A 144,179-nucleotide genomic window follows, 5' to 3' on the forward strand; every position below is an offset into this window, starting at 1 on the left:
TACGAGAGCTCGTTTAGGGTTCATAGTTTTTTTCCTAACTACGAGAGCTCTTCTCGGGCTCATAGTTTTTTTCCTAACTACGAGAGCTCGTCTCGGGCTCATAGTTTTTTTCCTAACTACGAGAGCTCGTCTCGGGCTCATAGTTTTTTCCTAACTACGAGAGCTCGTCTCGGGCTCATAGTTTTTTTTCCTAACTACGAGAGCTCGTCTCGGGCTCATAGTTTTTTTCCTAACTACGAGAGCTCGTCTCGGGCTCATAGTTTTTTTACTAACTACGAGAGCTGGTTTAGGGTTCATAGTTTTTTTCCTAACTACGAGAGCTCGTCTCGGGCTTATAGTTTTTTTCCTAACTACGAGAGCTCGTCTCGGGCTCATAGTTTTTTTACTAACTACGAGAGCTCGTTTAGGGTTCATAGTTTTTTTTCCTAACTACGAGAGCTCTTCTCGGGCTCATAGTTTTTTTCCTAACTACGAGAGCTCTTCTCGGGCTCATAGTTTTTTTACTAACTACGAGAGCTCGTTTAGGGTTCATGGTTTTTTTACTAACTACGAGAGCTCGTTTAGGGTTCATAGTTTTTTTCCTAACTACGAGAGCTCGTTTAGGGTTCATGGTTTTTTTACTAACTACGAGAGCTCGTTTAGGGTTCATAGTTTTTTTACTAACTACGAGAGCTCGTTTAGGGTTCATAGTTTTTTTCCTAACTACGAGAGCTCTTCTCGGGCTCATAGTTTTTTTCCTAACTACGAGAGCTCGTCTCGGGCTCATAGTTTTTTTCCTAACTACGTGAGCTCTTCTCGGGCTCATAGTTTTTTTACTAACTACGAGAGCTCGTTTAGGGTTCATAGTTTTTTTACTAACTACGAGAGCTCGTTTAGGGTTCATTGTTTTTTTCCTAACTACGAGAGCTCTTCTCGGGCTCATAGTTTTTTTCCTAACTACGAGAGCTCGTCTCGGGCTCATAGTTTTTTCCTAACTACGAGAGCTCGTCTCGGGCTCATAGTTTTTTTCCTAACTACGAGAGCTCGTCTCGGGCTCATAGTTTTTTTACTAACTACGAGAGCTCGTTTAGGGTTCATAGTTTTTTTCCTAACTACGAGAGCTCTTCTCGGGCTCATAGTTTTTTTCCTAACTACGAGAGCTCGTCTCGGGCTTATAGTTTTTTTCCTAACTACGAGAGCTCGTCTCGGGCTCATAGTTTTTTTACTAACTACGTTAGCTCGTTTAGGGTTCATGGTTTTTTTTCCTAACTACGAGAGCTCTTCTCGGGCTCATAGTTTTTTCCTAACTACGAGAGCTCTTCTCGGGCTCATAGTTTTTTTACTAACTACGAGAGCTCGTTTAGGGTTCATAGTTTTTTTTCCTAACTACGAGAGCTCTTCTCGGGCTCATAGTTTTTTTACTAACTACGAGAGCTCGTTTAGGGTTCATAGTTTTTTTACTAACTACGAGAGCTCGTTTAGGATTCATAGTTTTTTTACTAACTACGAGAGCTCGTTTAGGGTTCATAGTTTTTTTCCTAACTACGAGAGCTCTTCTCGGGCTCATAGTTTTTTTCCTAACTACGAGAGCTCGTCTCGGGCTTATAGTTTTTTTCCTAACTACGAGAGCTCGTTTAGGGTTCACGGTTTTTTTTCCTAACTACGAGAGCTCGTTTAGGGTTCACGGTTTTTTTTCCTAACTACGAGAGCTCTTCTCGGGCTCATAGTTTTTTTCCTAACTACGAGAGCTCTTCTCGGTCTCATAGTTTTTTTACTTACTACGAGAGCTCGTTTAGGGTTCATAGTTTTTTTTTCCTAACTACGAGAGCTCGTCTCGGGCTCATAGTTTTTTTACTAACTACGAGAGCTCGTTTAGGGTTCATAGTTTTTTTTCCTAACTACGAGAGCTCTTCTCGGGCTCATAGTTTTTTTACTAACTACGAGAGCTCGTTTAGGGTTCATAGTTTTTTTTCCTAACTACGAGAGCTCTTCTCGGGCTCATAGTTTTTTTACTAACTACGAGAGTTCGTTTAGGGTTCATGGTTTTTTTACTAACTACGAGAGCTCGTTTAGGGTTCATAGTTTTTTTCCTAACTACGAGAGCTCGTTTAGGGTTCATGGTTTTTTTACTAACTACGAGAGCTCGTTTAGGGTTCATAGTTTTTTTACTAACTACGAGAGCTCGTTTAGGGTTCATAGTTTTTTTCCTAACTACGAGAGCTCTTCTCGGGCTCATAGTTTTTTTCCTAACTACGAGAGCTCGTCTCGGGCTCATAGTTTTTTTCCTAACTACGTGAGCTCTTCTCGGGCTCATAGTTTTTTTACTAACTACGAGAGCTCGTTTAGGGTTCATAGTTTTTTTACTAACTACGAGAGCTCGTTTAGGGTTCATAGTTTTTTTCCTAACTACGAGAGCTCTTCTCGGGCTCATAGTTTTTTTCCTAACTACGAGAGCTCGTCTCGGGCTCATAGTTTTTTCCTAACTACGAGAGCTCGTCTCGGGCTCATAGTTTTTTTCCTAACTACGAGAGCTCGTCTCGGGCTCATAGTTTTTTTACTAACTACGAGAGCTCGTTTAGGGTTCATAGTTTTTTTCCTAACTACGAGAGCTCTTCTCGGGCTCATAGTTTTTTTCCTAACTACGAGAGCTCGTCTCGGGCTTATAGTTTTTTTCCTAACTACGAGAGCTCGTCTCGGGCTCATAGTTTTTTTACTAACTACGAGAGCTCGTTTAGGGTTCATGGTTTTTTTTCCTAACTACGAGAGCTCTTCTCGGGCTCATAGTTTTTTTCCTAACTACGAGAGCTCTTCTCGGGCTCATAGTTTTTTTACTAACTACGAGAGCTCGTTTAGGGTTCATAGTTTTTTTTCCTAACTACGAGAGCTCTTCTCGGGCTCATAGTTTTTTTACTAACTACGAGAGCTCGTTTAGGGTTCATAGTTTTTTTACTAACTACGAGAGCTCGTTTAGGATTCATAGTTTTTTTACTAACTACGAGAGCTCGTTTAGGGTTCATAGTTTTTTTCCTAACTACGAGAGCTCTTCTCGGGCTCATAGTTTTTTTCCTAACTACGAGAGCTCGTCTCGGGCTTATAGTTTTTTTCCTAACTACGAGAGCTCGTCTCGGGCTCATAGTTTTTTTACTAACTACGAGAGCTCGTTTAGGGTTCACGGTTTTTTTTCCTAACTACGAGAGCTCTTCTCGGGCTCATAGTTTTTTTCCTAACTACGAGAGCTCTTCTCGGTCTCATAGTTTTTTTACTAACTACGAGAGCTCGTTTAGGGTTCATAGTTTTTTTTCCTAACTACGAGAGCTCTTCTCGGGCTCATAGTTTTTTTACTAACTACGAGAGCTCGTTTAGGGTTCATAGTTTTTTTACTAACTACGAGAGCTCGTTTAGGGTTCATAGTTTTTTTCCTAACTACGAGAGCTCTTCTCGGGCTCATAGTTTTTTTCCTAACTACGAGAGCTCGTCTCGGGCTCATAGTTTTTTTCCTAACTACGAGAGCTCGTCTCGGGCTCATAGTTTTTTTCCTAACTACGAGAGCTCGTGTCGGGCTCATAGTTTTTTTAATAACTACGAGAGCTCGTTTAGGGTTCATAGTTTTTTTCCTAACTACGAGAGCTCTTCTCGGGCTCATAGTTTTTTTCCTAACTACGAGAGCTCGTCTCGGGCTTATAGTTTTTTTCCTAACTACGAAAGCTCGTCTCGGGCTCATAGTTTTTTTTACTAACTACGAGAGCTCGTTTAGGGTTCATAGTTTTTTTTCCTAACTACGAGAGCTCTTCTCGGGCTCATAGTTTTTTCCTACCTACGAGAGCTCTTCTCGGGCTCATAGTTTTTTTCCTAACTACGAGAGCTCGTCTTGGGCTCAACAATATTTTTCTTAAACACGAGAGCTCGTCTCGGGCTCATACTTATTTCTGTTACTAACAAGGGCTCGTCTCAGTCTCATAAGAATTTGCATAACTCGCGGGGCTCATTTCAGTCTTTTATCATCTTTTCTATAACTTAATATTTTTTTCATGTTGATATATAAATCTCTTCACTACTACAATCTTCAAAAAATCTAGAAGGTAGTTTCCTTTGGACCAATCAGAAAACGACTGAGTTAAATCACGTTATCCGAAATAGCCAATTACCTAAATTCCGTATTATCCCAGTAGGCCAGAGCTCTCTTCAAGGGCGAAACTGCCAACTGTGATCACGCGCAAACAGCACGTAATCAAAGCTGGTCGTGTCAGTGATAAATAAAGCGTTATGATTACGGCTCGTGTCGCCGCAGCGCTCCCCAGTGGCCAAGGGAAACATAATTGTGCAAAAGCGGACACATAACCGTCTCTTAAAAATTAAAAGGTCTCATATCGGGCTCGTTACAAAAATATGGTCTCAGCTCGGACTCGTAGTAATACACTATACTATATTGGACTCAGCTCAGGCTCACAGAAATTTACTATATTTTAATGGCCTCATCTCGAGCTCACAAAAATACGCGACATTAAAATGGTCTCATCTCGGGCTCAAATTAAATGACCACAACGGTTTGGTCTCTTCTCGGGCTTGTATCATTCTCATAATAAAGCCTATAGGCTCAGTCTCAAATCGAGCTCGGGATCTTAGCGTGAGACGAGCCCGTTTACCAATGAAACTCATACCAAGCCTAGAAGAGTTGGGCCTAGGCTTAAAAGTATCTGCAAAGACTCCAACCTTGTAGATGCCTCTGAAATAAACCTGCTTCTTTTGTTCGACAATGCAAATTTATTTTAGAGCCTGTCTACGAGAACTTCATTAATTTGCAAATTAATTGCATTAACAGCACTAGACACTATATTGTAGTTCATTTAAGCTGCTAAGCCTTGGTGGTTCAAACCGGTTTGCTTACTAAAATAATGGCCGTCGATTTATCCACGGCCAACTTTGACACTCGCGTATTAGCGGCCAACCCATTCGCCGAACTTCCATGAACAAGGATTTTCCCGCTATAAACTATGCTATAAACTATCGGCATTCAGCGCCACGCTCGTTTTTATATTGGCTTCAATACAAAAACTATTCTATAAATAATTTTCCGCTTGGGGCGCTCGACGCCAAGAGATATTTTTGTTCGTAGGTTAACAAAGAAACTTCAACGAATGGGCTGGCCGCTATGGCGCGAGTTGGACGTGGTTATCACTTATCAGACGTAGAGCTAATTGTGCGATGGCATAATCGGCATTTGAGATGATTCAAGACATGGTTCAAGGTCATTCAATTTTACACTAATAAATGTACCCCTCCACGATGAAATGTTCCAAAAAAATTATAATTATAATTATAATAATTTTTTTCAGTGGACACCCTGTATAACCAAAAGTGGATCAAAAACGCTTTTGCGAGTATGTTAAGAATTAAGGGTAATTTCCTTTGTATATGCTACGTACTGGTATATCTTATATAACTCACATTTCAACTATACTTTATTTCTAACTCGAAATTTTCCAAATTGGTGCTTAATACGTTTTTCCATGAGACATAAGTTCTAAAGAGGATGGTGTTTTTGTTAATTGGCGTATTTATTATTAGTTAGAAGGGGAAACCGCTTTCTAAATTTAGCTCTAAGTATTTAGTTGAGCGTACTAAATACTTAAAGCTAAATTTCAGGCTAAAAGAGAACACGTGGGCAGCACACTGTTTGATTAGTGATTCCAAGTAGACGTCCTCCACCTTTCTACCTTTAGGCAAGGAAGACACTTCGGCTCTTTCTCCGAGTGGACGGATAATATCTTCCGGAATTCGGGAAACTAATTAAATTGAAAAGCCCTTTAACTTGAGTAGTTTTTTCGATTTATTTCGGGAACAGATCTAGATGATTTTTAGTAGGTTGTTGTTTAGAACCGAAGGAACCGGAATAGAACCGATATTCCCCGCTCGGTTCCAATTTCTTGGAACCGAAGTCACTTTGGTTCGGTTCTGGTTCAAAGAAATTGGAACCGAAAGCGAAGCAGAACCGAACCGAAAGAACCGAATACGTTTAGAAAGTATTTGTATCACATGCGTTATTGTGTTCCATTATTCCATGGCGCTGAATTAAAGGGAAAAAAAGGGGGATGGGGAAATGGCATACTCAGCTCAAACGGCACCGCGGGACCGAGTATACTGACACTTAACTGTGGGGTTTCGGAGTGGTTAGCACATTCTCCTCCCAGCAAGATGAGCCTAGTTCGATCCCAGCTTGTAGCACTGGGTGAAAACTCGGAAGAACTCCTTCTGGTTTAAGGGTATTTTCCCAGAGCTATTCGGTTTCCCCTTCCATAAAAACTTGTTGAGATTAACGGTAATAGTTAGTGTAGGGAGCTGTTGGTTCACGTGGCATGAAGGGCTTGCCACCACCACCTTCCTACGCATTGTAATCGGCCACCTGAATTAATGGCTTTAAAAGTCGGTTGATGACTTAGGTCATCTTTGCAGCCAGCGTGGGAAATAAAGCGGTGGCACTGTACGAATGTTCGTCTGCTTCTGAGTAAGTGAGTCACTGAGTTGCGCCATGTATGATTACTTGGGAATAAATAGCAGACAAACTTTCTCAATAAAAATAAAAACATTTTGAAAATGTTTCTCCAGATATATCAAACGCACAAAATGCAAAATAGTTTACTAGAAACTTAAATTGAAAATCCAAAATGCAAAATACTTTTGCTTTTTGAACAACCCTGCTACCTAGGAGCAACAAACACACCAGCCCCACGCAAGGAGAATGCAGCTAGCCTTTACACACGCTAACGCAGTGTTGTGTACAAATTTCATTGGACCATGAATATATTTAACAATGAATATACAACGGCAATAGGGTCGGCTGGTAGTACCTAGAATTAGGGTTGGAGCTTATCTAGTGACGGCATTAGTCACATTGTGAAGCCTAGAAATTGTCGGCTTATGTTTAAACCGCATGTACGAGAGTTCCACTATAAAATACTCTTTATTAATAATAATATATAAATAGTTACCAAATATTACAAGGCATGGCACTAAACTTTCTCTGGAAGAGAGAATAGAAAAGATATGACTGGTTAGGTCGGAGTCCGTAACCAAGAGCGTTAGTCCATTGTCCCGACGTCCCTTATATAGCGGGCCCTCGGATGACGCTACCGGTCTCCAACCTAATTGGCTGGAGAAGAAAGCCCGCCAAGAAATCTTTGCGGACTCATAGTAAGCGTCACCTGTAACTTTACCCCGCTCTTAACCCTTCGGGTCACAAGTCGCAACTTTCGGAGAATTCCGATGGTGGACGACGCGAGCGAGGATGAGTCATCCCTACCTTCCCCAGCAGCGTTGGCCCAAAACAACGAGATAACTCTCTGAAGTAAAGGGAAAGACTGTTAGGGACAAAGCCTACATTTGCGGATGCAAATGTGGGCTTTACAACGTGTCCGGAAATATCAAACGATAGAAGCTAATTATTTTCAGAGTTTGAAGAAGCAGTGACAAGGCTTAAGGTTACCGGGCCTACTGTTTTTACTTCTAGATTATCGAAAACGCCACATGCGGTTGTTAAAATTGCTTTTAACAATTGTATATCACTTAACGAGACTTCTGACATGTTTCAATACGACATTGTTGAAATGCATTCATCTGTTAAACTTCATAATTCCCGATACATGACTATCGCCCGTCGATGCTAATTCCTGAACAAATAAAACCTATTGAGGCCTTAAAAAACGTCATTTCCTAGTCTCTCCTGATTGGAGCTTAGAAACATGTAAACGCGTCACTCGGCTCATAAGCTACCGCCCTTTTCAAAGCGACATCGTACTAGGGCCATCTTATACAGTTGTATATTAATTGTTAAATATATTATAATTGGACGTACCTCTAAGCTGAGCGTTTTACGGGCAGGGGGGAAGACAATTTCCTAATTTTCCCCTTCCAACGGCTGCAGGCGCTAAAGGGTCTAACCAATGAAAAATGTACACAAGAACATTCTGTGGGGTGCTACGTTAGTTGCTCCTAGCTGCCACCGAACCGCGGCAACCCTAATTTTTATATTTGTGACCAATCAGCCTCATGCTTGAAAAATAAGCTCCTTCCCACCCGATCGAAGCCGGAAAATAAGCTCCTTCCCACCCGATCAAAGCCGGAAAATAAGCTCCTTCCCATCCGATCGAAGCCGGAAAATAAGCTCCTTCCACCCGATCGAAGCCGGAAAATAAGCTCCTTCCCACCCGATCGAAGCCGTAAAATAAGCTCCTTCCACCCGATCGAAGCCGGAAAATAAGATCGTTCCCACTTGATCGAAGCCGGAAAATAAGCTCCTTCCCACTCGAGCGAAAGCCGGAAAATAAGCTCTTTCCCACCCGATCAAAGCCGGAAAATAAGCTCCTTCCCATCCGATCGAAGCCGTAAAATAAGCTCCTTCCACCCGATCGAAGCCGGAAAATAAGATCCTTCCCACTTGATCGAAGCCGGAAAATAAGCTCCTTCCCACTTGATCGAAGCCGGAAAATAAGCTCCTTCCCACCCGATCAAAGCCAGAAAATAAGCTCCTTCCCATCCGATCGAAGCCGTAAAATAAGCTCCTTCCACCCGATCGAAGCCGTAAAATAAGCTCCTTCCACCCGATCGAAGCCGGAAAATAAGATCCTTCCCACTCGATCGAAGCCGGAAAATAAGCTCCTTCCACCCGATCGAAGCCGTATAATAAGCTCCTTCCACCCGATCGAAGCCGTAAAATAAGCTCCTTCCACCCGATCGAAGCCGTAAAATAAGCTCCTTCCACCCGATCGAAGCCGTAAAATAAGCTCCTTCCACCCGATCGAAGCCGTATAATAAGCTCCTTCCACCCGATCGAAGCCGTAAAATAAGCTCCTTCCACCCGATCGAAGCCGTAAAATAAGCTCCTTCCACCCGATCGTAGCCGGAAAATGAGCTCCTTCCCACCCGATCGAATACGGAAAATAAGATCCTTCCCACTTGATCGAAGCCGGAAAATAAGCTCCTTCCACCTGATCGAAGCCGTAAAATAAGCTCCTTCCACCCGATCGTAGCCGGAAAATGAGCTCCTTCCACCCGATCGAATACGGAAAATAAGATCCTTCCCACTTGATCGAAGCCGGAAAATGAGCTCCTTCCCACCCGATCGAATACGGAAAATAAGATCCTTCCCACTTGATCGAAGCCGGAAAATAAGCTCCTTCCACCCGATCGAAGCCGTAAAATAAGCTCCTTCCACCCGATCGTAGCCGGAAAATGAGCTCCTTCCCACCCGATCGAATACGGAAAATAAGATCCTTCCCACTTGATCGAAGCCGGAAAATGAGCTCCTTCCCACCCGATCGAAGCCGGAAAATAAGCTCCTTCCCACCCGATCAAAGCCAGAAAATAAGCTCCTTCCCATCCGATCGAAGCCGTAAAATAAGCTCCTTCCACCCGATCGAAGCCGTAAAATAAGCTCCTTCCACCCGATCGAATACGGAAAATAAGATCCTTCCCACTTGATCGAAGCCGGAAAATAAGCTCCTTCCACCTGATCGAAGCCGTAAAATAAGCTCCTTCCACCCGATCGAAGCCGTAAAATAAGCTCCTTCCACCCGATCGAAGCCGTAAAATAAGCTCCTTCCACCCGATCGAAGCCGGAAAATAAGCTCCTTCCACCCGATCGAAGCCGTAAAATAAGCTCCTTCCACCCGATCGAAGCCGTAAAATAAGCTCCTTCCACCCGATCGAAGACGGAAAATAAGATCCTTCCCACTTGATCGAAGCCGGAAAATAAGCTCCTTCCACCCGATCGAAGCCGTAAAATAAGCTCCTTCCACCCGATCGAAGCCGTAAAATAAGCTCCTTCCACCCGATCGAAGCCGTAAAATAAGCTCCTTCCACCCGATCGAAGCCGGAAAATAAGCTCCTTCCACCCGATCGAAGCCGTAAAATAAGCTCCTTCCACCCGATCGAAGCCGTAAAATAAGCTCCTTCCACCCGATCGAAGACGGAAAATAAGATCCTTCCCACTTGATCGAAGCCGGAAAATAAGCTCCTTCCACCCGATCGAAGCCGTAAAATAAGCTCCTTCCACCCGATCGAAGCCGTAAAATAAGCTCCTTCCACCCGATCGAAGCCGGAAAATAAGATCCTTCCCACCCGATCAAAGCCGGAAAATAAGCTCCTTCCCACTTGATCGAAAGCCGGAAAATAAGCTCTTTCCCACCCGATCGAAGCCGGAAAATGAGCTCCTTCCCACCCGATCGAAGCCGGAAAATAAGCTACTTCCCACTCGATCGAAAGCCGGAAAATGAGCTCCTTCCCACCCGATCGAAGCCGGAAAATAAGCTCCTTCCCACCCGATCAAAGCCAGAAAATAAGCTCCTTCCCATCCGATCGAAGCCGTAAAATAAGCTCCTTCCACCCGATCGAAGCCGTAAAATAAGCTCCTTCCACCCGATCGAATACGGAAAATAAGATCCTTCCCACTTGATCGAAGCCGGAAAATAAGCTCCTTCCACCTGATCGAAGCCGTAAAATAAGCTCCTTCCCACTCGATCGAAAGCCGGAAAATAAGCTCTTTCCCACCTGATCGAAGCCGGAAAATGAGCTCCTTCCCCCCCGATCGAAGCCGGAAAATAAGCTACTTCCCACTCGATCGAAGCCGGAAAATAAGCTCCTTCCCACCCGATCGAAGCCGGAAAATGAGCTCCTTCCCACCCGATCGAAGCCGGAAAATAAGCTACTTCCCACTCGATCGAAGCCGGAAAATAAGCTCCTTCCCACCCGATCGAAGCCGGAAAATGAGCTCCTTCCCGCCTATTGAATTGGAAATAGTACCGCTAGAATGACGGGAGTCGTGGTTTCGCGAAACAAATTCTGAAATTTTGTGTCGGCGCACTCAGCCGTCAACTCTATCATTTAATGGGTGGCGCCATCTCTCACTTTCAAAGTACATTAGTACTATTAATTCAATAGAATAGGGTATAGTTCCCACCGCTAACAGCAGATGGCGCCACCAACAAATGGTAGAGTTATCATTTAAAACAAATTGTTTCGCGGAAGGCAGATTGAAATTGTCATTCTAGCGGTACTATTCCCAATTCAATGTTTCCACCCGATCGAAGCCGGAAAATTATACTAAAATAAATAGCACCAATACATTAAAATTAATTTTTTTGCACAAAAATTAAATGTATTGGTGCTTCTTCACTGTATAATTTATAAATAATTCAGTTCCCTTTAGATATTGGCTGCGTTCAGTAACTCTTAACGAAGTATCTGAAAACAATTTTGCGTTGAGAATTGGAGACCGTTGCTAACGTGACGTAGGGTCTGGGCTGCGTTCAGTAACTCTTAACGAAGTATCTGAAAACAATTTTGCGTTGAGAATTTGAGACCGTTGCTAACGTGACGTAGGATCTGGTCTGCGTTCAGTAACTCTTAACGAAGTATCTGAAAACAATTTTGCGTTGAGAATTTGAGACCGTTGCTACTGTGACGTAGGATCTGGGCTGCGTTCAGTAACTCTTAACGAAGTATCTGAAAACAATTTTGCGTTGAGAATTTGAGACCGTTGCTAACGTGACGTAGGATCTGGGCTGCGTTCAGTAACTCTTAACGAAGTATCTGAAAACAATTTTGCGTTGAGAATTTGAGACCGTTGCTAACGTGACGTAGGATCTTGTTGAACGCTTTTTACGCTTGTTGTAAATTTTGTAAAATATCGTCTGTTGCGGCGTCTGCAGCTAGCCTTACTCCAAGCTGCGACGTCACGTGGCCGTTGAGTAAAGGAAAAAGGTGACGTCAAAACCCGTTCAGTAAAAAACCGCTGACCGTTGAGCTCAGCGCTTTAAAAAGAAATAAAATAAAAACTAGAATGCGTTTAAAAACATGTTTATTTTTAAATTCCAGGCACTAGAGGGAGTTACTACACATACATCATATTAATCAAAAACACCCCGGAATAATAAATACTAAATGTTATAGAATTAGGATCATTCCGGAGTTTCCTGCAACGCAACAAGTGACAATTGAAAGCAACACTGATTATTTTTTTATCTTTTCTTTAAAAAAATGAGAAATTTCCCAGTTTTTAATAATAGGTATAAAAACTCAAAAATATGTATGACTCGGAGCACACTCATTATATTCATTATTATCATCATTAGTATTTGTTTTTTTACATGGACAAAAATACAAAATAAACCTCAAACTATTTACAACACCGTAGGATTACGCAGTTGGAGATTTTTAAAAAGATTAAAATTTGGAATGTAAAATTTGACTTAAATTCGAGATTTTCGAATAAAATTATTTAAAATTACGTTCCACATGGTTATACAAAATATTAATAAACAAAAGAACGCTACTAAAACTTATTTTAAACGTAAAAATTATCCGAATTTTCAATATTTAATCTACAGAAATTCTTTTGAAATATTTATCAAATTATTCTTAAAGTAACAAGTTTTTTAATTGATGTCGACTAGATTTTAAACTTGCGGGTAAAAAAGTAATTTGAATATCTGATAGTACTAAAAATTCGGACACGCGTTTTACAAATATTTGGTTTACAGTTTTTAAATTGACAACAAAAATAAAAAAACAAATGGTTAAATTTTAAATCAACATAATTGGGGCAAGGTCAGACTTAAGTTCCCCTTAAAAAAAATAGGCAAAATTGGCACAACCGAGGGATAATACCTTTCACAATAATACCATTTTAAAAAATTATGTAATTACTTATAATTATAACATCTCCAACCACTGCACTAGAAATTGGGGGGTTGGGGGGGGGGTCGAATAGTTAAAGAAAATGGTACCGTTGAACGTTGACACACATTTCGATATTTCGCAATATCAGAGAAGGGAGGAGTTAGTTGGGCTCATTTCTAAAGCGAATTGAATTTTACCAATACATGTACGTTTATTTTTTATAGCTAATATTAAATTAAAACATCTCACTAACTGACTATGATATACGATAGATTATATATATTTTGGGGGGATGGGGATAATATATATATTTCTTATATAAAGTTATTGAAATGATAGATCGACAATCTATCTCTACAGAGTTTCGAAGAAATCTACATACACTTGATTATACGAAGCTTCATATGGAGAATTCAACACGGTTTTTAGGGGTCGGGAATAAGACTGTATTGAAAAAATTTCCTTACGTTTTTTTATCTTTTTATTTTTTTGGTTTTTTTTTATCTTCATTCGCAAAAAAGGACTTTTTATTTTAGTTCACGAAATATTGGACGGAATCTTAACTTTTTTAATCATCAAATTGTCATAAGGCATACCCGGTTTACACTTATGGGTTCAAATAAGAATCGTTAAACTGGTTGAAAAATAAGTTAAAAATTAATTTCAAATTTTATTATACCCAATTGAATCTTAACATTTGTTTTAATAATGCGTTTAAACTCTTAACTTATACTAAGGCCATTTCTAAAAGCTCAGTTTGTCAAGAATCAGTTGATGAATTTTGGTTTGCCTAGACCTAATAAACAATTAAAAATAAGAAAACGCGAAAATGAAATAATTTGTTTTTGTTAATTTATTCGAATTGATTAATCAATTGAAATGAGGTCGTATCTAAAAACATTAAAGTGGGAATATTATAAAATCTACATTTTCATCGGCCGATTCTTGTAAAACAAAATGTATTTTATTTTTCGTATAAACTGTACTTTTTGATCCATCAACTTCCAATTAATATTAAAAAAATTATAATTTATTTCTTTAAATGTTTTTTTTTCTCAAGAGGTATACTTTTCATTATTCGGCTTCCAAAGTGTGAGAGCTTAACAAGTGCGTCTCTGAGCTAGAGAATCCGAAAATTTCACCTCTTTTTTTTTAATATTTTATTTGATATATTTTTGTCATTTTTTTACGATTACCCTATGAGTTGGATCAGATGAGCAAATTTCGGAAAACAGTTACTTTTTCGATGAAACTTAGTGGAGGAAAATACTAAAATTAATGTAGTATTTAAATTTTTAACGCAAATTATACCGTAATGGAAAAATTTGATCAAAAAGTTATCCCTTCGTATGAGCGTTATATAAAAATCTTATTTTTACGATACGTTATATTATTTTATTTTATTGTGGCTTTTTTTTCTATTCCTTTTAAAGTGATTATCCTTAAATAAGGCGAAAAACGAAGTCATTTTTTGGTTTATATCATATTTTTTAGTCGTATTTTACCCGTCAGTCGCCTTAACAAACTCGACGTCGAAATTTCAAATTTAAAGCGATGTCAACTTTAAGATGAAAATCACGACTTTTTTTTCTTGTTTTGGACATGTTATTAATAATTAGAGGGATATATATATATATATGCTGTTTTTAGATCCAAATATGGGAAAAATAGCAAAGTTTTGAATATCTCCTATATTGAAAAACACTCTCCATTTTAAACTAAAAAATTAGAGGTAGAAGAGATACTGGAATTGGGGATAGGGGGCTATTTTGTTTCTCTCGATTAGAATAACACCAACAACCACTATATTTAAATATATAGTCCTTTAAACCTATAAATTTGCATGAAATTGCTCGCTAGCATTGTCAAGCAGACGATTTTACAAACCTAAATTCAAGCCAGCTTCTACGCACGAGTGACTAAACGACCAGTTCGAGTCAATTTTAATAATAAAACTCGCGTTACTTTCTTGCATAGGGATTATAACTCTAAAAACTATTACTATATAAGAACGTCTACAATATCGAAGACCTTATATATCTAAAGAAATAACCTATCAATAAACCCCAATGGTTTCCTTCACTTTAAATCTTTGGTCATTTTCAAAGCGACATTTTTTGATATGTGGATATTCACACGCAAAACGATTCATCTTGGTGGATTGGTGAAGGTTTTGTACGAATTAGATAAATTAATGGTTTGTTTGAATTACGTATTAAAGAAACAAATTTAAACTTTTCGATTAAATAATTTTAGGAAATTGCGCGTTTAAAGGCCTGCAATGGTTTGTTAATAGCTATGGTAAATATACCAGAGTACCGACATCTTGTTAAATTTTAACGCGTTTTTATTAAAGCATTCATTTTTATCTCAAACCAGCGACGTATTTGTTTATGTATTGATATGATATCATTCTTGGGTTACACTTCATTTTTGTTTTTGTTTATAGAAATAAAAATTTGAAAAAAAAAGATCAAACATTATTATTAATGAAAAAATGGTCAGATGTATGTATAGGTTGTACATCTTCTAAGATAAAGGGACCGTGAATCGAGTGAGCGATTCCTTACCGAATGCAGTAACACTATATTCTATTACCCTAATCAAGTAGTTGACAGTCCCTTTAATTTAAAGAACGGGGTATTGTTTAGAAAGATTTCTTCACTTGAAAGTCAGGGTCGAATACCATGATAAATATCACTTCTTATACCACATTGTTTTTCAATTTGTTTTCTTCAAAATCCATGAGGCTGTATATCACCCCGATTTCTTCGAATCAACACGGTTAATTTTTTACACATATTAATAAATTGAAATTAAATTAATAATTAGAGCAGTTGAAATTTAAATTATCAATATTTTTTCATTTTTAAAATTACGATATAAACCGTATTTTAGTTTCCCTCAAATATATTTATATTCTGAGCTGGTCAAAAATCGAGCGAAAATATAATTGATAAAAGTTTGCATAATATTAATATTAATAATAATATAATATATTAAACATAAATAAAGTAAATCACTAATTGTCGATGGATGGAACCTGCGCTTGCCTCCAATGATTTGAATTATTCACGGGACACCTGTTAATTAAACAATTAACATCAAAAATTATTAATTTATCGAAGCGTTCATTGTCGAACACCCCGTAACCCTGTAATTTAACTTCTTACCGCTCTGGTTAAAAAATATTGTTTTTTAAAGGGACTATTTCATATATCTGCCACCAGGTTGAAATTTAAAATTGGCGCTAATTACGTTAAACCTCAGACCACTTACATCCAACGGGACTCGAAACGCGACAATAAAAACATTCGTCACCTTACGACAACGTTAAATTAATGAATTATTCGTAATAATTAGTTAAATATTTAATATTTTAAGTTAAATTTAATTTATTAAAAAACTTCAAGGCTTCCATACTTAATAATTGATAAAATATTTAATATTTAGGAAGCACCTTCAAAACTTATAAAACATTACAACAGATGTCGCATCTGTTGACTTTTAAAAAAATTATCAGAGTTTTTAAGACAAGAATTTCCATATGCGTGGCTGCGTGCACACAACAACTTTACGGTTATCGTTGAAAGTAAGTTGTTTGAGGTTAAAAACATATTATACAGAGTGTTAGCAGACGATTTTTCGATTTAATTTCTACGCCCTTTACTTAACGTGAAGTAAATTACTTCCATAAGTCAATAATATTTTTCCATTGTAAAGAAGCAGCTGCCAGTCCGTTACAAAGTTAGGCAAAAGAGTATAGAAAATCAATGAAAAATCGCCGGGTCGCTGGATCTGAGGAGAAATATTTCATAAAGTTTAAAATGTATCAGGTCGTATGAAGCCGTATAGAAAATTGATACACTTATAAAATGATTGGTTAGTCCACTTTAGTAAGAGAGGTAGGGAGATTTAGGCCTAACTTCTCTACTTGGATAGGAAAAGAACCTAATGTATCAAACATTGATGGATTCGGGGAAAAAATGATATTAGAGTTGAGATAAAGAAGACGGTCTCTTTTTATATACAGAAATTTTTAAAAGAAAAAGTGCAATGATAGATTGTTTGAAAGTCCAAGTTTCGCAAAATTGAGAAGGCCTAAAATGTAATAAGATAGTAGACTGAACGGGTTCTAAGACCTGTAGTGGCGTTAGAGGTCGGCGTTTGAATAAGAAATTATACGATTGTTTATATTTATCCATAACCGAGAATTATTCAGAAATATTAGAAAAAAATGATTAATTTTGCATGTTAAATCGTTGTTTAATCGTATAATTTATTCGTATAAAACAAATAATACTAATTTTAATGATTAATTGAAATTTTTGCGGTTAATTTATTTGTTCTGCCGACCTCTAAGTGGCGTTAAAGGTAGATTGGGTAGCCTAAATCTATATCCTACCTGGAATTTAAAAAATTTCTAGGTACTCTATAAATAATTGTTAAAATAAAATGATAAAACTCAATTAAAGTATCGTAAAATTAAACATTTTATATCGCTTCCCATACGTCATAGCGTCGTCTGTTACGTCGTTTTCCCTTCAGAGTGGAGGAGAAGACGACGGAACAGACGACGTGGTGACGTAGAGGAAGCGAGGGAGGAGTCGACTCTCATTCAGGGTTGCAAAAAACCGGCTTTTTTATTAATAAAAAAATCCAGTAAGGTTAAAACCACTAATAAAAAAAAATGCTCAAATTGCTTATGTCTAGCCCTCATTACTTGGAAAATGCTCAAATTGGCCCGATTTCAAAATTACACTTTTGCGCGTGACAGTACCTTTACATTGTGAGGTATAGCAGGCTTATTTACCTGCTTTTATACCATAACATGGCGGCGTATTTTCACGTGCAAAATTAATTTTAAGATCCCCAATTGCTTATATCTAGCCCTTATTTCTTCGTAAGACGACGTAGCAGACGACAAAAACTGAAGGTTAATTTTAATAGCGTTTTTCATTTGACTGCTCTCGAGCGCTCTAAATCGCTAATAATAATAATAATAATAATCAGCTAGGCTAATACCCAAGGCACCACCTTAGGCCTAAGTCGTCAAGCGACTTTTGAAGCCTTTTAATTCAGGTGGCCGGGTTACAATGCGTAGGAGGGTGGTGGCAAGCCCTGCATGCCACGCGATCGAGCCAACAGCTCCCTACACTAACTATTACCGTTAACCTCAACAAGTTCCATTTGCGTGCTCAGATCTGCTCCGATCAAGTCTCACGCTTTCCATTTCCAGCTCTCAGGTACTCCGGGATCACCCAAAACCGATCTGCTGATTTCGACAGATCAACGGATCGAGATCGAAGAAAACTTTTGCGTGTTCCTTTTAGAATTTTTAGCAAAATGGCGGACCAAGACGCGAAAATTCAAATTACTAGCAGACGCCAGAAAGCGCGGGAATTTGCTAATGGATGTTCCATTTGCAGTTTTAGTCTAGTCGATTGGGACGAGATCTATGACGTCAGAGACAGATTAGGAGCGAATCTCGAGCAATCAAATGGAAAACGCTATTAGTTTCGTTTTGGAATAAAAAATGCAGAATATTATATTACGCATTTTTTATTTGAAATAAATAGAATTTAAAATTTTCAATATTTCTAATTCATTACTCAATATTTATTTTTAATAAAAAAAAGTGGCTTTAACCATGGATTTTTCGGTGGTTTAAACCAGTCTGGCCCGTTCTTTCCAACCCTGCTCCCATTAGCCTCTTTCAAATAGGATGAATAGGACGCGATGAGAAGATACTATACAAATGTCTTAACTCATATGGTCATAGCGTAATTGTTGAGCTCGGAGGGTGTTGGAGTTCGGAACTGCACTAGAGTATAATAAGGAGCAGTGACGTCACTCACCTCTCCCATTTTGTTCTTGGCGTACTCTATGCGAACACCACCTCTGTCGGACGAGAACAGGACGTATCCCTGAAGAGCGTTCATGGCGTGGCTCGCCAAACGTACATCCTAATAGGAATTTTTCGGGTTGGAAAAATTAATTGCTAAATCCCCGAGTGGGATTCGGGAAGAAACCATGCGGATGACGAAGAAGAGAGGAGGGGGGGGGGCACCGGTGCGCGAGGAAGAGGAGAGGGTGTGGAGAGGATGAAATGAAAGGAGCGAGAAATCGGGAAAGGGATTAAGAACGATGGAAATCTCGCGGGAGGTCTTTCCCCGCTCTCTTAACATTAAATTAATAATCCTCGCGTATTCGAGGTCCGTGTCGCGCCTTAACGCGTTAGAACAGACTCACGGCTGTAACAAAACCACAAACTTTGAAGTAGTATATGTACTTTAATACCAGGACAACAATTCTATTCCTCGAAATATTTTTTACTATAATTTTTAATTAAATCATAAGCTATATAAATCTAAAAATAAGCCGCTAATTTACAAACGTGGTAAAAATTAATTCCTGAGAAAAATAACACGCAAATAATATCATAAGTAACGTAAGCGACATAAGTACGATAAAAAACGATCTGATAGTCTGTGGCGGAGTGGTTGTGTAACCGGAAATTTCCGAAGACGAAATTTCTCGAACAAAACGCGATGGGTTTCAAACCTATTACGTTACTTATGATAACATAAGCATTTCTTAGATGCCAAACTAATAGCGTAACATTTGGTGTAGCCCTAAAGCCAGGCCAGGCGCTCCCTGCTCTTCGTAACGCCTCCGTCCAAACTTTAACAAGCCTTTGCTTCGAAACGGAGACAATGGCTTGTGGAAGGCCGGACGGATACGAAACGGAGAGCCAGTGGGTGCCTAGCCTTAGCAGCTCTTATCCGAGTTTTAACTTTGTTCCTTCCTACGCTACAATGTATCGGGGATGAAATATAAAATCTAATTTGAAGATATCAGATCTGGTTTTCTTCCTCTTCTCTTTGAAATTTTATACCCTTTTATTTTTTTACTTTCTTTTTCTTGAGGTGGATTTGGAAATTACTAGCTTTGGGAATAAGATAAGATGAAGGGGGCAGTGGGGCTTCCATATCTTCTTATCTACCGAATTTTGACAGGTCATATTTTTTAATTACGTCCGGAAGGAGCTGGGGAAATATCTCGCAAAAAATATTCTTCCTGAAAAAAACCCCTGGAATACTGTTGTCCCTCAAGGATAAAAATAACGAGTATTAAAGTAAATATAGACTTTGTTTTACGCCAAAAATGTGTGGTCTATTTCGCTGGTTTTTAGCAAAGATAAGATAACCCTAGTGCCCTAGATTCAAAATAACAGCCCCGTGTGTAGTCAATAGCGTTTACCCATTTCCTGCCGGAACTTAGAAAAATTTAGCACGGTCGTATAGTTGGTTACCATGGTAACTATGGAGCAAATTTTTTCTGAGTTCCGGCAGGAAGTGGGTAAGCGCTATTGACGACGCACGAGGTTGTTATTTCGAATCTAGGGCACGAGGTTTATATTAGCTTTGCTGAAAAGCGAATAAGTTTAGAAACTTTTTAAAGGGGTAATTAAGTTCTTTGATTTTATGAACGTCCGAAACTTAACGTTTTGTATTTTCCAAGAATGTACATTTAATAGTTAATCAATCTATCAGTATATTCATAAGTCTATAATATTGTTGAATAAGTTTGACACTTTGGGGAATATTTTACTGAGAGCTAGTAACGGAATGTCGTCATAGCAAGAAGAAAATCTCCCCCTAACGACGCGCTATCAAAGGCTGCGTGTGAGACGGGAGCAAGTGGACGCAAGACGGCGACGAAGCCCGTAATGCAGTCTGTCTTGTTAATAACTCTCAGTAAAACGTTTGCATGTTAAGAATAGGAAGTGTCACGCTTATGTTAAAATATTATACACTTATGGTATGCTTAAGATCTCTGAAACGATCCAATCCCAGTCGAGAGTTAATGAAAAGAGATAGAAAGAGGTAGAGATTAGGGATGCATCGATATGGGTACATCCGATATATCGGTTATTCGTGGCCGATAATATCGGACGACATATCGGTTGATATTAACAAAGTTATCTATCATAACAGTGGTGTATATGATAAAACCACTGTAAAAGACGGTTCAGTGCACTGTCATACCATTTTATTCTAATTTCTCATGAATAAAAGTTTGCAAGAGCATATCCGAATATGTTTCTTTTCATTTTACGTGATACATATTTTCTATCACAAATCGAATATATCGTTGTTTTTTTATTTGTTTACACTCGTAACCCCCTGTATTAAAAAAATTATGATCTAGCTTCTGAAGTCTAGCCAATCAAATAAAATATTATCAATCGATAATTTTCTTATTTTTAAATTGTTTTCTGAAAATATTTTTCCAATACCGGTATCGGCCAATATCGGTTTCGCTTAAGCCGTTATTGGCCGATACTGATTTTAGAAAACAGGGTTGACACAAAATTTTCAGATTCAAATTCCCTGACTATTCCCTGTTTTTCCTGACCATTTTAACAGATTTTCCCCGACTTATTAAGGCCAAAATGTTTCTTTTATATTTTAATTTTATCAGAAGTTAATAAGTTTAGATGAACTTATATTTCAGTAAAAAGGTTATTGCAATGTTGAGAAAATTAGCCAACCATTCAAGGAAATAAATGATAATCGTGGAATTTGTCATAGATCTAGAGTTGAATTACCTTCAAAAAGTGCCAAGATAAAATTGAATTCCCTGACTTTTCCCTGAATGTTTACCAATTATTAAAATTCCCTGACATTTCCCTGACCTTTTAGGCCCATTTTTAAATTTCTTGACTTTTCCCTGATTTCCCTGTTTTCCCTGACGTGTGGCAACCCTGGAAAACTAGGCCGATATATCGGTGCATCCCTAGTAGAGATTTGGAATTTGGGAGTAAAGGTGGGAAGTATCATGTTACCTCGCGCGGTCTCCATAGCAACGGAGATGTAAGTCGAAATAGATTTAATTATAGTATGTTTTCTTTTTTACATTCACGTAGCGGAAGTTATAAAACGGGTTCTTTAAGAAGCAAGTGTCGATTTTAGATTTGTCATCCGTTGCTAAGGAAAGCACCCGAAACGAAAACGTCACTTTGGTAGTATTTACAGTGAGAGTCGGGACGTAGCAAACATGCAAATATAAATGAGACAAGGAAGACAGTTTGCCCTAACCTGGTACTCGACGAACGCTACGGGAGCGCCACCTTTGTTATGCATCCGCAAACGGCAAAAACCGGGGAAGCTAAAATAATGAGAAAATCTTCGTTAAAATACATTCAACTAACGTTTCTTTTCAATTAAATATTATTTAATAATTTATTGAAATGTTTTTCGTACCAAAACCCGCACCATAGAATCGTAGATTTTTTAACTTAATTCGAAACTGGGGCACCAGGGGGCGTTAACTCCCAGTAGCGCCGTCGATTTCTTATATTTCTTATCAAAAGAAAGAGAGAAAAAAAAGTAAGAAAATGGTTGAATTCTCGCGACGTTGACGAAAAAACTTTGCGACAAAAACATTGCTGTGAGATGGCAAAGAATTGAATCTCTCCCACCATTTAAAGAGTGATTATTTGGATGATTAAGTGCGAATGCAATGCAAACGCGTACCCATTTTTAAACAGTGTTAGTTTCGGTTATGATATAATTAAAACCTACAGATTTCAAGGTGCGAGTTTTAGTGCCAAAAAGCCAAAATTGCGTGGTGTTAAAAACATTTAAGCAAGTGCGACGTATTTCTCATGTAAAGTTCAAAATAGCTTCGCATTTATTCTACTCACCGCGATCGAAGCTTTTTGTAATTAAATACCTTTAAATGAAAAATACGTCGTTTTTGTTAATAGTTCACAAATTTTAACCAAAAAATCATCAACGTACAATGATTTTCGGTTTCAACTACCCTAAGCCCGAAGTGTGCAACCGGAAAACGCGCTTAGAAATAAAACACTTTTATGTCGAAATTAAATATAAAAATCCGATCGTATCGTAAAACCTTCTAATAAGCTTTATTTGATTAAATTTTTATATAACAATTACATGTTTTAATATTTTTTTTATTATTAATAGAAAAGACACTTATGACGTCGCGGTTTTTTTTTAAATATTTCAGACAGCTGATATTTTAACGTTGTTTTATTTATTACGAACATATAAAGCTATATTTTTGTAATTCTACGTAAACCAACTTTTTTTTTTCACTTGATATAGTTTTTTTTTGTACCGACGAAAGTAAACTATTAAGAATGATTGAATTGGGCTTTGTTTCCATCGCTTAAAAGACCGAAGTTTAGTAATGATAAAGTTCGTCCGATTATTAAAATATTTCCCGTTTATTTTAAGTATTTAGGGGCCACGAACGGTCCTTCGAAAACGGCCATGAACAACGCTTTTAATACCGGCGGACGAAACTATCAGGGGCTAAACGTTGCGGCTTTCAGCGATGGGAACGCGACCTTAGAAACGAAGTAAATCCGGTACGATAGTCTTAAGAGCTTGAAATAGTTTCGAATGTATTAGTAAGGCGAGCGCGTGCTTTTTCTCGGTATTTTACACGCGCCGAACCGTTTTCCGAATAGATCGCGAATCCGTCCGATTGAGAGTTAGTTGAATAGTAGTAGTAGTTGTTGTAGTTGTAGTAGTTTTTAATAGTAGTAGTAGTAGTAGACGCGTTTACTGAGTCATTTACCTGCCAAACAATTCTTTGAGCTCCTGTTCGGATACGAATTGGCCAAGATTGGCAACAAAGAGTGTCGAGCAAGGCGGAGTGTTCGAGTTTGACGACGTAGAGCCAACGGGTGACGCCAAAGCCGGGCTGGTTACCAAATGGGGCGGCGGCAGCGTTGCGTGGATGGTTGCGCCTCCACTAGCGGCCGCTAGGGCGGCGTGCGAGATAGGATGGGGCATCGACAAGGGGGGCTGCAGGGGCACATCGCGAAAAGCCTAATTAGTAGTCCACTTCTTATACCAGATATGATTCGTTAATACGCGTAGAATGTACGCCAACATCTCTCATCTCATCTCATCTCTCTACTTTTTTTTATTAAAATTTGCTCGAAACTCGGATTTAAACTTTTTATAATAACGCCTCGAAAAATCTATTTTTTTTTTTTTGGTTTCGTTAAATTAATATTTTTTTTTAGTAAATTATGAATATTTTGTTGGTTAATATGATATAAATAGGTCGGTTTGTTAATTAGTAGGGTAGAATTGGCTGACCGGCAACTGAGCGTGAAGGGCCGGATGCATGAGAGCGGCCTGGTGCAGCGCGGATGTGACGGGCACTTCGGCGTACGAGAGCGGGTGGTGGGGCCAGCCGTCGTGGACTCCTGGCAGCAAGGCCGCTCCAATTTCTACTGGTAGCATACAGCCGGTGCGCCAAAGGTCAATCGGCGTCGTTCCAGGTCCCGCACGAGATAATTTTTCAGATATCAGCAAGAACATTCGTTGGAAAGAGAACAAATCAGAAAAACAAGTTGAAACAACACTGTCTTATTCGTTAACTTATACGTAAGCCTATCACCGTACAAAGATCTTTCTATTTTTAAACTAATACCAGAAGTATCTACAGGTTGTTTCAAAAGGTTATGCAAAATTTTAAGGAGTTGAGAAGTATGCCTGTATTCTTCCCATTTTCCTTCCATGAGTTAAAAGAGCGCCAGAGAGCTTCAAAGTGTGGCCTAATAGCCCCTGGAAGTAGGCTGCAACAAGGGCAAAAACAAGCAGCAGGGAAATGCGATTTCAGGGGTACGAATTTGCGAATGCGTGGGAATTGAGATAAATAACAAAAAAAAACAAATGAGTAAATAAGAAATGTGCAATGAGTTTAATTAAACACAGAAGAACCAAGTAGGAAAATGTGTTTCCCTGTTGCTTGGTTTTGCGATTGTTGCAGCCTAATTCCAGCTCTATGGCGCTCTTTTAACTCATCGTAGGAAAAAAACAGGCATAATTCTTAACTCACCCCCTTGCATAACCTTTTGAAACACCCTGTATTGTAAGAGATAAGTAATAAGTAGCCATTTAGGGCGTTTAAATGAAACATGTATTTAAGGAACTTTTAATTTGGAGTTAATTTACTGTAAAATCTTGAATTTTCTTAAAATAACCGCGTTTATAACTCCACCTAGCGATGTAAAATGTAAAAATTACACTCGATTTAATTATTTTACCAAGAACAATTTCTTTTTTACCGAAATGTATAAGTTTGGTAAAATTAGCGAGAAATACATGTTTCAATTAAATAATATTATTAGTGTAGGATGACCAATCTACTCTCGTAAGATATGTATTATATACTTCGGATAAAACGTAATTTATTAAGATTAAAAAATGGTTTATTATTCTCACGTTTAAAATTCCTAAATTAAAAGATAAGCTTAGCTTAGTGTAATGTTTGTAATTTAGTTTAAAATATGTATTAAATTTTAAATTCTTAACAAAAACAACCTTTAAAAATCTTGGCTTCAAAGCGACTTAACTTGGAATTTATCCATTTAGATTTACCCACGAAAGGGTAGCGGGCTTCTCCCCGAACACCGAAGCGCGGCGTGCGGAACACTTCTATAGGCGCACGTTGTAGACCAAAATTCGTTCGGAAAACTTTTCTCCCGGTAATTGGTTATTAAAAACCTCAAAGCAAACCGTGTTTATCAGGGTGTCAAACCGTCAGCCGTCGCCCGCGGGTGAGCCTAAAGGAATTTAATTAATACTACTTTTCTTAGCGTTTAAAACGAGCCGCTTTTTCGAGGATCAGGGGCTACGTCGAAATCGACTCCGACCAATTCGCCGAAATACAGACTGTACCCCCAGCGTATCTTAACTCTTTATAAATGGAGACTACGATAGCCTTACGCCGGGATAGGGGATGGAAACCGGGGGCGACACGGGGCTTGTCAGGACGCGAAACCGCGAGAATGGTTCGCTGAACGAAAAATTAGCACGTCCATTAATAACCATAAAGAGATCAAAAGTGATTTGTAAATATCCCTTCCCGTACGGAGGCAATCTGCGGCGGGCCCCGACTCCTTCCCCAAAAGTTGATCGCGCTCGAAAAGAGGGCGGTTCGCCAATCCCTCCTCTTGTACACCCCGCGGTAATAATTTATTAGTCGAGCAGTCTAAAAGTGGACATTTTTCTCTCGCTTTCGGCGCTGGGTGGCGCGGCGGTCGAATCTCGAAAGCTCGCTTCGTTAGGATAGTCTTCGGCGAAAAATGCCTTAACTTTCCGTCGGCGTGTCCGCAACAGCTGCGAAGAGAGAGAAAGATCGGGACTTTAGCCGTCGGGGAATTACCGGGGTAATAAGGCTCCGCTGGCTAAGGTGGTCGCGGCGCTAAGCCTCGCCCTTCCTTTCGAGTTCGAGGAGTCAGCGTGGATAGCGGACTTCGGCGCTTTCGAGCGAAATGGAGCCGAAAAGGCAAAGAGACGGCTCCATTTCACGGACGGATACCCAAGAACGGGCCCTTTAGCGGACCTTTAATCCAACGCCATCTATCGCCGGGTAAAGACAAAACCCCCGAGTCCTTCGTTGGCTTTCTCGATTCCTTACGTCATTTAAGTTGAGGAATCGTCGCGACCACATCCCTCCCTCCCTGTTAATTACGGCTTTTTCATCCGTACGATTTTCTCTCTTTTTCTTTGACAAGCGACCAGACCACCGACCAGACCACCGACCAACCACTTCGCGGACCTTTTGTCCGCTCCAACTAGTTCCCGAGTGAGCGACTAACCGGATAGTTACCCGGAAGGTAATACCGGAGTCGAAGACGTGTCATTTCTACCAGACCTCCGAGTGAAATAGCGGCTCACATTTTCCCCGCATTTGCTCCGGAATTGAACGTAGCGGAGTCATCTTTCTCGGAATTTTCCCGCTCGCCGGAAATAAAAGAAACCGTTTGTTTTACGATTTATTAAGAGACTTTCAACACCCCTCGAGGGAATTTTACAAAAGTTTAGCCGAACAAAAACCACTTTTTTTTGCACCGTGAGAAGGTCTAGTTACAGCTAAAATTACATAATTAAAAGAATTACTCGGGTACTAACTGATTAACAATATAACGACCAAACAGTCCCTGATTAAAAATCACAAGGGCGGCACCCGGTTCACCTGGTGATTTTCCGGAAGCGAAACCACGCCCCTTAATATTTCTTCCGTTAAGGGGGGTAGATATACCGCTTTCCCTCCGTGTAGAAACTAAAACACGTGTACTGTCGCAGTCACATATTCTCTGTCAACCTAAATACATACTACCAAAAGTGACATAATTACCAAAAGTGTGTCAATCGGACCTATATCAGAATGAATGTTACGAGCGAAATACAAGTTGGGAGGGGGAGAAGGGAAAGTATGTCTTGGGGAGGGAAGGAAGTTAAAACCAACAAATAACGCCACGTAGTGAGGAACGGAGGAACTATGTAGCACTGGTCAAAGTTAGTGTATTTTTGGATTTTTCGTCGTTCTTTGTAGATGCTATCGCCATCTACCCACGATATAATACCATAGACTAAAAAAAGATCCAGAAAGGCGGCAATAAATAGTCTTTTATGTGGTCGATTTCGAGTCGAGCATTCATTAAAACGTTAGCATACGAAAGCACAGGGATTGTCACACTTTTGGTCATTATGTCACTTTTAATACTACACATAGCCGTATTTAAAATTTAAAAATCTAATTATATGCCGAGCTGTTCAAAATTCTTACAATGTTTGAATGCGAGTTATTCAGTAAGGCGATCCGAATCACGCGTTTGCGAACGCAATTGGGGTTATTGTCTAAGTGAAGATGATTAAAACCAACGCTTTCACGCTATCGGGATGACAGCGCTCTCGATGACTAGGAGAGAGGTATGGTCTACGCGACGGAAGAGTTGGTTTAACCGCTTCGCTTCATCTGACATTTAACCAGTTTCTACACTCAACCTATTCTAAAACTCGGCGCGTATATATGGTCGTAACACCCGAGAAATCAGGGTTCCATTCTCTCTGTTCTCAATTTCTAAGAGTCTCCCGTACATAGACGCTCTTTTATTTAAAGCCGAATTGAGTGAACAGGGGAGGGCATTGTTGCCAGGCAATGAACGCACCAGGTTGTACCGAGACTTAGAATACAAGGCGAGATGCGTTTCGAATATAAAAGCCTGTTAAAACCCATTAAAATACAGCTTTCCTTCGCGCGAAACTATGTTTACACAGCCGCCTGTTAGCGCCATCTACGATCAGAACGAGACAGAGAGGTTGGTCTTTTCCTCGTTATGGACAAACTTCCGACCACAGCAGTCGGCTAAAAGTGGTATAAAGACGCTAATAACAGGGATATGAAAAGCCAATATTTATCTAAAATTAGTAATAAATTTAAATTACAAATTTGACGTACAATTCTTCTAAGGGTTCTAAGTTACGGTTTTTCCGATATAAAGTTTATTATAAGTGATATAATACTTTTTAAGAATGACACAAAATGATGTTAGTTAATAGATGTCATCATTTTTAAATAGGTTTTTAATTAAATGAACCTAATATAATAAGTCTCTCTAGAGTTTAATCCAAATGGTATTTTTAATTTTGTTCCCCAATTTTAAATCAGTTATCCTTTATTCCTAACTGTCTCGATTATAAATAGCCGAAGCAAATTTCAGTTTCAAATTCGGAAACCATTTAACTTTACTATTTTCCCAAAGGAAGGGGGTTTTTTACTTTTGGAACCGTTTTAATTTTCACTGCTTTTGCGATGAGATTTCTCAGTTCCAAAACTATCAACCACTCTCAGAACCCTTAAGAAAATGACTTTGATTCAATGTTGAAATTTGATCCAACTGGAAACAAGACACTTCAAGATTGACTACTTTTATGTTAGGATGAAATTGGAATAAAGTGCACTCTTAAAAAAAAGGGTGTTTTAATGGTATAGTAAGGGTGTAATATCTGTAATGTTAATTTAAACGCCCTAAAGGGATTTTTATTGTCCCAAATTAAAAACTTGAAAAGGTGTATAAAGGGTGTTATATTACCCCGTAAATTGAGTGATTAAACACCTGGTAAGGGTGTAGCTCCCTTAAGGCAGTAGTTTAGTACCCTAAAAGGAGTATTTTAACACTTTAAAGGGAGTATTGTAGCACCCTTAAGGCAGTAGTTTAGAACCTTAAAGGGAATAGTTTAAAACTGTAAAGGGAGTATTATAGAACCCTTAAGGCAATATTGTAGAAACCTTAAGGGGGTAGTGTAACACCCTGAAGGGAGTCGTTTGGTACCCTAAAAGGAGTAGTCTTGTACCCTAGAGGGAGTAGATAATAACCCTGAAGGGAATAGTTTTATACCACAAATTGTATAACAAAGGAACCAAAACGGAGGACATAAGCACCCCAAACAGTGTAAATAAACACCCTAGCAGGAAAACGGCTTTTTAAGGTGTAGAATAACATCCTTTATAAACCTGTTAAGGTGTTAAATATGGGACTAAATATGGGACAGGAAAAATCCCTTAAAGGTTTGAAAATACACCCTTTTTTAAGAGTGTGGAATTTCATACATTGTAATTGGATCGAATATAATTTTGGGTTTGTGATTTTCCATCAAATTGAAATTTAAATCTACCCAATGGCGGATGTAATTTTGGTATATTTGATCCACAATTTTCGTATATAGTCAGTTTTGAAACGGATGATTAGTTAAATAAATTCTACTTTTGAATACGACGTGTCATACTAATTATATTAGTTATTTACTCAATACTCATTTTCGTAAAATTATAAGTCCAATAACCCTTAATTAAAAACCCATATCAATATTTAAATATCGTCTTTAACATAATATTTAGAAAAAGTTGAGCATCGTTGCCAGGTTGCAAAAATCAAATTATCCAAGCCAGGCCAGAAAATTATCGATTTCAGAAAACAATTAAGTTATATTTATGTATTTATTTATATTTATAATCTCATTATATTTATGAGATATGAAAATTCTAATAACGCTTAAATGAAAAAACTTTGACTAAAACCAAACCAATTGCCATAATTGAAAAATTATCCTATTCAGGCAGAATTACAGAAAATAGCGTAATATCTAGTAAGCCGTTGATAATATCGTACGGCTCAATTATTTTCAACTAGTACGAGAATTATCGTCTGGCAACGCTGCAATGCGATAGAAACTATCAAGTGAAAATTCGGAGATGTTTTTAGGTTCCGCCATTAGGAGGAAACAGAGCGGAGAAAGCTTATCGCGGCGGAATCTCGCTAGAAAGACCCAAATTGAGTAGATAGGGGGAGACTCCGGCTTATAGTACAGGTACAAAAGTCAAGGGGAAACCGAATTTATAGACGGTACAGCGGTACGAGCTTGAAACACAGGTATAAAAATCATTGGAACGAAACAATTTGGCTAAAACGTTGGCCGCGCTATCCCCCCCCCCCCAAAAGGGAATGATATAGTCAGTTGCAATCTCAAAACACCAGAGTATGACTACATCTCAGCCGCTACGCGTTTAGAGAGAAGTACAGTTACAGACTGAAACCAACTAACGCGTAGAAAAAAAAACGGCTCACTCTTCTCCCACCGCCGTAAAACATCAAAATAGCGTATTCTAGCTTTCTTGTATCCGCCTAAGCTCCGTATCATACTGGGGGGAGTAACTCATCAGACGCGTTAGTACGGCACACGCGATGGGTCACGCCGCCCTCGTAGGAACTAGCTACTGACCGGGTGCTACTCTCATCCCATTTAGGAGATGAAAATCAGGGGATCGAAAGTCGAAGGTTCGCTCGTTTCTAGTCCGGGCCAGTTTCTTCGCCGTTGCTACATGGCGGCCATTATTATTATATACCTTTCAAGCACTAAAACAGCGAGGCATCGTATTTTGGCTGGCGAAGGAAAGTTGGGGAACCCGCTAGTTTATACGCCTTACCCACGAAAAAGTTTTGCCCGCGAAAAACTAGACGCTTTTTCACCGGAGGAAAATGTTTTTGTTAGTCTTATATAAACTTGATAAAGGTCTATCGTATAAGAATAGCTGGGAACTACAGCAGCGCGCGACTGTCTGCGTTTAAGGGGAGGGATCTCCTTCCACTTTTATAGCTAAGAAGGAAAAAAGGCCGTTTGGTTTTGAGTTGCATACCCTCAGCTGGCCCTCTCAGGTTCATCTGATACTTAAAGATGCGCTCTTCCGCCCAAAGAAAATAATTAACTGTTTTGCACTTGTTTTCTACAAAGTTGTAAAATGAGGCTAAAGGTTTTCCCTTTCCTTTTAAGCTAGCAAGTTCTAATACACTAGATACAATGATTTGGTTTATTAGATTCATTTTAAATGCAGCATAGGTATAAACATGTAATATATATTTTTAGAAAAGTTGAAGTATAGCCATCTTCCCATTATACATAATGTTATAAATTGTACAAACGAAGGTTCCGCCTATTCCTAAAAATATTATCTTGACTTTCTAAAACTATTCTATCTAGGAGCAACAAACACAAGGAGAACGCAGCTAGCCTTTAAACCCGCTAACGAAGGGTTGTGTACGAATTTCATTGGACGAGCGTCACGAGCTGAACATTTTACGGGCGGGGGGGGGGGGAGACAATTTCCGAATTTTTCCCTTCCGACGGCAGCAGGCGCTAAAGCGTCTAGCCAATGAAAAACGTACACAAGAAAATCCACGACTTTTGACGGGTTGCGTTCTCCTTGTGTTTGTTGCTCCTAGATTCCATCGAGTTCATAAATAAGTAAATATCTCTAGTTGGTGTAGTTTTTACTGTGTGCATCGTTAAGTGGAGCTAAAATTCAGCGTAATGCTTCTTAAGTTTAACGGGGCAATTTCGCTCATTGAAAACTGCCTTCAGGGAAGAATTATACAAGTAAGCAGCAGGTGTTTAATATCCCATGGGCTCAAATCAGAAAAATATATATTTATCAAATTTTTGATGGTCTCCAAAAATGCCTCGATCCAATGATCAATTTTAAATTCAACTGGAATGAAGACAAATCGATTTTGAATTGTACTTTTCAAATTTAGATATTCCCAATTTTGGAAATTTGTTCCACCATTTTCGTAACTTCTGCCTTCACATATTTTTCGCTGGGCAACTTCGTACCGATACTTGCGGCTATAAATTGAGTTTTGCTTATCCAAACCGCCCACTTTTTAAGCCTTTGTTTAGACTAATATACGTGTATATCCTATCGTCTGTGGCATCTTCGGAAAGGTTACAGATGTTTACCCCGACTATTTGTTTAAAACACTGTTCTTTACCGGGTTTTCTTTAGCATCCCCAAAAAAACAGTCTCGGGTGAGGCTCCATTATTGAGTTTGCTGGCCGCGGTTTAAAATATGATTTCCAAAAAACGAAAGAACAATAGAAAACTTTCGACGATATAAACAACCTCCCTGGGCGTATATTTCTCCGGGATAAAACAAAACAAACAAGACAGAGAGGCCAGAGAGATAGACCCTTCGAGAATTTCGAAAAGAAAATTGAATATATCCACTCTATTAAGTAAAGTGGGGACTTTCTCTAAATAGTCGTTTGTTTCCGAAGTTCCTAAAAGAGGAAAATACCATCCAAGACTTGTCTGTGAATAGGAATTAAATATTTTGAAAAACAGTTTTGTCTCTTTTTCATTAAATAAAATCAAGTCCAATTTGATTAGTCTACTAAATATTATATTATAATAATATTATAATATTATATAATATTATTATAATAATATTTTTATATAACATAATATTATATTATATGTAATATATCTCTAAGAAATGAGTATTCATCTTGACTCTTAAAGGGGAACAGTCAAGCTTTAACCAGTTAGATAGCCCTATAGCCCGTTAAAAACTAAAATTTATGGCGAAAACCGCATCAAAAAATATTGAGTGGTTAATTTTTAATAAAATAAAGAAATTTCGGGAAATCGAAAAGCGCGCGTCCGCCGCGACACCTGGTGTAAGGTCGGTGAGACAGAAAAACAACGTAAAAGCGTGCGCTGCTGAAGACGTAAAAAATTTGTTTTGCACGTTCGGCACGTTCCAGTTGTAAGAGACTTAAGCCTAAATTGCGCGATTTTAATAGTTAGGATAGTTCGCAAAACGCTCATACGGGGTTAGGGGCGCTGGTGGCAGCCCCTAAGATGGCGGCAAAATTTCAAAAACAAACACCTGGCGTTATTTTTCGTTTCAAGCTATTTTTTCAAGACAAAAAAAAGGTACGTGTTGTTAGTATATTGAACGTCTTGTTAATCTTTTGATACGGAAATAAGGCCATATTTGGAAAAGCTTGGCCGTTCCCCTTTAAAAAAACCGTGTTGGAGAACACCTTAAAGGAGAGTTCAAATGTCACAGTTCGGACACCTTTTTGAGAATACAAATACTATACCCTTCACATGCATATTCAACCACTTAAAGGGTGTAAGGAAGTTAAATTGCCCCATTAATTCGGTTAAAATACACACTATTGTATTAGTACATTAAAAAAGGTACAACTGATTTGGGTTTATTATTTCCACCTTAATACTGCCATAAATGGTAGAAGAACACCGTTTTGACTCCTTAAAGGGGGACTTTACACCATTTTATACCTTATACACCATTTTCTTAAGAGTATTCCTATAGTTGAAACAACCACCTTCTCAAGTTCACTGATTTTTCAAAATTATTTTGAGATAACGAAATTTTTCATTTTATAGTAACTTCGTAGGAAAAATATGGTTTATATATAAATACATATTTATTGTAATTTGTACAATATACTTTGTTAACATCTTACAAGGAGACATCCCGAAGTGTAACCCACCGATTTTGTTCAAACTCGGGGGATTGGTAGACCTTCATGTAACTTGAAAACTCCTAAAGGGAATTTATTCAATGGGCAACCGTTTTGCCATGGCAACGAAAAATGTTTTTGACAACACAAAATATTAAATTTTCCCATTGAAAATAACATGGGATTTTGACCTCAAATTGATCAAAAGTTGATCAGTTTTGATTTTTTTTTGTCAATTTTTTCTATTTTTGGCATTTTAGAATTTTAGAAATTTGTTAAAATTTTTCACAGGGGGGCCCTAGGAATCGATCAGAATCCCATGTTATTTTCAATTTGAAAATTTAAATTTTTGTTGTCCAAAATATTTTTCGTTGCCATGGCAAAACGGTTGCCCATTGAATAAATTCCCTTTAGGATTTTTCAAGTTACATGAAGGTCTACCAATCCCCCGAGTTTGGATACTTCTCTCGTTAAATATATGTTATACACTTTTGCTATAACGTATATTTTGCCCAAAAAAGTATGTATTTATTCAAAAAGTCGTACTTTCAAAGTAATTCGGAAAGTTTATAATTTAATTCTCCCCTGCTAGATATTTCAGAAACTTTATTTCTCATGGAAGTATTGTTCCGTTCACCAATTCTATAAATATTCGCGAAATTCGCGATTTCAAATTACGTTCAAAATGTACGTTCGAAAAGCGCTCGTGGAAAAGGTCCAATTTAAAAGTAATTTGTGAAATTCGAAGTAAGCTTTAATGACTTTTATAAAGCGTGTATTAACAACTTTACACGGCTACTTCGGCAATCTGATTAATTATAGTCAGTGTAGAATCACGGCAAAATATATACGGAAGTGAACCCTGAAACCTCTTATTTTATCAGTTTCGCCCCTAAGATAGAGGGGACGATGCTAGACCAAATTTTATCTTGGATGGAACAGGGCCCTAGGGCTTAATTTAAGTCCCGGCGCTCTTTTAAAAGGCTTTTTAATTACGACTTCATTAAAAGGAAACACAATGAAACTCAAAACCAGAGTGGGCTTTCGCGCCAACTATATAACTTTAAAAGGTCAACAACGTCCCACTTTCCCCAAAGATTATTACCGCGACTATCAAATAACCAGAGCTAATCAATATGGCAATTAAAATGTACTTTGGAGTTTAGATAGAAAAGGCGGAAAAAAGGAGTGAAATTTTATACTCGGTAAACTGAGCGGGCCAATAAAAAGCGACCCTGTTCCCAGTTGCGCGTTAAGAGGGAGATTTTCATATCATTGTATCGTAGTTTTAGGGCACTGGTCGTAAAGGTGACTAAACAAGGGGAAATTGAAGGTACTAGAGTCCCGCCGACAATTCACTCTCTCGTGACTGTTACCTCTTGGCCAAAAATTTCCATTTGGTGATTAATCCGGGGATTAACGCGGAAATGGTGTCCGGAACTACATTTTCGCCGGATTTGGAATAATAACGCAGTCTTTGACGCGTAAATGAAAATGATTTTATACAGGGTGGAAGCCTCAGGCGTGGTCCAGCCTCGGTACTTCTCCTGGTACACCAGAGTGCTGCGGGTCGAACACTTCTACAGGCGCTAGTAGGCCAAAAATAGACCAATGGCATAATTAAAAGCGCATCTTTATCCAATCACCCGAAAAAGCATTTGGAAGATGCGCTTCTAATTCTTCCATTGGAATATTTTTAGACTAGGAAAAGTACCGAGGCTGGACCACGGCTGAGGCATCCATTTCTCCCATTGGTCTATTTGTGGCCTACCAACGCCCGCAGAAGTGTTCCATCCGCAGCACTCTGGTGTACTAGGAGAAGTACCGAGGCTGGACCATGGCTGAGGCTTCCACCCTGTATTTAGATCGCGGAGTATTTACAGTTCGCTTTAGTTGACGCTTTCGGAGTAATCAGAGTTTCTCGTACGAGATTTTACGAAAATGTTTTGAAAAATTTTCGCTTTGTAATTTCCCGATTCTACAAGACCCGAATAAAGCTTTGTAGAGTATAGATTCCTATCTAACGCGTCGTATTGTTTACTCGTAGTTTTATTCGCGATAGATTCGCCGGCGTCTGATTGGTTGTAATATGACGCGATATTTGTCGTAAGCCAATGGCTTCGGGGGAAAAGACGGTTTAAGGTTTACAGTTTTTTATTTTATTTTCCCCTTTATGTATTTACCAATAGAGTTTTCAAATATTTAGGTAGCTTAAGGAGGAAAACATTGAAGCCAAGGTAAACAAAGTTCGTCTTTATAATTAACAACTCTAGAACCGTAATCCCAATACGGTCTCATTGTATAGAGACTGAAATTAACGCTGTCAAATCATTGTTTCCTTAAAAGAAAAAATAAATATCTCCAAGTATTTCTTGGACCAAAGTTTAACCAGGTTTATTCAACTTTCGGAGGTTTCATTACGGAAGCTTTCTTAGGGCACCCTTAAGTCAGACTTTACCCATCTTTTATTATTATATAACATACCTATTAACTATTTTAATTACATTCAGTAAAGATAGCCTCAATTTTTAGTGAATATTTTCAGATTTTCTTAGTTATAAAATTAAATTAATTTTATTAAATTATTATAATCGACCCCACTAATGTTTTGTTAATCCTTAGACATTCAGCTAGGCTAATACCCAAGGCACACCTTAGGCCTAAGTCATCAATTCAATTCTAAGTCAATTATTTCACGAGCTTCTTTTATTTGCACTAGAGGGCGTAGTTTTGCTAAACCCCCCTATTTCTGGTATAACGACGTAAACCAAGCTACTAAAAGTTGATTAACCAGGATTTAACTTTTTACGTTTATACTAGCAGTACCCAGCGATAGTGAAAATTTTCCGCGGAAAATGATCGAGGCCTTTTTCCGGAAAATTTTCAAAATTTTTCCGAAAAAAATAAAAAAAAGGTTTTAATTCCATGATTAGTCTAATATTGTTTTCAAATTTAAATATTTTCGCCTCATTTTTTGAATCTAAAAGTAAAACTAAACCGCTATAGAGTAGCTTTAAACTGATTAACAATGTAACACTAATAATGTTTTGTATGTTTACGGTTATTAGACATTTTATATCGATAAAAAGTAAACAAAAATTAAAAACCCTTAAAAAGTAAATTATGTTTAAATTTTTCCGATTTGCGGAAAACTTTCTGGAAATTTTGTTTTCCACGGAAAATTAACAACACTACCTAGTGATTTAGATTAAACATAAAAAAGGAAAAACACAATTTTTTGAAAACGCCAATTGATTGTCCCCCTAAAACAAGATCCTGGGTACGGCACTGGGTCAAAGGTGAAAATGGAGATCGTGTCTGTTGTACTTACGTCCCGCAAGAGGATGGTGTACCAGAGTCGGATGCGTCGCTGCGGCTGGAGGTGAATGTTGCTTGGGCTTGCTCACTTTTGTATTGCTCTTGGCGAATTCCAGCCGGATGGTTTGAGGCAGATCCGGGTCGAATCGAACGCCTTGCTGCTCCAGGTACAACAAACAACGAGGCAAGAAACAATGGCGACAGATAATTCGAAAGTTAGAACAATTTTATGTACCCATAATTATATACTGAATATGCAAAATAACGGAAATCGTCTTTCTTAAAAAATACTAACAAGTTTTAAGTTTATCGAAATTGGGATAGGAATATTAAATATGTTTATTTCGGTATTATTGAAGACACTAAATCTGTATAAATATAAAGAAAAACATATTTTCAAACATACCCAAAATAAATACATATTTATTCATGGAGAATAAATTATGAAATATGTTTATTTCGCGTATCTTTGGGGGAAAAAACATTCACGACATATATCATAACTTATACTCTACCCCAATTTTGAAAAACTTGCGGTTTTAACAAATTTAATTTTTTAAAACTGTACATACAAATTTCTACCAAATATTGTAAGTTCAGTAACCATCTTTACGGTATAAAAATAAAAAATATGTATGTATTAATATGGTACTAACTTGCAAATCTTGTTTGGCTGCTTCGGCGCCTGCGCGGGATGTGAACGTCACAAAACCAACGGGCTAAAATATTTGAAGGAGGGAGAAATGTTAAGAGCCGCGGAAGCAGAAGGGAAACAATTTGCATAACGTAATCGAGCCACAAAAGAGAGACTGCTCTTCTTGCGGGGAACCACTTACCGAAGATGTTTTCCCATTTTTGCTAGTGACTTTGAGCAAAGAACCTTCGTAACCCTAAGACGGATGAAAAAAGATGAAAGTTGAAAATTTGTAACCCAAAGGCGCGAATTTTAAATCGTTCCCGGCCACTCGTACAACTTATAAGAGGCTCGAACATGGATCAAGTTTGAGCGTATCACTAACGCGGAAAGAACCTGAGGCTTTCAAAAAATTAGGCGCCGGGGGAAACCGACCTAACCCAGTCGAGTCTTCAACGAAGAAACTCTTGTATGCAAAGTGAGGAAATAGTTTGGGGCTCGCTCTCTCTGTCATAAAATGAAATTACCGCAGCCATCAATTTCTTTCTTTCATGTCCTAATGCGCATTTTTTTTTTTTACATTTTCCAGTTTTTATTTATACCAGCATTTTTGTCAGTTCGACACCTATTTTATTTATAACGCTAAAAATGTCTACAAACTCCTGTAGAAGTGCTTCACCCGCGGCGCACCGGTGTTCAGGGATAAGTTAATTTACGAAGTTTGGCCTACTAACGCCATCTATGTTCAATTATTAAGTAATCAAACCCACATAATCCCTTTGGATATTGAAAAATTTTAAATGAAATATTAAAATATAAAAAGAAACTTTTTTATATCAAATATGGTATTATTAATTTGAATAAATAAAACGTATTTCCAAATACACGAAACTTTTAAATTAATGGAACTCAAACATAATTCCAAATTCAGACATGTTTATACACTCTCGCCTTACTGGAATATAGAGTATTCCTTGAAAATCATATAGAGTCAAACTAAATATTAGAAAAGGTCCCTTTTCCCTTCGCATTAAGCATTAAATATAATCCTTTCTAAAAAGCGAGTTTTGCTTCCATTAACAGAAGTGAACGTTTTTTGGCCTGCAGAAAGTATACGGATCTTATTATCAAAAGAGAAGCGCCCCCAAACGGATAAAAACACTATAGTTTTCATAATAATAATAACAATAATATATGAAAACAGGGAGAAGGGCAAACGTTGGTAATACTACTTAATTATTCAGCGTGTTTTCGTGTCAAAAATTAAAAAAAATACGAAGTTTTATCATCAAACATTTACGATATTTCGTCCCGAGAGGATTGAAAGAAACACAAATTGTGGATAGAAATTGGATATATCAAAGCTATATTGCGGAGACTTCACCTTTACCTACTGCCTCGATTGAATTGTAACGAAAGTCGGGAGGACACGCCTGCTGACGTCAGAAATCGATGATTCAAAGATAAAAATATCCCGGCCGCCTTTTACAGGGAAAGGACGATGCCATTTCTCAAACTTGATTACATTTACATTCTATCAATTAATAATTTCCGATTTTATAAATATTTTACAAACTAATTTTTTAACCTTTGCACTGATCCTTTTTTGTTTACAAATTAGGCTCGTTTAATAAAGTATTTTTTTGTACATTTTATCAATTCGTTAATATTCTTTCGATAAAAAAGTTAATTAATTAAGAACGGATTATTATAAAAATTAAAAAGATGGGATTGAATTAAATAATTATGGAAATTACTAAATCGTGATTGAAATGATTAAATCGTTAGTGAAATGATTGAACCCTAGTAAAATAATTAAATAGTGTATCAAATGATTAAAATCATAAGTGAAATGATTTGACTCTATTTAAATTTTTAAATAGTGTATCAAATGATTAAGCTGTTAGTGAAATGATTAAGTCGTTAGAGAAATGATTAAACTCGTTAGTGAAATTATTAAACTCGTTAGTGAAATGATTAAACTCGTTAGTGAAATTATTAAAATCTATAGTAAAATGATGAAAATCGTTAGTGAAATGATTAAGTCGTTAGCGAAATGATTAAGTCGTTAGTGAAATGATTAAATCGTTAGTGAAATGATTAAATCGTTAGTGAAATGATTAAATCGTTAGTGAAATGATTAAATCGATAGTGAAATGATTAAATCGTTAGTGAAATGATTAAATCGTTAGTGAAATGATTAAATCGTTAGTGAAATGATTAAATCGTTAGTGAAATGATTAAATCGTTAGTGAAATGATTAAATCGTTAGTGAAATGATTAAATCGTTAGTGAAATGATTAAGTCGTTAGAGAAATGATTAAATCGTTAGTGAAATGATTAAATCGTTAGTGAAATGATTAAATCGTTAGTGAAATGATTAAGTCGTTAGAGAAATGATTAAGTCGTTAGAGAAATGATTAGGTCGTTAGAGAAATGATTAAGTCGTCAGTGAAATGATTAAGTCGTTAGAGAAATGATTAAATCGTTAGTGAAATGATTAAATCTTTAGTGAAATGATTAAATCGTTAATGAAATGATTAAATCGTTAGTGAAATGGTTAAATCGTTAGTGAAATGATTAAATCGTTAGTGAAATGATTAAGTCATTTAGTGAAATGATTAAACTCGTTAGTGAAATGATTAAATAGTTAGTAAAATGATTAAATCTTTAGTGAAATTATTAAACTCGTTAGTGAAATTATTAAACTGGTTAGTGAAATTATAAAACTCGTTAGTGAAATTATTAAATAGTTAGTGAAATTATTAAATAGTTAGTGATATGATGAAATAGCTAGTTAGATGATGAAATAGCTAGTTAGATGATGAAATAGCTAGTTAGATGATTAAATTGTTAGTGAATTGATTTGACCGTAATGATTAAATAGCATATCAAATTGTTGAAACCGTGATTGAAATGATTAAATCTCTAGTGAAGTGATTAAATCTCTAGTGAAGTGATTTAACCCTGGTTAAATGATACAGATATTATTAATCTTCAATCACTTTAACTATCTTGATTATTTATACGGAGTATGTGGAGGCGTTGGTACATAGATTTTTGCGTTCTTTAAATCAAAATTAAATTTTAATAACTTCCACTCTTTATTATCTTGAGCATCTATAACGAAAGGTTGACGCGTGAGATCTTGCTTAAAATGTTATTCCTTAAAAATAAGGACGAAATGATTAAAAATTTAATTTTGATTAAATAATTTAATCAAGGTTAAACCAATTCGTGGCCTCTCCTCATCAAAAGAGACGGTGCGAATCTGGCAAGTCTTAAAACATTAATGAAGTTGTGTCGACGGGGATAGAAATGTTTTGAGCCAAAGTTTTCCCCCGAAAGCAAAGCCTCTATATTAAATTAAAGGTGTTGGGCCGCTCCCCTTCCATCGCAAAAAAGTCAGAGAAGGGGCTTAGGAAAGGTGCACAGGGAAGAGCCAAAACACTATTCTTTCGCTTGGCATTTTTTCCCGTTCTTTTTCTGTACATTTTCAACTAGTTCTGTTCTAGCTCTTATTCGTCTTATATTTTCAGCAGCCTGAAGGGATTTCGCACCAAAATAAGGGGACTAAAGCCTAGTTCCCACTTGACGAATTAATTTTTCGCGTACCGAAAAAAAGCGCGTATTTTTTAATCGCTAGGGGGAAGGTTATCATTTGGCGCGAATACTTAAAAACGCTAAGCCTAATATCGCTTCAAAATGAACCAAATGGAGAGTAATGTTGAGAATTTCAATAAAAAAAATTTAATTTTACTTAAACGCACTCTCGCAAGCTCAAAATTTGTGTTAGTGTCGAGTTCGGGACTACTTATTTTCTTTCAATTTTTTCCATTAGATAGTAGCGCCAATGAGAGTAGCGGAGGTTTCTCTAACTACGCTGTACAGCCAAAGGTAGCGGAGAGAGGACTTTCAGCCCCCTGGAGTGACTGATTTCTAACTCTTTGGGACATATAGTTGATTCCTTCCCACATATACTTTTACTCTAAACTTCGACTTTCACAATAAAGATTGAAGTGAGATTGGAATAGCTCGTAGCACGCGTCGCGATAGACTCCATCGCCATCTCTTTTTCATAAAAGAACTAAAAGCTACCTATGTGATAAAATTCAGCTGGCGAGAGTGCGTTTAATATTTTATTGGTTTATACAAAACATGATAGATTTTTCTCCAAAAATCAAAGACGTTTTTGGATTAGAGATTTATTTAAAATAACTCGAACACGGCTATTTCAATAATCTTATTCAAGAAATGAGGAATTGTGAGTAATTTGAAATAAGCAATGTTTGACAGATAAAGAAATTAAAATTAAAATTTGCTTTTGCGATTTTGGTGGTGAATTTGAAAATTTTGGCCAATTTGATTCGTGAGCGTCAATTTATAGCGCAAAATTTTTTTTCGCCAAGTGGGAACTAGCCTTAAAAGAGAAAGCGGCGAAAAAAATCCCTTTTCAATTAAGAAGTACTTTTGAAGGTAGAAAAGACGAGCTAATAAATGTTTCAGCGGGGATCGTGTTACTCCGGGTATTATGGAATTACGGCTGTTTCACATTTAACAAACGAGCGACAGGTTCACCTTTCAACAATTAGCTCGCAAATAATTTATTTTAAATTGGCCGCGAAGAAACGGACAGATATTGAAAGGTACTATATTCTATTTATAAACGGAATAAACGCCGATTCTGTAACGTGTGTTTGTGGAGTACAAACTAGGTCTAAATTTCATTAGTTAATTATTTATGGTCCATGTTCGTCCGAAAGTTGTTTCACTCGACAAATAAATAACTATATAAACTAATAGTTAAGCTATTATAGGTCCATTTAGAATATAATTTCAATATTAATTGAACCGAATTTTATTGTTCAAGCCTAGAAAGTCTTTCAAAGGTAGAAATAAACCAATCCCACTTTGCATTATTGTTATTATTATTTTGTCGCCTGCTAAATTGTTCTTCACCAATCAACGTATGGTTTTCACTAAAATTTGCTGACCGAACTTTTTTTGACCCGGACACTCTCGGTTAGTTCCGATTTGGGCTCGCAACCAAACTGAGTATTAAATTTTGATTTACACACTAGGGGACTCTGTGCTGAACTAAACCTTGATTGCGATTCAGGGTGGGCAAGAGCCAGCCAGACTTGTTTAAACCACACTGGTTTAACTGGATTTAACCACCGAATAAAATCCATGGTTAAAACCACTTTTTTTAATTAAAAAAATTGAGAAATTAATTATAAATATTGAAAAAACTAAAAATTAACCTTCGCTTTTTTTCGCAAGTAATGAGAGCTAGATATAAGCAATTAGGGGATCTTAAAATTCATTTCTCGCGTGAAAATACGCTGCCATGTTAGGGTATAAAAGCAGGTAAATAAGTCTGCTATAAAAGGGTAATTTTAAAATCAGGCAATTTGAGCAATGAGGGCAATTTGAGCATTTTTTATTAATATATTTAACCGCATTTAATCATACTTAATTTTTAAATAAAAAAGGCTGGTTTTTTGCCAACCCTGTTGCGAAATAACTCTGAAAATAAGTTCGGTTATATATTTTTTTAATTCCTATATTTACGTTATTCCCTTACGAAAATGGTTGATCAAATTTTGGAAATTTTATCAAAATTTGATCTGAATTTGATCAAATCTTACTTAATAAAATGTCATTTGATCAGGGTATGATAAAATTTAATGTGATCAAAAACAATTGGTTCAAAGTTTGAAAAAAGTTTATTTGATCAAATACAATTTGATCAGAATTTGATAAACGTTTTCTTGCTCAAATAACATTTGATCAGAATTTGATAAATTTTTTGATGAAATACTATTCTATCCGAATTTGCTAATCTTTTACTTGCTAAAATAACATATCAGAATTAAATTTTACTTTTACTTATATCAATATTTCATTAGAAATATATCCCTTTCGAAAATGGTGCATAAAATTTTCAAATGTTATCAAAACTTTGATCAAAAGAATTGTTATTTGCTCGAAATATAATTTGATCAAACTTTGATCAAAAGAATTGTTATTTGATCGAAATATAATTTGATCAACCTTTGATCCTAATTTGATCAATTGATTAAATTTTGATAAAACAATATTTGATTAAATTTTGATAAAGCAATATTTTATTAAATTTTGATAAAGCAATATTTGATTAAATTTTGATAAAGCAATATTTGATTAAATTTTGATAAAACAATATTTGATAAAACGTTTACATGTATCACCATTTGATCGGTCCATTTTTTTATAAAATAATTTGATCCAAATTTGATCAACCCTTTTTGTAAGGGTTATGACCAATGAAGCTATCGGGATTTCTAAATTCCATCTGCTATGATTATTATTACCACACTTCAGTGGGCTCAGCTCATTCCGTCATGAAAACTAATTTGTTTAACTTTAAACTTTAAAAAAGTAATTAAATCGATGTGGTAATACTGCATAACTTTCAATGTGTAATTTTTATTTTAAATATTCAGAACGATATAGGATTTGGCTGTCCGAAAGCTCCCATTATTTTTGAAAAGAATAAATTAATCCATTAATAATTCATTTATATTTTAATTTGTAAATTTACCATGGAACGGAAGTTTAACATTAATAATTTAATGAGGTTTTTTTCACACTTTCTAGTCAAAAGGTTGCTCCATCAAGTGGTGATTTTACCCCTACCATTTCAAAAAAGGCGCGCGTCAACTGAGCCTTTATTAAATTTAAACTAACAGGACCAACCTCAGCCTAAATAATTTGTAATAGTGTCCCTCATTTTTTGTTGGCAAACAACCTACCAAGTCGAGTAAAACAACCAGAAGGAAATATAAGTGAGAATAAGTGTTACCTTGTACGCTCTGAACAGTAAATAGAGCTCCCTTGGTTTTGCATCCATGGGTAAACCGCTGACAAACAATGTGCGAACCTGCAAAAAGATAAACAAGCTTTGAGTATAATAGAACACTCCAAGGGGAGATGTCGCTTTAGTCATTACGTTATAAAAATAAAATAAGGATAAAAATGTAGGAAGCCGTACAATAAACAAATTTATCATCCCAGCCAGCGTAGTGAGGTGGGGAGGTTAAAGGGGCATTAATTTTTTTAGAACTCAACCGAGGCATCCCTGGAATCAAACCTACGCGTATGCCAAAGACGTAAAAAGATTCTAAAAATAGCATTCCAGCCTTTGTGTTGGTCAAGGACGAGTTAGACAGAAGACGGGCAATTTGAGCGTGGACGGAGGTTTGGTCTCTCAAACCAGACATAAGGCTATGGGCGCGATAAAATTGACGTTAATACGAAAAGGGATAATCTTGACGATTCCCCCGACGTTCGGGAATCGCGGCGCCCATACAGCCATCAGCGTCAGTCCGCCAGCGTCATTTTACGGTCACTTTGGGACTAATAGAGTGACGTCATTCATCCGCCAAGAAAAATAGCGCCCAGCCATCGCCGAACGTTTCTTCGGCGCGGGTTGTAGAGAAAACAGTGACCGGGGTCAAAGTATGACCTCTACGGTATAGTTTCGAGTTTTGTCTCACCTTGACGCGGTTGTCATGGAGACTATTTTGGGGGGTACCACTTCTCTTCTCTCCTTCCTCCGCGCGCGCGGATTGACACCCCCGAGAGGCCCATTTATAGATCGATGAGTGGCGCTTCCAGGTGATATTCCACCTTAGAAGCCACCTGCTTGGGAACCTTGCCAAAATGTAGAGTCGAACGCGGTCGCGAAGCGTACAAACTTCACCCTCGACTGCGCCTTAGGTCGTAACGCAAACCCAACCTGGATCTGTGGCTTTGGTGGAGAGTGGGGAGGGGGGCTTTCAAGGAATACCCCGTTGACTGGCTCTAATTTGCCATACTCCCACCAGATATGCTCGAGTATAATACTCTTTCTCCATCTCATCTCTTTGTTTGCAACGCAGCTTGCGTTTCTTAGAGCCTCGCTACTACCCTGACGGTGGCACACCAAGTGATACCCCAGACGCCATCCTAATGCATCTGCCTGCCTACACGGTTCCATATATATTCGTATAAATGAAGAAAAAACTATCTGGGCCTTCACGAGTGAAATTTTTCAGTATTTATATAAAGGTGTATTCGTAGGAGCTAAAACTTTCGCGAAACCAAGGACAGTAGATAGAGGGACGAGAAAGCAGGAAAAACATTTCGATTTTAAACGTCTTCATATTCACGGGGAGTTAGATGTAAACAAACCGCGGCCATTGTTAAGACGTGGTTCACCATGGACAGTATTATTGTAGTTAGTTTTTAGCATTTTGATGTTAAATTAAAAATAAAACTACGAGCGTAAATAAAAAATGCCCATTTGTTTTGAACACTTAAGCCTCGCCAAGAACCGCTAAAATTAGATGACCGCCATTTTTTTTGTTTACAACTAACTCTCCTTGCGTTTAGGTCGTTTTAGGTAATATATTCCAACAGAGGCCGCCAATACACTTTCTCGTCCCTGTATCTACTGTCCTTGGCGAAACATTGTAATCCAACACGAGTCGTACACTTTTCCGTAACGTGCTGGCAACGCAAAAGCCTTTGTTGGCCAACGGTAACTTTTTCTGACCAAGGCTTAGCTTGAAATACTTAAATGTAATAATTTACGTACCCATTCTTTAGATTGAGCCAAACTAAATAAAAATATCAATTTTGTCCATCTTTATGAATGCAAATTGACATACTTTATTGAAGTAAAGGTATTTGTTTTTTAATTAAGACTAATTTGCTTTCCCGGTTAAAGCGAGAAACGTCCGCCATTTTTTCGTGGAGCCCGTGAATGAAAACGCAACTCGATTAGAAACTGGGCGTACCAATAAAGTAGTTCATAAGTTCAAAATCTTGGGTGGTGTGAAACCAATAAAGTAGTTCAAAATCTTGGGTGGTGTGAAACCAATAAAGTAGTTCAAAATCTTGGGTGGTGTGAAACCAATAAAGTAGTTCAAAATCTTGGGTGGTGTGAAACCAATAAAGTAGTTCAAAATCTTGGGTGGTGTGAAACCAATAAAGTAGTTCAAAATCTTGGGTGGTGTGAAACCAATAAAGTAGTTCAAAATCTTGGGTGGTGTGAAACCAATAAAGTAGTTCAAAATCTTGGGTGGTGTGAATGGGCCTTAGGTCTTAACAGTTTCAAGATCTCGCGTAGTTGATTTACCTTAGCTCATTATCATTCGACGGGAAAGTGTCTAGAGAGGGAAGCATTTGAATTTGCAACAATTAATAGGCTAACCATAAATTTCGCAATAAAAAAAAATCCTCGATATTTCGGAGGCTAATTAGACTCATTTCGTAATGAAAAATAAGAGGGTATTTTTAATATTTAAAAACGGCGAGTAATTTTGGCTAATTGGTCGTCGTCGTATCTACTTTCCGGAGCTCTAATTGCGTGAGTATGTGAAGTCACGAGCAGACCATTCGGGGTAGCGAACAACTTAGGCCAAAGAAAGCGATGGGGTAAAGTTAGCCTTTGTACTAATAATACTAGGGATAAAGGTGAGAGTCGGCTACGAGGAAGGCCAGAGGGCGTTGGCTGCTGGCATAGTTCGACTATAAATTGCCCCCCCCCCTCGTAACGGCAGAAACCTCGATGACACACAATTACTAGCAGATCGAGCGCGGAGAAAGTTTGCTCATACTACTTGGAAAAAGCCCGCTTGGCGCCACATAAGCAGACGATTTTTTTTGGTCTATATACGTCTTTCCCACCATTACCTCGCCAGAAAGTATCGCTTTTGAAACGCGTCATTTGGTTAGATAATCAATGAGGGAAGACTGAATTGGAGACAGTGTGTCTTACCGGAAAAGGGGATATTGGTTTACCGTCTCCGTCGATCACCAATTTAACAAGCAGCGAGATAATACTGGTCTTAAAAAAGGCCGCAAATAGAAGGAAGTTATTAGTTCATTTTGGTGTTGTTAATTTTCCGGAAAAATAAAATGCGGAACAATTTCCAGAAAATTAATAAAAATTTAAACATAAATTACTTTTTAAGGGTTTTAATTATTTTTTACTTTTTATCGATATAAAATGTCTAATAACAGTAAACATACTACAAAACATTAATAGGGTTACATTGTTATTCAGTTTAAAGCTAGTCTAGAGGTTTAGTTTTACTTTTAGATTCGGATAAATGAGGCGAAAATGCCACTTTATTTAATATTTGCAAACAATATTAGACTAATCATGGAATTAATTTTTTTTTATTTTTTACGGAAAAATACGTAACAATTTCCGGAAAATTTTCTGACTCACAACACTAATTCATTTTAAGATCTAATATATAATATTTTTACTGGTTCTTTGTTTTATCAAATTCCAATTTTTCAAAATCCAATAGGTACCCAGTTCAAAATGTCCACCCCGTTCGCGTAATCAAGAATGTTTTTGGGTGGACAGAGAATACGTAAGCAGCCTTCTGTTCACCTAATGATTCCCGGAAGAAAAACCACACCCCTAAGCCTTTGCTCGTGTAATCTTTCTCCCGGTAAGGTGGGAAAGAGGTCACGGTATACGAACGCATCTATCTCTCTTTTATTCTCTGTTCCCTCGAACACATTCTTGTTGGAATATATTTTGATAAGTTGTAATACATATAATAATAACTCGCTTTGTATATTAGCAACGGATAGCCAGGCAAATAATACACGCGAAAATTCAAACTTTGGTAAAAAGGAGAAACAAATTGAAACATAAACACGACGCTCCAGAAAATGCAATTTGAAAGAGTAAATACATAAATGTTTATCGCGTTCCTGTCAAGAAAATGCAAAACAGAAGTTTATTTTAAAGATGAAAATAACATTGCCCCGCCTTCGTATAAACATTCGTCCCTTTTTGTGAAAGACGAACCAAATAAAGAAATCGAATAGCGTCAAAACATATAAGAACGCGACTGTTTTGTGTCGAGAGTATAAACCGCTTAGGTAGGGGCTAAAAATATTATTTCCAATATTTTCCGTTTTTGCTTTCAACTAAATACAACCGGGTGGCGTAGAAGCGTTTTGTATAGACTTTTATTCCCGCCTTAACGTACACTACCCGCTAACAGTCGTTGTTTCGACTTTAGTAGTTTACGCTTAACTGAAGCGATATAAAACATTAGCCTCTTAAAATGGATTTTCCAGCCCATTTAAACGGAAGAAAAAGAAAGGATTCGAAATAGGTTACTGTTAAGGATTAATATACCATTAGTTCGTACAGTATATTAACAAAAATTGAAAAGAAATAAAACTTTACATCGAAAGAGGCGACGACGATTCGCCATAGTATTCTTTATTATTGGTGTCCGTTCGCGTTGTCATGACGACCGAAATTGTACGGAACTTTGAGAGAAAACTTAGGAAAAGAGACGCGCGAGTCGCTATGGCAACCGAATTGATACACTTGATACACGGAACCCCTTTAAACCCCCCCCGGTTATCTCGTACCGTACAAAAAAAGTGCGTAATATTCTAAACGAATAGAAGAGTTTTTGAATAGTAATAAATTTGATTTACGTTCCGCGCGGGGAAAAGCAAATAAAGCAGAATGTAACTCCTTTAATCATTTTTAGAGTCTGGGTTTCCGAGAACGTTTCCACAATTTCTCCAGAGAAAACAAAAGAAAAAAAGGAGGGTAGAGTTTATTTTAATACCAAGCTCCCCACAGCTCTATCCTCCGTTACTCTCTTCGCTATGATTTCTGCTACCTTTCCACAAGTTAATAGAGATCATATATCAAGCTAGAAAACTCGGGGAGAAGTTTGGTTTTAGCGAAATAAAATTGCAACGTGGTTTGTGGCAAGCGACCCCAAACCATTTACTTTGTTCTCCCAGAACATTTATCGCTCGCCTCGACTATAAAAAACCCGCTGTAATAACTGGGATATGATACCTGACTAAGGCTTAACGAATAACAAAAAAAACACACACACAAGAGAATTATAGGCGGAGTTGCTTGCGGGAAATTTCCATAATAAGTTCGGTTAATGCAGTTTTCAACATGGATACTAGAACAATTATTTACTCGCGGGTAAATACGAAGTTAACGATGCCCTTCTAGCGTTGATTACCATTCCGCGTGCTTTCATGTTTTACAAGAAATAATTTTACGACATGGTATTATTTGTAGAGTTGTAAGTCCCGAACATTTTCCAGAAAATTACGGAAGCCTTTTTTCAGGAAAATATTTCGTATTTTTCCGAAAAAAGGAAAACAAATGGTTTTAATTCCATGATTAGTCTGATATTGTTCGCAAAATTAAATTTCGCGGAATTTTCCTCACATTTTGTCGAATCCAAAAGTAAAACTAAACCTCAAGACTAGTCTAGAATAAAAACCACTAAAAAGTAATGTATGTTTAATTTTTTATTTTCTTCGATTTGCGGAAACGTTTCAAAAATTTCATTTTTACGGAAAATTACCAATTCTAATTATTTGGTTGAAAACGTTATATTTAAAAGCCTACTATTAGGTCTTAGAACTCTTTAAATAAATATTTTAACGCATTGAAATAAGCTATAGTTGATTACCGTGGTAACTGTAGAGCTAATTTTTTCGGAGGTCCAGTGGGTAAACGCTATTAACTACGTGCGAGGCAGTTCGAATCTATGGTACGAAATCTATATTATCTTTGGTATAAGACGATTTAAACACAAAAATGTATAGATAACCAAAATATACTATATTTGATACAAACCATCAGATGGCCCTATATGCATATTTTAAGACATGACCCTTGTGAAAAGTCTAAGAGAAGGATAGCACGCCCCAAAGTTCCCATTCAAAGTTCTTACGGAAATTATTACATTCTCGATTTATGTAACTTTTTCTAGTTCCCCAAAGCTCCAATTCTTACGGACATGATTACGTTCTCGATTTATGTAATTTCTCCTAGTTTTAAAAGGCTAAAAGTAGTCGCAAACGAACAATGTTGAAGTTTTAAAAATTAGAAAGTTAGGACTCGAGATTGAAAGAGTCTAGTAAACAGTCGACCTATAAAAATGAGCCAATCCTTTCAACTATTATATTAGATATTTTTACGGACGTAATAATAAAACAATATACAAAGTTATTAAGGTCGAGATCGTCCCAAATTCAATAAGCTCTTTCGAAAGGGAGAATTTAGTTCTTTCGGCCAATTTCTCATAATTTCGTCGCGTCCTTAACGCACGCGAAAGGGCTGGCGACTCCACGCTCGCATCGCGTCACGTTCGCCGCATTATTCAGCAAACGTGAGTCGCCGATTGGAATTTATAATGACTTTCCAAAAATTTCCAGCTCGTCTTTTATCCGACGCCAGCCACTAAGCGAGCGCAAATTCCGATCGACCTACGTGATCCGAAAGCTTTGACCGCTCTTAAAAGACAAGCCACCTCCCCGGTGTCCTTTAGCAGCGGCGTCCGCTTGACCGTACGAGAGGAGCGGCGTCACGAAAGCTAACACTCTTAATGGCATTGTTTGAAAAACGACCGAGGTTTACTACGGACGCTCTTGTAGGGTTCAATGTTTACCAATAAAACTCCCGTCCTGGAAGGACTATCTAACGTTTAACCTCGCCGAGGTTACAATTACTAAATTATAGGAAAATAAACTTTTCCTTAGAAAGGAAACCGATAATTGCTTTTTTAAAATGCGAATTTTAATGAAACAGTTTAATATCTATTAAGGAAAAACCAGCCAATAAATTGAAAAATCAAAAATGACAAAAAAATCATGTTCCATTCAAAATGACAATGTGCAAAAGAGGCTGCTATCGAAATATCAAACTATCGATAGTATTGGTCACATTTAAAATCGTGGCGGTCTGTAATGCAGACGTCAGTGATTTTAATGAAATGCTTCGACACATGGTCCGATGGTGCCAATTTAAGTCTTGGGCACTAAAATTAAATAGCTATTTTTCATCCGCTTAAGCATTTAGTTTATGATTTGACTCAAATACCGGATATAGCGTAACATACTACCACTACTTAAGGGGGAAGACTACTGTGGTCATTGTCTACTTTCGCGCTATTTCAAGCTGAACTCTTTTATTTTTGTATTTTAAAATATAAAATTAATATTGAAGTGTAGAACAGCCTCTTGTTTAGTAACTAAAATAATTTTGACAATTTTAAATTTAAAAGTAATTAAGTTATTACGTTTTAATTCGGACCCCCGGAGCCAAACAAGTTAGGCAAGCACCCAAACTACCCTTTAGTTAGGACCTCATATCTGGTTAACTATTAATATTAGAATTATCAAAATTATTTTAAGCACTAGAGGAAGGTTTAGCCTAATAAGAAAAATATAATTCAATTATGTAATTGTTAAAACAGAAACGTTCAGCTTGAACGAAAAAGAGGCTTTTACTGTATTGTTCCCCCTTAAAACGGAACTTACGCGACATGCGCATTGCCATTTCTGACGGATGGAGATTTTTTTTGTCATTTTTGATTTTTACAGAATAGCCTTCCAGAGACGCGGAGTACTAACAAGCTGTACCAAATCATTTTGCGCTGATTGCGCGGATGGTGCCAACTTATTAATTTTGATGAAACGTGTGTGTATTCGTTGAAATCGTAGGCATGTACAAGATTGTATTAAACTTACGAGGAGACTACCCGAGGTGATAATCACCGATTTTGTTGAAACTAGGTGGGTATGTAGACCTTATGGTAACATGATATTTCACCAAGGGAAAAGTTGCAATGGGCATTAGTTTTGCCATGGCAACCTAAAATGTTTTTGACAACACAGTATGTATATTTTCCCGTTGTAAATGAACTGAGCGCTTCTAAGGGCCCCCCTGTGAAAATTTTCAAAACCTAAAAAATAGATATAAATTGACAAATGAAATTAATTTTGTGATATTTTGATGAATTTTGGTCAATTTGACCAAAATATGTAAAAATTGATCAGAATCGGTAAAAATGGAGAAAAGCGAAATATAAAAATAAAAAGTTGTATTTACCAACTAATCGCCAAATCGACGGTAATAAATGAATTTTTTTCAAAATTAATAAAATATAATTTAGTTGTTTGAATTTTATCAAAATTAATAATTTTACTTAGAATTAGTATTATTATTTTTTAGAAGCGCTCAGATTCCCATGTTATTTTCAATGGGAAAATATACATACTGTTTTGTGAAAAACATTTTCCCATTGCAACTAATGCCCATTGCAACTTTTCCCTTGGTGAAATATCATGTTACCATAAGGTCTACATACCCACCTAGTTTCAACAAAATCGGTGATTATCACCTCGGGTAGTCTCGGATAATATGAAGTCTCAATTCTATTTATTTGATGCCGGGAAGTGTCCTACAGGGTGCTTCCTGTCCCGCATACATTCTCGATATAAGGATGATTCTTATTATAAATGAAAACGCTAAAAATTCTACTTTACTTTCGCGCGATAATTGCAAACTTCAGTCAACTAATATTAACCGGTATGATATAGCGACATCTAGCGGTGGATTAGCGTCCGCGTATTCGCGAAACCGTGAAATACGTCCAAAACCCACGGTTTAAAAGTTGCGCTAAACACGAGTTCGCCTAAAGCAATGTTCTTGATTACTTCCTAAGCTTAATAGGTCCGTTAAGAGTGGAAACTTCAAAAGTACGCCTAACACAAAGAATCCCCGGGAGCTGTACGCTGCTAAACGACTTCGGTAGACCTCTACTAGGAAAAGTTCCCGAAACGAAATGTCGTTTGGTGAGAAGAACATTCTGGCAGCAAAATGCGGGAATTCGAATCTAGTTAAAGAGGGCGCTGGGGTGGGGGGCTGGGATTTCAATCTTTACGACTGAAAAGGAGAGGGCAGGTTGCCTTAACGTAGAAAAGAGCACGGTATAAAATAGAGAGAGATCTACTAAATCTCCGAACGTCCCTATCTAGCCTGCCCCCAACGGAAAGAAAAGTGGACGGCAGTCGGACTAGGTGCTGGCGCTATAGTCGGGCCGGCGTGATAGCTAGCTTGTTAAGCGACTGGGAAGCCGAGAATCATCAAGTTCCCCCTCGGCCTATTAGGCAAACGTGGTCCGACTGGAGTGAAAGGGCGCATTTCACGACATTTCTCGATTGCCCCTTCGAGAGGGGGCTTGTCCGAGAGGGCAAATCTCGGCCCGTTTTAATAAAGCCGCGCTCCCCGTTCGCCTCTAAACCACGCGCTGTCTACGGATGACTACGCCACTAAAGAGCCTAGTTCGCATTGTCCTCGCAAATTACGCCTCCGACGGTAACCTTGTCAAAACCCCGTCTCTGAATTAATAACCTACAACACTACAACTTCCTTTCAGATTGTCATCAAGCGGTCGCAATTTCTCGCGTTTAAATCAACTGGCCAGAAATAACAACAAGTATTATTCAAATTAAAGCGAGGATTGATGGAGTCACGGCGACGGAATGGGGAAACGGCACGACGTATACGACCTCGATCGATACCAGCGAGGGGCTGCTCAGAAGTTATACGTCGCGAAGTTCGGTTTTGCCACATTCGAATTCGCCGTCAAGTCGGGGAATTACTCTCCTCCCTCCAAAACTCGATAAACTCGAAAATTGTTTGGTCGATATTCCAACGAGCGAGCGTGGTCAGTGGTTAATTGGGGGTACGAAGAGGGAAATTTAAAACCGAATGACTCACGTACTATGACTTCGAAACTAAAAAGTAAATTGGCCAAAAAACAAAGAGAAACCATTAAATCTCTATAGAAACGGGGAAACATGTTTAAAAATCTTAATCTTAATCAGTGATTCGTTAATCCGAAAAAATTAAAGTCACTAACATCGAAAATAACCATACAAAAATGGTAGATCCAATTATTTTCCAAAATTGCGAAAATTGAAATTTAACTTTGATCGGAAATAAAAAATCCAAAATGTGTTATATTTAGGCCAAATACCAACTTTAATAATCAGCTAGGCACCACCTTAGGCCTAATTCATCAAGCGACTTTTAAAGGCATTAATTCAGGTGGCCGGGTTACAACGCGTAGGAGGGTGGTGGCAAGCCCTTCATGCCTCGCGAGCCAACAGCTCCCTACACTTACTATTACCGTTAACCTCAACAAGTTTTTATGGAAGGGGAAACCGAAGAGCTCGATGGAAAACCCCTTTAAGGAGTTGTTCCGAGTTTTCACCCAGTGCCACAAGCTGGGATCTTCTCTTGCTGCGAGGTGAAAGTGCTAACTACTCCGCCACCCCACTGTACAAATAGAATAGGATTCAACCTGGATGTGTTATGGATCCAAATTATACCTTGAAATCAGTGAATATTACTTCGTTCAAGAAAACGCGAGGAAGTATCCGATCGGAAGAGAGTGCAGTGTGAATAGGACTCAGTAAGTCTCAAAGTTACGATTCCATATAGAATGTGGAAAGAGAGAGTTCGCTATTTACGAGAGGGGCGAAGTTGGCCGCGTTCAAGAGGGTCATTTCGCAGGAGCTCGTCCCCGTTTAAAGGGGCGAAATTGGATTTTCAATCTCGGCACATCCAAGAATCTCGAAAAACGAGCGTCCGCATCTGCTCCGATTATATACGACGCTCCCCAAAGCCTAGTTAGCCAGCAGGAGTTGACTAGAGAGGTTTTACATACTCGTTCCTCGAAACCCGTTCCGACGCGGGCGCCCGCCTAATTCGCGAAGCGAGGACGCTAAAACGCCACGAGCGCCCTTCGAAATAGTCCTTTATCATCCCAAACAAACTAGACAATACCGATTAATAAACTTTGTATCTATAAACGACACTTTAAGTTCACCTAAAATACATTCCTTTGAGTGGAATTTAACTTATATTAGATATCTATTTTATGTCATTTTCATATTCGCGACCGAAACGAGTCTAGATGGCGTAACGGCGCTAGCTTCTCCGAGGTAGCGCCTATGATCTAGCGTCTGCTACCGACAAATTAAAAAGTCCTCAGAACTGTTAAATAAACTTATCAAAATATAAGCCAATGATGCAAAAATATATTAAAATGCAAGTATCATTATTTTTAGAGTTAAATTGACCGATAACGATGAGGAAAATCTAATAGCGTCTGCTTTAGCCGCTACCTATCTAGGTTTCAATGGCGAACCAAAGGGGGCGTAGTGATAGTTTTCGGTCACGAATAAAATATATTCCCAGAAGAAACAATTATCCTACGACCTAAAGATATTATAAGTCCTAAAATCGTTCGAGAGTTTAATATCTGGGTGTAAATCTTTGAAATATCGGCCACAGTGGCGCTACAAGCGAAGCTGATCTAAAAGAATCAATCACGCAATCCAGATTCGGGTCCAGAAAGGAATAATAGTCCAAAACGTCAATAGAAGGGTTCCACGCGCGGTGCTCCGTTATTCGGGGAGAAGTTAATTTACAGGGTTTGGGTTCAGTAGCGCCATCTCTTGGCGGGCTGCAATTTCCTATTTTTATCCGCCACTGAAGCCCCTGATCCAAATATTCCCTTTATTCGGCAGAGCGTATTAATTGGGACGTGACGCGATGATTAAAAGCGACCGCAAACCGTCTCCCGGGGCAACGAATGCACGAATAGAAACAAAACCCACTCTCGAGAAATCAAAAAACGACACTTTCAAAGCTTGAGATATTTTTAAAATGAATATTCCGATAACGCGTCGTTTAATGAAAATTCTTCTTGGATTATTATAGTATATTATTCTCAAGAATGTGCTCGGGTTAACGGATAATATGTTGCCGCAACTTGAGCCTTTTGTTTCTGGATTCCCGGAATATATTATCTACCTAGTCGGGAAAACGGGTGAAATATTACGCTGGGGAAGGTGAAGGGGCGTGGTTTTTCTTCGGTGAATCACCAGGAAAAGGATGCTTCCCAAATATTCTTTGTTTTTGTTATTCTCAAGAATGTATTACCAAGAATACACGCTTGTTATTATCAAGAATGTATTACCAAGAATAGACGTTTGTTATTATCAAGAATGTATTACCAAGAATGTATGATAAAAAAAACAGGCTTGTTATTACCAAGAATGTATGATCAAGAATACAAGCTTGTTATTATCAAGAATGTAATACCAAGAATACAGGCTTGTTATTATCAAGAATGTGTGATCAAGAATACATGCTTGTTCTTACCAAGAATGTATGATCAAGAATACATGCTTGTTATTACCAAGAATGTATGATCAAGAATACAGGCTTGTTATTACCAAGAATGTATGATCAAGAATACAGGCTTGTTATTACCAAGAATGTATGATCAAGAATACAGGCTTGTTATTACCAAGAATGTATGATCAAGAATACATGCTTGTTATTATCAAGAATGTATTACCAAGAATAGACGCTTGTTATTACCAAGAATGTATGATCAAGAATACATGCTTGTTATTATCAAGAATGTATGATCAAGAATACACGCTTGTTATTATCAAGAATGTATGATCAAAAATACATGCTTGTTATTATCAAGAATGTATGATCAAGAATACACGCTTGTTATTATCAAGAATGTATGATCAAGAATACACGCTTGTTATTATCAAGAATTTATTACCAAGAATATGGGTCGTCCGAGATTCTAAGTCATTATTGCATACATTGTAGCGAAAGCTCATCTGCTTTCTAATTTTCCTGACACTCTTTCGCGCAGACAATCGCCATTTACGCGAACGTTTTGGGATTAAAAAACGCTACGGTTAACGCGAGGATGGTAGCGTAGGTTAAAGGCCGACTACATAGATCGTCGGTTTCCAGTGAAAGACAGAGCAAACCGAAGATTTATGTAGTCGGCCTTTAATTCATTTCCGCAGACTATTCTTGGTACCCGAACGCATTCTCGTTGTTATTGCGTATAGACTAAATACAAAATGGCGCAAAATCATTAATAATCCGATGGTTTATTTATTCTCGGGGAGTGGAATCCGGCGGAACAATACATTGTTGTTTAAGACGCGCCAATCGGCTAAAGAGCTACGTAAAATGTTGAAGAGTTTGTCGTTGAAGAGGGCCGGAGAACAAACATCCTTTTGTCACGCAGAGGCGCGTGGTCGGTCGGGTCCGCTGCAAATAGGAGCGGCTCACTTACGCCTCGCCAAAAATAAATCAAAGACGAGCGCGAGCGTGCTTCGGAGTCCGCCATTAAAATTCAACGACTCTCATTTCGAACGGAACTGCTTGGAGACGCGATGTCGTCGAATTAAGTTTACGCTTGAAACAAAAGCGGGGACGGAGGATAAAGTCTACCACCCCGTCAACTTTCGTCTCCAGTAAACGCGTCTCCTAAAATTTTGAGAGGAAACGGGAGGGGTTCAAAATCCCGGCTAAGCCTCGGTAATAAGAAGAAAGAGCAGACTACGATTTCCAATTCCGTAACTTATAATCATTCGTTGTTTTCGCCGCAATTTCACCCCCCTTTACCCACTCCCCCCTCACTGTCTTCGCGACGAAATTATATTTTTTTTCTTCTTTCCGGCGCGCCGAGCGAAAAATTTCTTTTCCGCGAAACAGCTGGGAAAGTATATAGACTAGATGTTCCGACTCGCCGATAGATGGCGGGAAAAAAGGAGAAGATAACGGAAGATAGAGAAAGAGTGAAAGCGGACGGAGGGGGACGCGTTCGATCGACCGATTAACCGATTAGAAGGACGTCCCGTTCCTTAATCGGAATACACGGGGGAGTAGAAGGCCGCTGGGCTTAGATTGAATTGCTCGACGAGTACTGACGTGGGGCAGAGAACCACACGTGACCATTTCACCTGTCATTTTGTCCCCCAGTCTAGTATATACCCTAAGCAGGTGATCTTCGATTTTTTTTATATATATATATATATATATATATATATATATATATACAGACACTCGTAGTGTACCGGTACATCAGCTAACAATATTACGCCAGGCGCGGAATAATCAACGTCTACGCTCCCACCTTTGTTAAAACGCTAGACTAAACTGTAGTTCTACTATAAACGTTCTTCTTTAAGACGATTTTTTTTGGTCCGTTTCTTTCGCTAGAATCTCTAATAAGATTTTGTCGAGCCTCTCGACGCCGAGTCGGTACAGATAATTACCACCGAGAAAGGAATTTTAATTTGTACGCCGAGCTCGCCCGGGGTGAAGAAATGAAAGCGCGTTCCTTAGCCTCCGGCAATCCGCTGTATGCTAATTTATTCTAATACCGGCTGTAAGGATTTTTCCGTCTGTCTTTTATTCCAACGATGAGCCAGTATTACCCTACCAAATCCGCGTACCTCATACTGAACCCTTAATTAATGACCTAATTAATCGATAAAAGCGATTTTTCGGAGGGATTTTTTTTAGTTGTCTCCTCTCTAACGATTAAAAATAGATGGTTCAATTTAATAATCGCTTTTAATTGAAATGTACACCTGTTTGAACAGCGATTTTTTTAACCCCTTTTCGGATGCTTTCTGCCATGAAGTATTACGAAATATGCTTTAGAATTTATCTACCACTTTTATATAAAAAAACTCTAATCCAATTTTAATACTATCCTGCCAATTTGGGAAACTTTTTCTTATTCGAGTCGAGTAACTTAAAAACCTCGAATAATATTTTTAACGAGTCGGGTTATCAAGTACTTGATTAGGAGTTGGTTTTATTCAAGTAATTATGAAATTAAATTTAAAAGGAGTATAAAGTAACTTTCAATGCTGAAAAATATTCCTTTAATTTAAATGAACCACAGTGTCCACAACTTTGTAGGTACCATTTATTGACCCCAAAAGTTGTAAAAACCCCTCTTCGTACTTTGAAGCAACGAGGATAGAAAAAAAATACTCGACGAGTTTAGAGAGCAGCTTATTCGAGTAATCGGGTACCCGAATATGCAATTTTTGGGTACTCGGTAATCGACGAGTATTCTCCAATTACTTATAAGAGGTCAAGTTTAAGTACTCGACCTCAAAAAAAGCCGAGTACTCGATGACGTTCGAGTTCTCGCAAAGCCCTAGGTTTTTCTTTGTGATTCCGATTTATTCGTTCAAGATCTAATGTAGAGAAAATCCCCAATAATTCAATTCAATTCATTTTTTATTTTAAACAAAAGGTTTTTATATACAGGGTGTTTCACAAGTCAGTGCAATAAATTTGAGGTGTTATAGGGGTTGAGTAAAGATGTTTGACTGTCTTTGTCGTGTTCCTCTGCGACGAATAGGAAAAGCTCTAGAGAGGGGTAGTACTAAAATTTCCTACTACCCCATTAAAACCGGTTTTCTATCTGGGTTCTAATGTTCGTTGAAAGCTTACATTTAGGCGTTTTTAGGCCAACCTTTAACGCTCTCTAGCGCTTTTCCTATTCGTCGCGGAGGATCGCGACAAAGACAGTCAAACATCTTTACTCAACCCCTATAACACCTCAAATTTATTGCACTGACTTCTGAAACACCCTGTATAAACGGATTTTTACATCGATATAAACGCAATCAAAAAATAATCGGTATACAAAGCTGTACAAAAATGCAACAACTTATTTTTCCGATAACGAAAAAAGAACGGGTCGTAATATTTCAAAGCGTTGAAGGGGAAAGCATCACCGCCGAAACAGGATTTTCTGAAATAATTAACCTTTCCATGGTAGCTACACTTTAGGCAAATGAAAAACGCTTAATGATGAAAAGCGAGTTTCCATTTTTCACTAACTTTGAAAAAAAAAAACGCGAAAAAAAAATTAAACAAACTTTTCTATTAAATCTCGCTCTCGCGTACTCGGGTTACTGGCTGCCCAGAAATATTTATAGCTTAATTACAAGTTGGTTGGGCCGCAGAGTCCTTCTCGGAAGGATGCGATTAAACGGGCCACTGTGATTAATCTCCAGGGAAAATTAAAAGATCCAAGACATACCCCGCTTTTCAACGGACACATTTATTAGCCGTTCATCGTAACTACCGACGTATACCGTTATTTCCTCCTCCCGGCTTTTCCAACGAGATAGTAAGTCGCGAATAACGGATATATTTCCCCATCATCCAAGGCTTCAAAAAACGCGAGATAAATGGTCTCTTTCGAGGGGAGAAGCGTCCTTTAAGATAACTTGTTGCACTCTTATACGATTTCCTTCTTTTTCATCATTATCAAACGATTATTTTCTTTACGGTTGAAATGGAATACAGAAGTCCAATTATTTACCGCCCATTTGCTTGCATTGAGCATTGGATTAAGAAAGGGAAATTGTAACCCATAATTGGTTACAAAATAATGTAATGTAATGTAATGTGATGTAATGTAATTCAATCACTGTTTATTTCCTGCAATTCAACATGTTTTGCAAGAAATAAACAGTGATTGAATTATATAATATATCATATAATATAATGTAATGTAATGTAACGTAATTTAAGGTAATGTAACGTAATGTAACGTAATTTAAGGTAATGTAACGTAATGTTACGTAATTTAAGGTAATGTAACGTAATGTTACGTAATTTAAGGTAATGTAACGTAATGTAACGTAATTTAAGGTAATGTAACGTAATGTTACGTAATTTAAGGTAAAGTTTCGTAATTTAAGGTAATGTAACGTTATGTAACGTAATTTAAGGTAATGTAACGTAATGTAACGTAATTTAAGGTAATGTAACGTAATGTAACGTAATTTAAGGTAATGTAACGTAATTTAAGGTAATGTAATATAATGTGATATAATATCATGTAATATAATGTAATATAATGTAATGTAATGTGATATAATGAAATGTAATGTGATATAATATAATATAATATAATAAAATATAACGTAATATAATGTAATTTAATGTAATATAATATAATATAATAAAATATAACGTAATATAATGTAATATAATATAATATAATAAAATATAACGTAATATAATGTAATGTAATATAATGTAATGTAATGTAATATATTTAACATTTTAATCTTGAGGTACAATAATACGAGTGGTAAAATTTCGATGAAAATTCGAGCCCCTTTGAAAGCCTTAGACTTCACGTGTAATAAATACTGTATAATACTTGGTATATTATAAGAATATGAATTATATACTTTTGATAAATTTGAGAAAAGCCGTCACACGTCAACGTTATTACTTGACTACATTATTCGCTCTATTTCCGCTTGTAACGGAACACGTGAGCCACTGAATTGGAGACTACCGTACTCAAATTTCAATTTCTGAGTTATATTACCAATTACGAAGCTGTAGGTTGCCTCACTGCCAGAGAATAGTCAAAGCATAACATTGAGAAATTGGTAACGCGAAGCTAGCTTCATTAGGGATAATAAGTCAAACTTGACAATAAGCTAAATCTCTAAAGAGACAGACACTTCATGGTTTTTATATTATACGCTTTCCGTTACTACAAGCTGTACTAATTAAATACGTAATCGTTTTGTTAACTTTTACAAGCCGGAAGGCAGTGGATTAAACTATACAATTCTAATCGGAGAGCAATGAGATCAGCTCGGATTCGATCCGGCGGAGAAGGCTTAAAAAGGATAAAGACTAGAAACGCGAAGGGTACGCGTCAATATATTCGAAGTCTTACAATTATTTCAGCAATTAATTATACTCCGGCGACGGTCCCTCGTTAATTTACTCATTAAAATTTGGTCGCGCGCGTTTCAAAATCTATTAAATTTGGCTCATTTCGCGGAAGTTTAATACGAAACGAGCTAGCGTCGGAATAAGATCTCCGCGGCATCGAGCGCTCTCCAAAACCAGATTTACCGAGCGGTGTTAAATTTCCCAATGTGTGAGAAATCGGCCGTTCAAATATTTAGAATGTCCCGCTACTAGGCCGAAGCTAGGCTCGTCATATAATAGTGGCGTTGTATTCTGGCGCTAAATCCCCATTGGGTCTCGCCACCAAGATTGATTTTAGCTCTCCCCAGCCTCCCGATTACAATCTCTCGATATTCTCGTACGGAGTCTCAGTTCTCCCTTCAGAGAGTATATCAAATTGGTTGGCTCATGATCCTTACACGAAACGAACAACCCCCCGGCCGACGGATAACGGCTCCTCTTATTGATGGCGATATTAATATCTGCCTTTAATAATTTCGAGATCTATCACGAATTTTAAACCGAAACGCACGATGGATGAAATTTAATGATTTGATTCGCGTGACTCATTGATCGCTAGGTAAATCTATATTTTCCATAGTAACGAAAAGGCTAAGAAATAGTTTTTAAAATATGGAATATGGCACCTATTTTCCGCCAATGGTTGTTTATTTTTTATTTTTTTACAAAAATCGAAAAATCTTTTTATTTAATTTAATTAATTTTAAACATTTTATGTATTTTTTACAAAAATCGTAAACTTTTTTATTTGATTTAATTAATTTTTAAACATTTTATGTATTTTTTACAAAAATCGTAAATTTTTATTTTATTTTATTTTATTTTATTTTATTAATTTTTAAACATTTTATGCCCCATTTTCCTTGGAAAATTTAATTGATAATTTGCATGTATTGGTAATGTAAATCCAAATTTAAGTTACTCTGAATTAAATTTAATTATTACTTGTAATTGTTTTATTCATAATTTTAATTGCAACAGCAACCATTTTTTTACAAAGGGCTATAATAAGTTATTTAAATCAATGAGTATTTATAACAGACAACCCATTTTTGGGTACCAGTTTTCGACAAAGCAAAATTCCGCAACGATTTTTGCGAGGCAAAATTTCCTTTCCAGTGTAAACGAGACTTTAAGGCTAAATAAAGTTATAAACTGGAAGAATTTACACAGTTTTCTTTTGAAAAGTGATTTTTGGTGTTACTGTAAATGCATTTCTTGGCACGGTCTCAAGTATTGACGTCACATCCAGTGTTTTCGTACAACCCCAAAATATAAAAGGGGATAAAAAAGGGTCGTTTGTTTCACCAACCGTACTCGAGTATACTTTGTTCGCTAAGAAGAAACTATACGTTTCTGAGCTTTCGCGTACCTTCTAAAGAAAAAGCTTAAAATCATCCGTATTATATAGACGGCTAGATCTTATCTAGAGTTTGTTCCCGTTTTAATTATCATACTTTGTTTACGAAACTCAATTGTACGCGAAAAGTGATAAGCCTACTTTCGTTTTCCACAATCACTATCCAAACATAACGGGGCAGCAGACGATTGATAAAAACAAATATATATAGAGAGATAAATAGAAAGAAATAGGTATTGGGAGAGCCCTGGTGGCGATGTGGGGAGTTATTACTGGGATTACATTCCCTCGTCGAGTGAATAAGAAAACAATAAAGAAAAGTATTTCAGTTGAGCCGAGGCATTCACGTGGACGGCGAACTAGGCTAACTGAGTTGTTGCGGAAAGGTTTTCGAAAGGGAATGGAGCCCCACTTCCCGCCTTTATACGAACAGCGAGGTAACGGTAGAGAAAGGTTGGAGGAAATTTGCGCCCAGCTCTCTCCTCTTTGATCGTTCTAATATGTTGCAGCTTAGCCGCGGAATTTTTGTGACGAACCAATAAGAGATTCTGGCAACTGCCGCTAGAGGGGGGAAGATCTCTTCATCCGCCTTATGCCTCAACTTAATTCGATACATCTTTAGTCTGTGCCTTTTCTACCCCCTCCACGTCAATGGGCGTTTTATTCTCGGCATTGGCAGAATTACGGCGGATTCTATATATTATTAACGTTACACCACGGGAACATCTCAATTAAGGTATTCAATAGCAATCTGACAAGGAAGTAAACGTCATACCAATCTGATCATACGGGGTTTTCGCTTGGCTAATTTTGACCTACTAGCGCCTGTAAAAGGGTTCCACGCGCGGTGCTTCGGTGTGCAGGGAGAAGTTAATTTACGGCGCTCTTTGCCGAAAATTGTAACGTATTTCTCGTCATTTTAGCGAATAAATTTCCAATTTAGAACAGTTTATTTTTATATCGGAATAATAAATCAAATTCACTATAATTTAAAAAGAACGCGACTACGCTTTGGGTCGATTTCGTTACATTTAATAAAGAGGAATAAAACAAGCAAAAGCGGGAGCGAGAAATAACTTGGGAAAGAGAAGGAAGAAAAAGTTGATTCCTTTAATGCTCCTTCAGTCGAGTCCATAAACTCTCAATTCCCGCGAAATACGGACCCGACAAATCGACATTCTCACTGGAGACGGAGACGTTCCCGGCCACTTTTTCTCTAAACCGAAAGAGGTGACTTTACCTCGTCCAAGAGTCGAATTAGTAGTGTCGGGTAACGGTGAAAAGGAGTCCGGCAATGGGAAAGCGAAAAAGGTAGTCCAATATTTCCACGAGATCGTTAGATGGCGCAATCAAGGTGGCCAACGACAATTTCTTCCCGTTTGTCGCGTAACGGAAGAAAGTTTTGTCATGATCCGTCGCGTCAACTCCGTCGTTGATTTCTTCCGCCGGGCACAATGTTCTTCCACATACGATCATCGTAGCTTTTATTTCCCTCTGATTCGAGTGCGCGGCTATAAAGTGGCGCCACCTATTTTTCTCTATTGGCGGCCAGCGTCGTCTCTTCTCTCTGGCGCCCTAATCCCTCGAGAATAAAACTCCACCCAACAAAAGTAACGTTTTTTACCTAAGATTTTTTTCCGGGACTTTACCTTAAGTTTAAAACGTCCCTTATTTGTATACAGGGTGCTTCCCAGCTTTCGGATTGGTTTCTGTAAATCGCGAGTTTGTATTTGAAAAATGTTCCAAATTATCACAGTCATGGTTGATACTTTTCAGATTTTTTTAATTACAATAAAATAACTTTTTATTTAGATAGGACTTTTGATTTAATTTAAATTATTGCTTTTTAAACGATTAATGGCACTTTTCCATTATATAATCCAAACTTAATTAATATCTGAATTAATTTAACTACCATTTAACACATTTTTTATTGTATTAAAACTTTTTATTTAAATTAATTTAAAGAATTAATTGATTTTTCCAGTCTAATTGATGCATGCTTTACTTCTATGGGTTATATTATTTAAAATTAATTTATATCTTTACTAAATTTAAATACAGTTTAACACATCATTATTTCAGATAAGCTTGTGCTTGAATTGTTTTAGAACCAATTTTTTTTAAATTTTACTCTTCTATTTAACTACATTATACGAATTGTATCATTGATTTTTTAAACACTTAATTTAATTCTTAAATCGAGATTTATATCAAATTGATTTAATTATAGACAAAATAAATAGTAAAAAATTGGGTAAAATTATCAGACTCAAATAGTGCTATTGCTAGTGGGAGAAGTTATTTATGGTAGACCCCTCTGGACCTCACGATAGGATATCGACCTTAGTGCGCCTCGACGGTGCGCGTGGCCGGCAGGTAATAGGTAAAACACGATGACGTCATGACGCCACTTTGACGCTGAGGCAGCATTAAGGTTAATAATAGGATGGAAATGATAGGAGATCTATAAAATGCGGCGCGTGTTTGACCATTTTTCTCGCTTTTCCGAGATAGACCTGAAGGGCAAACATTGAGCCATTGAGACGAAGCTTCGATTGCTTTTAATTTTAGTAGGAACCGGAGGGTGGGGGATACTTTACTTGGGACCTTTTTCCAGCGAACCAAATCGTTTATAACCAAAGCGAAACAAACGTGTAAAAATTCCATTTTGTATTTTCTTTATTATGTAATTTTTTTCGATAAAATAGCTTTAAGAAATATAACGTACTATTTTTTTTTCAATATAACAACTTTAAAAAATAATCACGTAGAACTTTTTCCCGGTATAAAAGCTTTAAAAAATTATCACGTAGAACGTTTTCCCGGTATAAAAGCATTAAAAAATATTATGTACTCTTGTTTTCCAATATAACAGTTTTAAAAAAAGATTATGTACTATTTTTTTCCAATATAACCGCTTTAATATTAGGTACTTTTTTTTCAATATAACCGCTATAATATTATGTACTATTTTTTCCAATATAACCGCTTTAATATTATGTACTATTTATTTTCCAATATAGCCGCTTTAATATTATGTACTATTTATTTTTCAACATAACCGCTTTAATATTATGTACTATTTCTTTTCCAACATAACCGCTTTAATATTATGTACTATTTCTTTTCCAATATAGTCGCTTTAATATTAGGTACTTTTTTCCCTATAACCGCTATAATATTATGCACTATTTTTTCCAATATAACCGCTTTAATATTAGGTACTTTTTTTCAATATAACCACTATTTTTTCCAATATAACCGCTTTAATATTAGGTACTTTTTTTTTCAATATAACCGCTATAATATTATGCACTATTTTTTTCCAATATAACCGCTTTAATATTATGTACTATTTCTTTTCCAATATAACCGCTTTAAAAAATATTATGTACAATTTTTTTTAAATATAATTGCTTCAAAATAATAACGTTCTTTTTTCCCTATATAACCGCTTTTCCTTTTTCGATAAAATTGCTTTAAAAATAATATGGTCTATTGTTTTGCTAATAGTAATGAAAAATCAGTGAGAGTGTGTTTTAAGCGAATAAAATTAACAGAATAGGGAGATAGATACTTAAAATTATATTATATAGATATCAAATTAAATATCTTTTTCGATTGTGATTGAGAATAATTCTTTAAGCTGATTGAACCACAAAGCAAAAACGTAAAACTCTAAATTTCCTTCTAAGCTATTTTACTTTACTAAACTGATAAAAGGACAGTTCTTGTACATAATTAAGAGATTAAAATAATTAAAAACCACAGTTGTACCATTAAAAGGTTTTATTGTAATAAAACCTTTTAATTGTACAACTGTGGTTTTTAATTATTTTTATCTCTCATTTTACTTTAATTTAAAATCCCAACTGAAGACCTAGATTAAAACTAACCCGTAAGACGCTAAGATGAAAAATTAAGCAAATTTCATACTAGGAAAATACTGAACTGGTGCAAATTTCATACTGGGAAAATACTGAACTGGTGCAAATTTCATACTGGGAAAATACTGAACTGGTGCAAATTTCATACTGGGAAAATACGGAACTGGTGCAAATTTCATACTGGGAAAATACTGATCTGGTGCAAATTTCATACTTGGAAAATACTGAACTGGTGCAAATTTCATACTGGGGAAATACTGAACTGGTGCAAATTTCATACTGCGGAAATACTGAACTGGTGCAAATTTCATACTGGGAAAATACTGAGCTGGTGCAAATTTCATACTAGGAAAATACTGAACTGGTGCAAATTTCATACTGGGGAAATACTGAACTGGTGCAAATTTCATACTGCGGAAATACTGAACTGGTGCAAATTTCATACTGGGAAAATACTGAACTGGTGCAAATTTCATACTGGGAAAATACTGATCTGGTGCAAATTTCATACTTGGAAAATACTGAACTGGTGCAAATTTCATACTGGGGAAATACTGAACTGGTGCAAATTTCATACTGCGGAAATACTGAACTGGTGCAAATTTCATACTGGGAAAATACTGAACTGGTGCAAATTTCATACTGCGGAAATACTGAACTGGTGCAAATTTCATACTGGGAAAATAGTGAACTGGTGCAAATTTCATACTGGGAAAATACTGAGCTGGTGTGTATTTAAATTTAATTTTGCACACTTCATATACGGGTAGGTTTTACTACGAATGGTGATAGTATTTTTACGACTTAGTACTTGAATGGAGTGCTAAAATGCAAAATCCTCCAATCCCACTTGCCTTTTAAAATTAGTTGAATTAGAAAGGGGGGGTATTAACGATCTCCGTTTGATAAGGAGAAGGGGGTTAACAACATCCAGAAGCTCGAGAGACGAGTAGTTAAGCTCTTCGGGCGGGATGGCGAGGGGTTTATATAGTTTAATCTACAGGCTTCACTCCCGTTGTCTCAAAACGCGCTTTGAGTCGTCAAGGGGGGGGGGCTATCCCGAAGCGATATCCAGCCATTTTCTGGGTATAAATTTAACTCAATTTTCTCGGGAGAGAGAGTATCGGTCTTCCGCGCCAGCTCCGGCAGATAGCCGCGATACAACGACGGAATTCCTCGCTTAATCGGCTAGAGACGCCGATAGCTAAGGCGATTTGCGGTAACCATGGCAACGCCTCTTTCTCCCGGGCGCGAGACAAGCCTAATCTTTGCTTTAACGAAGAAGATATAAATGACGTAACTTCGAGAATCACCCCCTCCCCTCTCTTCCGGCTAATTCGAAAAGCGCGCATTTTCAATGAGCAAGATTTACCATGAAAATTTATTATCTCCAATATTCTAGGACGAGCGCGCTTAAAGATGAGTTATTTCCTCTCGGGTTTTGGGACAAGTTGACGACGAAGGCGATAGGTAGGGAAGAGGTACGGTTTACGGGAGATCGGGTCGTCGACTTTGAGTCGGGCGTCGTGGGATTTTAAGCTTTGGCTCAGATCCAGCTTAGTTATCTATTTCCTTTCTACCTTTCGTCCGGCCGCCTAAGATATACCGAGTTCGTTCTAGAAGCGTTTAGCATTAAATTGTCTCTCTTTGAACTGGGGGACCGTAACTCAACCGGATAATTCATTCCATCCGAATCGAATAGGAAAATAATACGCTTAACAGAAACGAGACCAATTGAATGGGTTTCGTCTCGTTCATCCGAAGCGCGCTTTTGTGATATGAAAAGCGTGTTTACATAACGAACCCGATTAATTAAAGGTAAGTAAAAAACCCAAAAAGTTCAGAGGGCGAGTTTTGACGTGACGAAGTCGCGGGATAGCCATTTTTATGAAAATTTCTTGATCCAATGTCTATCTTTAGATCCAACTGGAATGGAGACACACCCAGTTTGAGACCAATTCTGTTTGGTTCAAATTTCTTGATCCAATGTCTATCTTTAGATCCAACTGGAATGGAGACACACCCAGTTTGAGACCAATTCTGTTTGGTTAAAATTTCTTGATCCAATGTCTATCTTTAGATCCTACTGGAATGGAGACACCACCAGTTTGAGACCAATTCTGTTTGGTTCAAATGATTTTGATGAAATCGGATAAAATTGAATTTCATACATTATAATTGGATTACATTTTCGATTGTAATTTTCGATCAAAGGCAAATTTGGAACTACAAAAACATTTTTTTTTGTAATTTTGGAATAAAATTTAATCCACCAGTTTTGTAAGGTAATTCAGAGGTCAAGTTTTAGCGAATACATCCTTGATGATATACGTAATTCCCTTTGGCGCCACTTAACTATTTTTAACTCTCTATAGAAAGAAGTTGGCAGTATCAAATTAAATGAAGTATACTCTTTTCATTTAAATGTTCGTCTATTTTTAAATCTTTGAGTGGATTAACATAATTAAATTAACCCCCAAAGAATGATCCAGGGTAAGCGAAATGAACTCCGGAATTCCCGAGTACAGGCGATACTTTTAAAACGGCGCCGTGTAGGGTCCATTACGCGTACAAACAGAAACGAAGGAAATGGTAAACCTCACAACGTTACAAATTCTAAAAGGTTTCGATTTCCCCACTTCTGTTTATCAATTTGCGCACGATCCCGGTTTTTTTCTAAAGAAATCAGTTAAAGTTCGAGAGCGATTCTATACAGCGTCTCATTCTCTATCTCTTACAAATTCAAGGAAAGATAGCCGGCCTAGCACAAATTCCAAAGACATAATACGAATAGAAAGTTTACGCAGCCTTTTCTTTACGGCTGTCGAAGAGGGAAAATCCCGCTTATATAGCTCCTCCGCATCCCTCTCCGCCGAGAGAGAGAGAGAGAGAGAGAGAGAGAGAGAGAGAGAGAGAGAGAGAGAGAGAGAGAGCTACGGCATCGCTAAGGCGGATGAACACCTGTTGGAATGACGTCACGCGGGAGCCCCTAGTGGTGGGAAGCGAACGAGGATGAGAGAGAAGCTGCAGACTTCGAAATCCGGGGAAGAGCTAGAGCCTGGAAGATGAACGCCAGGCGGGAGGGGAAGGGGGAGAGAGAAAGGTCTGAGCATTCAAAAGTTGAATATACTTCGCTTTTTCAAACGGCTTCCGAAAAAGGAATTTCATTTCTTTAGGGCGTACTGCTACAGGATTCGGGCTTCAATTTTTACTTTCAAACTCCTGCGCGGCGGGGCACGCCGGTTATATATTTATATCTATATATATATATATATGTATATATATATATGTAGAAAAGAGAATTTAAGAAAGACACGTGTAGCCGAGTTATCGTTCGCGAATGGCGGATAAGTTTAAAAGTTCCGATTCCTCGAAATCCCCAGGCAATCTCGCATTTTTCCCATACATCGCCCTCCCTTTTTTAGCCCTTATTTTTCCTTCTTTACGCTACGGGCCAAAAGCGAAGCAACAGCTACCAACGGGGTTAGCTGGCAGTCTCGTCATAATAAGGTCGGACCAAAAACTTAGCTGGACGGAACTGCCAGCTAGTTTCGCTATCGTCCAAAGAGGATTACCAAAGCGAACCCCAGAAACGGTCCTTGAATTCCGCTGTCCACGGAAGGAGAAGCGTTTTGCCTAAGGAGATTTACCGAAAGAGTTCAGGGATGCGACAATTATTAAATCTTGTCGCGCTAGCGACAGAGCCGGATTTTCTCATAGCGCCGCGCGTTTTGAGATTAGTCTCTTTTACATTTCACGATATGAATAATGACGCCTATTTCTAAGACGGAATCCTATCGAGTCTCCATGAATATTAACACGAATAAAATAGCGTTAAATTTAATAAAAAGGATTTCCTAAAAGGTAGGCTTATAGCGACATCCCGACGGGGATAAAGACGGAACAAAAGCGATCAAAAAAGTTCATCCGAGTTTATTTCGCTAAATGGTATTCTCTAGCGCGCGTCTGTCCCCGAGGAATCGCCTAAAAGTCACCAAGTTTTTTATCCGTATTGAGAGAAAAAAAACAAAGCTTTTCAACGGGTTCGTCGTCATGGTTACGGAGGGGGGGGGACGCTCGCGGATTATAAGGAGAAAAGGGGAGCTGATATTTTCCATTAGGGAACAATGACGTTGTTGCTAGAGACACTTCTAAGCGAGGGTGAATTGAAAACACTTTGAACAGGAAGACGCGTAAAAGAGCGATCATTACGAATTAAGAACTGCCGACGCTAAATTAATACGCACTCATTCTCCCAATCGTACATCTTTCGCGTTTTCAGCGAATCAGAATGCGAACCGCGTCAAACAAAAGAAATATCTCGAGAACACTAACTGCGAGAAGGATAACGAAAACTCTCCCAAGCACAATATTTGAACCAAAAATGAAAGCGAAAGCAAAATAATACGCGGGGAGGGGGTAACATTTAGATCCACTCGAAAAGTACCCGGCTATCCTAATCCAGCCAGGGTGTCCGTATCTTATCAGATATAAACCCGCGCCGCTGATAAGGTTCGTGGCATTCTTTTTATTTCTGGCCTTCGCCAAATCCATCCGGGGGTTCAATATCAAAAGGGGGTTGTATGTGTGTGTTTAACACGTTCCAGAAGCGAAGCCAAAGTCCGCGGGCTCTTTTCAAAACGAATAAAGAGGAGAATCGCGTCGCGGGCAGAAAACGCGCGACAAAGCGTTTTCTGCTCTTTAATAGTAAAGATGGACGCGGGCTTGAATCGAAGCGGGTCGGTTCGATGGCGTCCGTGGCTCGCTACTCAACTGCCAGTATTCGAATCCGCGAAACGGAAACCTATCTCTATTCAATGGAATGTGGTGAATATACTCCATTCCCTGGTCGCTTCCGCAGTCCCCCCGAGGCCCCGCTCTCGCTCGAAATCGGAGTCAGTTTTATAGCGGCGCGTCGGCAGCGGGAGTCGAGGGTGGCCACGGGCTGAAACCCGCCAAAGTACGAGCTTGTCAGAAAAGGAGGAAACCCGATCGTATATATATGTAGCCGACTCGTATAATACACCTGCGGGTAGCGATTTCGACGCGACCAGAACGGGAGGATCCTATATAGATCGCCTTAAAACTATAGAGAAAATTCTGCGGAGTTTCGGGTGAGCCCCTGAGGTCTCCGATAAGAGAAAGGGACGTACGTTGGTCACCACTTGAGCACGCGTCGAGGCTCCGAAACGTGGTTTTCGGAGTTTCGACGTATACCGCGTCCAACTCCGCCGGGGCTTCAAATATGTACGCCGGAGACTCTTTTCGAGAGGTTCCCGGCTTCTTATATTGAAAAGATTTCCGAGTCGTAAGAAACAAAGAACGAGGAAAAAATTATCCAGTTTCGATTTTAGCGAAGCGAGACTGCCGAAACCACTCCAGCTTTTAATTTTTGGTTCGCCCTCGAGAGCCACAACTGGGATTTATTTAAAAAGGAATCTATGATACTATACTTTAGGATACTTCGAAATTGGTGCGTCGAATATTATGATCATTTTTAAGTGGACCAACCACGAGTGGACTATCGAAATTGATTCTTTGTGATACGTCAAATTTAAAAATGAGTAAATTATAGATATTATTTGGTAATTACCTACGGGCGTAATCTATTATAAATGTTTAATTATTCGGGATATTGTTGATCCTTTTTTTTAACATTAATTAACTTGTTTTAAAAAATTGGCTTTCCCATTACAAAAATGTTCGATAAACTCTTTAGAATATCTTATAGAACTCTATATAAAGAAGGTAAGTTTTCTATATCCCATTTAGAGTAATATAAATATTCTAGAGAAATACCATAGAATTGTTTCGGTTTTTCTAATGGTTATAGAAAATTGTCACAAATTTCTATAGTTTCTATAGAAATTTAGGTAATAATCTAGAGAACTACGATTACAATTTCATAAAATTTCTATTGAAAATTTTGTAATTTTTTTGGGTAATCACAGTTCAAGTTCATAAATATAAATTAAAATATAAATAAAAATTCGAAACACTCTTTTACGCGCGTCTTTCCCCCCATCAAGGACCCTCCCACGATTTGCTCCACAGGCAGCTGCCATAGACGTACTGCACGTGCTCTACCGTCGAAAGTTCTTTCCCCCAAAACCCGTTCTCTCGCGTGAAGCACGGTAATGGCGACTCCCATGAAATACGCGCGTAAAAGAATCTATAAATGACGCTAGTAGTCGTCAACCCCGTAAATCAAATTCTCCCTGAACACCGAAGCTCCGCCAGGAGAACACTTCTACAGGGGCGCACCGTTCAAAGCGATCAGAGGAAGATTTAAATAAACTAAAAAGGAAATTGCGAAAGAAAGATTTCATATTGTCACAAACATTTTTAATCGCGTGGGTTTTGGTTCTTTGTCACCGCGTTTATTTCTATTAAACCGTAAAGACGTTTTGCTCGAGGTTCTTATTGATCGGCGATATAAGGCCTCGTGTGCCCAAAAACGGAAGAGGAGGCCAAACCTCTCTTTCTTGAGATAGCCCAAACAGCGGGCGAAAAAAGGTTTTTTTTTAAAAAAAGGAAAGAAATGGAGGAGAACCCCGAAAATGAATGGAAGCTTCTACGTGAGATATGCTCCAATGCAGGTAACCTAAGGTTACACCTTTCCAAAGAGGATCTGTTCGAACTGAAACCCACGTCTTACAAACAATCAAACATTCAGTTACGTGATCAAATAAACATAATAATAATCAGCTAAACCAAGGCACCACCAAGTCATCTAGCGACTTAAAATGCCTTTAAATAGCGGGCCGGGTTACAATGCGTAGGAAGGTGGTAGCAAGAACTTCATGCCACGCGAGCCAACAGCTCCCTACACTAACTATAACCGTTAACCTATATAAGATTTCATGCAAAGAGGAAACCGAAGAGATCGCGGGAAAACCCCTTAAACCAGTGGGGAGAGAACTTGCAAACTCAACGCGGAAGGAGTAGTTCCTAGCGTTCATTCAGCGCCACAAGTTGGAATCGAACCCGGCTCCTTTAGCTGCGAGGCGCAAGCGCTAACCACTGCGCCACACCACCTTATATTCTTAGCTATCTACTAGGTTAATAGGAAGACGGAATTTTAAATTTAAATGAGCACACAATGTTTATTTCGAGTGGTGTTTAAACTGCGTACCCCCTTTTAGAACTAAAAGAAACTTTTATTTTGCACCACCTCCTTGAGACTTAAAAAAATGTTACCACTACAATATACAGATTTAAAATAAGAAAACTTGACGGTTTGGAAAATGCGAACCGACCTCTAAATAGTAACTATCCATCTTATAATGGAAAAAAATGTACGGAAAACACGTTCGGGTCTTAAAGGTATATCTCTGGTCCGTTACCGACATCCTTCTCCTTAGCCATCGGCTCCGATAGAGGGGGCGAACCTTGGCAAACAGCGAACCCTAAGGCGAGCGGAGGACACCAGCGCGGACCCGAAGACTGTTGTTAAGAAGCGAGAATACTTTTTCTTACGTATTGAACCTATTTATAGTTTAGAGGCCTAAACATCCGCGCTTTTAGCGAAAGGAGGGGGGGTGGCCAGGAGGGAGGGATTATTTCCGGTTGAAGGCTCCTCGTGGCCGCGGCACCCGGCGACCGGCGCAAACATCCAAACAAAAAGACCATCAAAATATGGCTATAAATGATGATAAAGGCTAGTCAAGAAAGATGAGAAATGTTACTTTTGCAACGGGAACTATGGGGAGGGGGAGGCACCGGGGGCCAAAATAAAAAAAGGAAGAAATCAAGGAAAGAAGACGGTGGGGCATCTGCCCCGCGCGAGCGAGAGAGGAGGGGCTACTACTATCCTTATGATGGATGAAGGCTAACCTGACGTTCAACATATTGTCTCTTTCTTTTAGCAGACTTCTTTCGGGACTCGCGGAGGAAAAACATTACTCGCCATTGATTTTTCACTTCATTTGACCGGTATAGAGACACTTTCGGGGCTGGATTTATCCGCTCTTACCTTCCGTTTTTATTTTTCTAAGAAAGTTCCGCTGCTGGTTTTTAAGTTCTAAATTCAAAGTAGCGAGACTTTCATCCAAAACAAATGTTTTCCAATATTTTTGGTTTTGAAGAGCTTGGTTCAGAGAACAGTCTATTTCATATATTCAGAGCTAAGCCAGCCAAGCATTGCGCAAAAACTATGTACCGTCACTTCAGTGGGACTGACTCAGTATTTTAATGGTGTGTATTTAGCGAAAAATCAATATTTTGTATATAGCTAAGGTAGAGCAAGCGAAGTCAGTATATTTCAAAATATAACAATTTTTATACAGGAAATATTTACACAATCAATGAGATATCTTTGTTTCGATGAATGCCATGGTTTGTTGAAAAAATTAACCGATAAATATCTTATATCTATATTTTAAACTAAGCCACTTAGATTTGCAAGTTTGCCAGATAAGTTAGAATATATAGGTTTAAGGAGCCTCCCTGGTTTCAGAAAAACCGTCGGCCCTTCATTATCGAAATGTGGAAAACATTCGTAGTGGAATTTAAATATTATTAAGTTTAACTTTCAAACCAAATGAAATTAATAAGAATTGTTGATAAAAAGTTTATCGGAATAGTTTCAACTTAATTTCAAATTTGTATTCAATATACGGGTGGTCTATTTTCTCAAGACGGTTACAAAAATATCTCCAGAGTGCGGATAGTATCAGAGTCAAATTCGCCAGAGAAATCTAGTTTATAGCTTCTTCAAAAGAAACGGGGGACGAAAGATAAGCCTTTGGGGTTCTCAGGAATCCGATCGCAATCAACGCTCGTAAAAATCTTCGTCGGCCGGAAACGACGATATCTCGCGGTGCGGTCGCTCCGAGCCACGACCGGGATAAAACCCGCGACCAAAAGTTTACTTTGGCGCAAAAATAAATGAAGAAACGCTCGCCAAAGTCCATATTTGCTTTTCCAGTAAAATATGGAAAGATAAAATACGAGTAGCTCTAAGACATCCGACGTCGGCTCAAATTCGCGTTTTAACCAGTTGAAAATATTACAAATACCTGACGAATTTCGACTACTCTAATCAGTGGCGTCACCAGGATTTCAAAATTGGTGGAGCTTAAGCCATAAGCACTGGTCAGGGGCGTCCTAGCGAGTGATATGTGGCAGGGGAGGGGAGCCCCCAAAAAGGTTTGTAAAGTTGAAACATTGAGGCCGACTAGGAAAAATTAAATTTTTGATGACCATCTTTAAGTTCGAAGAAACTTTTCGACAAGTGAATTGGAAAAATTGTTAATTTTAGGAGGCGCTTTTCGGAAATTTTAGGTGGCGCTTCAGAAATTTTACAGGTGGCTCAAGCACCGCCTAAAACACCCTAGCGACGCCACTGACTCTAATGGAACGCTCTACTTCCAACTGAAATGATACAATTTAGTAAACAACGCGTCATTATTTCGCGTTGGATATGGGCGAAACCGCGAATATCCGAAAGTATATATGTATCAACCAATTTGTTTCGTACTCCGATATTAAACTGGCTAAAACCAGCAACTCGCTAAGGCCGAAGTTTCTATCAAGAAGGGGGAAGCTTAGCTCAGAGGGTGAGACGAGTATCACTCGGGAAGAGACGAGACCTATCACGGGCTATTCAATTAAAACGCGAAGACTTCTCGAAACTCGTTCCAAGAGAGAAACGTAAGACCTCGTCATAATAAGCCAATAACATATCTCAACGCGGCTAGGCACAAATCGCGATGGCGGAGGCCCGCTTGGTACAATTAGTACGAAGAGGTGGTGGCGCTATGTACCGGCGCTATGCGAGGAATGCGAAACAAGCCACGCGCTTATGCAAATTAGACGGACGTTCAATTCTAGCTTAATGAGGAGAGGAAGCCGAAATGGCGAAGATGTGCGTAGGAAAGAATCGCCGAAAGAGAAGCCCTCCCCGCCCTGCCAGTATTAAAGCGAGAAGCGTGCCCTGGTCAAAGGTCAGACGCGCTGGGTTTCCGAGGACTTCCAACGTAGGGTCTAGTTCCGCCGGAGCCACAGCCGCTCGCTGCCGCCGCCTGTTAATTGCTTAAAAAGCCTTCCCAATTCCGTCGGCGGGGAGACCCGGCTTAAAAGAAACTCGGCCATTCTTCGGATTGAAAGAATACGGAATTGGGTGTGGTGGCGACTCGCCTTCGCCTCTGTATTTGTAGCGAGCTAAATGACTCGAATTACCAGAGTCCAGGGTGTAACTCCACGGCCGCGTCTCAATGTCTTTCAACGAACTGTCACCTGACCTGGGACACCTAACGGACGCGATGGCCGACGCTGGAATAGCTTCGCGTTAAACACACGATTTTGTTCACGGGAAAAACTCTTTCAAATAAAGTTTGCTCGTGTTTCTAGTAATTAATTACGTCATATGTACTTCGAATGAAGTTAGATTAAAGATAGAAATCCGAATAGGCAAGTTTCGTTACTAGACGCACGCGCGGTTAAAGGGAAAAAAAAGCGGACGAGGGTTGTAAATTGACGTCATACCTCAGCGTAACCATGGTGATTTATGGGATCAGCTTAGGCTTCCCTTTGTACCATTCTAATAGCTATATTTAAAGCCGATAAATAGTGCGGTAATTGAATCAGGGTATTAACGTTACTTCTAACACAATGTGACGTATTCGGTAACGAAAAATAAATTTATAAATTAATAAAATCAACGAATTGGGAAAATAGATTAAGCCCTCTAAAGTGTACCATTCTCAATGAGGCTATCCATTCTTTTTTTTATTTCCTTTATTTGCAACCCCCCCCCCCCCTCTATAAGAAAAGTCAAAAGGTTCCGACTTCAAAGTCGGCGAATGTAACGGAGTTTGGATATTATACATCATTTCCACGCGAGGAATATTTAGAACCAGCGGATACGCTTGGTAACGGCTAGAGTTCTTGTATAAATCGATAACGGGGCGCCAGGTAGGCTAGGCGGAATCAACCAGGTGCTTCGAGGGTCTGCCGCACACGAAGGAGGGGAAGTGAGAGAGAGGGCCGAATCCGATAATCAATGTTGTCATTGTCTTTGACAACCTTCGCGGTATACTTTAGAGCGAATTATGAATTGATTATAGAGGAACTGAAAATTAATGGCTTCTTTATGGGACCCTTCAACACGTCGCTTAAAAATAGTTGATTGTTCCCTTAGAAACGAAAGTGACTTTTAAAGGGTACGTTTTGCAGATATAATTTATTAAATAGCCACGTATATTGTACACCTCAAAAAAATAATTAACGACTTAACGTTATTTCGTTTGGGAACGCCCATAAGTTTCCAAATGTTTTTGCGAAACACGAGTTAAAAGAATAAAATGATTAAGTGTGAATGTTAATTTTGTTGACGGATTTTTGAAAACTCATTATAAAGGTAGAAACAACGAAGAGACTACGTGAACTTTTATCATTTCAGTCGAAATCGTGGCAATGTAGGCGCGTTTTAATTCGTCATTGTAAATACTTCGCGAATACAAAGGAGACGTTAATTCAGAGTTTAAAACACGAATGCATGTACGGCTTTAAAGTTGTACATCGTTAGAAAGAAAATGGTACAGGGTTCGTACAAAATTTCCGGAATTAAATTCCCTGAAATTTCCAGGTTTTCCATGACCAAATTGCCAAATTTTCCTGGACCATTTCTGTAGAATAAATGAATGGTTTGAGATGAAAATCATGAAAAATATTTTCTTTCAAAAATATATTTACCAGATTTTTTTGGGGTCATTTTAAAATTCCCTGACTTTTCCCTGACCTTTTCGAAACATTTTAAAATTCCCCGACTTTTCCAGGTTTTCCAGGTAGTGTACGAACCGTATTTTAATGCGACTTTGAAAAGAGGAAAATTATTTCATTTCTTTGAGTTCCTATTTAAATTTAAATTTCGAAATGAGTGATTTTTTTAACCAACAACGGCGAAGTTAAATTTAATTACATTTCGATATTTCGCGAGGAAAGAGTCAACTTTTAGCGTATCGACAATTTTAATGACCATGACCAAACATACGTTATTTGTTGTTAAACGGTATCTATGGAAACTAAATTATACAAGTATATCGACTGAGTATAGCGGTTCCGCGGGCGAAACTATAACTTCAGAATTCGGATCTATAATACAACCGTAGCTAATGCGAAAAAAGATTAAAAGAGTTGACGAAAAATATGAAACGTAGAAAATATTTTGATATAATTTATTGTCAACGGTTTTTTTATAACGTATTATTCGAAAAACGTGGCAGCCGCCATATTACCTCCCCGCGCGGGTCCAAAATGGGCCTCTTAAAACATCCTCTGTCCTACTATAATACCTGGCATCTTTTCCTCAACCATCCCCGCATCCCGGATAGCGAGAATCCAGGTGTATTCTCAACCATCTGCCGCGTTTGTCGCCACGCGTCTGGCGCGCGCACACTTCTACTCAACCCCCCCCCCTCCGTATGACCCCCCCCCCCCTTGGCTTGGGTTCACCCACTTCATCTACTTCGGAAATCCAGCCACGATCTTCATCCCCCTACTGCGCGAGTACTTCAAAGTACTCCATCCGAGTTACAAAGGTAAAGGTATTACGTAACTAAATATTTTTGACTTACAAGGAGACTACCCGAGGTGGTTATCACCGATTTTGTTGAAACTCGGAGGTTAGGTAGACCTTATGGTAGTATGAAAATTGCCAAAGGGAAAAGTTGCAATGGGCTTTAGTTTTCCCATGGAAACCGAAAATGTTTTTGATCTCTCAAAACCAAAAAAACTCCATTTAAAAAAGCATGGGATTTTCTCGGTTTCACAGGGTACTTACTTATAAAATTTGAAAAAAAAAAAATTTTCAAAACCAACCCAAAAAGATGAATTTGACCTATTTTGGGTAAAATTAATCAATTTTGGTTAAATTTTAACAAATTTTGGGTAACCGAGAAATTCCCACTCTATTTTAAATGGAGAGGTCAAAAACATTTTCGGTTTCCATGGGAAAACTAAAGCCCATTGCAACTTTTCCCTTTGGGAATTTTCATATTAGCATAAGGTCTACCTATAACCCCCGAGTTTCAATAAAATTGGTGATAATCACCTCGGGTAGTCTCCTTGTTAGATTATTCTCCGAAGTCGAAGAGATGATTTTTTGGCGTGTTCTCGCAATCAGATTCGACCGCAGTATGGCATACGCTAATCGGGGAGAATAACCTTTAAACACGCTATTCGCCGTTCAAACGCGAACTGATAGCGGTTGCGTTTTGGGGAGCTTCATTTACGGATTAATTCTTCGAAATTAAATCTATTATATTTTTCAGATAAATAATAAATATTTATTTTCAAATCGAAATCAAATGTTAATTACACAATCAAACGATATTTTTTTGTTAAATATTTACTCTGTCCTTCAGATTTCGATATTTAATTGTTGTACTTTGGGTTATTTAAGAACGATTGCGATTAAAGAAATAAGTACCAAATTTTCAGTTCATTATGATTACCAAAATAATGAAAAATGGTATTTTTAACCTACTAATAAAACTACACTATAATTTGTTTCTTGTCCCAGATACTTCACCGTAAAAAGGTGCAAAAGGGCGTAGCATATTTCCTTTAAAGATGTTTATTGACACTGTTTTGGGTGCTTCACTATTCCTTCCGAGTTACTAGATCACTCTCTTTAGGTAGCTACACAATACTCCTTTTAGAGTGCTACTCTTCCCTTTAGTGTACTAAAGTACGCACTATAGGGTGCTTCTCTACTCTGGGGCTGCTAATTAACTCGCTTAAGAATGTTACAACACACCCTTTAAGAAAAGAAAAATACTTAAAGGCCTAGTATTTCTTCTGCCTGTTTTACTTTAAGTTTACTTCCCGCCGCGCAAATATCCTGGTGGTAGGCCCACGTGATCTGCGGTTGGATATTTGCGCGGTCGGAAGTAAACTTAAAGGAAAACAGGCAGAAGAAATACTAGCCCTTTAAGGGTTTATAGTGAAACCATTTTGTTTTCGGAATTGATATAAACCTTTTCCCCACCATGTTAACACCATTATATTTTGTGGCTTAACAAATTCTACATATACCAAGTGAATTTAGCGCGTTTTCAAGCCCCCAAAACTGAACCACGAAAGCTAACAAATAAAAGCCCATTAATAAAGTTCACGCTTGAACCTCGACAAATCTCGAGTAGAGTATAACAAACGCCTTTAGGCTTTAACACCTTCACCCCGACGCGGTAAATTTTAAATTCTCCTGGCAAACTCAATTCGAACCAGCAGCCTCCCGCCTTTTACCAAGCTGGTCATTGCTTCGATCCTTTACGAGAGGCAACAAAACAAACACATAGCCGCTCCACTTTCTGCCTGCCAAACAAAAACAAAAAACCGACCCGAAGAGGGGCGGAGTAAACCCGGGTTAAAACTACGGAAAGATTGCGTCGAGAACACATTTTCTTCCAAAACAAAAAAAAATAAAAAGAAAGCGGTAAAAAACTCGAAAATTCCAACAGGCATTTTTCTCCGTTTGTTTCGATCGTGTAACCTTATATCAAAGGCGATCCCGAATGAAAGTATACTAGACTCTCCCGAAACACCCAAACCGAGCTATAGCAACAATTCGCTTTTCTCGCGGGGATTGGGCTCGCTATAAAAAAAACTTCAGGGAGACGAGTAAAGAAAAAAAGGCGAAGAGAGCGGGGTGATGATTGTAAGACTTTCTTGTCCTATAGGTAGAAAGGAAGGCTCTACCTCAACACGGTCCCTATTTTGGCAGGTAAGCCCTAACTTCCATTTATCAAGGGGGTAGCCCGTATATTTTTGCTTCCTAGCTCGGACCAGAGTAGGCGTGGAGGATAGTTGGCCCTTAGCCACGGTCGCTCGACTGTTCGGCGCGAACTTGGGACGACGTGGACGGTTGGGCTGAAGCGAATGTCAGGTGATCCGGGGTTGGCCATCAAGGCGCGATGGCCATTTGCCGTTAATATTTGAGCAGGCCGCGCCGGGAGATTGGAATAGGCGTTCGGCCCGGAATCTGAGCATTACCCAGTCACTGTAACAACTGTTCCGGGACTTAAAACGCGAATGCATCCGCGGCAGGACGGCCGAGGATCGTTTTCAAATATTCAAAAGGGATACCGGAGTTATTCCCTTCCGCGCTCGCTTTGCCGGAGTAAAAACCGGGCAATAAAACGCCGGTATATACCTGGTACTTCGTTAAGAGGTTATAAGATTCGAGTGGAACTATCTCTATGGGCGTACCATCGCATCCCGGATCTACCAGACTCTCGGTCATTTCGATACCTATAAAAGTACGGCAAATCATTTGCCACGGAATCTTTGCCGGTGTACCGCGAAATAAATTTTACGAACGATGTTACTCCCAAACTCACGAACCAAGTTTTCAGATTGGGTTTTAGTGACGCTGACGCAGTTTTATTCCTTCACATAGATTGGGGAATATTTTGGTTCTAAGGGGAATATTTTTACACGACCATATGGGTAATATTTAGGTAAACACGCGTTTTAATAAACAAAGTGACAGTTTTAAACGCTAAACTAAATAATTCTTAATTTGCGTAGTTATTTTGCCGAAATTTAATAAACAATTTAAGTCACCACTCGAAAACGTGTACGAGAAACTTGTAGGAATTTAGATTGTACAGAATAAACCACTCAACTCTTACAAGTTTCACCGTTCACGTTTTCGACGAGTGGATTATAGCCGGTCTATAATATTTATAAAATTAAGTGAGAAGATATCTCTACGTAATCAGTGTAAAAATGTTAGACCAACCAATAAGGGACGATACACTCAATACGGAGCTAAGGTAACAACGCCTGACGCCAGCGCTGAAGTGACGATTTTAGGAAACTTTTCTACTCAAACGAAACCACTTAATAAATCTTAAAATATTAAATTTTACATCCCACTCCCTTTTATATATCCAATTAAATTTAATATAATAATTAACCTTATATGTCTAGTTCAGATGTTATAAATAGCTGTAAGTGTTTAGTTCTAAATGACACGCTAGAGGGCGCGAGTTTAACATTAAATATGACATCCCGTATTTGCCAATTACGTAAATGATTACAGATTATCAAAAACGGTAAACGCTGTTTCCATCGAAAAATATAATAAGATTGAAGAGGGAAGGGGTACAAAAATGATCTAACCCGCCAGTACAATTAAGTCTACAAAATCTGCACTGTTACTGAGAAATAATTAACAAAGAACCATAGCTAGGGTCTCCGACGCGTGGCACACAAAAGAACAAGGTTTTAAACAGCGCTTACACAGAAGTGAAAAAAACGATAAAACCTTTAAGAAATTTGGTTATGAAAACGTTTCCCATCTCAGGATAATTACGGTCTTAATATTGGCCCGCTAAGAGACGGGGGGGGGGGAGGCAACGTCTCTCATTTCAAAAAGGTTCGCCCCCAGCCACCACACGCGGCCGCTGGTGAATTACCCAACAACCCCCCTCGCCTCGCTCCCCTACCGCTTTATAACCGGTCTCTAAAGTTATAGAAATCTGGCGCATATAGTCAAGCATAGTTGACAGTTCCGAAGAAACGGGGGAATTAGGTATAAATTACCGCGTGTTTTAAAACTCATCCTCCCCGCTTTGGGGCGATCTGTCATCCGAGATTGGCGGCTGAAACTCCGAGAGGGATCAAAACGTGGCGTTTCGAGAAGAAAGCTGCAAGCTGCTATTACTAGATGGCGCGTGTCTCGAAATTTCCTTTTCTAGGGAAGCCAGGTGCTCGCACGCGCCTACCGGAATCCCCCCCACCCACCCTTCCCTGAAAACTTTTCATTCTCGTTCTTATTCCATTTTCATCTATCAATTCTTTCGGATTTTTTTTTTATCAATGGCTCACTCGACGATGTATTTGCCCACCTGGTTAGGGTAATGGGGAACGCTACGAAATGGAACGGTCCGGATTAGAGTTGTCAATATCCATTAAAATATCGATTAATTGTCCTCACTAGGTATTATAATTACGTTAAAGGGCATTTAAAATGTGACAAATTAGTTTTACATTATGATGATATATTTATAATTAATTTAGGCGTATTTAAACCGATACGATATAGCGTTAAGTTAGTAAGTTTTCGTCAACTTTGATTTCGACCAACGTTCCACTACCTATCTGACGAAATAACCAGAAATTTGAGGATGTGGACATTTTATATTGTGTTCAATTAAATCCGGATTGAATAAAGAATTTTCTCTTTCGTTTATGGCCCAAAAAATCCCTAAAAAACCTAATATAACGTCTATTGAATTGAGGACTCGGGAAAATTTTAAATTTGCGACCCAAATGTTACGAAATTTTATATTTTAAATCCACCCTATATTTCTATTTCAAAATTCAAATACGTTTAAATTGTACGTTTATGGAATATATTTTGATTCTATGCCAGCTGTTTAATTTAAAACCGCGAAAAACCGAATGAAGATTCAACATACCACAATTAAAATACATTAAATTTCCAAGCGATACTGTTATTGGAAATTCTCGTATAAAAATAGCCTATCGAATGTAAATTACCCTTATGATGTAACAGGCGGTTTTCAACCCAACAAGAAGCTAATAGGGGGAGTTATTACGCAAAGTTATACAGTTCATTGTTCGAATATATTCATAGTTGAACGGGGGGGGGGGGTTTAAGCGTTCGTTTTTTCACCCAACTTTTATTTTTCAATCGGAGAACCTACAATAAAAAAAAGAAGGGGACCCGAACCATCTGCTATTTGTGCCCCTTTGGCGGGGAATATTGCGGCACGCGTCCTATAGGTGAGGAATTTTCTAGGGATTCTACAGAAAAGGGGATGGAAACAGCTGCCGCGCGCGCGCGTTGCCCAAAGTTGACCCTTCGCTCGGTGTCGTTTGTTTAAAAAAAATAGAGCCGGAGATACCATCGACTTCCGGCGAGCCGAAAAATACAACATCCTTCATCTGGCGAATATCGGGCCATTGCTTCTGTACCAGCGACAGACCGGCCTTTCACGCTCGGAAGTGGATAAGTAGGGCTTTAGGGGGGCTTCCCTTTGCCCCCCCCCCCCCCCCTACGTCTTCCCGCTGTCTGACCCTCTCTCAGCCTCCATCGTAACTACTTCCGGTGATCGCCACTCCAAGGTGCTAACTTGGCAGTTGTATACAGGCGAGGTTAAGTTATGATATAATTTTATTTTTAGAGCTAACTATTGACAATTGACAAATATTTGTCAGTGAAAATGGATTGTTATAGAAGGGACAGATCGGACAATATGAGCGCGTGTAGTAAAGTTATTGTAATAATTATAATTCGTCTTGTATTCCATGGTAAATAATACATACGAATTTTCGTTTTCATTTTGGCGCGTTTTTTTAAATTAATGTTTTTAAGCCTACAAAGACTGTCTTTTTCAAAATTTCTTAAAAATCATGCCAGCTAGAAGCAACAAACAAAAGGAGAACGCAGCTAGCCTTTAAACACACCAATGCAGTGTTGTGTACAAATTTCATTGGACGAGCCTTTACGCTGAACGTTTTACAGCCAATTTCCGAATTTTCCCCTTCGTACGGCAGCAGGCGCTAAAGCTTCTATATAACAAATGAAAAAATGTACGACTTTTGACGGGTTGCGTTCTCCTTGTGGGGGGGGGGGGGGGGGCTGAGTTTGTTGCCAGTTACGTTAATCGCTGCGTCATTAAAACCGTTAAAATATTAAATCTGGTTTGTGGTTAGCCAAACACGGGTAAATGACTAGAAAATTAATACAAGAACGAACTTTATCGTTGTAAACTGATAGCAGCCTATTAAGTGTTAGGTCTGGTTCGCACGGTTGTAATTTTCAACGACTTCTCGTTTGACCTCTCAACTCGTGATAAAGTTCGAAGAAATTGGAGAAGTTGTACGTGTTTAGCATATTAATTATTTTAATAGAAGACATAAAATTTATAAACAGCGTTTCTCAATTAAATTACCGGATATTTTATTTGTTAAGCCTTGGTGGAAATTTAGCGTCTTATTTAGGATAAACAGGCGGAATATATATTCTTACATTGTTCGAAACGAGAGGAAAGGGGAGGGGGGAAATGTCAAGAAACTTCGAATACATTAGAGTCAAGAAAGCAGGAAAGGTGGCGGCCGACGCTCTGGAAAGTTAATCTTGTTATTGAAGCCCGTCGTTTAATAAAGGTCGCGGCGCCCTCAAGAATAAAATAACAGTCGCTTTAGAATATATTTATATAGCGTAGAAGCAACAGGTAAAAGCGCAACTTGTAGTAGTCCCAGATCGATCTACTTCTTTTCGAGAGAAAAATATCTCACTTCAAAATCGGACAATGACGTTAATTATTATACCGGAAAGGTTAAGTTTTCAGCGCGTAAGGGCAGCGAATGATTTAAGTAAAAAAATTATCCTTTAAAAAATAAATAATTTTGAATTAAGTCAATAATGTATATATTTCTACTTAAGGAGACCTTCATGTATCATGAAAAATCCTAAAGGGCATTTATTCAATGGGCAACCGTTTTGCCATGGCAACGAAAAATGTTTATCATAACACAAAATATTAAATTTTCATATTGAAAATAACACGGGATTTTGACCTCAAATTGATCAACAGTTGATCAATTTTTATCTATTTTTTCCATTTTTGGCATATTCGATATTTTTAAATATGTTCAAATTTTTCACAGGGCGGGGTCCTAGGAATCGGTCAGAATCCCATGTTATTTTCAATCGGAAAATTTCCATTTGTTGTTGTCAAAAACATTTTTCGTTGCCATGGCAAAACGGTTGCCCATTGAATAAATTCCCTTTAGGATTTTTCAAGTTACACGAAGGTCTACCAATCCCCCGAGTTTGAACAAAATCGGTGGGTTACACTTCGGGATGTCTCCTTGTAAGTTGATAGGATTTTTAAAGTTGCTCCCAATTCACCTGACGGTTTGTCAGTATACGCTCTTCCCTCGAGAGACAGTCAAATCAACCTTACGAAGCGATTGAAAGACAAACGGGTAACGTTTGTCCATGGTACTCGAGGGATAGTCTCAACAAAGTCTCTCTAAATACATTCTTGTTAGAGTCCACGAAACATTTAATCCAAATTTGTTCTCTTAGTTTGAAAGTTTAGCGTTATAAGTTCGAATAAGTTAAAAATTAAATGGTAATTGGAAAAGCGGAAGTTTCGCAAACTTTGGTCATAGGGATAATCCTTAAACGTACAATGTCCGACTATCCGCGGCTCCAATATAAAGCGTACGCGATAGTTAAAATAAAGGGCTATCTTTGATAAAAGCGACCATCCGCTATCCGATTCTAGAAATATTCGAATATTTAGAGATATCCGTAGTTGGCTCTCGCAATAAGATCCTTCGCGTCTCTCGTCTTAAATTAGAAATTAGCTCGCTATAGAATTGTTAGTGCGGCGGTCGCTTTGAGGCTTTAATATTTAATTGTAGTTACGCCGGATTCCGCTTAATAATACTAAAAGGTTGGACAAAGAGCCGCGGGCGATACGGCGGTTGGTACGGACATCTTCCGGCGCAGAGCCAAGATACATCCTTGAAAACTTTTCCACGGATTAAAGAGAAGGGGAGAACATGAGCCGAAGACGTCAGACCGGATAAAGTTACGCGAAGAAGCTCTTGTTTTAATTAATAGACACGCGGACTGAAGAGGAGGACACTTACACACAGAGGCAGAGAGAGAGATCCAGGGTCACCAAATACAAATGTAAATGTCGTCGGCGAGCTCTTGGTCTCTCAAGACTCTTGGTCTCTCGGAATAAACGAGCGTACATTACCACTTCTTGGAAGTCCACCGATCGGAAACGAGACAGTGTCTCCCTCTGTCGTCGACAAACAAGTTAATACTGGCGGCTCTCCAGCGTAGGCCCGTGTTTAAAACGACGTCAAATTGTAGCTCGTTAACAAGCGTCTTCTCCCTTTCCATTCCACGAGGCCCTTATTGATTCGAGTCACGGTTAATTATTTCGACAAAAGTTCCTTCGCCTCGACGTTAATTGGAAATCGGATTATTTTTCGTAATAACCAAAACTGTAAACAACAGATAGGCGGAGAGCGTGCGGTTGGAGTCGTCGTTGCGAAGGAGATGTTCACTTTCCTCGACCACGAAAGAAAATACAATTTCCGGTACGGATACATCTGACATCATAAACGAAGATAGAGAAGGGTCAGTATACGGGTAGCTACGTTCCAAGTTAGTAGAACGCGGAGCTCACTGACCACTCGTGACGATAAGTGACGTATGGAAAAATCCACTTATTCAATTCTAATGTTACGCAATTACGTTAGATTATAAGCCAAGTTAATATCCAAACAACAACTCGATCATTTTACTCCCTATAGCTTTTCTTCATACACCCATTCTCGTATTTGTGGCGGTGAAAAAATCGTCAACTCGCTCTTCGACCGTAGAGGAAGATTCTTGGGAAGTTGAAATGGGGAGAAGATGAAGAGATTGCAGAAACAAAGAGAAGCGGAAAGGAGGGGGAACTTCCTTCCACTTGGTTGGCTCTCTCGATGCTATATAGCACCGACCACTCCTAGCTCGGATTCACTCTCTTTACAAGTTCGCTCACCGCAAAATATCATAGTTACACTTTTTTCGCGTCCTTGCCGAAACCCTATGTATGTCGAGCTAGAAGAGAGAGAGAGAGAGAGAGAGAGAGAGGGAGAGGATGGGAATAACGAAGAAACTCCGTAGATAACGTTTTTGGTCTCTTTTTATCGAGTCGCGGAGTTTCTCTCGCGATAAGAAGAGGTTCTGGCTCTCCTGGACTCGATTGGGCTGGCGCCGATCGAGACTTCTGATACGTGGCCCGAAAGAGACCTCGCCATAACCTATATACTCTTCACCATTTTGGCGATTGAAGTTCGACGTGGAAAACACTACGGATGATCGAGAGCCGCCCTTGACTCGATCCGGAAGAGTAAGTCTTCGGAATTACCAAAGTTACGAAATAACACCGTGGCTGAGACCTTACCATCAGTAGAATATGTGGCTTGGACTTCATCACACTGCTTCACGGTGCTTACAACTTTTTGTCAACCCTCACTTTCCCACTGGAATCACTCTGACGCGTTAAAATTGTTTTACTTCTTTCCTTCGTGACAACGCACGTCGCGGAAGATGGCAGCTAGGAGCAACAAACACAAGGAGAACGCGGCTAGCTTTTAAACACGCTAACGCAGTGTTGTGTACAAATTTCATTGGACGAGCCTTTACGCTGAACGTCTTACGGGCGGGGGGGGGAGACAATTTCCGAGTTTTCCCCTTCCGACGGCAGCAGGCGCTAAAGCGTCTAACCAATGAAAAATGTACGCAAGAAAATGCGCGACTTTTGACGGGTTGCATTCTCCTTGTGTGGGGTGCTGTGTTTGTTGCTCCTAGCTGGCAGGAACAAAGGTTAAAGAGCACTTTATTCTCAGTTTTATTTTTACGCATATATTTTCGGAAGGGGGTCTTGGTGGGGGGGGGGGGATAAAATCGAAATGGTAAACATTGGCTGGTTCGGATCTCTAGGTTTCTTTCTATTTGAGTCGGATTTACCGGAAGGCGGCCGGTCTTCAGACGTCGATCCATTCAAATTATTTACCTCGCGGCTGCCTTATACACTCCAAAAAAGAGAGAACGAGCGCCACAGGTAGTTCGCGCGCGTCGAAAAGAGAACCGGAAGAAGCGAGGTGTCCGCCGCTGGCTTTAGATTGGCTCGGAGAGATAAACCAGCCGCAAAAAGGAACGAATCTCAGACGCTGAGAAAAGGACGGCGACTGGCGCACTTTTGACTTTCTCGGAGAACTCGAAAGGCCTTCGGAGACAAAGGGAAGAAGACAATCCTTTGTACACCGCGTTATAAATTTCTTCTTGTCTCTTTCGCCCTTAAGGATCCAAACAAAGCCTTATTTTCCGGAGCAGACTAACTAATAAGAGGATTCTAATAGAAAACAGGAGAGAAACGAGAGGGAACCAAAATTAAATTTTCTTACGGTCAACAGCGCTTGAACGTATTACTCGCGTTAAGTTAATAAGAACGACTTATGGACTGCGATACAATTGGTTTTTGACTCGAGGATTAATTTGGTCCGAGTTTCGCGTCTTTATTTTAGACTGGAAGACCTAATGGTACGAATAATTCGTATGTTTGTTAATTAATTTATATTTGTTTAATTGTAGAGGGTGTTTCAAAAGGTTATGCAAAACTTTTAATGAGTTGTAGGGGGGTAAGTTGAGAAGTATGCCTGTTTTTCCCATTTTCCTACGATGAGTTAAAAGAGCGCCAGAGAGCTTCAAAGTGTGGCCTACTAGCCCCTGGAAGTAGGCTGCTGGATTTTTTCTTGCGGGGATGGATCTGCTAGATTCTGACAATAATTTGGTGGCAAGGATCCAAGCCACTAGCGAACCGATTCGGAACACACCGGGAGTATTTCAAAATGTACGCGATTCCCTCCTTCGACGCTGTCGTCTTTGTGTAAGAGTTGAAGGAAGAAACTTCCTCAATTCCCACGCATTCGCAAATTCATCGTACCTCTGAAATTGTATTTCCCTGCTGCTTGGTTTTGCGCTTGTTACAGCCTACTTCCAGGGGCATACTTCTCAACTCACTTCCTTCAACTCCTTAAATATTTTGAATAACTTTTCGAAGCCAGTGGCGTCGCTAGGCTGTTTAAGGAGGCGCTTGAGCCAACTCATTTCTGAAGCGCCACCTAAAATTTTCTGAAAGCGCCTTCCGAATTTTTCACTTGGCGAAAATTTATTCGATTTAAAAAAAATGCTTTTTTAAAAGGGCCTCGATACTTCAACTTTCCTCATCTTTTTGGGAGGGGGGGCTTCCCTGCTACCCCATCTCCCTCAATGGGACGCCCCTGACCAGGGCTTATGGCTTAAAGGGACTTTTAAGGGAGAGCTGTGGTGGGTTGGAGTCCATTTAAAATACGTCATTCGGTCGCCACTCGTCGAATTTACAAAGTTACACTATGAGTACGTTTCAGTGACGATTTTTGAATCGACTTTCGACCTCTCACACCTCCCTTGATAGTCCCTTTAAGCGCCACCAATTTTGAAATCCAGGTGACGCCACTGTATAACTCACGTATCGTCTATGTCCATCACCCCGCGAAACCCACTTGTGTCATCGATAACAATATAGGATACAAAACAAGTCAAACATCTTGGGGGGAAAAATAGCTTTCGACTCAATTCGTAGAGAAAGAAACTAGCAAAAATAAAAAACAATCCGGAGGAAAAAGAGGCTTTAAAAGCACCCGTTTAATTGATAGCGGCAGTTCGATTTTGTTTTCTCCATCAATAATACTCTCTCTGTTCTCTCTCTGCAAGAAGATTAAAAGGAAAGGTTCTTCGGATCCGCGGTTTCGGGCCTAAGTGGATTTTCGTGTTGTTCTTGCGAGACTATAGCCGCTTTCACTAGCTCTCTCTCTCTCTCTCTCTCTCTCTCTCTCTTGGTCGTCGGGGCTCCCACCGCAAGCCTCACCTCTAATGTTAAATAAAAGCCTTCGGGATGCCCTTTAACGGCCCTTTATTTAACATAGAGAGAAAATGAGCTGGTAAACACAGGCAAATTAGGGCCCACCTTCTTCCGAGGAGAGAGCTATTCATAAATTTCATCTCCACAAGTTTCCTCAGCTCAACCGAGGCGTCATCGCGCGGTTTAATGGCACTTTCCTTTTTTATTACGAACCGCTGGATTTCAGCCGCTAGGCTTAAAGGACGTTTCGCGCGAGGCTAACCTGGTCGGTACAGTTTGCGGGGTGGAATGATGGAAGGCCGAATCCGTCGCCTAAGCCTTTGTTCCGTAAGGAAGGGTACGGCGCGTTCCCGTATATATTTTCAATAAAAAGGCCTCCCTAAGAAAATCCGTACAGATATTATCGTGTAATACACCGTCCTTAGGAAGAAATATTACCAGGCTACGCTAAAAGCCGATACTCGTACGCGATGGTCGTCCTCCGGAGCCGGAAAAAACACACGCGGAGAAGCAGTAGCCGAATTCCTCAGGGACAAAAAGATATTACCACGCGGAGGATTCTAATCACCTGACACTAGAGCGCCCATAAAATTAAACGGCGTCTCACCCACCGGTTCAGCCTTCGACGGAACAGTCACGTTACCCTCGTCGAAAACGAGGGACGGGGTAAATGATAAAGTAACGCTTTTTCTCGATTGATTAAGCCTGCCTATTCCTATCAAAAGCCCAATTATTTTAAGCAAACGGATGAGCCTCGGCATCTAACAACGGAAAGTGCGTACCAACATTTGCCCATCCAAATACGCGCAAAAAGGGAATCCTTACTCTGGTAAGGATAAAAAGAAACGTAAGGTAGCGTTTGGGCGGTAAGGAAAAAAGGAACGAGGGATGAAGGAAAAAAACTAATTGTGCCGGGGTTTATATTTGGGAGGTACACGGTACATAAATTATCGGAGTCCCCGAGTCCCTTCAACACGAGTTTATGCAAAGTACTCAACGCTAGAGTGTTAGGCGAATCATCATTATTTTAGCGTAAGAGATGGAGAACATTGTCTCCCCCCTAACGCGTCCGCCCTTTCGGATGCTGGAGAAGATGTACGGGGATTCGGATCACGCTATCCTCGCCATCGAACTATAAGCAAAGACGCCAAAGCGTCTAGTTTACGCGAAGCAATATGGTTTAAGGTCGTCGTCTTTCGAGAGATAGAGAAGCGCGCGCTGGGGCGGCCCGGAGGTTGCGTTATCGACGAAGCGGCATTTTACTAAAAGGCAAATACGGGGTAAAGTTTCCGTTTACGCCTACGTAATGGAGCTGTCCGGTGATACTGTCAGTGATTTCGTACTCGCAGTCGGTATATATAGTTCGACGACACGTCGCTAGGGCTCGCGCCACTCGAAGCTTTATCGATGTCCCGAAGCTCGAGGTTCCTGAATGTAGGTTTCCACAATTTCCCGTACTCCTTCAAAGTCGTCTTTGAGACGCACGCTCGTCCAAATATTACGGGCCTTTCTGGGAGCGAGACGGTTTCGCCGTATAGGCCAGAGTCAAAATGCTTATTATTACTCTAAGGCAGCTTCGCCGTCTGGTCATTGCGAAGAGGAAAAATGGAAGGCGGAGAGCGAGAGTATATTCCCATCGGGGATTTGGCCTCGGCGCGGAAATGAAAATATATAAGAGCGGGGATTCCCCTCGGACCACGGGTTTTTGAGACATTGAATGGCGACCTATTCTGACAGATACCGTGATGAGGGGACGCGTACCTATTGAAAGAGAGAGAGAGACAACCGGCCTTCGTGCCTTCATTTCTGACACACATATTCTTAAACGTCCTTGACTCCGGGTACAGGGTGTTCACTATGGGTCACTGTGAGTCCGGTCAAAAATCTTTAAAGAACGCGCGCCCTAAAGTTTGCTTAAAGTGAAATTAAGGAAATAATAATCAGCTAGGCTAATACCCAAGGCACCACCTTAGGCCTAAGTCTTCAAGCGACTTTTAAAGTCATTAATTCAGGTGGCCGGGTTACAATGCGTTGGATGGCGTTAGCTAGGAGCAACAAACACAACACCCCACACAAGGAGAACGCAACCCGTCAAAAGTCGTGGATTTTCTTGTGTACATTTTGCATTGGCTAGACGCTTTAGCGCCTGCTGCCGTCAGAAGGGGAAAATTTTGAAATTGTCTTCCCCTCCACCCGTAAATCGTTCAGCGTAAAGGCTCGTGACGCTCGTCCAATGAAATTCGTACACAACCCTTCGTTAGCGTGTTTAAAGGCTAGCTGCGTTCTCCTGGTGTTTGTTGCTCCTAGGTGTTAGCAACTAGTAGCAACAAATGCAAGGAGAACGCGGCTAGCCTTTAAACAAGCTAACGCGGTGTTGCGTACAAATTTCATTGGACGAGCCAACTGAAAATTCCATTCTACAAACATTTATTTGCATAGTGGATGAAACCTTAATTAAAGCGCGGATCACGAAATTACGCTTAAATTACGGGGGAATTTATAACCGAAAAACGAACAATTAAAACCATTGTTTACTCTGTCCTCTCGATCGAAAACCCGGACGCGTGAAAATCATTCTTACGGTCGTTGGTCAAGAGTATTCAATCTACCTCAAAGTTGCAAACGTCAGCCAAGTTCCCCCTTCGCGTTGGTCGACACTAGCGGGTGACGCCGTTTACATTGGCAGTCGGAAACTGTAAAAATGGACTGTCCGGACTGAGGCACGCTGGCCGGATCAGTACGCGGTTCTTTTCCATAAAGGAAGTTGGACGTTCCGCATGGCTGTGTCATTCTTATTTGGAAGTGGCGCGAGGACAGGTTGGCCGGTTTCCGGCGAATTCTCTCTCTCTCTCTCTCTCTCTCTCTCTCTCTCTCTCTCTCTCTCTCTCTCTCTCTCTCTCTCTCTCTCAACAATCGGTGTTTATTTTAGGCTTTCGATTACCATCTGCTAAACATTTGGTAAACTCTGGGAAACACATTCCGTATATTTATTCCTATCCAGTGGCAATTTCCATTCTCCAACCGCGCCTACACCGCTCCTCGAGCAAAGACAAATAATTGGCAGCGTTCTATCCAAACTCGCTCTTTAGTATAACAGACGTTCAATCTCCCGCTATGAGAGAGGTACACCCCCCGACAAATATTATCAGTAATACGCGAATTAAGGCTCGCTGGGATTTTGTAGTTAAGTACTTTCACACGCTGTGCAGTTAAATTCACCCAATTATGACTGTGGTGCGAAATTTATTAGCGTTATTGGATAAAAATTTGAGTCCCTGTTCGTTGGTTTCGGATATATGAACCAACAGGACACGGGATCGTAAATTTCCCTGCCGACAACGGCATCTATTGAGCTATCGAGGAACTACACTTTAGAGCCAACACTCGCTTTAATTTGCATATTATTCTAATTGCTAATCTTTATTGGGTATGACGTCGATTTACGTCATACTACGCGTAGTTATTGGTAATTATTTTAACTAACTGACCTAGTATTTTATTAGTTCAAATTTATAGATAGGTCGATCGAAAAATATACATATTCTGTGAATTAATTGAGGATAAACTTCTCCAACATTTATGGTGGAGAAGGAAGAGTGTAGCATTGGCGGGGTCCAGTGAAAAGTGGCGGGCGCACTGCACAAAGCGAGTCTTCTCCTCTACGAGGCTCTGACGCGCGTACACGCCAAGTATGATAGATGAAGTTTCAGGCCGGAATACACGATTTGACGTTGGTTTTACTTTCCCTTCTCCCTTCCACTTTTACAATTTTATTCCTTAAAACCCTTTAGTTTACCCATTACATCCGAGACACCAACCTATACAGCTCGCGACGTTATACTTCATATTTTGCGCCCGTTTTCAAACCCCCTCATGTATTAAAAGACGAGGGTTGTATAAACGTCCGTTCAACCTGGTTTTCACCCACATTTTCATACCGGTATAACGGGGCTAGCTCGTACCCTCCACTCTCCCTTTATCCGGGCTGTCGAGTGAGCCGGAGTAGATAGCCACCATCCTAGCCATCTTCCAAATTTAATCCAAATATAGCTGAAGGGGCAGGCGAAGCTTTTTCATTCATCTTCGTCTTAAGTCTAGAAAGCGGGAGAGAGTTTTTTCCAGCCCTTCTCCTAGATGCCGTCGCCATGGGAACACTCCTTCCAGACCGAGGATGTAAGACGCGCGGAGAGCTCGTAAAAAAAGAGAAGACCGAGAGAAGACCGAGATGCAAAAAATCTCGCGGTTTTTGCATCTTAAAAAATCTGATTGCTCCTAAGCCTGACTAATACGCGCGGAGTGTCAATAGAGAAAGATAGGGGAGTCTACAAGATGATGAAGTAAGGACTAGTTGATGGCGCGCGAGCGGGGGGGGGGGTGATGCCGGGATCGGGGGGGGGTGGAGAAATCGGAAGCTCAAGAGCAAAAAGGGATCGAGAGGGAGAAGCGTCTCGATCGGAGGAGGCGGAGAAATCACTCAAGCAAAAACTGACTCATCACAATCGTTACCTCCCTCCTCCCCGCTCCGAAAGAGATCTTTCCCGCGCGTCCCAACCCTTCCTTCCAACGTGGAAATCCCTGATTTGCAAAAATGACGCCAACTTTAATTTTTTTCTCTTCCAAGGTGGTTTTTCTCAAAAAGCCAAATCGCCCTCTCAATATTGTCAAAAAAAAAACCGAATTGACAAATCTAGGAGTAATAGAGAGTTTAAGCGACTAGCGTTATAAACGGAGACGATACGTTTTAGCCACGTCCCGCCGACGTTCATCGAGCTAACTTTGCAGCGCTGTCAAAGCGTTTTGAAGTTCCCGTTGAAAGTTCTATAGGGAGCTTTGTTTAACTTCTCTACAATATGTACACCCGTACACGACCGAAGCTGTTGACGCTGATATGAGCGCACCTGCCATTTGTATTTTTTTTTTCTATTTCCAGATTACAGTTGTTCTAACGAAGTAACGCGCGTTTTTTACTCATAAAGGCAATGACCAAGAGTTGACATGTTCCAGAACTATTTTCAAACTAGCAAATTATACGTTCACTATTGTTAGTACTTGGAAGATTTAAAATAAATTACCAGTTTATTAATTATATATTTAGAGAGCGCATAAACTAACTAAATATATCGATTCAGGATTTAAAAAAATATCATTTTGGATTCCAAACAAAGAATTACTGACGAAACTTTCAGATGAAGCTTATAAAACCTTGTTTATATATTTCAGTTTAAAAATTGGTTAGTCTAAACTCTATTTTATAGGACTCGTCTAAAATGGGTATTAGCGCAAATGACACTTCCAAATTTAATTTTTTAATGATAAACTGTTTTGCCAATGACTATATAAATCATAGTGTGGCTAACGACTGACAACTCTACGCGGTTTGTTACTAGTCTTTGGAACTATCAACTAAAATTTTTTTAACGGAACAGCCAAGAAAATTGAAAATTGAGACGCTTTATAAAGTAAAAATAAAAGTTACTTTGAATATAAATTTAAATAATGAAGAATTGTTGAATCGGAACATAATTGTTATTTCGAATTTGAGATCTAAACTCGCCTTGAAGTAATTTTACTAATGAGGGCAGTTGGGAGTGTTGAATTCCCCAATCGCAACGGTACGGACTACCATTAAAATTAGCCATACTTACTGGTGTTACGTTACTTATGGTATTATATTACATATTATATTATCTGAAAGAACAAAGCTCCATTTAATTCTAAACTTCAGCGAGAAGAAACTGCGTAGAAACAAATCTATTAACTTGGAAGAAACGGTGAAAGAATCTTCAATGGAGTGAAGGGGAGTTGAAATTCAAACAGAGATAAATTAAAGTTAGCTCCATTGGAAGCGAGTCGAGAGAGATAAGAGCTCTCGGGGTTTAATTGTTTCTGATTTGCATTATTATTCGGCGTTTCATCATCTTGTCAAATCAAATGAAAAGGAGGAGCCGAGCCCCCAAAAAAGAAAAGTGCGTACGCAAAAAAGGTTTGGGTCCGCTCGCTCCCGAGGATCTTCACCCGTCTGATTCCGAATTAAAGGTGGAGAGACCCGCAAAGGCGACTGAGAGCCCCCCGCTGTCCACCGAATTTCATTTAGGGTCCTTCGCGACGTCGCCAATTTGAATTGATCCCTTAATCTCGTATCGCCCTTTTTCCTCGCTGTTGGCCATCCGACTCCCACTTTTACCAATACAGTCTCTTTCAATCCTTAGAAAAGCCCTTGAAGTTGTAGCTATGCCTTTCCCCCCAATGATATACGTCTAAATTTAGTGGAAGGTAATTGAAATTCATTCGGATTAAACTTCCATTAATATTAAATATTAAAATTTCGTCTACACTGTTTTAATTGAAAGTAGACGATCTTGATATCGATATTAATTTGAAGGGTCATTTAGGAGGTGTTTTTGGCACAGGTGCCGATACAATCATTTCACAAAACTGGAAATTTTAAATTATCTAAAAAACATTGATTCAATTATTTTTTAGTGTTTCTTTTGGCCGAGTTTTTTCACGAGTTGAGCTTTTGTTTATAGAATTTGTATAAAACGTCGCTTAAAATAGCGATTGTAACAAATCGGTAACTATTTATATCCTTCCCACAGTAAAAGTTTCGATTGCAGCCATCTAGCCATAAATAAAACCATTAAAATCGAACCCCTAATGGCTTCGTTCTAAATGTTGGTTTCCTTGTAAAACATTTCGCGAACAGGTCTTTACATCAATGTTTTCCAACATAATTTTTAATCGCGTCTAAATCTGTACGGTTTGAGTTTCCTTGGCGGTCTGGAACAACCGGTCCATATATTTTCTAAACAGTGGCAGCTGTATTTTCCGCGGAGGTCTTAGATCCGGGAGAGACAAACCTGGAGAAGAAAGAGTCTTTCAACTCCGGCTGGGAAACTGTCGAATAAGATCAGGGTAGGCCCATCAGCGAGATGGGCCCGTACGTAGGACGGGTCCGCCATCAAGGGTCGCCCGTAAACGCCAACACTACCGATCTGACCTGTCACCGGGTCAAATGAAGATGGACGTTGCCCGATGGCTTCGCTTTCCGGCTCGGAAGAACGGAGCCGCCAACGTAGCACCGCGGTAGGCCTGTCCTGATATATATCTATATATATATATATATATATAAAAGGAGAAAACGAGGGAGAAGGTTACCTCACAGGGGCCAATACGGAAAAGAAGCCCTTCTGGGGTGGAAGTCTCGCGAGACAAGGCGCGATTGGGTCGGGGTGGAGGGCGGCTGAGTAAGACTCGATGACTCAGTCCCTCAACGCCCTACCAATAATCTTTATGGGATCCTCCAGAAAAACAGAGCTTCACGCGGACAATTCGCAGCGGCAACTCTGGCGGGGTGTATATTCGTTCCGAGAATCGCTTTAAGCGTTACCCAAAGTGGGAAGAAGCTATACGAGCGATTTGGCACTTTCTCCGTAAGCTTCGCTGTCGCAATTTGATCGCTGTACGTATAAGAGTGGAGTTTCAGCGAGTAATAAGAATGACTTTCCTGGAAATCAAGGCGAAGAGAGAAAGGTAGCCTCCCAATACGCTTCAATTGTATCAATTAGGCTTAATCCGCGATGCGTTTCACCCTCAATTCGACTCGGTAAGCTATATAGAATTTAATTAAGCGCGCTACCCCGCTCGTTTCAAATCCAGCCAAGGATTAAACGCGTTAATTGAAACCGCGATTTGTATCGCCATATACCTTTCATGGACGAAAATATTTGTTACGAAGGGGAGATTTACAAAACAGGATTTTCATTTTCCTCTAATTAACCATTGTCTGGATAAATATTACATTGAGCATTTACGAAATATCATTCGCAAAGATAAAGTCGCCTATAGCCTAGTAAGCTAATAATAATAATAATACCAAATTAGGCCAAAACTATTTGGTTTTTTTTTCCACTAAAATAGGAAGTTCTTTTTAATGTAAAATTAAGCCGAATCTATTTGGGTTTTTGTAACTTTTTTCCACTAAAATAGGATGTTATTTTTAATGTAAAATTAAGCTAAAACTATTTGTTTTTCCACTAAAATAGCATTTTCTTTTTAATGTAAAATTAAACCAAAACTATTTGTTTTTTTATTGAAATCGGATGTTTTTAAATATAAAATTAATCAAATTTCTTCACTAAAATAGGGTGTTCTTTTTAATGTAAAATTAAGCCAAATCTATTTGGGTTTTCGTAACTTTTTTCCACTAAAATAGGATGTTATTTTTAATGTAAAATTAAGCTAAAACTATTTGTTTCTTATTGAAATAGCATTTTTTTTAGTGTAAAATTAAATAAAAACTATTTGTTTTTTTTATTGAAATCGGATGTTTTTAAATATAAAATTAATCAAATTTTTTCATTAAAATAGGATGTTCTTTTTAATGTAAAATTAAGCCAAATCAATTTTGTTGTCTACAGTAAAATATACTTTTTGTAAATATACAATTTATCTACACCAATTGTTTTCGTCAATAAAATAGGTCGGCACTTTTTTAATATACAATTTTAAATAACTTTTAATTTACTATAAAACCAGAATTATGAATCAAAGCATTTCGATTAAAATAGATTTTTGTCTGTCAAAATCAAATGACAATATAGAGTGCCAATTCTTTTTGTCAGAAGCAGCGCTACCTATTAGATATAAGGAGCGCCTCCAGAATATTAGAAAGGTACCCGCAATCATCCTGCTACGAGAGATGACGCTTTCAACTTCAAGGAGTAGCTACGGGATTAAGAGTGACATCTTGACGTGCTGGGTGCGCGGGGGAAAGGAACAGCGAAACCAATTAGTTGCAGAGACATAAATCTGCAAGTACCCTCGATGGAACAAAGAATAGAAGGGACAAAATCTGAAATCTCGACTGATCTGGATTCAATCGATTGTATGTCTCTCTCTTTTCTATCTCTCTATCTCGCTCTACAAAGAATTGACAAAAAACGATCTAAAGTAAAAAAAAAAAACACTATTTCGCCGGGAACCCTTATTTTTTTTATAAATTGGAAATTTTTGTTTAAAATAATTGGTGTAAATCTAAGACAACATAGTAAAAATGAAAAAAATATAATTCCTAAAATTTTCGTCAAATAAGACGGATTTGTCCAAACACCTAGATTTAATCTGACATTTTGTTCAATCAAACGTTGCTTTCTAGACCTCTAGCCATATAAATATTAAAATATGAAAAATACTGATCCAAATCTTTATACACCATGATTAAAAATATATATTGGAAGAACACGTATATACTATATACCTGGGCCTGCAGGGGGGGGGGGATTTAGTACGTGGAAGAGGGGGGTAGAGGGAAAAGAGTACTTTACAGGGGTGCGTGTCGGCTGCGAGGCTTGACGGCATGGCGTGCGGGTTTTACAGAGGGGCGGAACGCTCCGGGGGTGGCGGCGGGAGGAAGGGCAGATGATGGCGCGTATGTTTGGCTAACTGGTTACCATAGCAACGGACTCGTGGCGCAAGCCGGGTTGTAGAGAGGGGGGGAAAGAGACACAAAAGTCTCGCTCTATTTTCTTCTACGTATACATTTTTTACCAGTTTTTTTCCGCTAGATATATATTTTTCATAAACGAATAAATTATCAGGTCCTGTATGTAGGAAAGGAGGTATATGGTATCCATGTGTCGTGGCCAGGAAATAAGAATATTATATATTCAGTATTGTTTCAACTATATTTCGACGTATTACAGCGTAGTTTTCCGAAATGAATTATTCAATGCTATTAATATTCCCGAAAAATCTGTGGCAACATTACCTCGTATTTAAAAAATTTACATGTTTCCTTTTTTTTGTTTTCACCAGTATTAGTATTCCAATTTTACTTAAAAACATTATAACTCCTGGGGTAGATAATTGACAGCGTATACATGTAGACTTGAAAGTGTCGTAAATTATATTGGATTTTAATACAGTTCGATGCTCCGAAGTAGTAAATCCATGATAGTTTCGATAGGTAAGACGGATTTATATCAAATATTTATAATTAAACAATTTTCACGTTTAAAGTTAAGCAATTTTATATTTATAGTTAAGCAATTTTATATTTATAGTTAGTAAATTTTATATTTATAGTTAAGCAAATTTTATATTTATAGTTAAGCAATTTTATATTTATAGTTAAGCAATTTTATATTTATAGTTAAGCAAATTTATATTTACAGTATTTTATATTTATAGTAAAGGAATTTTATACCTAAAATAAAGCATTTTTATAATTATAGTGAAGGAATTTTATATTTATAGTTAAGCAATTTTATATTTATAATAAAGGAATTTTATAATTAAAATAAAGCATTTTTATAATTAGAGTTAAGCAATTTTATATTTATAGTGAAGTAATTTTATATTTATAGTGAAGCAATTTTATATTTATAGTTAAGTAGTTTTATTATTAAAATAAAGTAATTTTATAATTAAAATAAAGCATTTTTATAATTAGAGTTAAGCAATTTTATATTTATAGTTAAGCAGTTTTATTTGATATTTATAGATACGCAACTAAGCAATTTTCGTAAATGTCTATTTTTAATGGCCAATTTAATTACTTTTATCCCAACATACTATAAATATATTTGAAAATCTAAATTATTCGTCGTAATCAAAGTGTGGAAAGTGAAAATACAGGGAGGAAATTTCCATATAATATTGTTAGTTACGGTTGGCTGGAAACGGTTCGCATATGCGCCGGTGTTTCGTGTGAGTATACTGGGACTAAAAAAAGCACACGTGCCATGACAGAAGGTTTCCCCCACACGCCGTCTTTTTCTCTTATCAAATTTCACCGTTAAAATTTCGAGGGTATTTGACGTAAAACGGAGACTAAATGGGGAAAGTTTTAAAATCGTAATAATATATATCCTAATTTTAATACAAAATTGTTCGTGGTTTCCGTTCTACTTAGGATCTCTCGCTAATGATGGATCTCAAGGTCAATGACGAAGTTGTCATAGCAAAATAATTGTGACAAAATATAGCCGTACATGATACAGGGTTCGTACAAAATTTCCGGAATTAAATTCCCTGACATTTCCAGGTTTTCCCTGACCAATTTGCCAAATTTTCCCTGACCATTTTTTGTAGAATAATTGAATGTTTTGAGGTAAAATCTTTAAAATTATTTATTATGTATTTTTAATACATGTTTCAAAAATTTATTTGATTGATTTTTTTCGGGTAATTTTAAAATTATCTTACTTTTTGGACCATTTTAAAATTCTCTTACTTTTTTGGACCATTTTCAAATTCCTTGACTTTTCCCTAACCTTTTGGAATAATATTCAAATTCCCTGACTTTTCCCTAACCTTTTGGAATAATATTCAAATTCCCTGACTTTTCCCTGACCTTTTGGAATAATATTCAAATTCCCTGACTTTTCCCTGACCCTTTGGAATAATATTCAAATTCCCTGACTTTTTCCTAACCTTTTGGAATAAATTTCAAATTCCCTGACTTTTCCCTGACCTTTTGGAAACATTTTCAATTCCCTGACTGTTCCCTGACCATTTGGAATAATATTCAAATTAACTGACTTTTCCATGGCCTTTTGGAAACATTTTCAAATTCCCTGACTTTTCCCTGACCTTTTGGAATAATATTCAAATTCCCTGACTTTTCCCTGACCTTTTGTAATAATATTCAAATTCCCTGACTTTTCCCGGTTTTACAGGTCGTGTACGAACGCCGATGATAGTGAAAGTCGAACTGTACTTATGTCATACGAACAAAAGTGTGACACAAAACGTCATTGGTCGAAGAACAATGACGTAATCGTAAGTTTCGGAAGAACAAAACTTCCTACTGACATCTTTTTGTTGGCAGAATTACGGTCAGCCGGGTTAGTATGACGCTCACTATAGCTAGAAGCCAAAAACACGCATTTAGGTCTCAAATTTCAAAACGATTGCCGCCAAAACCGAAATATTAGTTAATTTTATGATCCTATTCGTCATCCTTATTTTGTCAAAGTACACGTTATTTTACTTTTGAAAGGGTGTTTATTTCAATAAGCCTTGGATACTCTGTATTTATTTATATCCTCTGTATTAAAACAAAGAATTAGTAGAAAATTAGCACTGAGATAATGAAATCTGTCATAACATAAGTAACATTCAAATAAGTTTGACAATTAGCAAAGATTAACACCAAACTGATTTTCAGAGCTATAGCGCAATCTAGTTTTAGTTCTCAGCGCAGAGCCCTCTAGTGTCTAAATATATCTAAGGCGTAATATACTACTACCAAGGACGATAACATGATACTCAATTCGAGTGAAAGTCAAACATGAAATTAGCATTAAAACCACAGAAAGTGTCATATTCATTGTTATTATGTTACTAATTCAATTAATAATTTTGAAGATAGTCAAAGGCTTAGGTAATTTTTATAATAACCTAAAAAAATGCAAAACGATCAGTTTATACTACGACGTAACATGTAACAAAGGTTGAAGTTATCGCTGGTATAAGATGTCACGCGATTCACCAGGAGGGTTTAGTCCCTGGTGATCAAGAGCCAAAGGACTTCGAAACTAGTAGGACGAATCATTGTAAATGACATTGGTTTCAATTACAGGGGTAGGTACATTTGTTCGAATTTCAATCGTCCGAACGGTGGAACAAATGTTCGAATTTAATTCGTCCGAACCGCCGAAATAAAAAATGTTTCAATTGTTCGAATTGGACAACTTGTTTGTTTCATTCGTCCGAATATTTTAGGTTAGTTTAGGTTAGGTTAGGTTAAATTCACGTTAATGTTACTATTTTCTTATACTAACAATATTAAAAAAAAAACAATTCCTAATGTTCGAAAAACGGACAAACGATTATTCGAACAAATGAAATTCGCCAGTAAAGTTAACATCAATTGAACGACTAAATCACCAACGAAAGTTGTGACAAATTTTTCGGGCAAATGAAATACGTTTTCGGACATACGATCCTATTTTCCGGCTTTCGGACAAATGATCATTCGGACATTTGTACCACATTACCCAAATCCAATTACATATGCAAATATAACGAAGTTATTTTTAATCTTTCATAATCGAAGATAGTCCAGTGACAACTTTTACTTCAATCATCCGAAATTGAAGAACCGAAAACCACTTTCACCTTTTCAACCGGAAACGCCTCAAAGTTTGAAAAATAAATAATAAGAATAAGAAGACTTAAGGTAAGAAAGAATAAAAAAGCAGCGCGTAGTTTGGTGAGAAAAGACGTAAGCGAGATTGTTCCCGTTGCAGCAGCGAGAGGGGAGTTGGCCTACACGGAAAACGAGGATATAGCAACGCGGCAGATGCAAAGACATGAGACAGGAAGCGGGGTCCTTCTCTCGGTGGCCACCGGAACCGGAGGGACGTTGCCAGGGGGGGAGGACGGAGCCCCGTTTATATCAAATTACCAGACACCAGATATAAATTAAGTTGGAGGCGATAGTACGCTGCAAAGGTATAGACGGTAGCTTTAATCGGAGGTGCGGCCAGCCCAGCCCAGACAAGCCAAGCCAGGATAGGCGCGTAGATTTTGTCATCATAATAGAGTTTGACAATAACTAGACGGGGTTAGGCGCAGCCAGCGAACGGACCTAAATAAGTAGCCCTTCGACGGGTTAACCCGCTAGTGGGTAAAAAAGCGAGGGAGATAGTGAAGTTGGCGAGGGAGAGAGCGACACCCATTGACGGAGATAGAGGGAGAGAGAGCATGGGAACGTCACGTATAGAAGCCCGGATGTGGAAGCGGGCCGGGTTCGCGTTTTCCGCTTTTTGAATTGCCGCGAAAACACGATGCACGAGGCCCGCGACGATCGGCATGACTGATTCGTGACGGAGTGGAAATTCAGAATGGCCCGTCGCCGAGTGTCGACAAAAGACTCACCGGATAACGACGAGGTCGATCACTCTTTTATTAAAAATATTTTCAAAGTCGACTCGGATAGTTGTATTAAGTTAAAGGAACTTTTATATTTTAAACGCGTTTTATCGTATTGGCGGAAATGGTCTTCGGTGATCTGGTTGGCATTTAGATCAAATTATTTCGAACATTTCAGGGGAACATTGACCATTCTATGACCAAGGGACGTCGCTCTATAAGTTATAATTGAAAAAAATTGGAAAATATTATACAAAAATATATTTTCACACGTAATATAGAAAAGCTACCCATTTGCTTACGTGATTGAAATTTAATTTATTTACGATTATTAATGGACGTTAATTTTAATTATAAATAATTGATGTAGGCTTTCTAAATATTTATTGAAATTTTAAAATACATATTTTAAACTTGTAGCGTAATTATAGAAAAAAATATCGATTTTTCTAGAGTTAATATACAGAAATATTCTAATATATTTTTCAAACCTAAAAATATCGCCCCACAATCACAATTTTAGAGAAACTTACCAAAATAATTATATTTATTGTTAGTAATTTATTTAAATTTTTATCAGTTGAATGCAAAAAACTAGGAAATATGGGATAATAAAATTAATTATAACGTTTTATACGACCTTTACATAGCTACAGGAAAATATAGGAATAACAGTATTACTGTGAGCCGTGTAAATGTGGAAAATCCAGTAAATTTACATTAAATAAGAAGCAGTAATAAAAGCGGAAGCATACACTTCATAAAAGCGGAATTAACAAGTCCTCGAACTACTTAGAAAAGGATGAGAGTCTAGTCGACTGTTTCTTTGTAAGTTTTTCCCCCCTCAGGTTTTCTAGACCCTGCTCCTATATATATACTTTCAAATTAGATTTCTTTTTTATTACCTTCGGTTTTTTATCAAAAAAAAAGAAAGAAGGGCAGGTGTCCCTTCGCAAAAAGCGGCGCCGCTAATGCGAAAAAACGGGGAGAGTGTTGATGTCAAAACGGACGGGGGTAGATGGGGATCTATGCAAATGAGAATTCAACCGCGGTAATGGGACGAACCAGAGAGAGAGACAGATACGTTTAAAATTCAATACCGTCACGTGATGAAACCGATACTACGACTCGAAAGCGGTACAATATTGACCTCAATATTTGTCGTTACGATTTGCTATGACAAATGACGACGGTCGGATCAAATTTAACATTGATTTTTGCGCTTGTACGAGTGGAATTTAACGTCATTTTGACGAAGGAAATTAAACGGATAAGATAAATGAACGTATTAAGGGAAGATGTAGCGTTATGTTTCATTCGTCATCAAATTTGTCATCTACGTAGAACGTACCCTACTCCGGTACATTCTTCAATCTAAGCAATTTTTGAAGACAGGTAACATTTGAGAATTTAGGTTGCGCATTGGTCTAATAGGTAAAAATTACGATATTTTTGCGAGAGTAATAGGTCGAATTTCACAATACATATTACAATATAAATTTTACAATTTTTTGGGCATAATGCTTAAAAATTTTAAGATAACTTTAATTTCGGTAATATTGACCCAAATTCTTCGATTACTTTTTTTGGCATAATGGTTCAAACTTAACGATTACTTTTATTTCGGTCATAATGGTTCAAATTTCACGATTACTTTTTTGCCAGACATAAAGGTCCGAATTTTACGATTATTTTTTTTGCTTAATGGTTCAAATTTTACGATTATTTTTATGGGCATAATGGTTCGAATTTTACGATTACTTTTTTTGGGCATAATGGTTCGAATTTTACGATTTTTTTTATCAGGCATAATGTTTCGAATTATACAGTGGATTTTTCGTGAGTAATGGGTCGAATTTTTCAAATAACGTTTGCGGGCATAATTCACCTGAAACTTTTGCAATACATTTTCAAAGAGTGCGTGGTCGAATTTAAAAAGTACCTCTTTAACCTCTATTTAATATTTATACAAAGTTACGTCAAAATATGATGAGATCGATAAACATGAAGGGAACTTTATTTGATCAAGCAACGGAATATCGTCCCTGAAAAAGTAATAAGAAAGACCACGTAATCCGGCTTTCTCTATAATATTACCGTCAGAACGTGGGATTATTGCGAGGGGGAAAGGACGGGGGTAAAAGTAGAATCTCGTCGTGTAGACGTAGAAGCTTCCACGAACCGGTGCCTGAATTCTTTCATTCCGTTCATGAAAATTACGAAAAGATGGAGTTTGGAGGAATAAATTATTCAGACTTTTATACGCGGGGGGGGGGGGGGCTAAAGAGGGGGGGGGGACGCAAAGCTTAGGGTTCCTTATTCGGAATTCACCACCTTTCCCGTATTATTTTATTTCTAGCCTTTAATTATATAAAGATTACCCCTAGCGCTTTGATCAATATTATTGAAAAGTTAATAAGCTTTTGGGGCGAGCGAAAGTTTCGTAGACAATATAATTGCCACGTTACGGCACGCCGTACTCCCGGCTTTCCACCAATACACCATCAAAGAGAATTTTATACGCGAGCTCTAGAGAGGTTAATCGTCTCGTCAACGGAAACGTCTTAGCTTCGGTAACGCTTCGCCGACGTTTGCGTCACCGTCCCGCAGTTGCTTAAACTCCTGTAATAAGAATCACACTCTGTAATTGGCACGATACGACGATCCGAGTTACTATTAACAAAATGAGTTTACTCCGTTTTGAGGACTAATAGATGGAAAGGAACGAAGGTCGGACGAAATAACCGCTTGAAATACCCGAGACAGCCAACGCGGCGTTCACAAATTTCCTTCCAGCTTTGATGTACCTACAACAAAGCCTTTTTTGTTTGCCCGTTTATGCAAAATATATACGAAAATTCGTGTTTACATTAACACGTAATTAAGACTTTAACGACGAACAATTTTAAAGAGTTTATGGAGAACTGTATCATAAAACTATAGTATAGTGCATATTCTAATTAGCATTGAAAGAGATATCAAAGTGCAACGCGAAGGGATAGTCACTTGATCAATTTGGGATACGAGCCCGAGTAGAAAGGAAAGCAAATAAGCATTTCTGGGAACTAGAAATCAGCGAGAATATTAGAAATCCGTTTTAAATTTCGGGAAATGAAGAAGAAATAGTTTAAATCTCGCGAAATGTGGAGAAATTGTGGAAATCTTCTGAAATCCGGATAAAATTGTGGAAACCTGGAGAAATCTGAATCAATATTTTAAATCCAGGGAAATGAAGAGGAAATAGTAATCTCGGGAAAGCTGGATAAATAGCTTAAATCTCGGGAAATCTGGTTAAATATTTTAAATGTCGGGAAATTTTGAGAAATCTATAGAAATAATGGAAATATTTTCAATATTTATGTTAATCCACAAATCCACAAGGAATATGGGAATTATTTGGAAAATATGAAGAAATATTTTCAATAATTCTGTTAATCCCACAGAAAAAGAAATATTGAAATGATAAATGTTGATAATATTTCGGGAAATCCATTAGTAATATGGGTATCAGTAATCCCCTATCCGTGTTACAGTTATAAGCCTTAATCATAATCTATCTTTTTCTAATTAAGTAGTGGAATTAAAATGCTAAAGCAGGATGGACTATTTTTGTATATTCCGGGATGCACTGATTTAATTTTAATATTTTACTATTATCTAGGTATTATAATTTTATACCTAGTCATTTTCCGCGTAGATAAGCTGTCGAGGTATACATTTCCGCCTAGATTTTTCAAATTTAAATGTTTTATCACCATTTTTAGCCAAACACTCATTAGCAAAAAAATCACAAAAACATTCTGATATTTATTACGAGTTCTAAACGAAATCCCGCGCGTACTTTGAACATTGACTCTCCTCAAAACATCAAATAAAACGAAAACGGTGAAAATTCCAAACGAAGACTTAATAAATTTGCATTTCCGTAATCAAAGTCGAACTGCGGATGCCCTAACACGAAATAAGCAACGAAATAGTTCTCAAATTAAAAATACGAAAACAAAAGAATTCGACTTCGAACTTTACGGTATTTTATTTAACTTTTTAAGTTTATATTATAGAAGAGTCTACATAATGAGAATTATGACGCGGTGCTGTGCTTGGTTAGAGTGATAAGGGGGAGGGGGGATAGATCGCGGGGGTTGTTCTTGAACCATAGACGCGCGTGGCTATGTAGCAGACGCCATTATGAAGTATCAATAATAGCGCTCCACCTGTTGGTCACAGTCGCGCAACGGGGAATTGGGAGTAGCCTCCCAAAAGCCCCCCTGATACACAAAAGCGAGGGTCTTTACGCTTTTCTGAACTCTCTCTCTCCGCACGTCGATCTCAGAATCCGCCTTTAGCCGCGCTACGTTCGTACTTCTAGTCAATGCTCTCCGACACGACTTCGGTCGGACGCAAAAATACATAAATTTCTTTTAAAGTCTGTTTTTGGGGGGAAAGGGGTTTTTAACCTTACGCCGAAAGGGACGTCAACGAATTTGATCGTCTCCGAACCTTGACACGGGGAATCCGTCTTTTAAATTGATACCCTCGCGTGGCATCATAGATATCGCACTATGACGCACGACCTTACACTACCTATACCCTAAAACAGTGTCTTTTACTCTCACGTTTTTATTTCCTAAGAAAGATTGACTAAAAATAAAAAGTCTATTTTAAGCATGGATGAGAATTGGCTATTTTTAAAACACGTTGATCGAGTGCACCTTAGTTTTTTTTTCTACACAGACGAAACTTTATACTTTAGAAATTCAGCTTCTGAAGATTAGCTTCAGAATGACAGCCAGGTTGCGTTACTAACGATAGATACCAGTGAAAACGCGTTTTTAAGCTCAAATTTCCAAATAAGTACATTGCCAAAAAACGAAGCGAATGCTTAAAATAGTTATATTTACGTACCTATTAAATAATTAATTATTTCATAATGAAATCGTTTTAAATTTCAATAGGCCTTGGCCTCAAACCAAAATTAGCGTGCCAAGGAAATTCCTCGCCGTCGTTATACTTGCAAGTTACCTACAACGCCAAGATCGTTTGCGGCTTACAGATCGATACTTTTTTAGGTGTGAACTAGGTTTATATAGGACCTTTCCCGAAGAAGTTGTACAGAATAAGTAGTCGAGAAAATTAATTTCATATTGTGAGACATTCTCAAAGAATGGCATTATTAAATTTCAAACGATGTCAAACTGGTTAAATTTGAACTTTAAGTAATACCACGCGGACGTTCAAAGGAGTATTCAATTTGAACAGGCTTATAGGTCCTCGTTTAAATTTACGAAGAAAATGTAAAATAAAAATTTAATGAAATAGAATACGGTGAAAAAATATACACATGAATTTTCACTGGTTTCCAGGCTTTAAATAAAAGTACATTTAATTTCAAAATTTCAAAATAGTAGCTTTTAATTTCAATTTGCGCTTAAGAAAACTATTTGAAAGCGTAAAATTTAATGGAATAGAACGCTAGCAAAAAACACGGTCAGTAAATCGTGAGAAATCTGAGAATATAAAATAATGAACGGAAGAAACTTGAATGGTACCGACATCGTTTAAGAAAAACGACAGAGGGAAGGCTAACAAGTAACGGTTGTAAAAACCACGTGGTTAGCGAAAGAAAGAGAGACCTTTAAACCGGTGGCCTTTAAAAAAGGGAAGGAGGAGACTGAAAGTGAATGGCAACCCTCATCTTCCTGTTTTCAACAAACGATTTCTTCGCCGTCACCTTCTTCCCATCGAGGACTAGAGCGCTTCTTCCCATCACATATGATCAGAGCCAGTTCGTGGCGCGGGAACTCCAAAGTAGGCACGAAGCTGGTCGTTAGTCCATCGTTCTTATCGCCTTCCGAGCACGCTGCCAGCTGAAATGGGCGATTCCCTTCACGTAAGACTCCGGGAGGGGGGTCAAGGTGCAGCGGGCTCTTGTTAGGGCCGTCTTTAAACCTCCATTTCCAGCCGGAAACGCTCTCCTTTCTCATAGCCTATATTTCGGCCCTGATCTACACACACACACACACCCTGAATAAAATCCCGTTCAGTGAGAATCGTGCAGGGTCGCCAACTCCCCGTAGACGAACTACTACGTCGCGATGGGTGCCTTCGAAAAAAAGCCCGCCAGAATCCAATTGTTAGGTTTAAAAAAAGGAAACGGTGTAGCCGGCGAGAAGCGAGGCCTCGGATGGGTTCTATGAGAATTTCCCCGACTGAATCAACCCCGACACGAGCTTACAACTCGGCCTGCTATATTGGTTTTTCTTTTTATTGGGAAGGGTACGCGTATATTACGAGCCAAAGACGAACACCAAAAAAATGTTAAGCGTACCTAAAACGCTCCACCCTTTTCCGGTCAACCCGAACCGGCGCGAAGGGCGCGGTTGCGGACCTCTTCGCCACGACGACCACCAGACCTTACGCCACGTACCTCGCGTGTCGACCAGACTATAACAACGCGCGCCTACGCGTCTGCCAACTATATCAGCAGACTGCACCCCTTTCCCGTTCGAAAGGTAGCGTACGCGTGACGTCCTACGCCGACTATATCATCCGATGAGACAAGAGGATTCAAAGAGGATGAAAGAAAGGTGAAATCGCCGGACCATGCGAGAAGGGGGGGTGCCAAAACGAAGGGAATTCTTTTTACAAAATTTTCTAATGAATGATAAACGGGCAAAGGCCGTATGGCTCAAGAAGGCCCGAGGCTATCTCGCTTGGATTCGGGATGTAAACAAAGCAAACGCTAAATGTTTTATACGACTATTGAGTTATTCGCATCCGCGATTCTAAGGCAAAAATGATATAAGTTCGAGGTTGTTTTTCCCCCCGACTGTTGATTAAATTTTGTTACTTTTCACATCTTTAGAAAACGCCCGGAAAAAATATTTTTTTTTAAATCACAACAAAATGTTTATTTGTTGTCGTTTCAGTTCGTTGACCGTTATAAATTTTAAAGATTATCATGTTTTAGATAAATATCGTGGTTTTAATGAACTAACCAAACCCGAGGTTTAGTACATAGGGTTAACCTTATCAGCGTAACCTTGAAATGTTTTATTCGAAATACTGCTGTTAACTAACAGGGCGTTATGTTATCTGATTACATTATAGAATGTATCTTGGTATACAAACCATCAATTGCACTAGAACAAAATAACCAACATATCTCTCTTATAAGTACAGGTAAAACAGTGTCCAATAACTGGAGGTGAAATAGCGACAATAATCATATGGATATTAAATATGATAAATTCGCGGATGCGCGCATCAGGGTCGCGTACAGGCTGAAAACGGATAATATAATAAAATAGCATCCTTCAGGTGAATGAAAGGCGCACCTGTAACCCTGCCAGAGCACGCGTACGCTTAATATACCTCTACAACAATAACCTCAAATATTCAGTTTTAGAATTACGTGTAGAAATAGTGAAATTGCGAAAAAATCTTGACGTGGGTATTTTTACAAATATTTTCAACTGATATCCAGATTTATAGTTTTTCAAGTTGTTTTTAAGATTTATAAAATTGATCTAGTTTCATTTCGCTAAAATGTGACGGATTTTGACAAATGCCCGACGAACTGCACTTTTTAAAAGGCAGAATTTTACCTACCGGTGATATTTGGCCATAGAGCCATAGAATGTTGGAGTTTCGTCAGCCAAACGTTTTGCGTTTTATAACAGAAACTCATCAGCTTAGCAGACGAAAATCCAGCGTTGTTGAAAATACTAATTTATCTTTTGAAAACAAAAGTTTATATTAATATTATCGAAAAATGGTTGATAGCGTATGGGTATAAATATCGCCCGTTCTTCGTTGATATCTCAAAGTGTATACCAGCAATTATCAAACGGGGAGATGCGGGTGGACTATTGAGAAAAAAACCTATAAATTTCGTTTTCGGGGTCGTTTCGATAAGGAGGTGCGCGAGAGGGAAGACGATGGAAGAAAAAGAGAATATCATCTTCGATAAAAGTTTTTCTCCCTCTCTCTATGTATACTGGTAACGAAAGGAAGAAAATGGTTTTAGTCGACACGATAGGCACGTCCAATAGCGAACTGCCGCGTCACTCCACGTGTCCTCCGCGCGTCATTATTGTTAGGCAGACTTTACCATAGCGTACGGTCGAACCTTAACCGCCAAGAAAGTCGGCGAACGTATACGGAGCGTGAGACATCGTCCTGATAGAGAAATAAAGAGTGGACGGAGGAGTCTGGTGCGGAGAGAAAAGAAGGGAGTTTTCTCGAAGCGGTAATCTGGGAGACCCTTATCCGATGTTTCTCGGAGTACATCCCGGCCTATCTCGTCCCCTCCTCCGCTTTTTAGAGCGCTAACAATAATGCGGCCAGACCGGTGGATCATATAGCAACACTTCCGATCCGGCATACACGTACGCCGAAGATTGCGATTTATTTCTTATATCGAGAATGGAGCAGAGAGAGAGAGAGAGTAAGAGTTTTGTTCCGACGGCGCGAGCTAGAAAAACAATCGCGTTATATCGCGGGTATCCGATTGATCGAGCCATCGGAAAGTCAATAATTCCAGCCCTCCCCCGCCGAGGATACAGCCTAGATGGTACGAAAAATCCATTTGGGCCGGTAATTCAAGTATTAACTAGACTACTGGGGTACCAGGGTCGAATATTCCTAATGGAAAGACAATGGTAAGGGTGCGGGGGGGGGGCAGACCCTGGGGTGGACGGTGATACGAATCGGTATATAGGACGTTTCGCGTTTCGGGGTACCCCACGCGATGGGATCTCGCATTACCGGCGGCCCGATCTAATTTGCCAGCTATTAAGCAAATCGCGTTCGAACGCGACTTACGCTGAGACCCGGCATGCTCGAGTAGTCACGGATAGATCGATTTACAAGCGGCATCAGCCCCGGCTTTTCTCTCCCGGCCGACCCCGCGTCGTATCCATCGTCAGCTCCTGATACGAAAGAAGCCCGCTGGAGAGCTTGTTCCCCGATTGTTTAATAAAACAAAGCGCCCCGATACAAATACCAACTCAACCTGATGCTTCCTACGAAAGGAACGTTCCAGGTTTAGTTTATACCGCGGAATAGCCGCTGAGAACGGCAGTTTCCTGACGCGCTCTCTTTTCGGGGGTGTTAGTGCGAACGCGTCTTCGCGATATCCACGCGCGCCACGCGCCAATATTGCCACCCTGGTCGAAACCACCGTACGGAGAGATCGCGCGTTCCCACCCGCCGGTGTCTTTCTCTCTCGCCCATCCCTGTCAGTTAGTATTACTCGATGCGCCAGGATTTTCAATGTTTTGCCTACGTTTCGTTGACCACCTCTCCCGGCGCGCGAGAGAGTGACCAAGCCAGCGCGCGAAAAATGAGAGAAAACGCGCGCGTTCTTATTCAATTAGGAGAAACTGTTTCATTGACGCGTCGCTTTGGCCAAATTAGAGAAGGCGCGGCGCGGCTTCTCCGCAGCACGCGGTCTATAGTGGGTTTATATAGAAGCGTATAGCGGGGAAACCTGTTGATCTTCGCGGCCTTTGTCGCTAGTCGTGGTCCGAGTTGAGGCGGAGGCCGAGATGGATGGAGTCCAGGGGGGAAGGCGACCAGTAGCGGAGGTGGGAGAAGGGTCTCGCTTAATTCGCTCGACTATTAACTCGGTGCTATCCAGAAGCGCTTCTGACCAAATAGGGAAATGAGGAACGCAGCCCCGGGGTATGCGACAAAGGGCACCGTGCCAAGCGACTATAACGCGTCAAACCTCTAAAACTAAGCGGAACGGCTCTTAAGCCAAAGTTAAACTATCGTTTATGACGCGAAAAAAAGCAAAGAATACTGACCTCTTCTTCGGTAGCGACGCTACTGACAGAATCCATGCTCTGACTGAGTGTCATCGGGGTCTCTACGACCACCGCCGTCATAATCTGCGTTAAACCGACACCCGAACCGGGTTGGAAACCCGTTGACAATGTCCGTAGTGACGCGTGAGAAGGTTGTAAAGTAAGTAGAACGTCACCCTGCGCGGAGGTGACCGTGCCGGGAGGAGGATTGGAACCGACGAACGAGAAACGCAAAGGAGGAACCGGGGGAACCGAATGCTACGCCACTGAGGAATTGTTTATATTCGCCAAATGAAGTACACCGCCGCTGCTCGTTCCTTGGACCGCTTCGACAACGAAAAAACCAAGGGTGGACGCGCTAAAAGACGGTGGCTCTAGTGGTCTCTTCTTCCGGGGACTCGGTCCGGACTGGGTATCTTGGCGGTTGACGACGTCAGGCGGCTTCGTGAACGCGTGGTTATGTATGAAGAGAAAAAGAGAACAGTGCGTACTTGGTGGTGAGACTCGTGAGTGTGGTGAGACCGCGATTATTTCCACCTCGCGTCTGCACCTGGATATTCCGAACTCGTCCGCGGAAACCTCCAGTTACCCCTCCCTACCTTTCCCGCCAACGGTCTCGACGTCCGCGAGAAGGAAAGGCGAGGGGGGCCCCACCACCATTACCGCCCCCCGCGCTCAACGCTCTCCTCCCTCCCCTAGTTACCTTACCTTCACCTCCAACCTTGGTTTCAATAACAAAGATAGGAGTTTAAATTCCGAAAATGGAAGGAAAATACAATCCACGGCAGAAGGCTCCGAGACCGAGCGCGGATTCGCGGGAGGTGGAGAGGGGGTCCCACTAACGCGTGTAGGTAGTTTATAACGGTGCTGTGGGAGGGGGGGGGGGAGATTGGGGGGCGGGAATCGGAATGAGGAGGGAAAGTAAAGCGCGGAATGATTACCGAAGGGATAGTTTGTTTTCGATAAGGCATTTTCGATCGGATTCGTGACTAAAGGTGATTACCGAAAAGGGGAAATTAAATTAATAATTCAACCCGGGTCTTGCAAGATTTCGGTTCGATATTCATCCCCTTTATTTGCGAAATGGTTTTATTCCACCCTCCCCTTTTTTCTTCGAAACTCCACAAAAAGTTATCCGGGGGGGATGTGACTTTCATAAAATGAGAGCAAGATTTCGAAATTGATTTTATTTTCCTCCGTATAAATCGAGAAAAATCGTAGCTGTTTCTAAATCTAACTAAAACGAATGATAAAATAAAAATTGAATATTTTTACAATTAAATATCTTTGTATTTTTCCAACCAAAGAAAAGGTTAATATAATATTATATAAGCGCGTAATATCGCCGGTAGAAATAAAAAAAGCAATACCTAGATATTTCCTACCCCTTCCACAATATCGAAAGAGAGAGAGAGATTTTTTCCAGGTGAGTTGGGCGAAATTCCCCCTCGGGCGGTATGATTCCCCCTACCCGGCGGTGTATTTCCTCCCGCGAAGAAGGAAAAATAGTCGGCCAGGTAGATAAGGTTGATGTCAAACTCACCTTTTGTTGTGGGAGTAGAGCGCACGCGACAGGAAGAAGGAGGGAAGCGGAAGGCGATGACGTATCGGCTCGACGGACCAATGGGAAGCGCCAAAGGCGTGGTAGGTCCGGAGAGAAGGTTGGGGGAAACGAACGAACGGCGGGGTGAGTCGCCGCCGCGTCTATAAACCAGGTACGCAGTCTGTCGACGGTTGGATCGAAGTTAACGCTATAGGGGAAGACGCGCCCGCAGACTTCACCAAGCGACGGTTACGAGCGCGCTGCCAACCGCGACGGGGCGCAGGGTGGAGATTGTCTAATAGGGGAGACACCGGACGCTCTCGGGATAAAATGCCGACGAAAAATGAATTACAGCCGAAGAATATTGATACGGCAGAGAAAACTCTGTCAATTCTTTATTCGCCACCTTCGCGCCAAAACACGGGATTTTTTTGCGTCGAAATAAATAACTTACGATTACACCCAGAAACTAACGTTATTAATAAGCGATTTGAAACTAATTTCTGGTCGGTATATTCTCCGTTACAAAATGACGCGAAACGGGAAAAAGGGTTGGCTTAAATAAATAAGTCCTTGCACAGCGCTTCATTATCATAATGTTTGTTTCGGACTCCGTCGGCTATTACGTATCTCTCTCAAAACAAGAAGTTTTGTTTCGAAATTTGAATGATTAGCGATTAGAAAAAAGGTTTGCCTCGGTACAAGTCGCCGGACTATTATAAAAACGGAGCAAAACACGCGGGTCGCCATGGTGATCGTAATAAGTAATGGTAACCGTTGCTAAGGGAAACAAAAGGTAAAGCCGACATACGGCGTTATACCTATACAACAGGGTCCCATGGCCCGGCTCGTCACCCTAGCGGACCTCCGGTGCTTTGACGCGGGTATACGCCGATGGCTTCTTGGTCCGCTATTTATTTCGCGCTTCAACGCGTCCAACTGCGTTTGTTCATATCGGCTTGGAAATTATACACCGGCGAGAGGTACCCCAAAATATATCCCTAATAGTCTTCAACATGCTAGAAAAATTACCCGCGTAACAGTCGCTTTTGTACGAGTCTGCATGGACTAAACAAAAGGTATACCTTTACCGGCTTATACCAAACAGTAAATTTACAGGCTTCAGTTGAAAAATTAACATAACAGACGCTGATAACGGCTAAAAGACACGAATCTCTTTTCGTTAATGCACGCGGGTCAAAAGGTTACGCGTTACGTCATCGTCTGCTCAATAGTATAACCCCTATTCCGAATATTTGAAATCACACGACCCCTCGCGCTGCGATAGAAAATTAAACTTCACATTGGTTGAAGCAGAAACGGTTCCGACATCAAAATCACCCAACAATGACTGGTTACTTGAACAAGCTTAGCTTAGCTGCTAAACTTATCGTATTATCGAAACTATAGCTCCAGCGCTGTTTTCGCTTCGATATCGTAAAATTAAAAAATGTATAACGTTGTAATAGTTTAGGAAATTAAATAATAATAATTTATAATAATGATAATTAATAATAAAACGAATAACTTTAGCAGACTCTCATTTTATTATAATACTTCCAAAGTGAAAAGAACTATGAGTGTATAAGGGGTTTTCCCCGAGATCTTCGGTTTCCCCTTCCATAAAAACTTGTTGAGGTTAACGGTAATAGTGAGTGTAGGGAGCTGTTGGCTCGTACGCGTGGCATGCGGGGCTTGCCACCACCCTCCTACGCATTGTAACCTGGCCACCTGAATTAATGGCTTCAAAAGTCGCTTGATGACTTAGGCCTAAGGTGGTGCCTTGGGTATTAGCCTAGCTGATTATTATTATAGTAATACTTTAAAAATTGATCATTCAACCTTAAAATACTTTTATCGACGTCGCAGTTGTTGCTATAGAAACTAATAATCAACACGGGTGACGTGGCTATTATCCTGTTTTTTCAGAGGAGGGGGGGGGGATTGGGAGATATATAATAAACAAAGAAACCATTTAGATCAAATCAAATCAATTTTACTGTTAGTTTTTTAGGTTTTGTTTCAAAGGGTTGCTGGGCTAAGTCAATAAAGTGCCTTTAGAAAATTTAAACAAAAAAGTCTAAACAATTAGTGCTTAAAAACATTATTGCGCCATTTTAGATATAATTATAGATACCGTAAATAACTAAGATAATAATAGCATTGTAGAGAGTATATCATAATTATGACATGGGAAATCATGGAAATAACTTCGATATAGAGGGCGCTTTTACCGGGCGGGGGCATTTTACGGTAAAGCCTATTATTTACCAAACGGAATAGGGATATAATAGCGGAGTGATCCCTTCCTCCCGGTCGCTTTATGCATTTTACAACGTCCTATATTGCATTACATAAAATAAACATCAATTTTGGGGCCCGCATATTTACATTCAAAGAAAATTCCACGAAAAATAAAATAAACGCAGAAACATCATAAATTTCCGGCAGCCATATATACCCACAATTCCATGCTACTTTGTGTGTGGAGGGAAACAAGAGAAAAAAAAATGGTATACAGAGTGAAGCGGTGATATAAAAACCTTTTCTTTCATCCGTATTTTTGTGTTTTTGTAAGTTTAAAGAAATACTAGGTAGAAATATATAAAGAAATGTATACTTTAGTTTTTGGGGAAGAAATATATTTTGTAATAGTGCGTAAATATAAGGCTCCTTTTGGCTCTGTTAGACCTAAGACCAGTGCCATAGTCAGGTTTTTCTTACGGGGGAGGGGAGAACACATAATTGATAAAAGAAATTTAATTCAAATCCTGCTCTGTGCACAAAGCCATACGCCATTTGCATAAAATATTAATATAAATATTCATTATTTTCAAATTCAAACTTCTTGACTTTTTTCCATGATCATAGATCTTTTTCCCTGACCTTTTTAAGGACAAAATTATACGATATTTTAAAATTATATAACTTACTTATATTTTAGTATAAAAAATATTTCCTTTAAAAAAATAATTTAACGTTAGTTTTTTAGATCACTGTCATAAGGGTTTCACAATTTTAATTTTCCCAACTTTGACTGTTTACAAATTCTTAAAATTATCCAACCTTCCTCTGACCTTTTAATTATATTTTAAAATTTCTGGACTTTTCTTTAATTTCCCTGTTTTTCCTAATCTGTGTTAATCCTGGAAGGGTCGAGATCGACCCATTTATATCAAATGGAATTTATAAATTATCGAGAAAATTATCCTCGTACAGACCGCGCACGAGACAGCGCGTGTAAATAATAATAAAAAAGTTAAATATGAAATATTCGACGAATCATTACAAATAAGAGCATTTAAGGTTTTTACTAAAAAAATGTTTAGTAACAATATGAAATATTTTAAGAATTATTATGAATCATTATATTTCAAAGGCACCTTGAAAGTTTAGATTAATGGACAAATGATGGCGCCACCATAATTTATAATATTTTTAGTGTGCTGTTCCTCGTCCCGTTAGATGTAAGTGGTCTGAGGCTCAAGATTTTTTTCTCGTCAAAAGATAACTTTTAACATCAAAATATCTAAATATCATTCGTTGAAATAGAAATACGCTTCTCTCCAAAAGTGTGCCCACTTGACCCATTCGGATCAGACAACATATCACCCTCAATTTACCAGGGGAACTCAAACCCCGTCAATAGTCCTTTAAATAAAAGATCATTCATAGCCGATTATATAGTTTGTGCTGCTGCGACTATTGATTTTCTGTATACTGCCAAAGCTGATAAATTTTTGTCAGCATTTTTCAACAATGGGGCAAGACAGTAAGAGCTAGGAGCAACAAACACACAAAGAGAACGCAACCCGTCAAAAGTCGTGCATTTTCTCGCGTACATTTTTCATTGGTTAGACGCTTCAAGCCCGTACATGGGGGAGCGCCAGGGGATGCTCAGCGCCCCCAAATGAGTACTTTAGCATCACCAATCCTACCGACCCAAAAAAAAATCGATTGCTCAATTAACGAAAGATATGATCTAAAATATTTGTATATTAATCAAAAAGGAAAATTACCAAATGTCGGTATATATACTAATTTAATAGGTGGGGAGATAAATAGGACTCAAGACATTGGCACCCCCCAAAAGAATTTGAGCGCCCCCAGTTTTGGCGGCTGTGCACGGGCCTGAGACGCTTTAGCGCATGCTGCCGTCGGAAGGGGAAAATTCGGAAATTGTCTTCCCCCTTTCCGTAAAACGTTCGGCGTAAAGGCTCGTCCAATGAAATTTGTACGCAACACTGCGTTAGCGTGTTTATTGGTTAGCTGCGTTCTCCTAGGTCAGAGAAGGGTTTATTGAACAAATTAAGCGCCTACTAGTTGAAAAACTTTGATAGATACAATCATTGGCTATTGAAAGTGGTACAGTCTGCTAAATTAAATTAAATCCTTAAACAATACAGGCACGTTGAAGTGGTGAAGAAAGCTCAAGCTCTAAACAGACCAAAAGTGATCTTTGAAACTCAATCTCAGAAAAGCAACGGGACACTGCGACGAGCGAGTGCATGCCCGATACATGTGGGAAGATGCGGTGAAACATTATACACTACACCGTCTACACGAGGTATATCAATTAGGATCTTCGTAGAGAAAATTCGATATAGTATTTGATGGTATTACAGTTCTCTTAACCCGTGTAATAAAAAAATAATCTAACAAGGGGATTTCGTAGCGATAAAGTAATAGAAAACCGCTGTTATCTTCCCAGGAAAATATTTCGGTTCTGTACGTTGAAAATAAAATGAGTCTTTTTTCGTCTGTTTACAACCGCGCATTAAAGTCGGTTTAAAATTTCGTTCGATTCTCCGACGGATCTCTTCTTTCAAGAAGATGGTCTTACGCAAATCAAATCTATCTACGCGGGATTTGGAAATACCCAGAGATTTCATTTGAATAGGAATGTCATAAAAATAAATGCGGGGGGATGTGTTTTTCCACTTTAGTTGCTGAAAGAAATGAGGGAAAAAAAACTATTTGTTTGATTTAAATCGTTTGGAATTTAATTTATTTTGCCTCTAAATTAGTTTTTATAAATTTGTTGTATTTTCAGTGTCTAATTGATTCTAGCTTTGTATTCGTAAGGTAAACTAAAATTTATTTATTTATTTATTATGTGTAATATTTTTTATTTTGTGTAATACTTTTTATTTTGTGTAATATGTTTTATTTTGTGTAATATTTTTTATTTTGTGTAATACTTTTTATATTGTGTAATACTTTTTATTTTGTGTAATATTTTTTATTTTGTGTAATATTTTTTATTTTGTGTAATACTTTTTATTTTGTGTAATATTTTTCCTGTAATATTTTTTATTTTGTGTAATATTTTTTATTTTGTGTAATATTTTTTATTTTGTGTAATATTTTTTATTTTGTGTAATATTTTTTATTTTGTGTAATATTTTTTATTTTGTGTAATATTTTTTATCATGTATAATATTTTTATTTTGTGTAATATTTTTTATTTTGTGTAATATTTTTTTATGAGTAACTTATTATTTATATTATTTATATATTTATTACTTATATTTTTAAATTTATTTATTACTTATTTTTCAAATTTATTTATTACTTATTTTTTAAATTTATTTATTACTTATTTTTCAAATTTATTTATTACTTATTTTTCAAATTTATTTATTACTTATTTTTAAATTTATTTATTACTTATTTTTCAAATTTATTTATTACTTATTTTACAAATTTATTTATTACTTATTTTTCAAATTTATTTATTACTTATTTTTTAAATTTATTGATCATTTACATTTTTTTAATTTATTTATTTATCACCTACATTTTTTTAATTTATTTATTTATCACCTACATTTTTTAATTTATTTATTTATCACCTACATTTTTTTAATTTATTTATTTATCACCTACATTTTTTTAATTTATTTATTTATCACCTACATTTTTTTAATTTATTTATTTATCACCTACATTTTTTTAATTTATTTATTTATCACCTACATTTTTTTAATTTATTTATTTATCACCTACATTTTTTTAATTTATTTATTTATCACCTACATTTTTTTAATTTATTTATTTATCACCTACATTTTTTTAATTTATTTATTTATCACCTACATTTTTTTAATTTATTTATTTATCACCTACATTTTTTTAATTAATTAATTTATTTATTATAATTTAGTTGATTTAAAATTAACAGAAACTACATGGTACGTTTTAATAAACTCATTGAAGTATTTGTGATTTAATTAAATAATTTTTATTAAAATATCTTATTATTTATAATCTATTATTTATTACTTATACAAGGAGACTACCCGAGGTGTTTATCTCCGATTAGATTCAAACTCGGGTGGTAAGTAGACGTTCATGTAAAAGGGTGGAGAAGAATGGGCTTTCGTTTTGCCATGGCAACCAAAAATGTTTTTCACAACTTAAAAACTGATTACTCGTATTTACCCAATATATGTATATTTTCTCATATGTACCAAAATTGATGTATATTGGTCCAAATGTATTAGATTTAGCCATGATCTGAATTATGTATCTAATTGATGAAATTTTTTTTAATTTTTTTGAAAAATATTGTTCGATTTTATATTATTAATTTTCATAGAGAAAATCAGTTTTTAAGTTGTGAAAAACATTTTTGGTTGCCATGGACAAACGAAAGCCCATTCTTGTCCAACCTTTTAGGGATTTTCAAGTTACATGAAGGTCTACTTACCACCCGAGTTTGAATCAAATCGGAGATAATCACGTCAGGTAGTCTCCTTGTTAGTTACCTTTAAATAGGCTATACCTCAACAAGTTGAGGATAACGGTAATAGTTAGTGTATAGGGAGCTGTTGGCTCGCGTGGCATGAAGGGCTTGCCAACACCTCCTACGCATTGTAACCCGGCCACCTGAATTAACGGCTTCAAAAGTCGCTCGATGACTTGGGCCTATTATTATTATTAAACTACTTCGTTCATTTTAATAAACCCATTTATGATTTAATTAAATAATTTTTTATATAAAAAATCCAATTTTTTAAAATAAAACACCACTGTAACAAAAAATCTCTTTAAACCGTGAATAATATCTCCAATGATGACGTCCAGGGTCGAGTCACATTTTCGGTTTTTGACGAGCCTGCTTTTCGGAGAATCGAGCGAAACGCAACGCCGCTTAAGAAAGTGACGCTCTATACAAAGCGGGCTGAATCGATAGAAATATCGGCAGAGAGGAACTCTGCGGCGGGTAATAAGGCGCCAACCTAATAGGCTAATATAAGACCTAAAGCACATGTTTTCCCCACGGCTCACGTAAGCGCAGTTAAGGGTAAAGGCAAAATTTAAATGACTTCACATATATTACCAACCCGAGAGAGAGAGAGAGAGAGAGAGAGAGAGAGAGAGAGAATATCGACTGTCCAGTGACGGACCACTAAAACGTGACTCGAGTACTCTTGACCGATACAAGCCGTGGAAATTCCAAATCCAGTTCCGATTGTCTCTAATGATACCCCGAAGAACCGTATTTGCTCATACTTAACGACAATTTTATTCTAATTTGGCAGTATATGAAAAGCTATATTGTTCTCGCTAATATAAATATCGAATACACGAACCCTTTTTCGAATAACATTTACCGATTGTTTCGATTTATGAGCGCAATTAACTATTAGCCTATTTGGCTATGTATACAGGGTGTTTCAAAAGGTTACGCAAAAATTTTAATCGAGGATTAATTTGGTCCGAGTTTCGCGTCTTTATTTTAGACTCGAAAACCTAATGGTACGAATAATTCGTATGTTTTTAAATTAATTTATATTTGTTTAATTGTACAGGGTGTTTCAAATGGTTATGCGAAACCTTTAAGGAGTTGTAGGGGGTGAGTTGAGAAGTATGCCTGTTTTTATCCCATTTTCCTACGATGTGTTAAAAGAGCACCAGAGAGCTTCAAAGTGTGGCCTACTAGCCCCTGGAAGTAAGCTGCAACAAGCGCAAAACCAAGCACCCCCTACAACTCCTTAAATTTTATTCATAACATTTTGAAACACCCTGTATTTTAAAATATTATTTCATCTATAAGATAGGTACGGAAGGTTCCAGTCAAAACTTTTTCGATTTAACAATTACACCTAAACACTCTTTTTCCTCTAGGCAAAGTTCTTAAGAATATTTTTGTGTTTTTAGTTAATTATTTAATGAGATATCAAGGCTGGTTTTGATCTGGAGGTTTTGCCTCATTACATTACATTATATCATATGTAACAAAATAACCTTAAGTTAGACACTTCCAATAGTCTAATAACGCAATTTTTTTTAAATATAATGATTTTCCAATGACTATATAAACCATAAAGCTGCTCAGGACTGACAATAAAATTTAAAAAGTAAAAAAATGATTGCTTTGTCAAAATAACGATGAATTGCTAAATCGGAACTTTTGCTTCGATTATAAAAGCAATTTTTTTCCAATTTAAGAAATAATCTAGGTTTTATGGCTCTCAAACTAGTTAACTTGGCAAGAAATGAGTTACTTCTTCCGAAAATTCCAATTTCTTAATCGCTCTATTACAGTTTATCGTTAACCGAAGACAATCAATAGCTATATCGAATTCACTATAGACAAAAAACGTGTTTTAGTTTCATTAAAAATATAATTAAAGAAGACAGGTGCATTGATGGATAAATAATATTACGAAGAATATAACACGTCACCAGTAACCAAATTTACTCAAAAGAACGATATTTTGATCAATGTGAATCGTATAAAAACGGGTGTATTAAGGGCCACTATTTAGGTTTCACGGAAGAGATCTGAACCCAAATCCTAGTGTGGCCATTTGATCCTTTACCCACGAGACGAGACTCTCCAGAACTTGCCCAAACACAGCTCCATTTTATTCACTCTTCATAAGTTCATCGAAAAGGGGTATTTTCAAACGGAGGAGGCGAAAAAATCCTCCAGGATGGTAAAGTATTATTCCTCGATGGATATTGGCCTTAAGGGGAAGCGGGGACACAGGGAGAGGGAGAGATTTTCAGTGTTCTATCGCGTATACCGAGTTTCCCCCTAAAAGGATGGCCATGTTTTTCGGCCTCATCTGTCTCAGTTCTTTCTCCCGCACCTTTTAGCTCGAGAACCAGGGTGCTGGTCCGAGGGCTTCGGGGCTGGGAGGGGTATCTGTCTTTACGGGGGCACCCATCGAAGGCTTAAGGCCCAGGGACACCAACGGCCTAAAGCTGGCGCGCGAATCCGCGAGCTTTGCCTTTTCAAAACCTAAAGTGCATTATAGTGGCCTGGAACCGATATAAACCTGCAGGCAGTTTAGACGCGAGCTAAAAGATACAGGATCCGGAGAATGTATATATATATATATATATATACATATACGGCCCTCAGAATCTCCGGAGTATTCAGCTAGCAGACTACAGGTAGAAGTCTGCGCTACAGAATGAAGCGAATTGTAACTTAAGCCTTGAACTTTCTTTTTTAGTCAGACCGTTTTTTCTATATGGAAGCTTTATACAGCGACGGACAGAAATAACATCCGAGAGGTTATAAGCAAAGAAAGCTGGTGGGGGAGGGGGGAGCCTGTTTTGATAAATATTTTATTTTTGACCAAATCCTTTTACTCGCCATCTCCCGTTTCGATTGCGCGTCCTTTATGCCAGGACAAAGAGAGAGTAAGTTCATGGTGTCTATTTAGTCCTTGCTGAAGTGTATTGTCAGGTGTATAATGGGGAACGGAATTGGTTAAAGTACAATGCTTCCTTTAGACTTTCGATCTCTTGACAACGCGACATATTCTATTCAATCGCTTTCGTGCCTTCACTGAAATCAATTAATGTAACGCCTTCGAGTCAAGTTGGTCAGATTTAACAATGACAGCATGATTTTTGAGGTTGTTTCAGGAGGTAATTGTCAAGAAGAATTGGAAAATATTGTAAACGTCTCATACACTTAGAGGTTAGTGACGGTTAATCATTATCCATGTTTAAATTTATTTTTTCGGGGAAAAAATGTAAACAAAGAAGTTTACCGGTTAATATTTCGGAAAATGATTAAAAAACATGTATTATTCGTAAAATTTCAGCTTTTTATTAACAAAAACGTCGTTTTTCCGATTAATTTTACAAATTTATCAAAAAATTAATCGGATAATACAGAAATATAAATTACTTGATCAAAACGTTTTACGAATAACTTTCAGAGCTTCATCTATTGAATAAAAGTTAACCATCCCCGACCTCTACATACACTTTTCAAACCATGCTTATCAAACCGCGGTTGATAAACCTACAAAAACTTTCACAAAAATTAGTTATGAATAAATCTATGGGTTAGCGTTTTAGATAATAATCAGCTAGGCTAATACCCAAGGCACCACCTTAGGTCTAAGTCATCAAGCGACTTTTAAAGTCATTAATTCAATTGGCCGGGTTACACTGCGCAGGAGGGTGGTGGCAAGCCCTTCAAGCCACGTGAGCCAACAGCTCCCTACACTAACTATTACCGTTAACCTCGTCAAGTTTTTATGGAAGGGGAAACCGAAGAGCTCGGGGGAAAACCCCTTAAACCAGTCGCGAAGTTCTTTCTAAATAAGCAATATTCTGGTCAACTTGACGAACCCTTGGTCCACGTGTAAAAATATTTCCCATTTGAAAAGTAGACCAAAATATCAGTTCATGCAAAATCCAACCAGAAATAAAAATAAATAATAAATAGACCATTTTCGATAGACTATTGACAAAATTATTAAATCGATCAGATTTTTTTAAATTTTCAACAACAATTCGATTTCTTCGCTAAATAAAGCATCGCGAAGAGTCTAATATCTTTACAGCCATTTTATGAACGAAGGGAAAGATTTGAAATATTTATTCGGCGCTTCCCACGTACAAGGCGAGGAGGAATGGACACAGTTAGAAAAACATTGGGTTGCTAGGGCAACCGATTCTATTATAGCGACAAGATATCCTTATATACATCCGAGGCGGATTCCAGGCCAGCCTGCAATGGGAAGGGTACGAACCTCTTTTACTTTTTTATGAGGGGGGTATCGCATTGTTATTTAACGAGTCATCCTATAGCTAATCGCGCGCGCCGTTTCGGCCGAAAAACGGTTTCCGATAAAATAAAGGAACGAAAATGTGGCGTACACTCTTCAATGTTTTATTTTCTTTATTCCAGTTCTTCAACGTTTAGGGAATACTAACCTCTCCTAATATTATTTCATCAACGGTGGCTTGGCAGTAAGAGGAGAGGCCGGATAAAGGGTTAAGTCTGTTCCAATCATAAACCCCTAATAGAATGGTTCGCAAACCAATTTAAAATTTTGAAAGCGGCGGAAAATAATCAAATTAATTTTACTGTATCTTGCAAATTCTCTTCGCCAAAATTTTCTCCTCGTTCGGTGAACAAGTTCACATTGAAACTTTTACAAAGCAATATTTTATTCAAGTTTTCTTCACTTATGAAATTACTTAATTTTCCAAGAGAAATTACTTAATTTTCCAAGAGAAATTACTTAATTTTCCAAGAGAAATTACTTAATTTTCCAAGAGAAATTACTTAATTTTCCTTGAGAATTTACTTAATTTTCCAAGAGAAATTACTTAATTTTCCAATTGAAATTACTTAATTTTCCTTGACAAATTACTTAATTTTCCTTGACAAATTACTTAATTTTCCAAGTGAATTTATTTAATTTTCCAAATAATTGGTTTCATTTTCAAGATAATTTATTTCATTTTCAAGATAATTTATTTCATTTTCCAGATAATTGGTTTCATTTTCAAGATAACTTATTTCATTTTCAAGATAATTTATTTTATTTTCCAGATAATTTATTTCATTTTCAATTTAAATAGTTCAATTTCAAAATTAAGTTATTGAATTTCCAACTGAAATCTTTTAATTTCCAAATTTAATTATTGAATTTTGAAATTAAAATTTCCATTTCCGGCGTCACTAGCCCTTTAATCGCTGTGTTTGAATGATATGCGGTGCAAGTGCGAACTCGTCTTGGACTTAGAAGAGGTTCAATTTAATCCGTACGTTTATGTATATGAAAAAGTATAAACCCCTTTATAGGTAATCTCATTAAATATTTAAGTGCCCCGTCGATAACCTGGCCAGTATCTTAGAGCCAGTGAAATATAGGAAATTAAGTACCCCCATAATCCCCCCCCCCCCCCCCCCCCGGAATAAAGGGTTTGGATCAATTATTGAAACTGCCGCTAAGGAAATAGCTTTCGATATCACGTGCTGATTAAGTTGCTTAACAATATTAAAAATATTTACTCTACAAAGTTTTAGACCTAATTATAGCTTTACGCTGAAAGTATATCAATTATTGGTAAAAACGAACGGTAAAAAATTTAAAAGCTCTGGTAGCCATCTTTACTCTGAACACGAAATGGCTTACCAGTTTTACCTCGTTTTGATTTTAGTATTTACCGATGAAAAAGTAATTTTCAAACGTAGAGTAGACAGAAAGTTTTAACAATTTTACCTTCAATAGTTATTTATAACCAGAAGTACGTAATACGAATATTACGATAAATTATCCATTTAGGGTTACCAAAATGAAAAACGTACCTTAGCAGGCTCTCAGCAATTTAAAATAAAAATTTACCACACATATTATTCCATTCTAATTATAAAATGTAGGAATTAAACTACTTATTTATAAGCCATAATTTTCCCGTTATAATCGTGTTAGTAAGTTCCAATATAACATATTTGAAAAATCGTAGAAACCCGTTAAAATGCGAATACTTATTAAATATACTTATGTTATAACGCATGAAATCAGTGCTAAATAATCCGTATTAACTCCAAAATTAGCCTTGAATTGTGACCCAGCAACGATATAAAAAAATTTCTAGTGTAATGTTTGATAATATAAAGGTTTTGGGGGTGTCGAATGGTCAGTCAAAGACGTGGTCATTAATTAATATATTAATGGAGGTGGAAAATGCGTTCGAGAAAAAAGAGACTTGATTATAGTACCGTGATAATTGTCTATATTTATAACTTTTGAAATTATTTTCGAAAAGAGAAAACCCGATATATCTTTGGGGATAAATATCGCGTGAAAACGTACGTATGTAATAAGTTGTTCCCGAGTAATTGGCTTAGCTATATAGAGAATAGAGCTAAGTTGGCTGTAGCGGAAAGAAGTGTAGGGGAGGGGTGTATTAAAGGCAGAGAAGAAGGGGTTTCACCCCCGCCCAGGCCACGAAATTGGCCCCTTTTTTATGAGGTAGATTGGGCAGAGGCAGTTCTATAAACTCCAGCCTAATGGTTTCGCCCGTCGAATCTATTATTTATAGAGAACCTAATGGAGGTTTTCCAATGTAAAGGGCAGCAGCGGCGGCCAGCCAGGCTTATTCCTTCTGCTGGAAACCTGAATTCCTAAATCGCTCTCCCATTGCTAGATTAATACCTACCCACTCTTAGAGTCTGTATACCTACCACGAAAGTGATGGGGACCGGATCATTTTAGAGTTATCCATATATAGACGTAGTTCGATCACGGTACAAGTTAATAGCTCCCTTTTTTTCTAGCTATTTTTAAGCCTATTTTTTATCGATAGATAAATAAATCCAGTCGATCTGGGCTACTAAGTGGTTCTCTGGGTGCAGTGGGTAATTACGCAACCGTTAAGGATCTAAGAGTAGATTAGAACTAGTAAACAAAGTTACAGTTAGTTGAGAATTTTCTACAGTTTCGGAAACTATAACAAGCTTTTGGCAAAGATTAAAACGGTTTCAAAAACATTTTACTCTTTTCTCTCAAAAGGGAATTTTAACTTATTTTAAAAACTCGATAAGTAATATAACCCGAGGAGACTTCAGAGTCGAAAGTTCAGGTGGGGAAAAGTAGATAATAATAGGAAAGGGGGGGAACGAAAATGAGTCGGATTTGTTTGTGCCGTTGCCAATGGCAACCGATAAGCGTCAGAGAACAATATGGTCAGGTTCTGACTCAACTAGAGTTTTAGTACACTATACTTATTTAGAGATTTCGCCGAAAATCGAGATATTTGGCGCTTTTCAAATTCAGTAAGGGGCTTTTTGCTAAAAACTACCGAATTATTTATCTCCAAAATCAGGCGAGCGTTTAAAATATTCGCGTTGAGGGATTGAGAATGGCGACTCGAGCGCCATCTGCGTTTCAAAGTCGTAACTATATAGCGGAAGATAGCTTTGCATTAGTTTTATAGCCAATGACGATTGTCTACGTGTGAGGTAATTTGGATAGCGACGTACAATTGGCTGACACCATTTCTTTGTTCGGCACATCACGCCACTGAACATTTAATTTTCTTCGTCTCTTAATCGATTTACCTAATTAAGTTCAGTGTTTTACGTACATTATAATGTATTATAAAACTGATAAAAGAGTTTTCTTGAATAGCGAGCTTCACCCTGAACTCGGGTGTATTGCTACTCGAACACTTCTACAGGCGCTTAGTCTATTTTCGATCTACTAAAGTCGAAAACTAGAAATAACTCATGTTAGCACTTACGAACTCCGAGCAAGAGGAACCGTGTTCGATCCCAGCTTGTTGCACTGGGTGAAAATTCGGTAAAACTCCTTCCGCTTAAAGTTTGCAAGTTCTCTCGCCACAGGCTAGAGAGGTTTTCCCTCTAGATCTTCGGTTTCCCCTTTCCATAAAAATTTGTAGAGGTTAACGGTAATAGTGAGTGTCACAACGCATTGTAACCCGGCCACCTGAATTCATGGCTTGATGACTTGGGTACTGCCTTTATTAATTTCAAAATTAATTAAAACTTCACTCTATCTAGTTATTATTATTGAATTAGTTTAAAAAAATGATTTTATATTTATAGCAAAGCCTTTTAAGACTAGTCAAAAAATAGTAAATTGAGCGGTGTGTGGCGCCGGCGGCTCTCAAAAGCGTTTGCAAAAAAAGTAGTAAAAAGTGCCATTCGCGTATAATTGAAAAAGTTCCGTAGCTGGCTCATCATTCAAATATAAACCACCACGAATAGAGTTCACTTTCTGCGAAGGCCAAAATATTCAGTCGCAAATTTTTAATCCCACAAATATAGGAACTTCAGAAATTGAATTGTTAGAAAAGGGGGGGGGGGCAGTTTCAGGCGCGGAAAAGGGAAAACTCTTTTGATTCGAAGGCGGTATGACACCTTCTCCGCCATTTCAAACAGCTTCCGCCGGAAGTGACGGAGATATCGATTCATCCCCCTTTCTTTCACGTCGTCCACCTTCGAGATCTTTCTCTATTGAAATGGCATTGATTAGCTAGCACTACATTAAAAGGCGGGGATGAGGGTTAAGTTTACGTGATTTCCAGCGATATAATAAAATCAGCTAAAGAGGCGTAACAGCGGGGATCGACTGTAGCCCAGGGCGGTTGCATATTTTCGTCACCAGGTAGAGCCAGCTCTCACTTACGGTAGTTTAGAATTCGATTTATTTTCTTTTCAAGAAATGATTTTCAAGAAAAATTTACTTTCGCTGAGGTATAAAACGGATAACTGCTGGTGGATTAATAACAAGTACTCTTGGGTTTTGTATGGTATTAATTACCGTAGTAAAAAAATGTGATAGTTTAGAGAAATAGTGAATGAGAAAGACATAAAATAAGGCCGTTAATTTGGGGGGAAACGAAGTATTATTAATAAAATAAGACTTATACTTACAAGGAGACGACCCGAGGTGATAATCACCGATTCTGTTCAAATTCGGGTATAATGTACACCTCTATGTAACTTGAAAATCCTGCAAGGGAAAAGTTGCGACGGGCTTTCGTTTTGCCATGGCAACCGAAAACGTTTTTGACACCATGATTTGGAATTATTTCCATTGAAAATAACATGGGAATCTGAAGGATTTTAAGGGTCCCCCAATTGACCAAATTGCTTTTAAACTTGATTAAATTAAATTTTTAAAATCAATTTATATGTATTTTTAACGTTTTTGAAATTTTCAAAAATTTACATTTTTTAAAAGGTTTCACAGGGGGGACCCTTAAAATCCTTCAGATTCCCATGTTATTTTCAATGGAAAAAAATCCAAATCATGTTGTCAAAAACGTTTTCGGTTGCCATGGCAAAACGAAAGCCCGTCGCAACTTTTCCCTTGCAGGATTTTCAAGTTACATAGAGGTGTACATTATACCCGACTTTGAACAAAATCGGTGATTATCACCTCGGGTCGTCTCCTTTGTTAGAGTTATTAATTTTCCGGTAAAATAAAATGCGGAAAATCATAAATGTAACAGTAAACATACTACAAAACATTAATAGTGTTTTATTGTTAATCAGATTAAACTAGTCTGGAGGTTTAGTTTTACTTTTAGATTCGAAAACACGAGGCAAAAATTCAGCTTTATTTAACAATATTAGACTAATCATAGAATGAAATTGTTTTTTAATTTTTTTGGAAAAATACGGAAAATTTTCCGACTTACAACACTACTTATACTACCTAATTAAAAGAAACTGGGGGATTTTATTAGTAGCGGAACAGAATGCAGACAGCAAATGAAGTGACAAAATAATATAATTCAACTATTTCAATATTTGTTTAGTTAAAACAAAATGAATAACAAGATGTCACGGACATTTAAGTACACAGAATCTCCCCAGTGTTATAACTATATTTTAAATATTAAATCTAAATAAAAAAATTTCAATCATCTTGTACATCAACTTAATAAACCCAAGATGAATTTTATCGAAAATGAGCGTTTCGAGTTACCTGGTTTTGGAAATAATGTAACGAAACGCGAACACGTTCATTTAATTTAATTTTTAGACAAACCGAATTTTTCGAGTTACCTGGTTTTTGGAAATAAGCTAGCCATGTTTTTTTTTGGAATTAGATGACGACTGTATCAATTGGAACTAAATTCAAATATCACAATAGTGCGTCCGCGTGTTGTGGGGGTCCCACGAATTAGCCAGAAATCTCACTTAAAACGTAGTTCAGAAATAATCAGTACTAACTAAAAATATATTGTTACACCAAGTCGGTCTTAATTTGTAGATTTAATGTCGAAAATCGTGAAAAACCACTAATGATTAACCTCTTGACCTCAGATTTAAAAAATATATATTGGGATACCGAGGCCGGTAAATGTAGCGTCGAACTAGATATCGTAGAATTTTATAATCCTAACTGTTAAAGAGTTATGTACGACAAGTCGGCATCGGCTACACTATACGTTAAACCAATGCACACAAATCCCTTGGATTGTGTGTAAAAAATAGAAACATTTGAGAGCAAGAGTCAAGCAAGTGACTTTTGAAAGAACTTAAAAAAAAATCCTATTCGTAGCTTGCTCGTGGGTGTGGCTTGTGTTCGTTGCCATGGTAACGCGTATAGGCCGGCCATGACAATAAGACGCCCATGGTGGTCACGTGATTATTTCGCGGAATCGTGCGCCGTTTTGCCTCGTGATCTGTGACGTTAAATAATGTCATGGCGTATGTTTCAAGGCGGGTCTTAGTTATGACGTATGCTTACGAGCAAGCACACAATAGTTGTTTTTTACGTTAGGCTGACTTATTACTTAATTTTTAACTATTTTGAAATTTAATTTTTAATTTACTACTGTCACAATTGTAGATTTAAAACCAAAACATATTTTTCTTCTAAATGGAGTTTTTAGACTCGCTTGACTTTGCTCTTAAGTAGCGAATGGAAAACTTCATTTATAAGTGCGTAACGCCATCTAGTATCGTTTGTAAGAACGTTTTCTTTGATCTTTCGAGAAATCGTGTACACTCTGTTAGGACTTTGATCAAATATCTAAGGTGACTCGCTGTTCCATGTAACTTACACCGGTTGTCGGTTAAAGTCAAGTTAAGAAGCGCTATAAGAATTTGGTCGGAAATCGACTGCAACGCCAACAAGCGTGTCGGAAATAAACTAAAGTATGCGGTGATTTTACCCGATTTTTCGTATTAACGCGTTCTTTTTTAAACCCCATGTATATTTAAATATTGGTGCACGGTTACGAAGAAGTTCAACTGCTAATTTAGTTCGTTCAACTTTAATTAACTATTAAATAATAAATATCAAAATAGATTAATAGTTGCTCAATTATTGTGTTAAAATCTTTTAAAACGAGCGGATAAAGTTGAAGAATACGCCACCGAGAAGCTGAGTTTCCTATAAAGTACGAAAGTTCAATGTGAAAATTCCCAAAACAAGGGAACGACAAAGGCTTAGGTTGCCAAGGCATAATGAAGACCATAGAAATAGGCGAGGAAATGGGTCTATTCCGGAAGTCAGTGGGTGAAAATTATCTTCCTCGTATATTGTGAAGACCCACTTCCCCTACGTCATAACGTCTTCCGTTCCCAAGCGTAAGCTAAGTCGACGGAGCAGACGACGTTATGACCTAGAGGAAGTGAGACTTCGTAAGATTGGAGGAAGATAATTTTAATCCATTGACTTCGTACGTGGTCAAAGCCCTTATAGTAATCTAATTTCCTTAAATATGCGTGGAACGGACTCCATATTTCTTAAAAATTAATTTAATTCTTTTAGAAGTTTTGCCCGCCAATTTATATAAAAATAGAGACATATCTTGTTGAAAGCTTTAAGTGGGCGTTGTAGGGTTCATTTAGACATATACGTGTTTTTAAGTAGATTACAGAAATTTGCCTAGATTTAATTAGCTCAGGGGGAAGTCGAGTTTCTCTACGGCGTATATCGAACGGTGTATCGCCGTCGACGTAATCACCGAAATGCCGCCCGAATATTAATGTCAGCCACCGTCCCAAAAAGAAAGCGCTACTCTTCAATTAGCGATATTTTTAGTCTAGCACGAAGAGGACCAGAATCGAAAGACGCTCAAGCGAGGGACCAAGCGCGTCGGGGTTTTGCATAGTAATGAATCTTACACAACTCGTATTTTCAAGAAGGCTAAAGGAGATATTTAAAGGTTATTAATAGACTTAAACGTATCAAAGGCTGCAGGCCATCGGTTTTTAAAAACTGCCTTTGCAAAGAATCGACAGTTTCCACGAAACAATTTTATAATCCTATTTAACCAAACTAAACTTATACTTAACCAAATTTTGTAAACTAGAAGGGTATACCGAAATACTGCCTACTAATAAAATATTAAGCGTGTACTCACCGAAATTAAAAAAACTACACGACAGTGAGCGTTGTCGCGAAAAATTGTATTAGCCCTTAAGGCAGGTATTCACTATATGGCAAAAATGCCACGAATGCGAGCGTTACGCAAAAAGGTTTCTTTAGGCCTAAGCTTTGGTTTCGTCCATAGACATATTAAATAATATTTATTATAGTAACTTATATTAATTAATATTAATTAATATTAATTAATATTAATTAATATTAATTAATATTAATTATATTATATTATATTATATTATATTATATTATATTATATTATATTAATTAATATTAATTATATTATATTATATTATATTATATTATATTAAATAATATTAATTATATTATATTAATTATATTATATTATATTATATTATATTATATTATATTATATTATATTATATTATATTATATTATATTATATTATATTATATTATATTATATTATATTATATTATATTATATTATATTATATTATATTATATTATATTATATTATATTATATTATATTATATTATATTATATTATATTATATTATATTATATTATATTATATTATATTATATTATATTATATTATATTATATTATATTATATTATATTATATTATATTATATTATATTATATTATATTATATTATATTATATTATATTATATTATATTATATTATATTATATTATATTATATTATATTATATTATATTATATTATATTATATTATATTATATTATATTATATTATATTATATTATATTATATTATATTATATTATATTATATTATATTATATTATATTATATTATATTATATTATATTATATTATATTATATTATATTATATTATATTATATTATATTATATTATATTATATTATATTATATTATATTATATTATATTATATTATATTATATTATATTATATTATATTATATTATATTATATTATAATTTAAAAAAAATCTGGCAGCATGCTGAGCTAGAGTCGCTCGTGTTTCTCGCCTTACTTTTTCGGCTTTTTAGTTAGTTTTTTGTCTCTATAATTGTTAGTTAGGTTTCTATAGGTGCAGCTACTGTCCGGCTTTGTTTCGGTTTATGTGTCAACCTTGTGCGGGCTCTGCTAATTAGCAGTTGTGTTATTTTAATTTGTTGCTCGGCCGGTGTTTCGGCAACGTGTCTCATTGTGCGGTCTCGGTTAATCGTGCGACGAGTCTATTCTGCCAACGTGTCCGTCCGTTCGGTGGCCCATTCGTCGTTTAATGGTGCCTAGTGCTACCTTACGACTTAATCTTTTTGTGTTCGTTTAATTTTGTGCCGCTACTTCATGTATGAGTATCATTGTTTTTAATATTTTTCATTTATTTTGCAAATTTTCGTATGCCAAATTTCATTAGTTTTGTTTAGCATTGGCGCCCCGTCGGTCCCGCTTTACCCAGTTATTTTGGTTTTGTGACCTTTTGTTTATGACTCGCATATTTTACTATATCCCTCAGTGTACTTCAGTGATTATTTAATTTGGTTTTTGCTACGCTTATTTACCATCCCCCTTAATATTTTTGTCTGTCCGATACATTTACTGGTCCCTTTTAATGTCATGTGCATTGGTCTCTATTTGTCATCGTGGTGCTTTCTCGTTTTTTTTATTATTTGTCGGGTAGAGCTGCACTCGCGACGTCGTCTATCTCATCGTGTTAGTTTGTACTAGAAGCTTGTTGCGGTGTTTTATCAATTCCTTTTTTTTTTTATATAATCATATTCATTTGCTATATCTATTCCATTGTTATCTATTGTCATATTATGCGTATGTCCTGTACCCCGAATCGTTTCCTTGTTTAAGTGGTTTCGCTATGGCAGGATCGACGATCCCATGTGTGAAGTGCCATAAGTCCTTCATAGGCAAACAACGTAGGCTTGCCTGTAATGGCTGTGCCAAGAAGATCCACTTAGCTTGCACAATATACAACGATGCAACATACGAGGAGATGCAGTGCAACAATAGCTACACCTGCGCTAGCTGTCGCCGTGCCAGCCAGCAGTCCTCTCCTGGTACGCGGTCCCAACTCAATTCCTCTGCTACGTGCGATACCAGCCGCTCTTCCGGTAATGGTGACCATTTAACTCCATCTCTTCTTTATGAAATTCTCAACGAATTCCACAAGGCTGACAGCCTCACACGGGACAAGGGGTCGGCCCAGACTGCTTTGCAAGATGCAGTTGTCGAAATTCTGAATCGCCTGGCAACTATGCAAACTGACATAGTGTATTTAAAGCAGGAGAACGTTGAGCTGAAGCGGCTTTTGCAGAATAAAGGCTCAGAAGCTTCCTCCGACGGCAACGCTCCTCCAAATAACCCATATGCTGTCGTTGCCCGTAGGAACGGCAGGGCCACGTCACTTCCTGATGTCCACCAGGCCTCAAGCGAAGCTGCCTTTGGCAATTCGCGCAGCCAGATGAACGACACTAAGCCACGAGGCCAGATTTCGAGCACAGGCGTCAAGAAGGTCGATCGTCGACGTCAATCTAATGATAAATACATTCTTAAATTAAAGGGTTCTAACACAAACACCTCATTGAAGGCTGTTCCAAAGGTGGTCAAACCTCGTCGTCGAGCCGTTTTTGTCACTCGCCTTCATCCGCTTCTTACTGCTCTGGACCTAAGGGCCTGCCTTGAGTCCGAAAACTCATTGTCGACCCTTATTTGCACTCGTCTTAAAACTCGCTATCCTTCCTATTCCTCGTTTCATGTATCGACCGAGGAATCTGAGTTTGACACGCTGTTGGATGTCAATACTTGGCCGAGCGATTGTCTACTGAACGAATTCGTGGGACCACTACACAAAACGAGGAAGCACGAATCAGAGTCCGCAGCTTCGATCTCCCACCAACAGTCACCCACGAAAGTTCTTCCAGGAACTGGTCCTGGTATGCAAACAGTTCAGACTGCTTCTTCCTCTGCTGGCGTGAGCCCTGCTCTAGTACCATCATCCATTGAACCAACGAATGACAATAATGGGTCGTAAACGCATTCTCAAATTCGATATTTTCTATCAAAATGTGCGCGGTCTACGAACCAAAACACATGAACTTTATTCCAATATTCTCCTGAATAACTATCCAATCATTTGTTTGACTGAGACCTGGCTAACGCCGAATCACTTCAGCAAGGACATTTTTCCGGACAACTATACTGTCTATCGTTCTGACAGGCCTTCAACTGACGGCACTACGCTCGGTGGTGGCGTATTGATTGCCATACACAACACTTTTACCTCTCTGCGCCGTCCCGACCTTGAAACCTCAGAGGACAGTGTTTTTGTACAAATAAAAACTGCCGATACCACCCTATTAATTGGAAATCTCTACCTAACGCCTAAACTTAAATTCGAGACTGCTACCACCGTCCTATCCACCCTATCATCACACCTCTCCAGCTTAAATTGCGACATAATTCTACTTGGTGACTTTAATGTACCTGGCGTAAATTGGTCATCACTTTCCAATACCAATTGTAATCCCAATGTCCGTGGAAAAGCCCAAGCCGTAATTGACTTATGCTCTGACTGTAACCTGACTCAATCCAATACGGTACAAAATTCACATGGCAACATCTTGGATCTCATCTTGACCAACAACTGTCTGGTCACATCGATGTCACCTGATGTACCACTTGTCCCTGTAGATCGCTTTCACCCACCCTTATTGGTCACCTACCACGGTGACATACAACACAACACAGCTCCTCCGTCCGACGCGAAGCTCAACTTCAAGAAGGGAGACTACCATAGCCTATACTCTGAGCTGTCCAGAGCTGACTGGTCTTTCCTCTACGAATCTAGCGACGTTGACAAGTGTGTTGATATGCTCACCGTTCGGGTTCATGACGCTATGCATCGTCACGTTCCGAAAGCGTCGCCCAAAACCAAATATCGACATCCGTATTGGTACTCTGCGGAACTTATTACTGCCTTGAAAAGGAAGAATATCTTCCATCGCAAATTCAAACGGTGTGGACAACAAGCGGACCGGTTAACATACGAAACGGTTCGTAAGGACGTCAAGCGTCTTCTAAAACGGGACCAAAAAGATCACGCGTCCACGGTTTACGAAAAATCGATCTCTAACCCTAAGCACCTGTGGGCTTATGTGAATGAGAGACTCAAACCAAAAACTTCCACAATATCTTTAAATTTAAATTCATCGATCACCTCCGATCCTGTGACGTTAGCGTATGAGTTCTCTAATGTCTTCAGCACCATCGCTTCTGACAACCTAACCGATTTTAACAATTACCCGTATTCAAATTTGTCCCCGTGTGCCGATAAACTTTCGACACTTTCAATCAGCGAGGCCTCCATACTGCTAGCCATCAAAAAACTCAAACTCACGAATTCCACTGGCATTGACAATATACCGTTATTCATAATAAAGGGATGCGCCGCTATCTTCGTCCCTATCCTAAAACACATTTTTAACCTATCACTATCCACCGGCAAGTTCCCCTCGCTATGGAAGCAGACGGTGGTCTCTCCTATCTTTAAATCTGGATACGCCGGGGATGTCAAAAATTATCGCCCGATTTCTCTCTTATGCTGCTTTGCAAAAGTCTTTGACGCTGTGATGCACGCCGCTATATATGATTGGTTTCGACAGAACTTTACCGATTGTCAGCACGGTTTTTTACAAGGACGCTCCGTGGAAACTAACCACGTTGCCTTCTTGAATGATGTGATGCCAACCGTTCTGAGCCAAGGACAAGTTGATGTCGTGTCACTTGACTTGTCGAAAGCATTTGACAGAGTTTCGCACCCGCTTCTTTTAAAGAAATTATCACACTACGGTCTGGCAGGTTCAGCGGCGATATGGGTGGAAGATTACCTGTCCGGGCGCAAAAACATTCTAAAATGCAACGGATGTGTGACTGACGTGTCCTATGCCACTACCTGCGGAGTACCCCAGGGCAGCTCATTGGGCCCCCTTTTTTATAATATTTACGCCAATGACCTTCCATCAGTGGTCAAGTCCTCATCAGTAAAGCAATTTGCTGATGACAACAAAATTTATAAAACCATTACCAGTATTGCGGACTGCAGAGCCCTACAATCGGACCTGAGAGGAATCCACCAATGGTGCGAAAACAATAACCTGCTAATCAACGGTTCCAAAAGCCTAGCCATATCTTTCACACGGAAATGCAATACCATCGCGACCAATTATCATGTCAACAATGAGCATGTACCGAGAACTAAAACACTTAAGGACCTTGGAACTTTTTTTGACCAGGGCCTTTATTTTCATGCACAAATTTCCTAGTCAGTCGGTCGCTCGCGTCGCCTGCTTTTTGGAGTCCTACGCCTGGCGAGGGCACTGCATTCCGCCAAAAGCTTCCGCAATCTCTACCTTAGCCTAGTGCGAACGAAATTAACATTTGACGCTCTATCTTGGGGTGGTTGTGCCAGCTACTTGATTGAGAGGATCGAAGGCGTGCAACGCAAATTTATCGAACTTGCCCATACACACTTTTTCAAGACCAAACCGTATCATTACACTTACCTCCTAGACCACTTAAACTTGGAAACGATCCAGTTATTCTTACACAAACGCGAAATTATTTTCCTTTGGAAATTGATTAAACACTCTAACGTTATTACCTTAACCCCCCACCTAAACTTCCATATACCATCTCATAGCACCCGTCAACAAATTCCGTTTACAAAGTCAAAACCAATTTCCCCTATTTTGCGTATGCAACAGACATGCAATTCTTATGCCACTCAATTTGACATCTTTTCATGTAAATATTCATCGATTTTAAATCTTGTGTAATTTTTTCTCCTGTAAACCGCATCTATTTCAATTAATGTATCGCTGCATTTTCTAACTTTGTATTTGTAAATATTTTTCAAGTGATTCTTTCTATACCTTGTTTATGTATATAACTAATTTCAGTGTTTTGCCTTGCTGGTCCTTTATGAACTGTTGCAAAGCACTCTAAATAAAGATTTTCATTTCATTTCATTATATTATATTATATTATATTATATTATATTATATTATATTATATTATATTATATTATATTATATTATATTATATTATATTATATTATATTATATTATATTATATTATATTATATTATATTATATTATATTATATTATATTATATTATATTATATTATATTATATTATATTATATTATATTATATTATATTATATTATATTATATTATATTATATTATATTATATTATATTATATTATATTATATTATATTATATTATATTATATTATATTATATTATATTATATTATATTATATTATATTATATTATATTATATTATATTATATTATATTATATTATATTATATTATATTATATTATATTATATTATATTATATTATATTATATTATATTATATTATATTATATTATATTATATTATATTATATTATATTATATTATATTATATTATATTATATTATATTATATTATATTATATTATATTATATTATATTATATTATATTATATTATATTATATTATATTATATTATATTATATTATATTATATTATATTATATTATATTATATTATATTATATTATATTATATTATATTATATTATATTATATTATATTATATTATATTATATTATATTATATTATATTATATTATATTATATTATATTATATTATATTATATTATATTATATTATATTATATTATATTATATTATATTATATTATATTATATTATATTATATTATATTATATTATATTATATTATATTATATTATATTATATTATATTATATTATATTATATTATATTATATTATATTATATTATATTATATTATATTATATTATATTATATTATATTATATTATATTATATTATATTATATTATATTATATTATATTATATTATATTATATTATATTATATTATATTATATTATATTATATTATATTATATTATATTATATTATATTATATTATATTATATTATATTATATTATATTATATTATATTATATTATATTATATTATATTATATTATATTATATTATATTATATTATATTATATTATATTATATTATATTATATTATATTATATTATATTATATTATATTATATTATATTATATTATATTATATTATATTATATTATATTATATTATATTATATTATATTATATTATATTATATTATATTATATTATATTATATTATATTATATTATATTATATTATATTATATTATATTATATTATATTATATTATATTATATTATATTATATTATATTATATTATATTATATTATATTATATTATATTATATTATATTATATTATATTATATTATATTATATTATATTATATTATATTATATTATATTATATTATATTATATTATATTATATTATATTATATTATATTATATTATATTATATTATATTATATTATATTATATTATATTATATTATATTATATTATATTATATTATATTATATTATATTATATTATATTATATTATATTATATTATATTATATTATATTATATTATATTATATTATATTATATTATATTATATTATATTATATTATATTATATTATATTATATTATATTATATTATATTATATTATATTATATTATATTATATTATATTATATTATATTATATTATATTATATTATATTATATTATATTATATTATATTATATTATATTATATTATATTATATTATATTATATTATATTATATTATATTATATTATATTATATTATATTATATTATATTATATTATATTATATTATATTATATTATATTATATTATATTATATTATATTATATTATATTATATTATATTATATTATATTATATTATATTATATTATATTATATTATATTATATTATATTATATTATATTATATTATATTATATTATATTATATTATATTATATTATATTATATTATATTATATTATATTATATTATATTATATTATATTATATTATATTATATTATATTATATTATATTATATTATATTATATTATATTATATTATATTATATTATATTATATTATATTATATTATATTATATTATATTATATTATATTATATTATATTATATTATATTATATTATATTATATTATATTATATTATATTATATTATATTATATTATATTATATTATATTATATTATATTATATTATATTATATTATATTATATTATATTATATTATATTATATTATATTATATTATATTATATTATATTATATTATATTATATTATATTATATTATATTATATTATATTATATTATATTATATTATATTATATTATATTATATTAT

The 144,179-nt window shown here is 37.6% G+C and overlaps 1 protein-coding gene across 5 annotated transcripts; it reads right to left on the reverse strand.

Annotated features, from left to right (window-relative positions):
• Positions 1 to 11,813: 11,813 nt before the first annotated feature.
• Positions 11,814 to 115,785, reverse strand: cpo (RNA-binding protein). 5 transcript variants are annotated; one of them, XM_090164121.1, is made up of 10 exons: positions 115,188 to 115,785; positions 44,123 to 44,200; positions 37,478 to 37,531; positions 37,298 to 37,360; positions 36,655 to 36,799; positions 23,799 to 23,935; positions 23,269 to 23,498; positions 21,756 to 21,825; positions 18,420 to 18,617; positions 11,814 to 15,734 (listed from the first exon to the last, which is right to left on the reverse strand). In XM_090164121.1, exons 1-9 carry the CDS (start codon positions 115,266 to 115,268, stop codon positions 18,420 to 18,422), a joined length of 1,056 nt encoding a protein of 351 aa, XP_090020247.1. In that variant the 5' UTR covers positions 115,269 to 115,785; the 3' UTR covers positions 11,814 to 15,734. The 5 variants fall into 5 exon arrangements, with proteins under 5 accessions (XP_090020247.1, XP_090020244.1, XP_090020245.1 ...); XM_090164118.1 differs by having other exon boundaries at positions 23,799 to 23,985; positions 36,654 to 36,799; XM_090164119.1 differs by having other exon boundaries at positions 36,655 to 36,802.
• Positions 115,786 to 144,179: the final 28,394 nt, after the last annotated feature.

Source organism: Leiobunum rupestre, chromosome 11, assembly GCF_980474605.1.
Source record: "Leiobunum rupestre chromosome 11, qqLeiRupe1.1.hap1, whole genome shotgun sequence".
NCBI classification, from domain to species: Eukaryota; Metazoa; Arthropoda; class Arachnida; order Opiliones; family Sclerosomatidae; genus Leiobunum; species Leiobunum rupestre.

Coding starts and splice junctions, on each gene's coding strand:
- cpo (XM_090164117.1), bottom strand. CDS start 115,268: ATGACGGCGGTGGTCGTAGAGACCCCGATGACACTCAGTCAGAGCATG. Junction 44,201..115,187: donor GCGTCGCTACCGAAGAAGAG/GTCAGTATTCTT, acceptor ATCTTTTTGCAG/GTTCGCACATTGTTTGTCAG. Junction 37,361..37,477: donor AAAATGGGAAAACATCTTCG/GTAAGTGGTTCC, acceptor CAAATATTTTAG/CCCGTTGGTTTTGTGACGTT.